Source organism: Onychomys torridus, chromosome 22 (genome assembly GCF_903995425.1).
Source record: "Onychomys torridus chromosome 22, mOncTor1.1, whole genome shotgun sequence".
NCBI lineage: Eukaryota > Metazoa > Chordata > Mammalia > Rodentia > Cricetidae > Onychomys > Onychomys torridus.
The window spans coordinates 31,819,757-31,962,285 of record NC_050464.1 but is presented as its reverse complement, the minus strand read 5'-3'; the positions used below and the strand labels follow the sequence as shown (position 1 = coordinate 31,962,285).

Sequence of the window (142,529 nt, the reverse complement as noted above, 5' to 3'; positions counted from 1 at the left end):
GAAGGGACCAGCATGGATGGAGGAGCTGATGATGAAGATGTGGTCAAGAGCAAAGGAGCTTAGTTAGTACTATGAGAGGACAGGAAGAGAAGGGACAGAGAGGAGCTGAGTGTGAGACCAGAACTGAAGCTGTGCAGATAGAATTTGTTCTTAGAAGAATAAAGTGGATAGATGTAAGTGCGGGGTGTACTTAGATTCATTCCCCTCAAATTCACCCCCTCTCCAATGTTTGTAGCATCTTCCCCAGGACTCTGGGAGAAATCTCCACAGGGCAGGACCCTGAAGAGATTTTGATATTAGAAGTTGTGGCCATTTTAATTTTTTCCATGAAGGGATATTTGATATTGAGTTATTCCTGCTTTGATAGGAAAAATATAACACCAAAAAGACAAAAACCAAAAGCCAAGCACACAGACAACAAGTGAACTCTAAGTCTGGGAACTGCTGAGCTGGCCTGTGCTGCAGGCAGTGGAGCCCCACCTGGTATTCCGAGAAACTCAGACATTGCAGGGGTCTCTCTTTGCTTTCCAGCTGCTGGGAAAAATGGACTTTGTGAGTTCCAGTCAGATCCATAAGAGGGCTGAACCCAAGTGGAAGCCAAGCAGCTGCAGGGGATATTGGGATGCCCTGCCCAGACCTGCCAGGACATGTTTGCCAGAAAATTTATTCTTTCTCTGTCACTGTCTCTCTCTCTTTTAAAAAATGAATCGACAGGAATTTCATCTTCCCCTTCATTGGGTCTTTAAGAACCCATATTAATTCCACTTTTTCATTTAAGCTTACAAACTCTTTAAAACAAGAGGCCCGAGTTTCCTACCTCTAATTCCTATTTTTTTTTTTTTTTTAATTTTGTTGTCTTCTCCAAGGACCAAGCCCACATTAGGACCCAGACTCCCTGGTGTGCTGTGGTCACTTCAGCTGGGGAAGGAGCTAAGAGGGTTCAGAGCTCTGCACCAGGGTTAGGGGTAAAAGATGTGGGGGAAGCAATGCTATGGGAGCATCTGGGCCTGGGAGTCCCAGGGATCTGTTCCGTGTTTTAGAGCAGCTGGCTCAGGCTGCTACTCTGCCCTCCTACCTCCTAGAACCCTCAGTTCCCGTAAGATTAGCATTTACAGGGTTCCCATCCTTACATGTCCATAGAGGAGTGAAGGAACTAAGACATCCCCAGCCTTTCTCCAAGAAGAGAGACTAAGGTCTAACTCTCAGGACCTCAGGGTGAAATCTTACTAAGAAATGGGGCTGTGCCAAATGATGGTCATTAGGATGAGGCCGCTGTCTCTCTAGTGTGTTGGAGACCTTGGACAGAGCTGTGCACACAGGGCGCTGTGGTGTGAGGGAGGAGGCAGGGAGTGGACAGCAGGAGCCAGCAGAAGGCAGAGGTGGGAGCAGAGTCTCCCTTGGGACACTGGAAGGGACCAGCCCACTGATGTCTTGTTCTTGGGTCTCTAACCCAGAGCCACTCTGCTCTTGAATCCCACTGTTACTCTGTCACATGAGTATTTGCACACTTTGTCGCTGCAGCCCTAGGGAATGACCTGCCCCCTTGCCATCTCCCTGGCTCCCTGTCTGTCCTCCCCTTCCCACTGTGCTCCTTTGTGTGTTTCTTCTGGTTTTTATCCCACCTCTGGGTCTCTGCAGAGGCTGTTCCCAGGGCCTTGCATGCTGTTCCACTCCTGCATTTGCAGGAGGTTCTGCATGCTTCTGTCCTTGGCTAAGACCTCCCTTCTTCAGGGAGCCACTCAGGAGCACTCTCCAGGTCCCAGGCATAGTCAGCTGCAATCCCCCCTTCCTCCAGGATCTTGTCAACTGAAGTTTCTAGGGAAAGGGGAGGAAGGAAAAGGGAAAGAAACAAGACTCTACAAGGCTGAATAACTAATTAGAACTTTGTGATGGAGAGTTAGGTTGTTGCAGATCCAGAGTTGAATTTTCATGAGCTCTCTTTAGGACTTTTAATAGTCAGTCATTGCCCACCACTGTACTTTTCCAGGTGAGAACCAGGTCAATCAGGACTGCTCTGGCAAGATACCCATGGGTACAATATTGGCATGGATGTTATAGGGGTCACTGCCCACATTCTGACAGGATTTGAGGCCCACTCCACAAGGGGAAACTCCATTCTGGATTTGTATATCTGACCAAGGACCCATGTTTGGGAGATCCCAGGTCCCTGGGATGAACCTACTACAGTTATTTGACAAATGGGCATAGCATCAGGCTGCCCTCTACAACTCTGTGCCTCATATAATGGAGGCATTTCTCCACTGAAGTCCCCGCTTCTCAGGTGACTCCAGTTTGTGTCAAGCTGGCATAAAACCCAGCCAGGACAGACAGTCAAGTTTCCTCAGGGGTGTGGTCGCTGGCAGGTTGCCCAGATCCCAGTGGATGGCCTCATCCACGTGTGTATATGAGAAGCACTAACTGGATTCAATGATTTATTCACTAAGTGACATGAAGTTGGGAGGGGAGTTGGGGGGGACCATCAGTTGGGGGAAAGGGGAGGGTGAATTTGATAAAAATATATGGAATGTATATTAGGAAGATTTCAAAGACTATTTAACAAAACGTTCAGGAGAATTCTTAATTCCTCTATATGTTGCCCCGCAGGAGGCACAAGCCATTTCCTGCAGAGATGGTCAGTTCTTCACAAGGGCCTCAGAGGATACTGCTTCCCCAGCATCAGATGGAGACATGTGGCCAGGAGGGTTAAAGACGTGGGCTCTTACACCTTGTAACCTGGGCACTTCCTGGCTCAGTCAGGCTTGCCAAGGGCATTGGTCTCATTAGACTGTGTGGCACTCTTAAGATAGGCAGGAAGGTGTGGAAGTGGTATAGATGAGCTGGGCATAGAAACCCATTATAATTCCAGCCTTCAGGGAGCTAAGGCAGGAGGATTGCTGTGAGTTGAATGCTAACCTGGCATATGTGACTATGAGAACCTGGTCAACAACAAAAAGGGTCAGCAAGAAGGCTCAGAGGGAACAGGTGTTTGTTGAAAAGCCTAGTGTCCTGAGTTTGATCCTGGGACCCACGTGGTGTAAGGAGAGAGAAGCTGATACCTATAAGTTGTCCTCTGACCCCATATTCACACACATGAAAGAAATGTAATAGAATATTCTAAAGTATAATTAGCTTCACCCTCACTCAGATCTCCTCAGGACCCTCAGCTGGTCTCTTGTCGCCCATATCTGGCCCTCCTTGCATGGTCCATCAGCATCATAGTTCCCTCAGGCATGGTCAGTGTCCACCAAGGAGCCTCCTTTACCAAAGAGGCTATGAAGACTGTGCTTTTTGCTGTGGGATTCTAACCTGAATGATGCAGACAGGGCATCTGATCTTTACAAATAAAATCCGTCAAAAAGCGACCAGTGGCTTGTGGCCATAACCATGAGCAGAGTCAGAGTTCCAGTTATTTCCTCAGTTTTCCATTCCGTGATCTCTGCATTGATTCCAACAGTGATTAGGATGTGTGTTTGTGTGTGCGTGTGCGTGTCTGTGTGCGTGTGCGTGTGTGTGTGTGTGTGTGTGTGTGTTATGTGTGTGTGTGTTTATAGTTCAATTAGATGCATTTATTAAGCAATTATTACATGCTCCACATAGGTTGAGGATGACTGACCATTTACATGTAAGTGTTAATTATCTTTAACAGTGTACAACTAGTTAGTAGCTTTCATAAACTTAGAGTTCTATAGTTTTATTCTTGATAAGATTGCACCTAAAACAATTGAACCAAAGCATCAAAATAAAACTTTAAATCAGTCCCAAAATTAAACTTTAATGAAGTCGCGAAGTCAAAGAAGATATACATATATCATTAAGTTAGTAGACATTAGGAATTTAGACCTTATTTATCAGCCATATGTTGTTACTTATTTAAATTTTTCTAGAAGCTTGGTGTTGGCAAAGACGTAAGCCCTTAGACCTACTTAGACATAATATAGCCATCTATGTTAGCTTTTGCTAACCTGAGCATACCTTCATAACCTTAGGAATTTATTATCATGAAAAATCCACCCTAATTCAAAATGTCCTGGGAGAGAAACCTGGTGTTGCCTTCATAGTCTAAACAAGAGATCTAAGAATAACCGGAAGGCTTAGATCACTTGTCACGTGGATCAAGATGGTGGCGAAGTTACATGGGGTGCACTCTTAACCTTAGTAAAGATGGCTGCCAGGCACATGGTCCTTTTCCTCCAGATGAGGCATCAGCTAAGACAGAAGCAAGCCATGTGGCTGCCATTTAAAAACATCAATTCTACACAGTATTGTAGCTAGAGTGTTCCTGGACCTGCCTGGCCCATGGTCAGGACAAATCTCTCTCACCTGCCAGTCCTGCAGCTGCTCAGACCCAACAGGGTAAACACACAGAGACTTATATTACTTACAAACTGTATGGCTGTGTCAGGCTTCTTGATAACTGTTCTTAGATCTTCAATTAACCCATTTCTATTAGTCTATATGTTGCCACGGAGCTCGTGGCTTAACAGTACCTTACATCTCGCTTGTCATGGAGGCAGCTGGCGGTGTCTCTCCTTACTCAGCCTTCCTGTTCCCAGAATTCTCTTCTCTGCTTGTCCTGCCTATACTTCCTGCCTGCCTGCTGGCCAATCAGCATTTTATTTATACAGAGCAATATCCACTGTAGGGCCCTGGAACTCCCAAGTTGGGTAACTGCAGCCCAGCTTGCTGACCTTAACCAGGTGTCCTCCCTATGCTGATTCCCTGCTGGTCTCTACCTTCCTGAATGCTCACCAGAGGTTCTTTGTCTGTGTATCCTGCATTTGGTGTAAGCACTTAGAATGCAAGAATACAGAACATTCAGTATCGAACTTCTGCCCTCCAGGGGTTCTTCCATTGTGCTGTAAGCCTGTATTTAAGGTTTCTTCCCTTCTTCAATAGAAGCATTTGGCATCCTGACCATAGGCCAGGCAGGTCCAAGAAAACTCTATCTACAATACTGTGTAGAATTTGGCATCCTTTGGCATGTTGACCTGCTGTCTTTTGTCTCTTTTTTTTTATCCACAGCACCTTGTCAGACATGGTAAACAGGTGGTGGTAGCATGGGTGCTACGGCAGCATTCCACAGCACAGTATGATGTAGTAGACCCATTTTTCTATACAAGAGTCGAACCATATATGTAGTCTACTGTAGCAAATTAAAACTACATATGTACACATTTAATGATCAGCCTTTTACAAATTTAAGCTAAATGCTGTTACAGAATTTTTTTTTTAACCATCTCCAAACAATTCAAGGATCTTGAGATAAAGAGTTTACACAGAGCAGAGAGATCTCTCTATCCTCATGTGCTTATTTACACATGAGGTCAGTTAAAACATTCCATGGCTGAGAAATATCCAATAAAAGCTGGTTGGCTATAGGAAGGCAAGACTTTAGAGCTGTACAATCTGGAGTGGGTATAATGTGGAATTTGTGTATGAAATATATGCTCCTTTTGCTTTGGAAGAGACATCTATAAAAATATTAAAAAGCCATCTGTACAGGATTTTTAGATGTAACTTTAGACAATATCAATAAAGTATATTTTTAAATCTTGAAAACATCTTTTGATGGTGGCTATTATAGATCTGGAGTAACATGCTAGTGTCATCTGTCAATTATTATCTGTGTGGACAAATATTCAGCCTGCATTTTATTTAGTGGAACAATAATTTCTGGGCTCTTTATTAGTAAGGGTTCTGAGCTACCTCTTTAGCAGCAGCATTATTAATAAGGTTCCAGAATGTCATGCAAAGAACAGAAGCAAAGCCCTAGTAGTGATCATGAGGTAAGAGCATACCCAATGACAGGAGCCTCGATTTTAAATTTTGCTCTTTCAGTTTACCTACCATGAAAGGTAAGCGTTCATTTAAGTGTTGATTAGACAAGCAGGAGAAGAGTGCATTCTCCATATAATGAATGACCAAGAACTGGGGAAATGTAAACAGTGTTGGCTTATGTGCTTCATGTTCTAATTGTAACCATTCCTATACCAGAAGTTCGGCCCATTTGAATTTTCTCCATGAATGGACCTTTGGTAGTGAGTTATTCCTGCTTTAATAGGAAAATAAAAACCAAAAGCCAAGCACAGAGACAACAAGTGAACTCTAAGTCTGGGAATAGCTGAGCTGGCCTATGCTGCAGGCAGTGGAACCCCACCTGCTGTTCTGAGAAACTCAGGTATTGCAGGGGTCTCTCTTTGCTTTCCAGCTGCTGGGAATAAGGAGTTCCATTCAGATGCATAGAAGGGCCAAACCCAAGTGGCTGACTTGGAAGCCAAGAAGCTGCAGGGTATATTGGGGTGCCCTGCCCAGACCTGACAGGACATGTCTGCCAGAAAATTTATTCTTTCTCTGTCACTGTCTCTCTTTTTTTAAAAATGAATTGACAGGGATTTCATCTTCCCTTTCATGGGGTCTTTAAGAACCCATATTAATTACAATCTCTCACTTAAGGTTGCAAACTCTTTACCATGAGAGGCCCGAGTTTCCTTTCTCTAATTTCTATTTTTTTTTTTTTTTTACTTTGCTATCTTCTCCAAGGACTGAGCCCACATTAAGAACCAGACCTCCTTGGTCTGCTGTGGTCACTTTAGGTGGGGAAGGTGCTAAGGGGGTTCAGAGCTGTGCACCAGGGTTAGGGGTGAGAGATGTGGGGGAAGCAAGTGCTGTGGGAGCATCTGGGACTGGGAGTCCCTGGGGATCTGTTCCATGTTTTAGAGCAGCTGGTTCAGGCTGCACCTCCGCTCTCCTACCTCCTAGAATACTCAATTCCTGTGGCATCAGCAGTTTACAGGATTACCAGCATGTATATGTCCACAGAGGGACCAAGGAGCTGGGATATCCCCAGTCTTTCTCCAAGAAGAGAGACTGAGGTCTAACTCTCAGGACCTCAGGGTGAAATCTTGTTAAGAAATGGGACTGTGCTAAATCATGTTCATTAGGATGGCTACTGGCATAGGTCACTGGCTTCTTCTTGTGATGGAGGTGTTATGCCCAGATATTGGTGATCACCAAAAGACCATAAGGGAGACCAAAGCCTACATGTAAAAGTCAAGAGCCTTTAATTTCAAGCTCTAGGGCTCTGTCCGTCTGTCTGTCCCAAGCAGAGGTGAGGGCAGAGAGCCCAGAGCCTAGGCAGGGTTGGGGTGAGGGAGTTCTCCAGGGTTCAGGACCCTGATTGTCTGACATTTGTCCAGAGGTATATGGAATGTTTGAAATGATTGGCATTTCCCCTTAGATGCAGGCCCCACTGGGTGGATTCAGCTTATGGCTTTTCCTGGGTCCAGGTGTTGCCTGCCAGAATCTGTGTCTGGGCCTCTAAACTTGTCATGGCAGCTGTGTGATCAAGCTGTATGGCAGCCCACCACATTCCCTCCTTCACAAGTACCAATGACAGGGCTCAGTTATAAGCCAGGGAGGGGTTCAAGGGTATTGGGATGTAAGAACCATTAGCTAACAGATTTGTCTAGGGTGGTGACATCTCTATCTATTGCCATTCTTAAGGTCCTGTCGTTCTGATCTTTGTGTACAACCAGATTATAGTCTTATATAATACATCTTTGGTTCTGCACAAAGAAGGTCAAGTGCCTTATCTTATTGCAGAACCATTTCGGTTAATTAATTTATCAATTGACAACTCTGAACCTATTTTCCTGGTATGTCAATGAACATTAGAGTTGGTCATCTTGCCTCTATGCCTGGGACTTTACTTCTGACCAAGCATTTCAGTCTTATTCTGGACAGGGAACATGGGATGATGTAGTCTCTTCTGGAACTGTTTGAGCTGGCATTGGAGCATTGTTGTCAAAGATTCAAAGGCTAGTCAAAGGCTGAAAGGCTAGTCAAAGGCTGAAAGGCTAGTCAAAGGCTGGGCAATGGGGAAGTCTGTCAGAAGCATGTGGTTATCTGACTCAGCTGTAGAGACAGGGAACAATCACATTGGCTGGGCTGGTCCACATCAGCTTTTAGCAAGTCTGGAGCTCATAGTTATCCAGAACAGTATAGTCAGAAACTGAAGCGTGGAGGTGTCGGCCAGCCAAGTAGAAATCTGTTGAGACAAACTTAAACTAGGAACAGAAGTTAAAATTCATGAACTTATTTGGAACTTTTAGGCCCATATTCTTAGTAACTGGGAAGAGCAGAAGTCCTAGGACCAGGAAAGAGAGAAAAATACCATCCTTAGGAATAGACAAGTGTGGAAAATATAAGCTGTGCCTATCTGGAGATTTTTCCAACCACTGTGAAGTAGATCCGAGTTTCATGACTCCTTTAATCCTCTGAGGCGTACATGAAGTATCTGACAAAATGACATAAAGGTTTTAAATACACTAGTATTACCAATCTGTACTGAAATCCATATCATAGACAAAGCAGGTGATGGGTATCTGTAAAACAGCAGAAGTGGACGCATACCTTTGGGTCTCAACAAGAACTACAGATTTGGGTTAAAAGCATGTCCATTATCCTTCTGTCCAGAAAGCCAGGAATAAATTAGACAGAGATTTTTGGCCTGATAAGAAGCACTTCTAGGTTTATATTTAGATATATTTAGATGACAACTAAAATAAATCTAAAATTGAGCTTGTGACTGAACAGTAAGTAGTCATTACTCTAACCGCTTATTGGAACTCTATTAAATGTTAAGCTCTGAACTTTTCTATCATAGAATGGGAGAGCAATCTGAAAAATTTCTTAGAATCTAAATCATTTTCTGTGATCCTCAAAGCTTATGAGCTTTCATATCCTCAGACCCTTTTTAGACCCATATTTAAGCCTTTATGAATTATTCAAACTTTTATATCTTAGAACATTCTCTTAAAAATGAGCTAATAAGCTGGCTATAGATCTGGTTATCTGATGCTGCAAGCTGACAAAGTTATAGCTAGCCTAACCATCAGCTATCTGGGATCTGAAAAGGATAAATTACATCTGAGTGCAAACCAAACAGCTTCCAAGTCTATAAATGACACGGACCAGTCCATACCCAAGTTTCTATAGCATTGGAGGCACAAGTATCAAAACAGCATCATCTTCTTTGGCCATCAGGGCCATAAGGCAGAGTTTTTCCTGTGGAAGGACATGAGAAGACTGATATTACTTCTTCTAGGCAAAAGGGGTGCAATCAATTCCAGTGTCCTGGTGCTTGTGCACAGTCTGGGCTGGGTCCTGGCAGGAGGAGTGCATTGGGGCATCTTGCCCTGTTGTCAGCATTGCCACAATCCAGGCAGAGACATTGTGGTGCCCAGTCCAGAGAGAGATGCACCTCAGCCCTGGGTTTAAAAATTAACAGGAGATGCCTTATGTCCTCCTCTGAGCTCTGTACTTATGTGTGTACCTCCTCACAAACTCACAACACAATACAAACACAAAATAGGGCAGAGACTCTGAAAGCAGGAGACACATGACACACAAACACAGCAGACTGCTCCATGGTAAACTCTGACACAAGCAAGAGTGTACACACACACACACACACACACACACACACACGACAAGCCCTGTGCAGAAGATACTGGACACCAGAGCATGGTTGGCCATTATTAGATGACCCTGCAGGTCACCTCAGTGTGCTGTCTCCTCCCACTGCTGTCTCCAGGCCTGTGATGAAGGCACCACAGTAGGACCAGTTGGGGACAGGACTTTCCAGGGCCACATGGTGTTTGCAGTCCTGAGGAGTGGTGGGGCACATGGATATATGGGGAGTGTGGCTTGCTGTGGTACAACTCTGCCCTGTTCCCTGAACCCCACAGCCTGTGATCTTGTCATCCAGATAGACCCAAGAACCCCAGAGAAGGGCTAGAGTGTTAACTGAGAGAAGCCTCCTTTACAGGTCTTGGCAGAAACAACCACAGACCTGACCCCCAAATCTATGCCTGCCTCATCTGTGAGTGCACCTCCCTGGGGCTGGATGGCAAGTTCTCCTCCTGCTTCACAGAGCTCCAACAAAACTTCCTGAAGGATCGTCCAACCAAGCTGAAGAGTCTCATCCGTCTGGTCAAGCACTGGTACCAACTGGTATGGCATCTGGCCCATCTGCCATGAGCTCCATCTATACAGGGGTGGATACAGCCAGAGAAAAGAAGGGGTATTCTAGTTTGCTGTCTATTGACATGATATCTTTATCACATGACCAAAAGTCCCTTGGGAAGGAAAAATCTTAGTATGTCACACATCCCAGTCACAGTCCATCACTGAGGGAAGCCAGGGCAGTAACTGAAGCAGAGACCATGGAGGAATTCTGCTCACTGGCTAGTTCTCCAGGGCTCACTCAGCTTGCTTTATTATGCAAACCAGGGCCACCTGCCCAGGTGTGGCACTAGACACATCAATCAAAAAAACACCTCAAAGATTACCCATATCAAGTATGATAAAGACATTGTCTTGATTAAGGTTCTCTCCTACTAGATGAACCTATCTAATGTCTACATGATGAAAACTAACCTTCACAAATAAGCCCCTTTTCAGTTTGATACTCAGACACACCATATTAAACCATAACCTTTCCTTTCTTGCTTATCCCTAAGATCTCATGTCAATATCACATCACGAAACACAATATAGCTTTAAAAATTCCAATCTTTATTTTCTTTAATTCTAACACTTGAAAAGATTGGTCTATCAACTGTGGGCTCCTATAAAGTTAAATATACAATTTAAATACTCTCTTACTAAACAAGGAAAGAACCAGGGCACAGTCACAGTCAGATCAAACAAAACCAATGTCCAACAGTGCAATATCTCAGTGTCTGATGTCTGGGACTCAACATTTTCTGAGCTTCAAAGGGCCCAGGTAGTTGTTCATCTCAGGCTCTGCCATCCATAGCACACAGCTGGTCTCAAGGTTCAGGCCAGCTCTATTCACATGTTCTCTCCTTGGCAATGGTCTCAATGCTCAGGAGACCTTCAGTATTTTGGAGTCTCTACTACAATTGAGGCTGCACTTTCCCCAATGGCCTCTCCTGGCCTCTCTCAGTGCTAGGCCTCAATCCTGCAGCCTGAAAGGGATTAAAATAGAACCACCTGGGAGGCCTTTCTACATTACAAGGTCTGGCTGTCACCCTGAGAGGCAGTCTTGGGCCCCTGGACCACAGCTTCTGTGTGTGATCACAAGGAACCTCTTTCCAGAAAACTTGGCCTCCATGGTGCAGGTCTCTTCTTACTCAGAGCTGATTTTCAGCCCCAGCTGATGAGAAGCCACTGATCCTTAATTCAAATTTTCACACAGTCAGATAGCATCTTTGCTTCCCTCTGAAACCTCACACATCCTCTGTCATCTGCCTCTCTACATTCATCTCTTCCAAGTTCCCACAAATGTCTCATTAGGCTCTGAGCACTCAATGGCTTTTCCAATGCAAAGTTCCAAAACCCTTCCACTATCCTCCCAAAGAGCAACATGGCGGGTGTGTCCCAACGGTAGACCACTCTCTAGGACCCATTTCTGTCCTATTGCTGTGGTAAAGATGATGGCAGTTTTGAGAGGAAGGGGATTGTCTGGCTTACACTTCCACATCACACTTCATCACTGAGAGAAGTTGAGGCAGGAACTGAGGCAGGGGTCATGGAGGAACTCTGCTTCTGCCTGATAATCCTGGGCTGCTCATCTTGATTTTTTTTTTCACTTAACTCATGACCACCTGCTCAAGGGTGACATCACCAACAAATGTGAGTCCATCTTCTCAAGCTTGTGTGAGGTATTCAAAAAAAAAATGGCAGAAGAGGTAAGAAAATAGAAAACAGAGAAAGAAGACAAGGGAAAGAAAGCAGAGGGGAGGGGATGAGAGAGAAGAGAGAGGTCAGGGGAGACAGCAAGGGATGGTGATGCCATAGGAGGGAGAAGGAGGGGAAAGGAGGGGAACTGGGAGGAAAGAGGACTTTCTCTGCTTGTTCTATTGATTTCTTCTAGTCTGCTTTCCAGTCATCTAACTCTCTCTTCACCCATGTCTAATCCATTGTTCCCTGGCTGGTGCTTCATGTGTCTCTTTAGAATTTGGCTTCCTTCTTTGGCTAATCCTGTCACTTTCTCTGGTTATTTTTACAGTCCTTTGAAGCTATTAGCTCTTTAAATGGGCAATTTCTCATTATTTCTGGGTCCTTTAAAATGTGTGTGTGGTGTTTGTGTACACATGTTTCAGGGAGCGCACGGGTACGTGTTTTTTTTTTTTTTTTTTTTTAATGTCTGTGTATAAGCCTACAGAGGCCAGAGAGTGATGTCATGTCCTCAGTCACTCTACACCTTGTATATCCAGGCAGGATCTCACTCTTGAACCCAGAGCATGCCGAAGTAGCAGATCTGAACAGTTGTATAGTCCTGGGGAGTCTCCCTGTTGACCCCCTGATGCTGGGATTATGGGTCAGCTTCCTCACCAGCCTGACATTCACGTGCATGTTAGGGATCTGAACTCCAGTTCTCACCCTTGCACAGAAAGGGGGGGCACTTTACCCACTGAGCTATCTCTCCAGGCTTCACAGTTATTTCAGATCCTGTGTTAAAACCTTCAATAGCGAGCATCATTCATTTCCCATCTCCACCCTCAATCCCTGGCTGTCACTCACAGTGTGGTGATTCCTATTGTGCCTGCTCATTCTTTGTGGACCACACAGGCGTCTCCATCTCAACCAGATAGACAGAATCTAAAGTATTGGGTGTGGCAGTGTGCCAATAAACCTGTAATGACAACATCCGGTGGCAGCTGCATTGACCCTGTGAGAAGTGGTCCCCACACAACACCTGACAGCCCCCTTTTCTCATTGCCTTTCTCTTCTCAGTGTGAGGAGAAGCTGAGGATGCCGCTGCCCCCCCAGTATGCCCTGGAGCTGCTCACAGTCTATGCCTGGGAATGTGGGAGTAGAGTCCCTGAGTTCAACACAGCCCAGGGCTTCCGGACAGTCTTGGAACTGGTCATCAACTACAGGCAGCTTCGAATCTACTGGAGAGTATATTATGACTTTCCAGACCGGGAGGTCTCCAAATGCCTGCTCAGACAGCTCAAAAAAGACAGGTAGTCTGTCCCCATGTGGCTCAGCTCCCCACAGGGTGGACCAGGCTGCAGAAGTGCAGGAATGGGGAGGTGGGATTGTGTGCCAATGGAGCATTTCCTGCCCTGTCACTGTGCTGGACCCTGTCCTGCTGTCAGCTGATTGACATGAGGACCTCCAGTCTTGGGAGGAGGGGGTGGGCTCTCCTGTCTGTAGATCAAGAGACCTTGTCCAGACCCAAACAGCAGAGGGAGGGGGTGTCCATGGAGTGGGAACTGAGATGTTCTAGCTGTAACAGTATCATAAGCACTGCTAGGCATAGTAGAGGGCTGAACTAATTAACTGTAAACAATACAGTAAAATTATTATCCAAGAAAAGAACCTGTCTTGATCCTGTGTTGTGTTCAGCCTTCATACCCCATCCTTTGAGACAGGCTGGTTCAACTCTCCACATCACACAGATCAGAGAGGCTGAGGTACCTGCCCCAGGACACACAACTACTAAAGGGTAGAGGATTGGAACTCAGGCCTTCCAGGTCATGGGCAAGTGGCCCTCCAGGCTTGCTCTATGCATGGGGCAGGGTTCAGGACAAACCTCTCTGAATGTTGCTCTGCAGGCCTGTGATCCTGGACCCGGCTGACCCAACAGGGAATGTGGCTGGTGGGAACCCAGAGGGCTGGTGGCTGCTGGCAGAAGAAGCTGCAGCCTGGCTGAAGTACCCATGCTGTAGGAATCATGATCAGTCACTTGTGCGCTCCTGGAATGTGCTGGTGAGACCCTGTCATCACTCTGTCCCCTTGCACACAGCTTTGGTCAGTCCATCTATTTGGAGAATATTCTCACAAAGATGTGATCTTCTGCCAAAGCACTCCACACTCCTAGGGAGGCCAGATGCTTCCCTGTTTTCCAGCCATTTTAGCAGTATTCAGAGATGTCACTGGCTGGCAAGATGGCACAGTGGGTAAAGCATGTGCTGCCAACACTGGTGACCTGGGCTTGATCCCTAGAACCCTATGGTAGAAGGACAGACCAGCTCCTCCACATGGTCCTGTGACATTCACCTCTGTGCTGTTCCACAAGAAGACATGGACACACACACACACAGAAACTCACACACACTTGCACCCTCACACATGCTCTCACTCACACAAACTCTAACACTCAAACACATTCACACTCATTCATACACACCTTCACAGACTCCCTTTCAAACTCACACACATATACTCACAGTACACACACACACACTCACAGACACTGGTGTACCCGCACACTGACACACATTAACAGAGAGAGCATGAAAGGAGACTCAGAGCTGAAGCCACGGGCTCAGGGATGCTCAGCTAAGGAGTGGTCGGGCTGGGATTCCTGTGGACTCTGAAGCCAGTGCTCAGGTCCAGGAAGCACCCCATCTCTCCTGTTTCATTGTTATGTGGTCAACAGGACTCTGGGGCGGGGCGTGTCACAGCCAAAGAGGTGCAGAGGGACCTGCACTTGGACCTTTCCTCTCCTGGGGCAGGGGACTCTCTGATGCTGCAGAAACGATGATGCTGTGCTTGGCCTCAGGATGGAGCTTACCATGGGTGTGGGGACGTTGGATCCAAACATCAGAAAGGCAGGGAGGAAGTGAGAGGGGACATAGAACAGAGGCAGCTGGAGCAGCCCTGGCCATTAGTGCTGTCCCGCATCAGACAGGTGGAGAGGCCCTCTCTCCCACTTGGCAGATCTGTTACTGAATGAAGGGACCTCAGGAGGGGCTACATGGACCCTCAGTAGGCTGAACCCCAAAGGAGTCCTGATGGGGTTGGGGATTTAGCTCAGTGGTAGAGCACTTACCTAGCAAGTGCAAGGCCCTGGGTTCGATCCTCAGCTCAAAAAAAAAAAAAAAGTCCTGATGGCCATCTTGCCAACATGCGGATGTGCTGTCCCTTCTTCTGAGGGCCTCCAGGTGGACAGTTATGATGACCACCCTCAGGGCTGATATACATTCCTTCCAGTTAGGAGTGAGGGCTCCTGACATGATTGTATGTTTTCTATTACAGGCAGCGACTGAAGAGCCACAGGAATGTGTCCTCCTGGGAGCACAGCAGCCCCAGCCCAGAAGTTTCCAGAGTTGGGGGATATGCTCCTCTGGTGCAGGCCTTGACCAGGGAGGGCAGGATGCTGCGCAAGGCCCCAGTGAGGGAGTGTCCAGCCTGGGGTCAGACTCCAGGCTTCTGACCCCTGCCAGCCCACTTTCCATCCTGCCCCATCACGGACAGCCTTCCTCATGGCTGCTTCATCTGCCTTATCCTCTGACAGTGTTCTCTGGGGGACAAGATATTCAGAAGGGGGTAGGGGAAGAAAACAAGCTTGACTCCTGTATGTGCACTGTAGTTGGTTGGTTTGTTTGTTTTGTTTTTAACTCGTAGGCTCTTTGAGGGGCCTGCCACCCAGCTACAAATAAATACACAGAAGCTTATTCTGCTTACAAATGATGGCCTTTGCTTGGCTTGTTTCTTGCTAGCTTTTCTTAAATTATCCTGTCTGGTTTTTTTGCCTCTGAGCTTTTATCTTTCTCTGTTCTCTATACCTTTCTTGACTTCTTACTCCATGGATTGCTGTGTAACTTGGTGGCTGGCCCTTGATGTTCTTCTCTCCTTCTCCTTTCCTTGCTTCCTGATCTTTTTCTCCTATTTATTCTCTCTGCCTGCCATCCCCTCCTATCCTTTCTCCTGCCTCCCTATTGGCCGTTCAGCTCTTTATTAAGTCAATCAGGTGTTTTAGACAGGCAGAGTAAGACAGCTTCACAGAGTTAAACAAATGCAACATGAAAGAATGCAACACAGCTTTGCACCATTCAACAAACGTTTCACAGCATAAACAAGTCTAACACATCTTCAACTAATAGTCTACAAAAGTGCATCTGTTGGGAGTTCCTGTCCAATGTCTCATCAACAACAATAAAACACAGCAGATGCTATAAGGATATGACGAGCCATAGACGTATAGGGGTGTGTGTGTGTGTGTGTGTGTGTGTGTGTGTGTGTGTGTTCATGGTTCAACTACATGCATTCTTGAGCACTTGTTACATGCTCCACATGGGTTGAGTCACTGGGCAACCTGCAGTGGATAGAACACAACCAAACCACTACAGGTTTTGATGCCAGTGGCTTGGGATCCTTCCCGGTCTCTTATACATAAAATGGAAACAGGAATCCTTGATTCCTTCTGTCCATGTTCCCAAGCCAAGATTCAAGACCTGCCCCATCTCACACAGAAACTATTTCCAGCTGCCCATGGCCCTGGGGCACGGGGTATGTGCCTGGTGCACAACTGGGTACACTGGCTGCAATATACAGGCTGGGGTTCAAGCCAGCGCAGGAAAATAAAATTGCATAGAATCTGTGACTGCTGATGACTTAGCTGTCTGTGGTAAAGATCTGATATGAAGCACTGAATTAAAACGAAATGCACTTAATTAACTCTAAGTTATTATCTGCCTCTCTGTCTCTGTCTCTCTGTCTCTCTCTGTGTCTCTCTAAGACAGGATCTTATTCTATGTCCCACTCTGGCCTGGAATTTACAGAAATCTTCCTGCCTTAGTCTCCCAAACTCTGGAAGCACACACACACACTCTGTCTCTCCCAAACTCTGGAATCACACACACACACGCACGCACGCACGCACGCACGCACGCACGCACGCACGCACGCACTCACGCACTCACGCACTCACGCACGCACGCACGCACGCACGCACGCACGCACGCACGCACGCACTCACTCACAACACCACCCTTCCCTCATAGACCTAATGGTTTTATAGTTCAGTGTTGTGAACCAGCAGCTTGTAAGTACATAAATACACAAATACATTAATCACAAAACACATGTGTGCTCTTAGTACTTGGGTCCCTGTTCACTAAGAGGTCAGGGCATTGCTCAGGGCCACCTGCTCCTGTCCCCAAAGCCCATTCTCTTAATCACTATGTGTGTGGAGGGGGTGCATCCTGGCTCTCGTTCATTCAGTAGTCACTCTAGTGACCCTGAGAACCAGGAGCCCCGATGTCCTGGGGTGTGGAGGATTTCGGAACTTTGGGTTGGAAAAGCCATTGAGTGCTTGGAGCCTAATGAGACATTTGTGGGAACTTGGAAGATACAAATGTAGAGAGGCAGATGACAGAGACTGGTGTGTGAAGTTTCAGAGGGAGGCAAAGACACTATCTGGCTGTTTGTGTGAGATCTTTGCATTAAGAATCAGTGGCTTCTCATCAGCTGGGGCTGAAAATCAGCTCTGAGTAAGAAGACACCTGCACCATGGAGGCCAAGTCTTCTGGGAAGGAGTTTTCTCATGGTCACACACAGAAGCTGTGGTCCAGGGGTCCAAGACTGCCTCTCAGGTGACAGCCAGACCTGGTAATGCAGAGAGGTCTCCCAGGTGGTTCTATTTTAGTCCCTCCAGCTGCAGGATTGAAAGGGTCATGGAGAGCAGCTGAGTCCTGGCACTGAGAGAGGCCAGGAGAGGCCATTGGAGAAAGTGCAGCCTCAACGCTAGTGGAGACCCCAAGATACTGGAGTCCCCTGAGCATGAGACCACTGCCAAGGAGAGCAGAACATGTGAACAGAGCTGGCCTGAGGCTGTGAGACCAACTGTGCTGTGGATGGCAGAGCCCAAGATGAACAACTGCCCAGGCCCTTTGAAGCTCAGAAAATGAAAATGGTGAGTCCCAGATACCAGACACTGAGCTTTTTGCACTGTTGGCAGTGTTTTTATTTTGATCTGATTGTGACTTTCATCTTGGACAAAAAAAAAGTATTTAATTTGTATTCTTAATTTTATAAGAGCCCATATTTGAGAGACTAATCTTTGTAAGCATTGGAATTAAAAATATAAAATAATTTGGTACTTTAAAGCTGTATTATATTTATAATGTGATATTGACATGAGCTCTTAGGGATAAGCAGGAAAGGAAATGTTATGGTTTAATATGGCGTGCTAGAGTATCAACTTGAAAGAGGCTTGTTTGTGTAGCTTAGTTTATGTGAACTAGACACCAGCGGGGGTCATCTAGCAGGAGACACTGTTGATGCAGAGGTTGCCTCCATCAGACTGGCTTAGGGTAATCTTTGGGGGCCTGTTCCTGATTAGTGATTGATGTGAGTAGTGCCACACCTGGGCGGGTGGCCCTGGGTTGCATAATAAAGCAAGCTGAGTGAGCCATGGAGAGCAAATAAGTGAGGAGAATTCCTCCGTGGTCTCTGCTTCAGTTACCACTTTGAATTCCATCAGTGATCGACTGTCACTGAGATGTGTGATCTAATAAGATCTTTCCTTCCCAACTGCCTTTTGGTCATGTGATAAAGGTATCATACCAATAGAAAACAAACTAAAATACTCCTTCTTTTCTCTGGCTGTATCCAACCCCTGTATGGTGGCTGGGCCAGATGCCATACCAGTTGGTACCAGTGCTTGACCAGGCAGATGGGACTCTTTAGCTTGGGTGGACAATCCTTTAGGAAGTTTCTCTGGAGCTCTGTGAAGCAGGTGGAGAACTGGCCTTCCAGCCCCAGGGAGGTGCACTTCCTGATGAGGCAGGCATAGATTTGAGGGTCAGGCTTGATGTAGTTGATTTGACCTATAAAGGAGGCTTCTCTCAGTTAACACTCCAGCCCTTCTCTGGGGTTCTTGGGTCTATCTGGGTGACAAGCTCACTGGCTGTGGGGTTCAGAGAACAAGACAGAGTTTTACCACAGCAAGCCTCACTCCCTATACAGCCATGTGCCCCACCACATCTCAGGACTGCAAACACCATGTGACCCTGGAAAGTCCTGCCCCCAACTGGTCCTAGTGTGGTGCCTTCCTCACAGGCCTGGAGACAGTGGTGGGAGGAAACAGCACACTGAGGTCACACAGGAGAGAGCTGCACACTCATCTAATAAAGGCCAACCATGCTCTGGTGTCCAGTATGTTCTGCACGGGGCTTGTGTGTGTACATTCCTGTTTGTGTCAGAGTTTACCAAGGAGCAGTCTGCTGTGTTTATATATCATGTGTCACATGATTACAGAGTCTCTGCCCTATTCTGTGTTTGTATTGTGTGTGTTCATGAGAAGGTATACACGTATGTAGTTTGGGGACAGGTGAGGACACTGGGTGTCTTTCTTTATAGTTTGTCTCTTTCTCCCTTTGAGGCAGGGCCTCTCTGTGAATGAGGAGCTTGGCTGGCATCCAGCAGGCCACAGAGATTCTCTGGTCTCTGCCCCAGTAGAGTTGGGATTACAGGTCCATGTATGGCACTTCCTAAGTTTAGGTGGGTTCTGGGATTTGAACTCAGGTCCTCACACTTGTGCAGCAAGTGTCCTTAACCACTGATCTCTGTGTTTCCAGTGCACAGTTTTCTGTAATACCTAACTTTTGTCTAGGTCCTGAGAGCAGCAGGGTGTGTGTGTGTGTGTGTGTGTGTGTGTGTGTGTGTGTTGTGGCCATCCTACACTTGTAGAGTGGATGGGCAACAGGCTATGGAATAGATGTGGGTGTGTGTCTGTGTGTGGATGCATGCGCACATTTGAGTAGAATGGTCAGGCAGCAGGCTGTGTCTAAGGTGTGTTCAGGTGTGTGGCCATAGTTGCACCAGACTATACCACCAGGCTTGATGCTGGCACAGGGCAAAATCACCTACTGATGGAGTTTGGGACACACCCAGTCATGTCATGCAGTGACCCTAGGGAAGTTCACTTCTCTCTCTAGTGCTGATTTTCAATTATAGAGCACAGCACACAGTAGTCATATTGGCTGAATCATATTTGTTAGTGTTGTGCCTTGGGTTCTCTCTTGGGCTTTCCCCCACACTGCCATTTCCAAGGCAGTCTTTCTGTGGTGGCCCCACTTCCCCACTGGAAAGCTGCTGAGGCTGGGAAAGTCCATGACCAAGATAGGCTTCTGGGGAGCCACCCTCCCAGCTCATTTCTGGGTCATCCCCTCTGGCCCCTTCCACTCAGCAGGGTTCTAAGCCCCTGCAGCTTCCCACAGCATGCTGCTCTGCTCCTGCTCCCAGGCTGGTCTCTCATTCCCTGCTGCCTGAGACTCTGCACTATTTCCATGGCTCTCCTAAGCCAAGGGCAAGGGCCTTGTCTCCAAGTTAATAGCAGCAGTTCTCACAGTGGCCAACAGGCGGTGCTGTGTCCCCCAGACTTCAGCTATTTTCTAAAGTCCTCAAGACCCCACCACCCACCACCCACCCCCGTGCTTTCATGGGGTATTCCTGGTTGTCTTTGGATAGAATTGGGCAATTTTTAATTTTGGAGACACACTGTGTTTCAGGCCTCGTTTAAGATCTTTACATAGAGTATCATTAATGTTTGATGGTATAAGGTGTGTGCATGTGGGGGGCTGGGGGGCTGGTGGCTGGGTATCCAGTTTTCCTGAGGCAGACAGCAATCCTCTGAGAAGTTCTGCATCCTGCACAAACCCTCCCACAAACATCTAGGATTTTGCCCAGGTCTGAGGTTTCCTACTCTTTGGGAGAAGATGCATCAGTTATTAACTTTCTGTGAGTTTTCTGCTTCCTCGTGTTTAGATAGACAAAATCCACAGTCAGCCACGAATATTGCTGGTAAGCGGAGGGCCTGGTTTGTGTAATAGTTTGATCACAACTCCTCTGTTTTAGCTAAAACAAAAACAAAAAACTATAAAACTGTACCAAGCATGCCATTAATAGCCATTGACCTTTGCCCTGACATTCCTGTGAGCTCCTGACCATCTTCAAGACACCATCTAGACACCATCACCCCTTTGCCTCTCTCCAGCCTTCTCTTCCAACTTGTGTGTAAGTACCAGCTCCTGTGAGAGTACCAGCTCCTGTGAAGATACCCTCCCCAGCTCAGAAGCATCAAACATGTCCTGAGTTTGAGACCTATCAGATGGATGCTGTATGCCAGAGCCCTAGCATAGGGACAGGCATATGCCTGGGGCAATTCAGTTGGATTACCCATGAACACCCTGACACATGGCACAGGCTTCAAAAACATGGTTCCATGAGCATTAATGGCTGGGATAGAGTGAGTTCTTCCTGGACAGCAATGGCACAATGTCACCAGCTAGGACTGGATGCCACAGTATGAGTAGGAGAGGGGGCTTCTGGGAAGTTTCTGTTTAGATTTTCTGTATTCCTAAAACTGCAAGTCTACAGTAAAGACAAAAACAAAACCAGTCAAGAAGCTGTTTTTTTTTTTTTTTAAATTCATTTTATTGTATTGTAGTTTTGATTTTTCGAGCAGGGTTTATCTGTATAACCCTAAATGTTCTGGAAATAGCTCCATTAACCAGGCTGGCCTCAGATTCAGGGATTCCCCTGCCTCTGCCTCCTGAGTGCTGGGATTAAAGGTTGGTACCACCACGCCTGTTAGGTCTCCAACGTAGGACAAATGACTGAGGTGTCCACTGACATATCAAAGTGGACCTGGCAGCTGGGTTCTCCCAGCACCCCTCAGTCTTTACTTGTTACAGGTCCCTCCAGGCTGGCATACCCAACCCCTTACACTGAATACTCCAGCCCAGGTATTGGGCCGGGCTTCCCTCCTCCCTGCTCCTCTGGCTCCTATAAACTCGGCCATCTTGGCTATGCTAGGCCAGTCTCTTGGTCGGGGGCTCCTCTGTTTTTTTTTTTTTTTTCTTAGACAGGGTGTCTCTGTGTAGCTTTGGCACTTTTCCTGGAATCACCCTGGAGACCAGGCTGGCCTTGAACCCACAAAGATCTGCCTGGCTCTGCCTCCCGAGGGCTGGGATTAAAGGCGTGCGCCACCACTGCCCGGCAGGCAGCTCCCCATTTGCTGTTCCTCCCCAAATCCCCTCTTGACTCAGGGTCACTTCCATTCTGGACTCTCCCAGATGCCCCTGCCTCTGGCTGTGCTCTCCCTCATAACTACATGAAACCCTTTTCCTCCTCCTCCACACTGAGGAGCAGTCATGGCCTTTTGATTTTTATTGTTTTCAGCGTCAAGCTAAAACACACTCCTAAAAAAGAAAAAAAAAAATTCTTCCAAAATGTTTGCAGAGCTGGAAGCTGAGCTCAGGACCCACCAGCTGCCTTCTGCAGTTTCCTGACTTGGTTTCTCCTTTTCCCATCATGTGCAGATTGCTCTTAACCCCACTGTGTAATAGCGTTTTTGACCAGAAGGAACCCTGAAGAAAATACATCTGTTTAGTTTTAAGTTCTTTTGCCTGGGGACTAGAAGACACTTCCAGGTAGGATCCTGCTAACATTTGACGACCTGTGCAGATCTTGTCTGCCTGACCTGGGATCTTAGGACCTGAAGGAATGGGCCAGACTACAGTCTAATGCTGCAGAAGGAATGGAATGGATTACAGTGTAATGCTGCCGTTGGCTGTACGTCCATTTTAGTGGACTTTTTTAAACACAAATATAACAAAGAAGGCAATGATCCAGGGAAGGTTGTTTGAGTTCAGAAAAACATGATCAAAAAACATGTGAATAAACACTGGTATGCACATATTAAATATTAATAGAACAAAAATTCTTGTTTGGAGCCTTTCCCAGAACTTTCTCTGGACAGACAATTTAAACACAGTTGTCTGGCACATACTGTAGGCTATATCTGGGGAAGCATGAAAGCCAGGCAGAGGCCATATCCAGATTCAGGGCGTACTGTGGACAGCACTCAGCACATCCTTTCACCAGATTGGGTCTATAGCTGTGTTCTGACATCCAACAAGAATAAACATGTCTTATCAATTGAATGTATTATTTTTGTTTGTTTTTTTCGAGACAGAGTTTCTCTGTGTAGCTTTGCACCTTTCCTGAAACTCACTTGGTAGCCCAGGCTGGCCTTGAACTCACAGAGATCTGCCTGCCTCTGCCTCCTGAGTGCTGGGATTAATGGCGTGCGCCACCCCTGCCCAGCTGTAGATTGAATGTAAATGTTTGTCCCAGGAGGCAAGAAATCATGTCCAAGAACACTCCAGGGAACAAAATACACCTGAGGTAAAAGGCCCTCTGCCTTTTCTCCTGGAGCCTCTCTCGCGGTTCCCCAAGGTATTGTTCACCATGGGTCATTCTTTTGACCGTGTTCCAACACCTCCCTGTTTTTATTTTATTTTATTTTTTAATTTCAGGGTATTTATTCTTGTTTGGAACCATTGACATCCTAAGAGAAACATGAAGGCATGTGGTAAGTGCAATACAAGATCCAAGAGCACTATGCATGATGCCCTTGCCATCAGGACCAAGGACCTGAGCATCAGCAATCCCCTTTACTATTACTCCTTGTCCTGAGAATCCAGGCAACTGCTTAAAAATGTCTGTTTCTTGTCCTGGTATCCAGTCATCTAGTTCTTTATACCATAAGGGACAGGACAATGGCCACATGGAGGGCTGAGCATCCTCAAAAGGCTGGGAAGCTTGAGTAATCGGTTTCCCTTGGGGCTAATTTTTTTAAATTAAAGTAAACAAGGTAATAGCAAGAGTATCTCTGGGAATAGGTCCCCCCTTTTATTTTTTAAAAGTTGTTTTTTAAAGGGTGGAGTGTGTATGTCCTACAAGTGTTTGATGTTGAAGGTTATAAAGGATTCTAGTGATGTGCTGAATTTGTCGTTCATATCAGATTTCTTAAAATTCCTACTAGTAAAAGCCTGGGCCATTATCAGTTTTTAACTGTGTGGGAATGCCCATAATAGTGAATGTCTGCAATAAGGTGGAAATGGGAGCTTTGGAGGATGGTAATCGATCTATCTTTGAATGTCGAATCGATAATATTTTGTTATAGGAGACTTGACCATCAATATTTAAATTGTTGTAACTATCTGTGCTTGGGGAACAATAGGATTAGCAGTGTGGGCATCTGAGATCTCAGAGTCACTGGCGTAAACAAGAATGTTGTTTTCTTCCCAATTAACAAAGGGAAGCGCAGGAGGGTGAGGTACATAAGCCCAGTGACAGATGCCAGCCACAGAATCAGCACAGGGAAAACAGCCACTTTGTAGTCACACCCTTCCCCTGAGGTTTCTCGTCAACTCTTTGTCCTCAGTCACTGATTTCTTTTTCGTCTTATCCAGCGTTGGAAGGTGTGTCTGTTCTTCTGGCGGGACTCTGTCACTCCAATCTCTCTCTTTCCTTCAGGAATAGCCTCTGCAGACGCTTGGGACCCTTTGGTCCATTTTCCAGGGGCTGAGTCTGTCTTTCAAGTTTTTCCCTGGCTTTTCAGCACCCTGGGGGTAAAAATACAAACACAGCTTCTTGGGCTCCACTGAATTAACGGAACTGGGCCGCTCAATTGACCAGACATAACATCTCTCCAAAGAACCGCAACACTGAACTTTTTTCAGAGGGGCCCCAAAATGTTCCACAGCAGTGGGGCCATTCTTGCCCCAATTTTAAAAAATCTTAAGTATGTAAAATAGAAGGTAAAATATTGTGAGGAATAGCCATACCACCCTCCTCCTCCTTTATTATTTTTAAACAACGTTCCAGCTGTCCATTCTTTCTATAAAAGATTGACCCTGAGGGTTATATGGAATGCCTGTGATGTGGGTTATATCAAACCATTGGCAAAATTCCTGAAAAGGCTTGGCAGTATATGCAGGAGCATTGTTAGCTTTTTAATATTTCACACAAAATAGCAGAAACCAGTGTTAAGTCATCCGAACTGCTTAACAAAAATTTTAATTTTTTTAATGTGGAATGCAAATTTAAAGGGTTAATCCATTTTTTAAACATTTTTGTAAACATCCCTTTTAGCACTTTATTACTATTATTATTATTATTATTATTATTATTATTTAGTAGAGAACAGAATATCATCCATAGGATGTACAATAAAAAAGCAAGAGGAGATACCTCTTTAGCTCTTTCTAAAGCAGTGCTAACAAACTTTTGACATAAAGTTGAGTGATTTGTCATAATTCATTCCCTTTTCCTTGTTGACTGAGTATCAGAAGTTGAGGTGTTGTCTGCCCTTGGAGGCCAAAGCCCTAGTTAAACCCTTGAGTATGCCAAGCCCAATATCAGCACAGCGGTGGATATAATCATCAACACGTCCTCTCTTTTGAAGGGGATGGAGGGCAGTCTGATATACAGCATTAGTATTTGCTGCAAGCCACAAAAGTATGTCAAGTAGGATTTCAGCTGATTGTGACAAGCTATACCTGCAAGAATCCAAGGGCCTTCCAGAGGTCAAGCTGAGGCTCAAGGAGTCTTGGTGATATTTGACTTTTGATTATTAGCTGTTTCCTGCTATGAATTTCTTGTGTGCTGTTGTAGCTTTTCCATCATTCATTGGGGACCATTTCCCCTCTGCTAATGGAATATTTAGATAACCTTCTGTGCTGACAGCTATGCACAGCCAGAACCCCAGTTCAAGCCTCCCTGTAATTATTATCATTGGCAGCATCTGGCCAGGACCATCCCCGGACAGACAGACAAAAGTATCGTACCAGAGATACCTCTGTGCTCCCTAAGAACAGACTTAAGCATTCAGACTATCTGCTAATTAAGCTTAACTTTCTCCTTTCCAAAGTCTTATCTCTAGGTTTAGATTCAGCCTTAACAATTAACTCAGGACTAAAGGGTTCCAACTTAAAGGCACATCTAGCTGTGATGGAAGTTGCCTAGTGACCGAGCACACTGGCCAGAAACAGTGGGAGCAGAGATAGCTTGGAGACATAAGGGTCAAAGGGAAAAAAGGCAGTTTTATTTTCAGAGGACCAGACAGAGAAGAGAAAAGAGAATGGAAGAACTAGATGGGTAAGAACTTGAGAGGAACAAACTGAGATGGGGAAGAACTAGATTGAAGGGTGAGAAGAGAGTACTAGAGGAACAAGATGGAAGATGAGGAAGAGCCAGATGGGGAAGAACAAGATGAGAGAGAAGGAGATGGGAGAGGAGCTGAGATGGAAAGAACCTAGATGGGGCAGAACTAAGATGAGAGAATTTAGTTAGAACTTAGAGGGGACAGCAGATAAATGTAGAGAGAAATCAGGCAAGAAAGGAGCTAGGCATGAGAGCAGAATAGAACCCGTGTAGAGAGAACTGACTCAAAGAATAAGGTGAATGGACTAAAAGTTTTGTGTACGTAAATTCATTTCTTATCAAAAATTAAATTATCAGCTGGTTGTTGATTCTTCCTGGACCCTGGGAGGGGACTATGGAGGGGCTGGACCCCCATAGTCTCTGTTAAGTATTCTCATATGCCATTGCTTAACAATAGTATTTGTGCCTCTCCATCAGCTGTAAGACAACTGACCACCTGTAGAAGACAAAATCTTAATGGGGCTCAATTGTCTAATATTAGAAAGTTCCTGCCCTTTTTTTCTAGAATCTGGTAACTTATGCCATGCGTCCTCACTCCAGAAAGCAAAGGTGCTCCTCTGGGGAACCCTGGTATATCATCTTACCTTCCCCCATTCATTCCAATCATCTTAGTCCTCAGGTAGAGGATGATGTAAAGATTCTGGCAGGGGAGTGGATGGCCAGGGGCCTTCATCCTAGAACAGAGCCCACAATTTTACTTTCCAATTTGTTCCACTGGGTCCCTTCCAACCTTGCACTGGAAAAAACCCCATTTTAGCTTGTAAGATTTTTTTTAATGTGTTTCATTATTTAGCTCATACTCATACAAAGAATCTGTCAGAGTCTTTTCTAATCCTTCAGCTTGTCTCCATTTATTGTTTGTATCACAATATGGACCAATGTCCAAGTTACCCAGAATTGTATCAGAATTCTTTCTCCTTGTCTATGGCTTTCTCTATTTTTTCTTTAACTTGATCTCACACTCTGGGATCTAAAGTGTCCTTTTCAGGAAGCCAAGGGTTACAGTTTGTTATTAAACCCCAGCATTCCTGCAGCAGGGCCTTTAGACATTGTAGCACCACTCTCTTTACAGAAATGATGTACTCCAGATATGGTAGTTTTCCTGCCTTTTGCCCCCATATTAATCCCGGCTTACCTCCTTCTGCTGGGGTCCCCTGGTCCTCTTGTAACTTTTCAGGCAGGCCCCTGGTTCAGGCGCCGCTTGTCAACTCTTGTCAACCTGTGCAGATCTTGTCTACGTGACCTGGGATCCGAGAACCTGAAGGAATGGGCCGGACTCTACAGTGTAATCTACTGTAGCTAAAGTACAGCTGCAGAAGGAATGGGCCAGACTACAGTGTGATGCTGCAGACCGTCGTATGTCCGTGTCAGTGGACTTTTATAGATATGAATGTAACAAAGCAATGATTCAGGGAAGGTTGTTTGAGTTCAGAAAAACATGATTTAAAAAACATGTAAATAAACACTGGTAGAGCCGGGCGGTGGTGGTGCACGCCTTTTATCCCAGCACTCGGGAGGCAGAGCCAAGTGGATCTCTGTGGGTTTGAGGCCAGCCTGGTCTACAGAGCGAGATCCAGGAAAGGTGCAAAATAAACAAATAAAATAAGCACTAGTATGCACATACTAAATATTAACAGAGCAGCCCTTTCCCAGAACTTTTTTCAGGACAAACTGACTTAAACATAATTGCCTGGCATTTACTATAGACTCTATCTGGGAAATCAGAATAGCAAGGCAGAAGCCATATCCAGGTTCAGGGTTCTATCGCTGTGTTCTGGCACCCAACAAGAATAAACATGTCTTATAAATTGAATGTAAATGTTTGTCTAAGGAGGCACAAAACCATGTCCAAGAACACTCCAGGGAACAAAATGCACCCGAGATAAAAGGCCCTCTGCCTTTTTTCCTGGAGCCTCTCTCTCAGTTTCCCCAAGGCAAAGTTCATAATGAATTATTCTTTTGACTGTGTGCCCACAGGATCCTAAGGAATCCCAGACTTAGAAGCATTGGCAGCCCCACCCTTTCCTAGAAATCGAAACTGAAAAGCCCTGTACCTGGGCTCAACCTACCTGGGAGACACAGGAGCCTCAGGCTGCAGAGGGAAAGCTTCAGGGCCTGAGGATGGAGCAGGGACTGAGCAACACCCCGGCCTCAGAGCTGGACAAGTTCATAGAGAACCACCTCCAACCCAAGACCAGCTTCTGTAATGAGGTCCGAGCAGACATCGACATCATATGTGATTTCCTGAAGGAGAGATGCTTCCAAGGCACGGCCCACCCTGTGAGGGTCTCCAAGGTGGTGAAGGTGAGCCCCCTCAGCCGGAGCTGACCCCGGGTGGGATAGGAGAAGACCCTCAGGAGCCAGACTGCAGCCCTGATCCCATCTCCTCACCTCTGATCACAGCTGTGTGGTGTGGTGGGTCCTGCCCCCAGGTCCCACATCTGTGTTAGAGAAAGAGCTTCGGCTACAGTTTATGTTCCACCCTCCCAGGCCACATCCATTTCAGAGTCAGGGAAACTGAGGCCAAGCTTGGGGAAGTAGTTTTCTAGAGAGTGGTGGATGGGGGGGCCCAACCTTTGCACTACTATGTGACCTAGGGTGAGTGAATTCCCATCTCTGTGCCCAGGGTTCTCTGCACACTTCTTATAACGACACAGGACATGCAGACTAAGTGTGACGTCCTGGGGATGGAACAGGACCCCACATGCTGCTGACTGGATTGATAGATGCTCACTGGGCTGGGTCCGGGTCTGTAAAATTGGACTTCATCAGTACCTGATTCTCAGTCGCTGTGAAAGCTGCAGAAACCATGTTGTTGGCTGTTTGGCTTTAAAATTTTGTGGGTGGGGGCTGTGTGCTTGCCAGTGCAGGGGCCCTCAGAGTTGAAGGGTGTGGGTGTCCCATCCCTTAGGGCTGGTTTATAACATAAGTGGTTGTGAGCTGGCCTGCATGGGTGCTGGGCCCCAAATTCAAGTCATCTGTGAGAACAGCAGGTGCTTTTAACTACCGAGCCACCCCTCCACCCCCAGATATGACATTTTTCATTATTATTATTATTATTATTATTATTATTATTATTATTATTTATTGTTATTATTTAAATCTCAACCATAGTTCCCCCCTCTCCTCCCAGTCTCTCTCCCCCCTCCTCCCTTCCGTCCTCCCCCCAATCCACTCTTCCTCAGTTTCTCTCCGGAAGAGGACAGGCCTCCATAGCTATCAATCAAACATGGCATATCAAGTTGCAGCAAGACCAGGCACCTCCCCTCGTATTCAGGCTGGATTCGGTCTGAGGAATAGAGTCCCAGAAGCTAGCCAAAGAGTCAGAGACAGCCCCTGCCCCCATTGCTGGGAGTCTCACAAGAACACACACTACACAACCATTCCTGTACGCAGAGTGCCTACGTCAGTCCCATGCAGGCTCCCTGGCTGTCGGTTCAGTCTCTGTGAGCCCAGGTTAGTTGATTCTGTGGGGTTTCTTGAGATGTCCTTGACCCCTCCGCCTCCTACAATCCTTCCTCCCTCTCTTCTGCAGGGTTCCCCAAGCTCCACTTTATGTTTGGCTGTGGGTTCCCAGAAATGACATTTGTAATGCCCACTCAACAGTGGCTGGTGCTGACAAGTGTTAGTGATTGTTCTCAGCATTTTATTTAGGGAGGCTCTCCTTAGTATGAGTTCTTACACTTTAAAATTTTTGTTTGTTTTACAGGTGTGGATCTATTTTTACTATTTTTTTCCTGTGGGTCTGTGACTTTTATGTTATTCTGTATTACACAAGGCCATTTTCTTATATGATGTCATGTGAGCATATTCCCCACAACTAGCAATGCTAACAATGGAGTTCCTGACAGTACTTTCATATGTCTGTGTTAATTTACTCAGAGTCTCCTCCCACCCACCATCATCTCCCTCCCGTGTACCCCACCCTGAGAATCTGCCTCTGACTTCATGTCACATGTGTGTCACTAGATTTCACATGAGAAAAAAGCACTGAGGTGTCTCCCACCATTACCATCTCTTGCTCTTTATTTCCTTCAGACCCCTCCCCCATTTCTCTCATAGACCCAGGTCCCCCTTATATCATATGCACACATATTTAAATCTTGATTCTACAAAAAAAAAAGTTTACAAATTGATGTTCATCATTCTGAGTCTGGCTTACCACAAGGAGATGCAGAACCATCTGTTTTCCTACATACATCCTGATTTCACTCTTCAGGGCTGACTAGTATTCCACTGCACATGTGCCGGCTTTCTCTATCCATCCATCTCCCTAGGTGGTGGCCCCCTAGGCTGTTCAGCATCTGGACTGCTGTTATTGACTCTTCCTGTGTCTGTCATTCTACTCATTGTCTTTCAGGGCGGCTCCTCAGGCAAAGGCAAAATGCTGAAGGGCAGGTTCGAAGCCGACCTGGTGGTGTTCCTTAACAATCTCACCAGCTTTGAGGATCAGTTAAAGCGACAGAGAGAGTTCCTAAAGGAAATTGAGAATCAGCTGTGCCAGTTACAGGGAGAGAAAAAGTTTCCAGTGAAGCTTGAGGTCCTCCGATCATGGCGGAAGAACTCCCCTGGGCTAGTCTTGAGGCTGAGCTCCCCCCAGCTCCAGCAGGAGGTGGAGTTTGATGTGCTGCTGGCCTATGACCTCCTGGGTAAGCCAGCCATCCCTAAGGCTCAGCAGAGTCTGGAGTCGCCCTTCTAAAGTGCCTCCACCCTCTCTGCTATTTCTTTTCCTGTGTGTGTGTGTGTGTGTGTGTGTGTGTGTGCGTGTGTGTGTGTGTGTGTGTGTGTGTGTGTCTCGCATGTGGATTTATTGTGTATGGCTGTGATCATGAACTGTGACAACACACCTCAGGAGCCATCTATCTTTTTTGAGACTTGGTCTCACCCCAGCCTGGAATTCCACAGTTAATCCTGACTGACGGGGCAGAGCCCTGGGAACCCTCCTGTCCCCCCTCCCCAGTGCTGGGATTACAATCCTGTGTCTCCACTCCCAGCTTTTCCCTGAGTCCTGGGCTTCCAACATGGGTCTTCATACTTCTATGACAGCACGTTACTCACTGACCATCTCCATAGCCCACACCTTCTATTCCTGAACTGAAAACCCTTATGAATTGAGAAAGTCTCCCACAGAGAGCATCTCTTTAAAGCTGAGCTGAGGAAGACGGACTTTAGAATTTTGGGAGTGGGAGTAAGAATCCACCAGAGAAGGGCATTAAGTAGCATGCTGGTTCAGTGAGGGGATGAAGGCACCTTAGATGACCCCTCGGCTGCCCAGTGATATTCGTGGCTGGCTGTGGATTTTGTCTTTCTAAACATGAGACAGCAGAGAATTAATAGAAAATTAATAACTGATGCATCCTCTCCCAAAGAATGGGAAACCTCAGACCTGAGCAGAAGCATGGGTGCCTGTGTGAGTGTTTGTGCAAGATGCAGAATTTCCCAGAGGACTGCTGTCTGCCTTGGGAACACTGGAAGCCCCAGCCACCACCACCCCAAACCCCCACATGCACACACCTTATAACATTAAACATTAATGATACTCTATGTAAAGGTCTTACACCAGGCCTGACACACAGTGTGTCTCCAAAATTACAAACTGCCCAACTCTACCCAAAGACACTCATAAACACCCCCTGAAAGCACAGTGGGGTCTTGGGGAACTGAGAGAACAGTTGAGGCTTTACATTTGGGGAAACACAGCACCCCCTGCTGGGCACTGTGAGAACTGCTGCTATTAACTTGGAGACAAGGCCCCTGCCCTTGGCTTGGGAGAGTCATGGAAACAGTGCAGAGTCTCAGGCAGCAGGGAATGAGAGACCAGCCTGGGAGCAGGAGCAGGGCAGCATGCTGTGGGAAGCTGCAGGGACTTAGAACCCTGCTGAGTGGAAGGGGCCAGAAGGGGTGACCCAGAAATGAGCTGGGAGTGTGGCTCCCCAGAAGCCTGTCTTGGTCATGGACTTCCCCAGCCTCAGCAGCTTTCCAGTGGGGAAGTGGGGCCACCACAGAAGGACTGCCTTGGAAATGGCAGTGTGGGGGACAGCCCAAGAGAGTCCCCAAGGCACAGCCCTTCCCACAATGACTTAGCTGATGAGCCTGACTGTGTGCTGGGCCCTGACATTGGAAATAAGCACATGAGACACTCCTGGGTCACTGCATAAATGGATGGGTCCCAAGCTCCAACAGTAGGTGATTTTGTCCTGTGCCAGCATCATAACTTCATGGTATGGCCTGCTGTAGCCAGAGCCATACCTAAGGCACAGCCTGCTGTCTACCTAGTCCACTCAAATGTGCACTGTCACACACAGCCCCACACCTACATCTATCTATTCCATAGGCTGCTGCTCATCCACTCTACAAGCTCACCACTCACAGAGGGGGGGAGAGGGGAAGAGAGAAAGGAGGGAGGGAGGGAGGCAGGGAGGGAGAGAGAGAGAGAGAGAGAGAGAGAGAGAGAGAGAGAGCCACATCTTGCTGTTCTCAGGACCTGAGCAAACAAAACCACATGATATTAAGTTAGGCATTATGGAAAATCATGCCCTGGAAAACACACAGTGGCTGGGGAGACAGCTCAGTGGTTAAGGGTGATTGCTGCATAAGGGTGAGGACCTGAGTTCAAATCCCCAACACCCACCTAAACTTAGGAGGTGCCGCACATGGACCTGTAACCCCAGAACTATGGGGGACAGAGACAAGAGAATCTCTGTGGTATAACTGTAATTAATGATGCAATTCCCACATAATTTATCTGTTAATCAAGAGAGGTTTACTTCTGAGGTAACTTACAGCCAATAGGGTTTGGTTACAGGATCCAGGAGAGGTGAGGTACCATCCAGCAGAGAACTCTGGCTTGGTCTGCCATCCAGCTTCCAGGACCATGAGGTATCCAGAAGGGGCCAGCACCTCGAGTCTTAAGGGGCATCCTCTCAGCCACACCCCAGGGGCAGGTCATAGGCAGGTGTGGCAGTTACCTGCTGTCACACTAGGGGCAGTGTTTCAAGGTCAAAGCTGGAAGAGCTACCCACTACACTGTGGCCTGCTGGAAGCCAGCCAAGCTCCTCATTCACAGAGAGACCCTGCCTCTGAGGGAGGAGGAGACAAACTATAAAGGAAGATACCCAGTGTCCTCTCCTGTTTCCGAACATACATGTATACTTCCTCACAAACACACTAACAAAATATACACCATAAACAAAATAGGGCAGAGACTCTGTAAGCAAGACATATATGATATATAAACACAGCAGACTGCAGGAGTGTACACACACAACAAGCTCCGTGCAGAACATACTGGACACCAGAGCATGGTTGGCCATTATTAGATGAGTGTGCAGCTCTCTCATGTGTGACCTCAGTGTGCTGTCTCCTCCCACCCCTGTCTCCAGGCCTGTGAGGAAGACACCACACTAGGACCAGTTGGGGGCAGGACTTTCCAGGGCCACATGGTGTTTGCAGTCCTGAGGAGTGGTGGGGCACATGGCTGTATGGGGAATGAGGCTCGCTGTGGTAAAACCCTGCCCTGTTCCCTGAAACCCACAGCCTGTGAGCTTGTCACCCCAGATAGACCAAAGGACCACAGAAGGGCTGAGGAGTTAAAGCAAATAAAACTTCCTTAACAGGTAGTGTCTGCTTCTACAGCAAGCCTGACCCTGAAATCTACAGAAAGCTCATCAGCGAGTGCATCTCCCTGAGGAGGGAGGGCAAGTTCTCCACCTGCTTCACAGAGCTCCAGCGAAACTTCCTAAAGCAGCGTCCAAACAAACTGAAGAGTCTCATCCACCTGGTCAAGCACTGGTATCAACTGGTATGGCATCTGGCTCAGCTACCATGGGCCCTGTCTATACAGGGGGTGCATACAGCCAGAGAAAGGAGTATTCTAGTTTGCTTTCTATTGACATGATATCTTTGTCACATGACCAAAAGTCCCTTGGGAAGGAAAGGTCTTATTAGGTCACACATCCCAGTCACAGTCCATCACTAAAGGAAGACAGACCAGTAACTGATGGAGGAACTCTGTTCACTGGCTTGCTTGCCATGGCTCACTCAAATTTGCATTCATATAAGACCCAGGGTCATCTGCCCAGATGTGGCATCAACCAGAGTTGGCTGATCCCACCCACATCAGTTAATTAGTAATAAGCCCCCACAAACTACCCTAAGCCAGTTGATGGAGGCATTTTCTTGATTAAGGGTCCCTTCTACCAGATGTCTAGTGGATCAAAACTAATCAGCACAATTGACTGTTTTTCAAGTTGATATCAACATACCACTATTAAACCATAACCTTTCCTTTCTTGCTTATCCTTAAGATCTTATGTCAATATCACATTATAAAATACAATATAGCCATAAAAGTCCCAAAGTTTAAAAAAACAACTCTAACACTTATAAAAATTAGTCTCTCAACTGTGAGCTCCTATAAAATTAAGAACACAAGTTAAATACTCTCTTATCCTAGAGCAAAGAAGGAGGACACAGTCACAATCAGATCAAACAAAACCGATGTCCAACAGTGCAAAAGCTCAGTGTCTGCTGTTTGGGACTCAACATTTTCTGAGCTTCAAAGGGCCTGGACAGTTGTTCATCTCGGGCTCTGCCATCCACAGCACAGTTGGTCTCACAGCCTCAGGTCAGCTCTGTTCACATGTTCTGCTCTCCTGGCAGTGGTCTCATGCTCGGGGGACTCCAGTATCTTGGGGTCTCCACTACAGTTGAGGCTGCACTTTCTCCAATGGCCTCTACTGGCCTCTCTCAGTGCCAGGCCTCAGCTGCTCTCCATGACCCCTTCAATCCTGCTGCCTTGGAGGGACTAAAATAGAACCACCTGGGAGACCTCTCCACTATACCAAGTCTGGCTGTCACCATGAGAGGCAGTCTTGGGCCCATGTACCACAGCTTCTGTGTGTGACCATGAGGAAACTCCTTCCCGAAGACTTGGCCTCCATGGTGCAGGTCTCTTCTTACTCAGAGCTGATTTTCTGCCCCAGCTGATGAGAAACCACTGAATCTTAATGCAAAGATCTCACACAAACAGCCAGATAGAGTCTTTGCCTCCCTCTGAAACCTCACACACCAGCCTCTGTCATCTGCCTCTCTACATCTGTATCTTCTAAGTTTCCACAAATAGCCCATTAAACTCTAAACATTCAATGGCTTTTCCAACCTAAAGTTCCAAAACTCTATCCACTATCCTCCCAAAGAGCAACATGGCGGGTGTGTCCCAGCAGTAGACCGCTCTCTAGGACCCATTTCTGTCCTCTGTCTGTGCTTACTACAACAGCAGAAAGCAGTTTGAAGAGGAAAGCTTGTCTGGCTTATATGCCCACATCATACTCCAGCACTGAGGGAAGTCTACACAGGAACCTGTAGGCAGGACCTGAACAGGGATCATGGAGGAACTCTGCTTCTGCCCAATACCCCTAGGCTGCTCAACCTGCTTTTTACATGACTCAAGACCATTTGCTCATGGGTGACACCACTGACAATGGGCTGATCCAATCCACATCTGTCGTTGATCAAGAAAATGCCTCCCAGGCTTGCCCAAGGGCCAGTCTGATGGAGGCATTTTCTCTTTTGTTGTTCCATCTTCCCAAGATGAATCAAGCTTGTGTTAGGTGAGAGAGAGAGAGAGAGAGAGAGAGATGAAAAGGCACAAAGGTGAGAAAAAAGACAGTGGAAAAGAAAAAAAGTGGGGGGAAGGAGGGTGGTCTTGTATGTGGGAGAAGAAAAGGGAAGGAGGGAACCTAGGAGGAAGGAGGGCTTCCTGGGATTATTAGAATTGATTTCTCCTGGTCCATTTTTCCAATCCAGTAAACCCCTCTTCAGCCATGTCTAATTCACTGTCCTATGTGTGCTACTTCATTTCTGTCTTTGGCAAATCCTTCATGTCAGTTTCTATGGCTTCTGCTTTCCAGCCATTTCAAGCTAGTATTTCTTTAAATGTGTGATTTCTTGTTATTTGGTGAGTGCATTTTTGTTATGTGTTTGTGTATGTATACCTGTTAATGGGCGCACATGTGTATCTGTGTGTATAATCACGAGGAGGCCACAGAGCAATTTTAGGTCTGCAGTCCTTATCCACCTTATATATATACAGACATGGTCTCAGACATGCACCCACAGTGTGCTGAACTAGAAGGTCTGGACAGTCATATAGCCCTGGGGACACCTTTTTCTACCTCTGAAGCTAAAATTGTGAACCAGCTTCCTCACCAAACTGACATTCATGTTGGGGAACTGATCTCCAGTTCTCAGAGTTCATGGGCAGGCACTTTACCCACTGGGCCATCTTCCTGACCCCTGCCCAGTTATCTCAGAGCCTGTGATAAAACCTTCAGTAGTGAGCATCATTACACCCTCATTCCTTGATTATCACTCATGGGTGTCATGATTCCTCATGTGCCTGCTGGTAAATGTGCAGTCTTTGTGGACCACACAGTCTCCATCTCAAGCATTCAGCCCTTGAGTGCATCATAGGACTTCCCATAGGCTGAATCTATTGGTTGTGCGCCAATAAACCTGTAATGACATCAGGTGGCAGCAGTATTGACCCTGTGAGAAGTGGCCCCATATAACAGCTGACAGCCTGTTTTTCTCATGGCCTTTCTGTTCTCAGTGTAAGGAGAAGCTGGGAGAGCCACTGCCTCCCCAGTATGCCCTGGAGCTGCTCACAGTCTATGCCTGGGAACGTGGAAGTGGAGTCACTGAGTTCAACACAGCCCAGGGCTTCCGGACAGTCTTGGAACTGGTCACCAAATACAGACAGCTTCGAATCTACTGGACAGTGTATTATGACTTTCAACACCAATACATCTCTGACTACCTGCACAGTCAACTCAGAAGAGCCAGGTAGCCTCTATCCCCATGTGGCTCAGCTCCCCACAGGGAGGACCAGGCTGCATCAGTATGGAAATGGGGAGGTGGGAGCCCTGTGTCTCTGGAACATCTCCTGTCCCATCACTGTGTTGGACCCTGTCCTGCTGTCAGCTGATTGACATGAGGACCACCAGCCCTGGGATGCAGGGTGGGATCTCCTGTCTACAGATGAGGGAAACAAGGCTGTGACCTTGTGCAGACCCACACAGCAGAGGGAGGGGAGTCACTGACATTTTTTTTTCTCTTTGGGGGCTTACCACCCAGCCCCCACATAAATACACAGAGACGTATTCTTCTTTATGAATGTCTAGCCTTAGCTTGTTTCTAGCCAGCTTTTCTAATTTAAATTATCCCAGTTCTCTTTAACCATGTTTTGCCTCTGGGCTTTTTATCTTTCTTGATTCTGTATATCTTTCCTTCTTACTCTGTGGCTGGCTGTGTGGCTAGGCCCTAGTGTCCTCTCCTTATTTTTTCCTCGCTCCTGCTTCTCCTCTCTCAGGCCTAGAATTCTGCTCCCATTTATTCTCTCTGCCTGCCAGCCCCGCCTCTCCTTTTTCCTGCCTAGCTATTGGCCAGTCAGGTTTTTATTAGACCAATCAGGTGTTGTAGACAGGCACAGTAACGCAGCTTCACAGAGTTAAACAAATGCAACATAAAAGAATGCAACACGCCTCTGTGTCATTGAACAACTATTCCACAGCATAAATGAATCTTAAACAAATATTCTACAACAGTACATGGAGCAGCAACTGCATTATTACATCAATAACAGAAGTCATAAGGGCTGGGAAGGCACCAAAAACCACCGGGACTAATTAACTGTAAACAATACAGTGGACTTGTCACACATCTTGATCCTATGTTGTGTTCAGACCTTATACCCCATTCTTTGAGATTGGCTGGTTCAATTCTCCCCATCACACAGATTGGAGAGCCTGACAGACCCTCCCCAGGATATGCAAATACTAAAGGTAGAGGATTGGAAACCAGGCCTTCTAGGTCATGGGCAAGGATCCCTCTGGGCTTGCTCTATGCTGTGGGGCAGGTTCAGGACAAATTTTGGATAGTGGTGATCTGCTGGGCTCCTCCACTGCCCCTGTGCAGTGGTTCCTGGGACACTGAGTAGCTGGTCATTTCCCTCTCTGAATCTTGCTCTGCAGGCCTGTGATTCTGGACCCGGCTGATCCAACAAGAAACGTGGCTGGTGGGAACCCAGAGGCCTGGTGGCGCCTGGCTGGAGAGGCTACAGCCTGGCTGCAATGCCAATGCTCCTTTAAATGTTCCATGCCTCAGGTGGGCTCCTGGGATGTGCTGGTAAGTCCTTGTTCTCATCTTTCCCCCTTGCACACAGCTTTGGTCACTCCATCTCTTTGGTGAATATTCTCACAAAGATGTGATCTTTTGCTAAAGGTCTCCACACTCCTAGGGAGGCCACAGCTGCTTCCCCGTTTTCCAGCCATTTTAGCAGCATTCAGAGATGTCACAGGCTGGCAAGATGGCTCAGTGGGTAAAGCATGTGCTGCCAACACTGGTGACCTGGGCTTGATCCCTAGAAGCCTATGGTAGAAGGAGAGACCAACTCCTCCAAATTTTCTCTGACCTTCAACTTTGTGCTGTTACACATGTTACATGTTACACATGATACACACACACTCACACAAACTCTAACACTCACACACATTCACACTCAATCATACCCACACTTTCACACTCACATGCACTCACACACACAGGTGCACCCGCACACTGACACACACAGAGAGTGTGAAAAGGAGACTCAGAGCTGAAACCACGGGCTCAGGGATGCTCAGCTAAGGAGTGGTGGGGCTGGGATTCCCATGGACTCTGAAGCCAGTGCTCAGGTCCATGGAGCAGCCGACTTTCCTGTCTCATTAACATGTGGCTGATGGGATTCTTCCGGGCTTTGTCACAGGTAAAGAGGGACAGAGGAACCTGCATTTGGACCTTTCCTCAACTCGGTCAGGGGTCTTTCTGATGCTAGGGAACTGATGATGCTGTGTGTGGCCTCAGGATGGAGCTTAATATGGTACAGGGATGCTGGAACCAAACTTCAGAAGGTCAGGAAGGGAGTGAGAGGTGATGTGGGAGACTGGTGGAGAGAGGGAAGAGAGGCAGGCTCCTTTAGTGCTGTCCTGAAGGAGACAGGTAAGTAGGTGCCTAGCCCCTCTCTCCCGTTTGACAAACTGAACAGGAGCACCTTGGGTGGGGGCGTGGCTTCCAGGGAAGGACCCTGTTCACCTTCAAAGGCCTGAGCCCTGAAGCTAGCCTCCTGGCCACCTTCCCAGCATCCCGTCCAAATGGCCCAGGTGGCCCGCCATCACAGCGCCCACCCTGGGGACACGTCTGCATCTTCTTCCCAGTTTGAATGTGTGCTCCTGATGTGATTGTGTGTTTTCTATTTCAGACGGAAGTTGATGTGCCAAAACAGGAGGTTCATCATTTCCATCACCTCTGTCTCTTTTTTCTGTCTGTCTTTCTGTACGATTTTTTGCGAGCTTTTGCTGCTTAGCCCTTGCTGGTCTGGAAACCACAGTAAACTCTTCTGCCTCGGTCTCCCAAGTTCTGGAATTACAAATGCAAGCACCTCTCCTTATAATTTTAAAAATTATGTGGGGCTGGAGAGATGGCTCTGCGTCTAAGAGCACTGGCTGCTCTTCCAGAGGTCCTGAGTTCAATTCCCAGCACCCACATGGTGGCTCACAATCATCTCCAGTGGAATCTTCTGGCATAAAGGTGTACATGAAGACAGAGCACTCATACATAAAATAAATAAATCTTAAAAAATATATATGTGTGTGTGTGAAAGGCTTTGCCAGCCTATTTATCTGTGCACCACATACATGCAGTACCCAGGGAGGCCAGAAGAGGGCACCAGATCCCCTGGAACCGGAGTTCTAGACAGTTGTGAGCCATCACATAGGTGCTGAGAATTGAACTCAGGTCCTCAAGAAGAGCAGCCAGTGCTCTTAACTGCTGAGCCACTTCTCTGGCCCATCTTACAAAACTTAAAGTAGCTGCTAGAAACAGTAAAACTACCCCATGGTTTGCAGGACATCTATGGGCCAGCTCCACACTGCAGGGGAATTACCAGGTTGAAGAGCAGGCTGAGGAGCTGGCTCAGGCAGTGCAGTGCTCACCTTGCAAGCCTGAGGACTGAATTCGATCCATGAAAATTCCCATGTGCTCCTTATTTGGTGGCTAAGAGCACTTACTGCTCTTGAAGAGGTCCCCAATTTGATACCCATCACCGCTGTTGGGTGGCTCACAGCCACCTGTAACTCCAGCTCCAATAGGATCAGACGACTCCGGCCTCCACAAACACTAGCACTTGTGTGCCCGTATCCACACACAGACATAAGACATACTTGTAGTTAAAAAACAGTATTAGTGTTAAGAAACCAAGGTGGCAGCATGCAGTTAGCCTTGTGCTGTAGAAGCATAGACAAGAGCATATGTACAAGCATAGGCCACTGTAGCCTAGTTGGTGAACTCCGGCCCATGAAAGACCCTGCTTTAAAAAAAAAAAAAAAGGTGGTTAGTGCCTCAGGAATGACACTCTAGGCTGATCCCTGACCCCACAAAACCACATACACACACACACACACATACCACCACCACCACCACCACACCACAGAACTAAATGGTTCCATAATTCAGTGCTGTGAACCGGCAGCTCACTTGTCAGAACCATAATTATGCAAAAACCCTGGAACCACAAAAGAGCTATGTGTGCATTCACATCTTGGGCACTGCTCACTAAAAGTTCAGGGCATGGCACAGGGTCACCCACTCCCAAACCTGCTCCTGTCCCTAGTGCCCACTCTCTCAATAACTGGGGTGTGATATGCCCTTGCAGCACTCACTCATTCAGTTCCCACTGTAGCGGCCCTGAGAACCAGGAGCCCCAGTGTCCCGGAGTGTGAGAAGACATGAGTCCCCTAGTAGTGTGGGATATTATTATAAGCTGTGTTACTTCTATTGATGTTGCATTTGTTTAGCTCTGTGAAGCTGTGTTGCCGTGCCTGTCTAAAACACCTGATTGGTCTAATAAAGAGCTGAACGGCCAATAGCAAGGCAGGAGAAAGGATAGGCGGGGCTGGCAGGCAGAGAGAAGATATAGGAAGAAGAAAAGAGATGGAAGAGAAAGGAGATCTCACAGTCAGAGAAGGAGGAGGACTCCAGGGGCCAGCCACCAAGCTACACAACCAGCAAGCCACAGAGTAAAATTTACAGAAGAGAACAGGAAAAGCCCAGAGGCAAAAAGTAGGATAATTTAAAGAAAACTGGCTAGAAGCTAAGCCAAACTAAGGCCAGGCATTCACAAGTAAGAATACGTCTCTGTGTGTATTTATTTGGGAGCTGAGTGGCAGTTCCCCACAAAGAGTAGATACAACACCCTAGACCTCAGAGCACATCACACTCGGCCTTATGCTTTATCTGAGCCCTTGGTGGACCCCATGGTGCTGGTCTATGATTCCAGTCTTGCCTCTTCTGAAACACCCACAGATACACAAAGAAGGTTTTAACAAACAATAGCCAGGGGTGCCCCATGTCTCCTGCCAAGCTGAGCAGACCCATCATGTGAGCCCTACACTAAAGCAAGTCTACATGTGACATGTAATGGCCACATCCCATGTCTCCAGGATGGAATGACCCCCTGTGTGGACCTTTGAGAGCCTTCCCAATGCTAAAGACCATGGGGGTTAACAGTAGGCTACAGGATGAATAATGAACAGCCTATGTGGGGGGCAGGGCACAAGGTGGCAGGATCAGGTTTCCATGACAACAGGGTGACTGAAGATCATCTCTTAGATGGAGTAAGAGGTCAACAATTGACACTTGCACACCTCTGTGTCTGACTGCCATGTTGTGAAGCATCATGCATGCTCCAGACTGGACCTGCCCAAGAGTCCTTTGTCCCTAAGCACAGTGCTCATCCCTGTTCTTCTTGTGGGTGCCATGTTGGTCCTGATTTACCATCCATATCTTTGGGTTTTAAGCCTAGTCTTCACCTTTGACCTTTTGGCCAAGGTCAGGTGTTCTTTTGTGTTAGGGTTCTCTAGAGTAGCAGAACTTATAAGAATGAATCTATGTATACAGAAAGGGGATTTATTAGAATAGCGTATGGGCTGTGGTCCAGCTAATCCAACAATGACTAGTTATTTACGGAGCATCCCAGAATCCAGAAATTGTTTACTTCTTGAGGCTGGATGCCTCATCTGGTCTTCAGTGTATGCTGGAATCCCAAATAAGTAGGCTCTAACGCCAGCGAAGGAATGGATGGGCTAACAAGGCAAAGGTAAGCAGGCAGAGCACAAAAGCTTCCTTCTTCCATGTCCCCTATACCAGCAGAAGATGTGTCTTCCTTCCTATGGAACCATTTAGTTCTCTGTGTGGAGGTTAGTAGTGTGTGTGCATGTGTATATAATTCCAGAAATGGGGAGATTGAGACAGAAGGATTGCAGTGAGTTCCAGGCAGCCTGGGACACATAATGAGACCCTCTCTCAGGAGAGAGAGAGAGAGAGAGAGAGAGAGAGAGAGAGAAAGCTGACACTCCTTGCGATTTAACTCAGTGCATCAGAAGAAGTTCATAATCACTACAGACAAACCATGTTTTGTTCCAAAGTCACCAGAGTCACAAATTCCATGCACTTTTTTTTTTCATGCACATCCTCAAACCCCAGCCTGCATGTTGCAGCCACAGTGCATCCTCACATGCACTGCTCACATTCCCAGATCCCCTTGGCCATGTGTAGGTGCAGGACAGCTTTTGAGTCACATGGGGCAGGTCTAGAATCTTGTCTTGGGACCTGGACAGAAGGAACCAAGGATTCCTGTCTCTGGTTTATGTACAAGTGACCTGGAGGGATCCCCAAGCCACCTGGAATAAAAAGCTATAATGATTTGGTTCTGCTCTGTCCACTGCTGAGTGCTTGGTGCCTGGGCCCATGGGGAACATATAATATGTGCTCAATAAATGCATCTAGTTGAAACATGAGTGCCTGTGCATGTGCACGCGTGCGCGCGCGCGCGCACACACACACACACATGCGTACACACACACACACACACACACACACACACACACACACACACACACCTATACATCTATGGCTCATCTCACACACCCTCATAGCATCTGCTGTGGTTTATTGTTCTTAATCAGACATTGGACAGAACCTTCCAACAGACACACAGACAGAAGTCAAGCTGGAGTTCTTCCCTCCCCTTCTGCATCTCTTGTCCCCCAGAGAACGCTGTCAGAGGGTACAGCTGATGAAGCAGGCTGTGAGGAAAGCTGTCTGTGATGGGACAGGATGGAAGGGTGGGCGGGCCGGGGTCAGAAGCCTGGAGTCTGACTCTGGGTTGGACACTCCATCACTGGGGCCTTGGGCAGCATCCTGCCCTCTCTGGTCAAGGCCTTCAGCAGAGGAGCACATCCTCCTGACTCTGGAGTCTTCTGGGAAGATGCTACTGAGCTGACAGGAGGACGCATGCTCCATTCTCATCCACCTGAGGATGGACGGAAGGCAGGGCACATCAGCCCTACACTGCTGTCACCCCAGCACTAAGGCAGGAGGATGGCGAGCAACCAGGCTAGCCTGTGCTATGCAGAAGAAGCCCTCAAAACACCAAAAACAAGCAACGCAAACAAACAGACATTACGAAAAAAATGAGTCTCCTGGTTCTCCTGGTGTGGTACACCAACCTCCGTCTGCAATAGAAAACATACAATTGTGTGTCAGGAGCCTGCATTCTTATTGGGAAGTGGGTATAAATGAGCCCTGAAGGTGGCCAACTGAGCCCCTTAGACAGGATCTGGGAAGGCAGCCAGTAGGCCAACTTTAGGACTCAGGCCCTTATGGGTATATAGAGTACTTCCCTGGAAGTCATGCCTCCCACCTGAGGACCCTCACTCATTTATAGATCTGTCGAATGAGAGAATGAGCATGACCAATTGTCTGCTGCATGGCAACCCTGGAGGCCTCTCAACCTTCCATGCTTCTCTCCCACATCCCTAATGTCCCCTCTGACTTCCTTCTTGAACTGGAGTTTGGTTCCAATATATCATGCTAAGCTTGGCCACCCATGGCCAGGGGAACCATCGGGTCCCTAGCATCAGAAAGCCTCTACACCAGGAGGGGGAAAGTCCAAGTGCAGGTCCCTCTGTGCCAATTTGACTGTGACTCTGCCCCCCTGAGAGCAATTGACCACATGACAATGAGACAGGAAAGACGGGATGCTCCATGGACCTGAGCACTGGCTTCAGAGTCCACGGGAATCCCAGCCCCACCACTCCTTAGCTGAGCATCCCTGAGCCCGTGGCTTCAGCTCTGAGTCTCCTTTTCACACTCTCTGTGTGTGTGTGTGCCAGTGTAGTGGTCCTATTACCCATTAAATAGACTCACGTGGACTGATCTTCACATGTCAGTGTGCAGGTGCACCTGTGTCTGTGATCTGTGAGTGTGAGTGAGTGTGTGTGTGTGTGTGTGAGTTTGGAAATGGAGGGGGGTATATGTGTGTGTGTTTATGTGTTCGAGTGTGTGTCCATGTCCACTTGTGGAACAGCACAGAGGTGAAGGTCACAGAAACAGTTGGAGGAGCTGGTCTCTCCTTCTACCATACAGGTTCTAGGGATCAAGCCCAGGTCACCAGTGTTGGCAGCACATGCTTTACCCACTGAGCCACCTTGCCAGCCTGTGACATCTCTGAATGCCGCTAAAATGCCTGATGGAGTGACCTAAGCTGTGTTCAAGGGGACAGGGTGATGACAGGGTCTCACCGGCACATCCCAGGAGTGCACTGGGGAACCATCCTTGTTCTTAAAGCATGGGTACCGAAACCAGGCCGTAGCCTCTCTAGCCAGTCGCCCCCAACCATCTGAGTTTGAACCAGCCACATTCCCTGTTGGGTCAGCCGGGTCCAGGATCACAGGCCTGCAGAGAAACATTCAGGGAGGGAATTGATCAGCTGCCCAGTGTCCTAGGTACTATTGCCCAGGGGCAGTGGAGGAGCCCAGCAGATCACCACTATCCAAACTTTGTCCTGAGTCCCTTTCCCACACGACCTGGAAGGCCTGAGTTCCAATCCTCTACCCTTTAGTAGCTGTGTGTCCTGGGGCAGGTCCCTCAGGCTCTCTGATCTGTGAAATGGGGAGAGTTCAACCAGTCAGTCTCAAAGGGTGAGATGAGATGTGAGGGCTGAACACAACATCAGATTACAACAGGTCCCTACCTTGGGCAACAAGTCTACTGTATTATTTACAATTAATTGGTCCACAAGTTAGTCTTCAGTACCTAGCAGCCCTTATGACTTTATTATTATTATTATTATTATTATTATTATTATTAATAATAATAATAATAATACAGGATGTTTGACTGCAGGCCAGAAGAGGGCACCAGATCTCATGACAGATGGTTGTGAGCCACCATGTGGGTGCTGGGAATTGAACTCAGGACATCTGAAAGAGCAGCTGGTGCTCTTAACCACTGAGCCATCTCTCCAGCCCCCCCTATGACTTTTGTTACTGCTGGAATGTCTCAGTTCCCTCTCCATCTACTCCCTTCTCTCTACTATTCAGGTTTGGACAAGGTCAGAGCCTTGGTCTTCTCTGCAGACAGGAGAGCCCAGGGTTGCAGGTCCTCATGTCAATAAGGGGCCAGCAGGACAGGGCCCAGCACAGTGACAGGACAGGAGATGCTTCACTGACACAGAACTCCCACCTCCCCATTTCCGCACTGCTGCAGCCTGGACCCCGGGGTGAGAAGCTGGGCCATGTGGGGACAGGCTACCTGGCTCTTCTGAGCTGACTGTGTAAGTAATTGGAGATGTCCTGGTCTTGAAAGTCATAATACACTGTCCAGTAGATTCGAAGCTGCCTGTATTTGGTGACCAGTTCCAAGACTGTCCGGAAGCCCTGGGCTGTGTTGAACTTAGTGACTCCACTTCCACGTTCCCAGGCATAGACTGTGAGCAGCTCCAGAGCATACTGGGGGGGCAGTGGCTTCCCCAGCTTCTCCTTACACTGAGAAGAGAAAGGCAATGAGAAAAACAGGCTGTCAGCTGCTGAGTGGGGACTACTTCTCACAGGGTCAATACTGCTGCCACCTGATGTTGTCATTACAGGTTTATTGGCACACAATCAATAGATTCAGCCTATGGGAAGTCCTATGATGCACCCAAGGGCTGAGTACTTGAGATGGAGTCTGTGTGGTCCACAAAGACTGCATATTTACCAGCAGGCACATGAGGAATCATGACACCCATGAATGATAGTCAAGGAATGAGGGTGTAATGATACTCACTACTGAAGGTTTTATCACAGGCTCTGAAATAACTGGGGAGGGGCTAGAGAGATTGCTCAATGGATAAAGTGTCCCCCCAGGCAAGCCAGGGAGTTTAGAACCCCAACATGTACATGAATGTCTGGTGAGGAAGCTGACTCATAATCCCACCTTCTAGGGGTAAAGATGGGGGTCCACAGGACTATATGAGGGTTCAGACCTGATGACTCAGCATGCTGTGGGTTCGAGCATCAGACCCTGCCTGGTTATATAAAGTGGAGAGTGACTGAGGACCTGGCATTGCTGTCTGGCCTGCACATGCTTTTGCACACACATATAAACACATACATATACGTGTGCTCCCATGAACAGGTCTACATACACACAGATTAAAAAGCCCAGAATATAGTAAGAAATCAAACATTTAAAGAGGTAACTGCATGAAGAGTCAGGAGAACCGAAGAGATAGAAAGGAACATGAAAGATTTGCCATGGAAGAAAAATTCAAAGACGCAAATGAAGCAGCAGCCAGGGAACGGTGAATTAGACATGGCTGAAGAGAGAGTTAGCTGACTGGAAAGTGGACTAGGAAAAAAAAATCAATTAGAACAAGCATAGAAAGTCCTCCTTCTTCTCAGGTCTTCTCCCTCAGCATCACCCTACCTCATCATCCCCAGCCACCCCTAGATTCTCTCTCATGCCCTCCCCGCTCCCTCCCTTCCACCCACCTTTTTCTCTTTCAAGTTTTTTCTCTCACAACTTGTGCCATCTCTTCTTCTTTTTGTCAACCTGACACAAGTTGAGTCATCTGGAGGAGATGGACCCACCAATGAGGAAATGCCTCCACCAGACAGGCTGTGGGGCATTTGCTTGATCAGTGATTGACGTGGGAAGGCCCAGCCCATTGTGGGCAGAGCCACCCCTGGGAGGGTGGTTCTGAGTTGCTTTTAAAAAGCAGGCAGAGCAATAAAGGGGTTTCAAGCCAGTAAACAGTGCTCCTCCGTGGCTTTTGTTTAAATCCCTGCCTCAACTTCCTGGTCCTAGAGAGGGGTCTACTGCTGGGACACACCTGCCATGTTGCTCTTTGAGAAGCTGTTTGTGGGAACTTGAAAGACACGAATGTTGACAGACAGGCAGAAGACAGAGACTGGTATGTGAGGTTTCAGAGGGAGGCAAAGACACTATCTGGCTGTTTGTGTGAGATCTTTGAATTAAGAATCAGTGGTTTCTCATCAGCTGGGGCTGAAAATCAGCTCTGAGTAAGAAGAGACCTGCACCATGGAGGCCAAGTCTTCGGGAAGGAGTTTCCTCATGGTCACACACAGAAGCTGTGGTCCAAGGGCCCAAGACTGCCTCTCAGGTGACAGCCAGACCTTGCAATGTGGAGAGGTCTCCCAGGTGGTTCTATTTTTGTCCCTCCAAGGATGAAGGATTGAAGGGGTCATGGAGAGCAGCTGAGGCCTGGCACTGAAAGAGGCCAGGAGAGGCCATTGGAGAAAGTGCAGCCTCAACTGTAGTGAAGAACCCCCTTAAACACTCTGCTGAGCATGAGACCACTGCCAAGGAGAGCAGAACATGTGAACAGAGCTGGCCTGAGGCTGTGAGACCAGCTGTGCTGTGGATGGCAGAGCCCAAGTAGGAGAACTGCCCAGACCCTTTGAAGCTCATTAAATGGTGGTTCCCAGATATCAGACACTGAGCTTTTGCATTGTTGGACATTGGTTTTGTTTGATCTGATTGTGACTGTGACCTTGTTCTTTGCTCTAGGGTAAGAGAGTATTTAACTTGTGTTCTTAATTTTATAGGAGCTCACAGTTGAGAGACTAATTTTTATAAGCATTGGAGTTGTTTTTTTAAACTTTGGGACTTTTATGGCTATCTTGTATTTTTTTAAAGATTTTTTTTTATTTATTATGTACACAGAGAAGGGCGCCAGATCTCATTACAAATGGTTGTGAGCCACCATGTGGGTGCTGGGAATTGAACTCAGGACCTCTGGAAGAGCAGCCAGTGCTCTCAACCTCTGAGCCATCTCTCCAGCCCCGTCTATATTTTATTTTATAATGTGATATTGACATAAGATCTTAGGGATAAGCAAAAAAGGAAAGGTTATGGTTTAATAGTGGTGTGTTTGTATCAACTTGAAAAGCAGTCAATTGTGCTGATTAGTTTTGGTCCACTAGACATCTGGTAGAAGGGACCCTTAATCAAGAAAATGCCTCCATCAACTGGCTTAGGGTAGTGTGTGGGGGCATATTACTAATTAACTGATGTGGGTGGGATCAGCCAACTCTGGTTGATGCCACATCTGGGCAGATGACCCTGGGTCATCTATGAATGCAAACTGAGTGAGCCATGGCAAGCAAGCCAGTGAACAGAATTCCTCCATCAGTTACTGGTCTGTCTTCCTTTAGTGATGGACTGTGACTGGGATGTGTGACCTAATAAGACCTTTCCTTCCCAAGGGACTTTTGGTCATGTGACAAAGATATCATGTCAATAGAAAGCAAACTAGAATACTCCTTTTCTCTGGCTGTATGCACCCCCTGTATAGACAGGGCCCATGGTAGCTGAGCCAAATGCCATACCAGTTGGTACCAGTGCTTGACCAGGCGGATGAGACTCTTCAGTTTAGTTGGACGCTGCTTCAGGAAGTTTCGCTGGAGCTCTGTGAAGCAGGTGGAGAACTCGCCCTCCAGCCTCAGGGAGGTGCACTGCCTGATAAGCTTTCTGTAGATTTCAGGGTCAGGCTTGCCGTAGATGCCAACATGACCTGTAAAGGAGGCTTCACTCAGTTAACACTCCAGCCCTTCTCTGAGGTTCTTGGGTCTATCTGAGGTGACAAGCTCACAGGCTGTGGGTTTCAAGGAACACAGGAGAGTTGTACCACAGCGAGCCTCACTCCCCACATATCCATGCATCCACCACACCTCAGGACTGCAAACACCATGCATGTGGCCCTGCAAAGTTCCTGCCCCCAACTGGTCCTAGTGTGGTGCCTTCCTCACAGGCCTGGAGACAGTAGTGGGAGGAGACAGCACACTGAGGTCACACATGAGAGAGCTGCACACTCATCTAATAATGGCCAACCATGCTCTGGTGTCCAGGATCTTCTGCACGGGGCTTGTCGTGTGTGTACACTCCTGTTTGTGTCAGAGTTTATCATGGAGCAGTCTGCTGTGTTTATATATCATGTGTCTTGTGGTTACAGAGTCCTGCCCTATTCTGTGTTTGTATTGTTTGTGTTCATGAAAAAGTTATACACGTATGTTTGGGGACAAGAGAGTATACTGGGTGTCTTCCTTTATAGTTTGCCTCCTTCTCCCTTGGTGTAAGATATTACAGTAGACTATCATATACATTAGTAAACAAATTTGGTAAAGTAGCAGCCTTAGATAATATGCACTGTAATTTGCACTGTTATGAATTCTTATATGTTGATACAAATATAAACTTTTTATATTCCTATTTAAGATCATTTGTATATTGATACAAATACAGAACTATGTTATAATGCATACATATTTTTACTCTTATTTGAAATATTTGTATATTGATACAAATGTAAATTTATATCTGTCATACTGTATGTATGTTCTACTTCTGTTTAAGATATTCTGTATACTGATATATATTTAGGATTATTATCATATCATATTGCATATTGCACTATACATTCCTACCTCTGTAAAGATATTTTGTGTATTGTCACAATTTAAAATCATTGTCCTTTTACTGTACATTTGCTTACAGACTATTTGCCTTATTTATAGGAAGCCTTAGTCCTTAGGTTGTTTAGGTAGATAAGACTTATAGATTTATTGTCACCTATGCTTGTCATCTCTATAATTATGTTAGTTAGGTTATCCAGATTTATAAATACATAGGTGAGATGGACAGGTAATCGTCAAACATTTCATGGACCTAGAGAATATGGCATTTAAATAACATACAATTCTGTTGATGTGAGACACAATTGCTCCTGGCAGCACCAATTTGATCCCGAGAGAATGTTGGGCTTCTAAGACATTTCCATTTGGAAGTTTGTCTTCTTGGCACAAAATGGCCTACTGGGCAAAGAACTGCCCTTGCCTCAACTGCTGACAGTACAAATGCTGTCCTTTCTGGACAAGCGGGACACAAGGAAAGTGACCACTATACTTTGCCAAGACAGGGTAAGATGGTCTTTCAGAATTCCTGCTTCTGAAAATGGTCTGTCAGATACTCTAGGCCTGTAGCCAATTTGAATGCACCAATGATGCTGAGAAACATTAGGTGACTGTCTAAGCTGCCAGCTGTCTCTCTCTACTCTTGCAAGACTCCCAAAAGTTGCTTGCATCCTTCTCCCATTTCTCAGGTATTATTATATTCCTTCTCAGGTCTTTAATGTGGTTGAAGATTAGCAGTTATAGTTACAACTTAGTATATATACATATATAATATCTTAGATAGAATATATTAAGTATTAGACTGAGGTTCTTTAGGATAGGACACCTTTTGGAATGATCTTGGTAACATGCCACCTACCCACGCTCTAGACTTCCCTGGATTTTAGTATGTATTTTTTGCTTGATATTGTTTGTATTTATTGTAATTCCAACTTATCTAGGTCATTATCCCTCATTACTCCTGGACAATATTTGATAACCATTTCTTTGTATACAGTCTTGTATTAGGTTAGAACCTTCTTATTTAGACAAAAGGGGGAGATGTAGTGGGTAGCCTTGGCCTGGAAGTTCCAACCCCCACTGAGGCTTCAGTAATGGTCACACCCACAAGGCGGGGCTGAGAGAGGACACTGAAGACCCAGGATCAAGAGGAGAGGCTTCTCTTGGTTCCAGGACCCTGAACGCTGGAGGTAGACCAAGCAGAGTTCTCCAGAGAACACCGCCGGACTGCGCCATACCTTTCCCAGACCCTGCAACCTATCCCTTCATTTGTAAGTTACGCCACTAAATAAACCTCCCTTTTAACTACGTGGAGTGGCCTTAATAATTTCACCAATATCTTCTCTGTGACTGAGGAGCTTGGCTGGCATCCAGCAAGTCTTAGAGATTCTTCTGTCTCTATCCCCTATAGTGCTGGGGTTATGGATCCATGTGTGGCCCTTTCTAAGTTAAGTGAGTGTTGGGCTGAACTCAGGTCCTCACGCTTGTGCAGCAACTGTTCTTATCCACTGAGCTGTCTCCCCAGGCACTGTGTGTTTTTAGTGTATGATTTTCCATAGTGCCTAACTTAATATCATATGGTTTTGATTGACAGGTTCTGAGAGCAATAAAATATGGTGGTGGTGGTGGTGGTGGTGGTGGTGGTGGTGGTGGTGGTGTGTGTGTGTGTCTGTGTGTGTCTGTGTCTGTGTGTCTGTGTCTGTGTGTGTCTGTGTCTGTGTGTGTCTGTGTGTGTCTGTGTGTGTCTGTGTGTGTGTCCTGAACTTGTAGAGTGTATAGGCAGCAGGCTAGGGAATACATGTGGCTGTGTGTGGGTGCATGTGCACACTTGAGTAGACCAGACAGGCAGCAGGCTGTGTCTTAGGTGTGCGCAGGTGTGTGGCCATGGTTGCAGCAGGACATACCATCAGGCTTTGATGCTGACACAGGGCAAAATCACCTGCTGATGGGTTTAGGGACACACCCAGTCACTCAGTGACCCAGGAAGGTCTCTGGCTCATATGTTTGTTTTCAACTTCAGAGCCCATAAAACAGGCTCATTGACAAAATCATCTTGGGTGGGATTGTGCCTCAGGTCTTCTCTTGGGATGTCACCCACACTGCCATTTTCAAGGGGGTCTTTCTGTGGTGACCCCACTTCCCCACTGAAGAGATACTGAGGCTGGGGAAGTCCATGAATGACCAAGACAGGCTACTGGGGAGCCGCCCTCCCAGTTCATTTCTGAGTCACCCCCTCTGGCCCCTTCCACTCAGCAGGGTTCTAAGCCCCTGCAGCTTCCCACAGCATGCTTCCCTGCTCCTGCTCCCAGGCTGGTCTCTCATTCCCTGCTGCCTGAGACTCAGCACTGTTTCCATGACTCTCCTAAGCCAGGGGCTGTGGCCTTGTCTCCAAGTTATTAGCAGCAGTTCACACAGTGGCCAGCAGGGGGTGGTGTGTGTGTGTCCCGTGCTTCCAGGGAATATTCATGAGTGTCTATGGGTAGAGTTGGGCAATTTGTAATTTTGGAGACCCACTGTGTGTCAAGCCTGGTGTAATATCATTTACATAGAGTTTCATTTAATGGTTAATGATTTAACAGGTGTGCTAGTGGGTGGGGATGTGGTATGGCTCTGTTTCCTGTTTTCCTGAGGCAGACAGCTTCAGGAAAATTCTGCATCCTGCACAAACCCTCCCACAGGCACCCATGCTTCTGCTCAGGTCTGAGGTTTCCTATTCTTTGGGAGAAGATGCATCAGTTATTAATATTCTTTGAGTTCTCTGCTGCCTCATGTTTAGAAAGACAAAATCCACACCCAGCCTTGAATATCACTGGGCAGCCAAGGGGTCATCTAAGGTGCCTTCATCCCCTCACTGAGCCAGCGTGCTACTTAATGTCCTTCTCTGGGGGATTCTCACTCCCACTCCCAAAATTCTAAAGTCCCCTCTCCAGCTCAGCTTTAAAGAGATGCTCTCTGTGGGAGACTTTCTCAATTGATAAGGGTTTTCAGTTCAGGAATAGAAGGTGTGGGCTATGGAGATGGTCAGTGAGTAACATGCTGTCACAGAAGTGTGAGGACCCACTGGGGGTGGTGAATTAGGATTGTAATCCCAGCACTGAGGAGGGGAGACAGGAGGGGTCCGGGGTTCTGCCCAGTCAGTCAGGATTAACTGTTGAATTCTGGAGCAGGAAGAGATCCAGCCTCAAAAAAGATGGATGACTCCTGAGGTGTGTCAGTCACGGTTCATGCTCACACTCACACACACACACACACACACACACACACACACAGAGAGAGAGAGAGAGAGAGAGAGAGAGAGAGAGAGAGAATTAGAAGCAAGGATGAAGGCACATGGAAGGGCCGGCTGAGGCTCTGACAGGCTTACCCAGGACATCATAGGCCGGCAGCACATCAAACTCCACCTCCCGTTGAAGCTGTGGGGAGCTCAGTTTGAAGCTGAGTACCCGGGGGTTGGACCACCATGGATTCTGGACCTCAAACTTCACCCAAATATGTCTCTCTCTCTGAAACTTGTGCAGCTGTTTCTTAATTTCCTGGATGAACTCTCCCCGTCGCTTTAACTGATCCTCAAAGCTGGTGAGATTGGTAAGGAACACCACCAGGTCGGCGTCCGACCTGCCATTGAGTGCTGTGCCTTTGCCTGAAGAGCCACCCTGAAGGACAACGATGAGAATGACAGACATCAGGCAGAGCCTTGCCCAGCAGTCCAGAACCTCTGCAGCCTAAGGGTCCACCACCCAGGGTCACGGACAGATAGAGAATAGAGAAAGCTGGCACATGTGCAGTGGAATACTACTCAGCCCTGAAAAGTGAAACCAGAATCAATGTAAGAAAACAGATGGTTCTGGATCTCCTCATGGTTCAAGAGATAAGCCAGACTCAGAATGATGAACATCAGTGTTTATCTGTGGAGTCTATATTTAAATATGTCTATGAGAATGAGTGTGTGAGTGTGTGTGTGTGATAGAAGGGGGGCTATGTGGGGAAAGTGGGGGAGGGATCTAAAGAGTGGGTCACGAGGGAAGACAAAATAGCACATTTTCCCTCATATGGATTCTAGATCTCACTGCACACATGTGACATGCCAAAAGAGAGGGACTCTCCCGGGGACGTCAGTGTGGGGGGTAAAGGATGGGATGGTAGTGGGTGAGAGGAGACTGTGAGTAAATTAGCATGGACTTATGAAACTGTTGCCAAGATCCCTACTGTTAACATTGCTAGTTGGTAGACTGTGCTCACATGACATCACATACTTGTAAGAAAACGGCCTTGTGTAATATTTAATAACAAAAATCATAGAGCAACAGAAAAAAAAATTAGTAAAGAGAGATCCACAGCTGTAAAACAAAATATTTTCGAAAGAAGGACTCATGCTGAGAATAATCCCTCATGTGAGCCCCAGGCACGGTTGAGTGGTCATTACAAAATGTCCTATCTGGGAAGGGAGAGGTGGCTCAGTAGTTAAAGACCCCGCTGTTGTTGCAGATGTCCTGAGTTTAGTGCCTAGCACCCATGCAGGCCAGCCAGCTCACAACCACCTAGGTAACTCCAGCTAAAAGGAATATGACACCCACTCTTCAACTCTGGGGGCGCCTGCACTAACACATGCACAACCCCCATCCATAAAATTAAAAATATAAATAAATAAAATCAACTTTAAAAAAAGAAAAGAAAAGAAAACAACTTTCTTTCTGCAGCTTTCCCAGTAAATTAGGTATGAAGTCCAAGACCCGGAACTGAGCCCAACGATCATCCATCAATCCAGTCACCAGCATGTGGGGTCCTGTTCTGTCCCCTGTGTCACACTTAGCCTGCATGTCCTGTGCCAGTATAGGAGGGGTGCAGAGAACCCTGGGCACAGAGGTAGTAATTCACTCACCCAAGGTCACACAGCAGCTCAAAGGTTGGGCCCCCCATCCACCACTCTCCAGAAAACTGCTTCCCCGAGCTTGGCCTCAGTTTCCCTGACTCTGAAATGGATGTGGCCTGGGAGGGTGGAACATAAACTGTAGCCGAAGCTCTTTTTCTAACACAGATGTGGGACCTGGGGGCAGAACCCCACCACACCACGCAGCTGTGATCAGAGGTGAGGAGATGGGATCAGGGCTGCAGTCTGGCTCCTGAGGGTCTTCTCCCATCCCACCCGGGGTCAGCTCCGGCTGAGGGGGCTCACCTTCACCACCTTGGAGACCCTCACAGGGTGGGCGGCGCCTTGGAAGCATCTCTCCTTCAGGAAATCACACATGATATTGATGATGGCTTTGACATCATCACGGAAGCCGCTGTCGGGAAGGAGGTGGTCCTCTATGAACTTGTCCAGCTCTGAGGCCGGGGTGTTGCTGAGCCCCTGCCCCATCTTCCCTGAAGCTTTCCCTCTGCAGCTGGTGATCCTGAGTCTCCGCTTTCCCAGGGCGGAGCTGGATGCAGCAGCTGCTTTTCAGTTTCGATTTCCCGGGGAGGGCGGGGCTATGCAAATCACTCAGATCTGGGCAGCCAATGGCTGCTGGGGCTTCTCACGAGGTCCCTCCAAGCCTAGGTTTTCTTAGCATCCCACCCAGAGAAGAATTCATAATGAAACAGCTATTTTTTTTTCCTCAGGATTTCTTCTTGTCGAAAAACAGCAGGTTTTAAGAGCAATCTGTACGTGTTGGAAAAGAGGGGAAACCAAGTCAGGAAACTGCAGAAGGAGGCGACTGGGTCCTGAGATTGGCTTCCAGCTCCTGCAAATGTTTTGGAAGAACTCTGTGTTCTTTTCTTTAAAAAAAAAACAAACAAACAAAAAACAAAACAAAAAACTGCTGTAACTTTGAGCTTTGATCTTCCTTTAATTCTAGACCCGCAGTTCTAGGATCACAGAAATTCTTACAGAAAGCCCAGAGTTCCCAGAAGGCCTCTCATACCCCTTCTCCTTCCTCTGTGGCACTGGAGAGGTAACCCATGGCAACCCAAGGTTTAAGCGCAGGCTGTACCACTGAGCTCCCCAGTTTTCAGGCAGAGGATGAGGCATGATTCACGGGGATGGGAGAGGGGACGGGACAGGTCAGCATTGGGCAGTGAGCTATCTGCTAAGGCCATGGCGAGGTAGAAGTTCGTTCAGCCTTTGGGTAGCACAGGTCCCAGATGCACACTCATATAGATGCACACTCATCCAAAGCGTCATTCAAAACAGTTTCCATGTCCTCCAACCCCCTGCCTCCACCTCTTCATCTCTTGTTTAGACTTTTCACTTTGTTATGGTCTTACTTTGAGGCCAAGGCTAGACTTGAACTGGTGATTCTCCCACATTGGCCTCTTCAGTGCTGGTGTTACAGGGCTGGGCCACTGAGTGCTGGTGTTACAGGGCTGGGCCACTGTGCCTAGCTGTACCCACATTTCTCCTAACTGGCTCATTAGTGTCTTCTGCATTATGTATTGACTTATGCCTAAGGCAAAAATGTCACCACAGGAGCTGAGCCTGCTGCCGCCCTAAAGTCTCATTATTCAGTAAGAATGTAAGTTTACCGTGTGTATGTTTCTGTCAATATACAGATACGGACCCATGAGAGGGTGAAGAAAGTGTAGAAAATCAACACTGTGGGCTGGAGAGAGGGATCAGTACTAAGGCATTGTGGGTATTGTACAGAGAGTGCATACATTTATGCATAGGAGTACACACACATACAAATAAAAATAAAAACGACTCTGGGTGTGCTGGTGCATATCTTTAATCTCAGCACTCAAGAGGCGAAGCTGGTGGATTGGAGGCCAGCCTGGTCTACCCAGTATCTTTTAGGACCGCCAGGGCTGCAGAGCGAGATCCAGCTCAAGGGGAGAAGAGCTCTGGTTGCTCTTGCAGTGAACCCTGGTTCCATTCCCAGAACCTACACGGCAGCTCACAACCACAGACACACATACTGAGACACACACACACACACACACACAGAGAGAGAGAGAGAGAGAGAGAGAGAGAGAGATACACACACATACACAGAGACACACACAGATACACACACAGACACACAGAGACAGATACACACACACACACACACACACACACACACACACACACACACACACCATTAGTCAGGATCAACAGAAGTGATGTGGAGATGGCTGTGGCCTTTTGGCAGGAGCAGATTTGCCCTTTAATTAGAATACTGAAGGAAATGTCTCGTGGAGTCTATGTCCTGGGGCACAAGGGGCCTCAGGTTTTGTAGGGTAGAAACGGGACCTATTTTCTGCTTTCCCAAGCTGGTGAATTTTAGTGGAGTCCTTACCACATTGGCCTCCCTGGTCCTAACTGCCCTCAGAGATCAGCGCTACTTCTCTTCCTTCGGGGAATCTCTCAGATGGCCTGAGTGCCTAGGTTATTAATCCTTCACATACCCCTAAATAAACAAACGACAACCAAGAAAGAAAATCAGCCTTGCCAATGGTCCTGGAAGTCCAGCACCCAAATGCTAATGCAGGAGGATGGATAACTGGAGTCTGGGCTGACTTGGGCTAGACCACAACTGGCTTCACTACAGAGAGTGAGAAAAGAAAGCTGCAATAGTTTGAGGATATGAATGGGGAAAATGATCCTGCCCAAGGCTATGGCCGAGAACACGCTTTGGGGGCAGGGGCGGGGTGTAAAATTACCTTCCCCTGAAAGACACAGGAGAAGGAAACTGTGTTAATGATGGCTGTGTTGTTTCAGGTCAGAGGTCAGCCCTCAGCAAAATGTGCCATCTTTAATTTTTTTTCTTTTTTTTTTTTTTGGAGCTGAGGATCCAACCCAGGGCCTTGCGCTTGCTAAGCAAGTGTTCTACCACTGAACTAAATCCCCAACCCCTATTTTTTTTTTTTTTTTTGTCAGCAAAGTATAGTGGCCCACACTGTTGATCCCAGCACTTGGGAGGCAGAGGAGGCTGGACCTCTGTGTTCTCGAGACCAGCCTGGTCTACAGAGTGAGTTCCAGGACAGGCAGAGCTCAGCAATGAGACCTTGTCTTGAGAAATCAACACCAAAACTTTTTGGGTTTTGTTTGCCACCATATGGATGCTGGGAACTGAACCCAGGTCCTTTACAAGAGCATCCAGGGCTCTCAACCGCTGAGCCCTCTCCCCTGCCCCCCAGGTACAATCTTCATGGTCTCACTGGGGTTCTTCTTGGTGGATCCTGAGGGAACTGCGATGTTGAAGGCCCCACACAGAGGTCCTAGGATGAGACAAGAGACCAGCCGAGGGGCCTGAGCACATCTGGCAAGGGCCAGGCTAATTATACTTCAGAATATTTTATTCCATTTATTTCATGTGTGGGAATATGGGGTCAGAGGACACCTTGTAGGTGTTGGCCTCTCTCTCCTTTCACCATGTGGGTCCCAGGATCAAACTCAGGCCGTCAGGCTTGGGCACAAACAGCTATACCCTCTGAGCCTTCTCACTGACCTTTTCTGTTGTAGACCAGGTTCTCATTGTCACATAAGCCAGGCTAGCCTTCACCTTATAGCCATCCTCCTGCCTCGGGCCCCTGAATGCTGGGATTATCGTGGGCCACTATGCCCAGCTCATCTATACCTCTTCCACGCCCTCCTGTGTGTCTTAAAGAGATCTGATGTGTCACTCAGCCCAATAAGGTCACTGCCGTTGGCCACCCTGACTGAGCCAGGGAGTGCCTAGGTCACAAGGTTTAAGCTTCTTGGCCACACGTTCAGCTGCTGCTGGGGACACACTATTCCTCACGAGCTCCTTGACCTAGCCTTCTCTCTGCTCAGCCTCTGTCTGCCCTGATGGGGCCCAGACTCAGCTCTGCCTCCAACTCCCACTCAGGGTAAACAGGGCCTACTGGAGGTTGGAAGCTCCGTGGACAGTTAGACTCTCACCCCTGCCTCCTGTCTTGTCCCGCCTCCCGCTTTCTCTTCTGGCCTCCTGTGGGGAGGGTGGTATCTTCCCCAACTCAGGAGCATCTTATTGGATGGGCACTGCCAGAGCCCAAGTATAGGGGCAGGCACAGGGAATGACATTTCTGAAGCCCCTGCCGTGTGTTAGGGGTCTTCATGGATAACTTAGACAACTGAGATGCCCCAGGCATGCTCCAAAATGCTGATGTCAGAGTACGATCCCCATTAGTCCCCTGTTGCCACCTGGTGGCCAGTAGCTGAACTTCAGTAAACGGGTTGATCTGAAGGCGGCTCTCTTCAGTCATTATGGAGGTGGGAATCGGCCAGCAAACAGGAAAATAGTTTCTAATCTACACCGTTCCCAGGAGTCAGAGAGTCTTTTGGAAGGTGAGAAGAGCATAGGTAATTTGGAAAAGAAGCTTCCTAGATGATTCCAGGAACTTGAAAAATTGTCCTGGAAGAACTTGGCCTTGGGAGGAAAGGACCAGCTTGGCAGGAAGTGGCTGGCCTTCCTAATAAATTACTCTTGTCTTTCAAGGACCCAATAGAGTGGGGTTAAAAATCCTCTTGAGGAACCAAGAGTGGTCATGCACACCTACAACCACCCCGAACATCCTAGTGGTGGAGGCAGGGGATCAGGAGTTCAGAGCCAAGCTTAGACTACACGTGGAGTTCAGGGCCATCCTGGACTGTATGAGAGAGACCCTGTCTAGAGGGGTGGGAGGGATTTTTCTAGTTTTATTTATCTGGCTTTGGGGATCACAGAGAATGCAGGATGTGGGTCTGTCAGGGAAGGCTCCTTGTGAGATGGAAGATGGTAGAACACAGGGTGGTATTAGACAGTCTGTACAATCCTTGGTTGCTGTCACTGTGCTCACTGAAGGGTAGGCTGGGAGTCTGGAGGCCCAGGTCCTTTCCATTCCTAGCTTCTGTGGGTCTTTGTTTCCTCATCTGTTTGATCAATGGATGGACTGAACAGCCCCCACTTAAGTCTAAGTGCTAGTGGTGTGTGTGTGTGTGTGTGTGTGTGTGTGTGTGTGTGTGTGTGTTATATGTGTACATGTTTGTGAGTACATGTGTGTAGCTGGTCAGAGGTTGACAATAGTGTCTTTCTCCATTGTACTCTTATTTATTTTATTTATTTATTTTGAGCTGAGGATCGAACCCAGGGCTTTGCACTAGCAAGGCAAGCGCTCTACCACTGAGCTAAATCCCCAACCTGCACTCTTATTTTTTTGAGGTAGGGTCTCTCACTGAACCTGGAGCTCACTGATGGGGCTTGACCAGGTGGTCAGTGAGCACCGGGGCTTCTCCTCCTGCCTCTCCCTCCCCGGTGCTCAGATTATGTCTCACACCACCACGTCCAGCTTTATTGTGTGTGTGCACAGGTGAAGTGGGTGGAGCATTGGGCCATGACCTTCATGTGGAGGTCAGGAGAAGTGTTTGTGGAGTCTCTTCACTTTCTACACATTTGTGTGTTCCAGGGATTGAAATTGGGTCTCCTGGCTTATGCAACAGGAACCTTTACCCACTGAGCTGTCTCGCTGGCCCACGACTGTCTCTTCACATAGGTTCTAGGGATCTGAACTCAGACCCTCATGATGCCAGACAAGCAGGCTCTTTATGGCTGAGCCATCTCCCCAGCCCCCAGGATCTCAATATACCTGGTTCCACAGCTGTTGGCATTTTCTCCAAAGATGGGAGGGTGGAGACGAAAGTATGCCCCCTGATTGGTGGGCTCCCACAACCTGGCTTTTAAGAAGATGAGGGGGTGTGTGTCCCCTTAGTTTCTTGAGCCCATCTGCCTATGCTCAGGATAGAATCAGATAAACAGCCCCTCTGTTAAGTTCCTTCACTGTACCCCGACAAACTGCTTGTGTGATCCCCAAGCCAATACATGTCCTGGTAAGAAGGCAGAAGAAACGTCTAGAAACCAGCAAGGAACAGAGGCAGGACAATCGCTTTCCCAGATATTCCTACTTTATTTTTTGGCTACATCAGTGCAAAGTAAAGGCAGTGGGCATTGTGCATGCACCTGGGGAGGGGGAGGGCATGTGTTCTACGTGAAGGGATGGGTGCATGAGTGGGGGATGGCGTCAGGGCGCTTCAAGCAGGCTGCATTCCGAGACCAGAGCCAAAACCAGCATTAGGCTTGGACAACACAGCCAGCATGCTTTCTCCTAAGGGTGACCGTGACAGGGAGGTGGGCAGAGCGTGGGGACCGTGGGGACTGAACAGAGAGTCAAAGGTAGCGGGGAAGGAGGCGGTAGTGGGGGACTGTCGGCCACTTTGGGGCAGGCAGAGAACCAGATTCTAGAAGAGAGTCATTTCAGGGCAACACGAGAGTCCCTCAGGCACAGCAAGCGTTGCTGTGAGTAGGGGGTATCCCAAGGGATATTGAAAGGAACAAGCAGGACTGAGTTGGGAATGAGAGATTTAGTCTTGGTTTGACTGCCTGGGGGGGGGAGGGGGACGGCTTGGGACACTGACGGGGAAAGACTGTCAAAATGGGAAAAAAAAATGAGACTTTCTTCTCGTGCGTGGAAGACGGCCCGACTCCAGCCTCGGATGCACATTCCTCTTGATTTGTGATAGACTAGGAGGGTTCTGCCCTGCTTGGAGTTTGTAATACTGTTATTTGATCGCCCCTAGGAACCTTAGGGAAGAGACAGAGAACAGAGTTGGCTCTGAGTGGGAGTGGGGGGCGGTTCCTTTGTTCATTGCCGAAGAGTAGAAGGGGAGAAGCATTGGGACCTGGGAGGAGGTCCCCTCAGATCCAGAGCTCTGTGCCACCTGTGCCCATTTGGGGAGCCAGGGACGAGAAAGAGATCCTGGACCACAAGGTATCTATAGTACTAGAAGAAGGCTGCCATGCACCCAGGCTGTGCCCGCTGCAGACCCCAGGCCCGAGGACAGCCAGGCATGCCAACAGGAGATGTGACTTCAGAGGTGTGGGGCCCAGGCTTATCCAGCTTGTGAGGTTGCTGACTAGGCTGGCGAGGGGCACCGGCACGGGGGCAGGGTGAGGCTCTGTCTCGCATCCTCCATTGTGGAGGGGGAGTAGAAGAGAGGCAGTAGAGCAGGGGGGCATGAGGATGGGTGCGGGGCAATGTTAGGATGGAAGATGAGCCAGAAGAGGTTGGTGCAGGGAGAAAGAGAGAGAGCGGGGGATTCGTTTTTCCTAGGAAGCAGGTGGGCATCTTCCTGGAGGAAGGGGTGCAGGCCCTCTGTGTATTCTGTGTGTCTATTTCCTGGTGTGTCTAGAGTCAGGGGTGGGTCTGTTTTATTCTGGAGTGTTTGGGGTGGGGGACAGAGGCGGCCTTGATGTACAATTTCTGCCCCTGAGCTGGTCCTTACAGTCTGAGGCTCTGCCACTGCCCAAGGGGACATGTAGACAGGACACAGGGAATGACCTTATATGTGTTCAAGGTCAGAGCAAGCCCCTTTGTAAACATCTCTCCACTACCACCACCCCCCCCCATCCCAGGGACCAGAAAGGGCTCGCATACAGACCCTACAGCCCAGGGAGCGGGTCTTTGGCAGCAGTCTGAAGTGGGGGAGACGTCAAAGGCTCAAGGGTAGCAAGGGCGGCTCTGAGAGGGAAGACCAGCTGGGGCGGAGATGGGGGGCACTGGGGCACTAGGTCCTAATCACTCGACACGTGGTTCTCGTTCTGCAGCTGGTGCCAACGTTCAATCTTCTTGTCCTTGTTCTTCAGACATTCATACCAATGTTTCAAGCGCTCACCCTTGGCGGAGATCCCCAGCTGGCAGCCTCCTGGGGATGAGCAGAGAAGGGAGAGAGGGCCAGGTCAGTGGAGAGGGACACCGTGGCCACTCACGTCCCTAGACGCAAGAGTGTAATTGGGAGAAAGACAGTGACACCCTCAGCCCTCTCCATTGTCTAAGAAGAGGCCTTTGCTATGTGACTGTCATTATTACCCTAAAACCCTCACCCAGCTTCTACCCTTTCTGCATTTGTCTCCACATACCAGGCATTCACTGTCACTTCCCAAAGGGTCAGTTTTATCCCTGCCTGAAATCTCTCCCTATACCATGTTTATGACTCTCTATCCTTGGCCTTTGAAAGGGCTGGTGAAGTTAAGCCCAACATCTGGAACTTGCATAGAGATTAGGTGGGGTGCCTGCTTCCTGCAGAGGATACACTCTCTGCTTTCTTGGGCTTCAAGTTATTCTGCCGTGGGTTGTGTACCCTGACTCATTAAAGGCACATCCAAGGTGGGATCAAAGTCCCTGAGTCCCATGTTAGCCCTGAGCCTACAGAACTGCTGGAAGATGGGATGGTATGAACGTAACCTCCCCTAGCCCTGCAAGGTGTCCTCTCTGGGGGAGGCCAGATGAGGGGGCTGTCTCCAGAGCTGGGGCACTCACCGATGTAATCGTTAGATTTGCCGATGTCGTAATCCCACACTGAGATATCCAGGGACTTTTTGGCCAGGTCGCTGTGCTTGATGTCATAAAAAAACTCCTGTGAATAGGATAGGGGAGGCTGAGCAACAGTCCCTGGAGCCTCCAGCACAGGCAGCTCGGGAAGGAGCCTGATGAATCCCTGGAGTAGGGCATTCTGGGAGCAAAGAACCCTTCCCACCCCAGGCCTGTCATCCCTTTTCATCAAACACTCCTTAGGACAAGAAATCCCGGATGACACTTTGGCAGCAGGCTGTGTCTGGTACTGGGCAGTCGTTGGTCAAGGATGGTGAATTCAGCCCTTCTGGAAGCTTCCTGAGAGGGAGTACCTCAATTAGCATTTAGGGATTTACAGGAGCCCAGTCTTTGCCTAGTTTTGCTTTTGAGACAGGGTCTCACTTAGCCCAGGCTGGCCTCAAACTCATGGATGAGCCTCCTACCTCACCCTCAGCCACCACTGGGCTTAACAGTCTTTTGTTTGTTTGTTTTGTTTTGTTTTTTAAAGCAACTCTTTGGCCGACTTGCAAAGTTCAGTCATGTTCATTGTTCAGACAAACAAGGAAGGAAGCCATGACGCATTTATCCACCACAGCTATCCAAGAACAACCACTGTCAGGGTTTCCCCATGTGCATTTATACTGATGTGTGATTTAAAAACCAACAGACAATGAATTCTAAATCTACAGTTTTGAGGTTTCCTTTTTGCACTTTGTAACCTATGTTAAAAACCAACTTAGCAGCCAGGCAGCGGTGGTGGCACACTCCTTTAATCGCAGCACTCGGGAGGCAGAGGCAGGAGGATCTCTGTGAGTTCGAGGCCAGCCTAGTCTACAGAGTAAGCTCCAGGACAGGTACCATAAACCACACACAGAAACCCTGTCTTGAAAAAAAAAAAAACAAAAACTTAGCACATTTCTTAAAAATATTTCATGTGGATGTGATAGTTCATGCCTCTAATTCAAATACTTGGGAGGCTGAGGCAGGAGGACTACTATGAGTTCAAGGCCAGTATTAGCTACAGAGTGAGTTTCAGGCCAACCAGGGCTACCAAATGAGACTTTGTCTCAAACAAACAAACAAACAAACAGCAACAAAAAATGAACAGAAGTGTCATAAATGTCATCATCTTAAAAACACCACATGTGGATTTATATGTGTTTGCATGCCATGGCTCCCATATAGAGGTCAGAGGATCACTGGTAGGATTCTCCTACCACGTAGGCCTCAGATAGCAAAGGCAGGTCATCAAGTGTGCAATAGGCTCATTGGGTCTACATAATCATTTTCATGGTGACATTTAATGGCTGTCAGGCTGTAACTTGGTCCCTCACAGTTGGATGTGTAGGCTGCCTCTAATTTTCAGTCATTAATGCCACCACCAGTGGCATCCAAGGAGCCAGATCACTCACTCCATCCATGATGATCCATTTAGGACCATTTCCAAGAAATGCTTTTCTGACTGCTGTATCCGGTGACGTCAGGTGAACCATGAGCAATCAGGCTGCAGGTTTCTTAAACTCAGAAGTTCATACTATTGTTGTCTCAGAAAAGACTCACCAAGGCCACAGGAAGGGGGGGTCTGGTGGGATATTTGTTGTTTTGTTTTGAGACAGTGTCTTGGGGTCTTGCTAGGTAGCCTGGGATGGCCTTGAACTTCCGAACCTCCTGCCTCGGCCTCCCAGGTCTGCACCCCTCCCCACAATTGTATTTCTTATTTGTGACTTGTTCAGATTCTGAGAGAAGGTAGTGCAAGCAGGCTGCAGTGTGGGCCTCCTGAGTGAGTTTTTGGATGTGAGCTTTCAAAACGCATCATAAATGAACTGTATCATACATTCCTCCCCTAACGTGCAAAGCATGGTAGAATCCAGTATTAGCAAGCTCAGAGGCAAGGCCAGAGGGAGAGCACAGGGGTGGGACTCAGGGCTGGGGATCCAGCTCAGCCCACATCTCCTGGCAGCTTGAGAGTATATTTTTCTCTTTGTTTGGCGTTTGAGAGAGAGGCTGTCCAGGTGGGTGAGGTTACAACTCTGCTCCTTTATACCTCCTTATTCAGTCATTCACCACTGGGACAGACACCTGCACCCCTCGCACCGGACTGGCTTATGGGTAATGGAGATGCAGGGGTTCAGCATGAGATAGAGGGACAGATGACTCTGGAGACAGAGGAAAAGTTTGTGCAGGGAGGTCACACTGATTTTGTGTTTTGAGGCATGGATAGGAGTTTGTCAGGGAGGAAAAGAGGTGCGAGGTGGTACAGCCACTTAAGAAGGGGACGGTACGTTCAGATTGGAGTTTTCGGCTCTTCTATGGAGGAGGTGACAGGCCCGGAGGAGGGAGCTGGGAGTCTACTGCCATGGTTCAAGTGTGACATCCTATGGTCTGAGCCGAGGTGGGGGCCTTGAGAACATAGGTGAGGGAGCACACTCGAGTACCTAGTGCTCAGTGGGATTCGATGGGAGGCTGTGGAGGTGGTCAAAGGTGCCACTGCCCTCATTCATGTCCACGCAGCTCGGGAAAGACCCTGGGGGTGACTTAGCTCAGTATCTGAAAACAGCTTCCTCCCTGCAGCCTTCTCAAGCGGTCTGTCCCCTTTCCTCTGGACATAACTCAAGCCGGTGGATAACAAAATGCTCTTTTGAAGTAACAAGAAGTATTCTGGAAGGGATTCACATCTCTCACAGGCAAGAAGTCTCCACCAGTACGCCAAAGGAGGAGGCAGACTTACCTCATTAAACTCAGGGTTCAGGGTTTTCTTTTTAATCTGAGTCTTATGCTTGGCTTTCTTCCCCATGTCTGGTTTCAGCCAGCTGGAAAGAGACACCCATGTATCAGAAAGTGACCCAACACTGGTGACACCTTGGATGGTGGGGGCCCTGCTCTGAGCATCTTGTGTCATCCCGCCGTTCAACACTATCCACTGGCTTCCTGTGACCTCAGAGGGGAGTTTAAAATCCTCTTATGGCCCTGGTGTCCATGTGGTTGGATCCTGGCTCCACCCCAGCTTTCTTTTCCCATCATGCTCTTGACCACCACCTCCTTACCCTCCTCTCTACCCCATGGCCTTTGCACACACCACCATTTCCACCAGCCAGGAAGCTCTTTCTCAGAGTAGAGCACAGTGCCTACCTCACTGTAGGTGCTCAATCAGTATTTTCTGGGTGAAAACAAGTACTTTGGGGGGCAGGGTTTGACAGACACTAATGATCAGAATGGCTGAAGAACATTCCACCAACCAAGTCTGCTTAAGCTCTTATGGTATTTTCTACAGGAGTGAGCAAAGAGGGCTAAAACCCTCTCAGGGTGGGGACATCTGTTTCCAGTGGTCACCAGTGGAGTAGCTTTGACAATGTTGCTGGAATAACCCTGAGTCTGAGGTATTTGGGGTGTTTCTATAGTGAATTCTTTGGCAATGGAGATCTGAGCTACTGGAGACATGGGCAGCTGACCCCTGGGTCCTGTAAGTGGGATCACTATGCCGATCACTCTAGAAAGGGACAGTTACAAGGGTTCTCATGTGGCAGGCATCACACTGGCTGGCTTCCAGCCTCATGTTCAGTCTGCGCTGGGCATAGTTTAGGGGTGTGACCTAGGGCAGATTCCTTCCCTCTCTGGGTCTCAATGGTTAATAGTCTAGAGGGGTCTCTCATCCTCATCCCCCCTCTCCCAGGGTTTGAGACCCCCAAAGCCCCTTTCATGTCCCATGGGTGCTGCTGGACTCACAGCTTGACAAAAGGGTCTGAGTAGCCATTGGCATCCATGGCGGCCAGGTGCACACAGCGGATAATGCCCACAATGAGGCCGCCCTGCTGTGTGCTGTACATGAGGGACACCAGGATCTTTCCACGTTCCTCTATGTCGCCAATTCGCTCCACCTGCTGCGTGTGGCAAAAGGCAATGTGGGGCTCAGAGATGTGGATGGTAACATGAGAGGTTGCATTGGAGGACGGGAGAGCCAGGGCTGGCTGAGGGGTCGGCCAGCACCATGGACAGCGGATGCCTCTGCTGCCCCACGCCCCCCCCCCCCCCCCCCAGCATGCCCCAGGCTAGGCTCGCATGCATGCACATTGGGGCTGAGCTCAGCTTGAGTCAGAAGGGAGCAGAGCCCTGACTGGAACATTCATTGTAGCTGAGCTCCATCCTGGTCCCTGACCTGACTGGCCTCATGTCCCCAAAAAGGGATGAGCATGCCATTGTTCTCATCTGTAGACCCAGCAACAGGAGTCACGTGAAATAGGCCCTGGAGCCATGGGTATGTGAGAACAGGAAAAGTATCCTCTTCCCATGGTCTGACCCTGGGGATGAAGGACATTCTCCCTTCCCCCATGAGCCAGCAGGTCAGTGATGGTGGGATAAAGAGAGAGGAGGATGTGGGGGGAAGAGAGGAGAAAAGTGGTCCCTGGTAGTCTCAGCAGAGACACTGCACTTCCCACCCACAGCCAGCTCACCTCCTCCTCATAGAGTGCCATGCCACGGGCTGACCCAGTGGTCCCTGCACGCTTCATCTGTGGGAGGAGGCAGAATGGGAAGGTAAGCTTGAGGCTCATCCCCCTGCCCAGGGAGGACCCAGAGCCACGAGGGTGGGCTCTCCGACACACACACACACACACACACACACACACACACACACACTCCCAATCACCAGTGTTTACACAGCATTAACTGTCAAGATGGGGACAGCAACCATGTGTGATGTGAGTTTTACTGCATTCTTCAATTTACAGAAGAGGACACCAAAGGTCAGAGAGGACCAGCAGACTGTCCAGGTGTCGGCGAGCCCACACATAAACCACAAGTACCCATTGAGTCAGGCTCTTGGGGTCTGGCCTACTAGATGTTTCTACTGTGTGGCTCTGGGGTCCTTCTGATGGACCCCAAGGCTCTGAGAAGCATGGTTGCGAACTACGGGTTAAATTCAACCTCCACCCCTTAGAGATGAGGACAGCTGGGAGGAGGGGACATTGACAAGTCCCCTGTCTGTCCTTAGTGCAGTGCAGTGAGGTAGAAGGAGGTGGTTCCTCGGACACCTGCCTACCTGGCTACCTCTGTGTCTTGGGACAGCCGTGTCCACTTTAGCCAGACAGGCATACCCAGAAGCTGGTGATGATGAAGACATGGCCATCCTGTCCTAACCAGCTGGATTCATCAAGTGAGAATGAGAAAGAAGCCTGAAGAACCAGCTGCCACCAGACAAGGTCCAGGATTGGCTTTTGTGACTTACTCTGTGTGAGCCACAGTCAGCTAGCTAGAGAAGCTGGCTTGTAGTGGATAGCCATCCCAGCATTGGCCTGGAAGTTCCAACCCCCATTGAGGCTTCGGTAATGATCACGCCCACTAGGTGGGGCAGAGGAGGGAGCAGAAGACCGAGGAGGAAGAGGAGGTCGCTCTCTTGGTTCTGGGACGCTGGACGCGGGAGGTAGACTGAGCAGAGTTCTCCAGAGAACACCGCCAGACTGCGCCATACCTTTGCCAGACCCTGCAACCTACCCCTTCATTTGTAAGTTAGCCCACAAAATAAACCTCCCTTTTAACTATGTGGAGTGGCCTTAATAATTTCACCAACACTGGCTCCCTGTTTCTAGGTGACCCTAGCCATGTGCTCCCGACCCTAAAGTCAGCCCACCTCTGCCTGGCACTCTGCAAGGCCACAGCCCCTGCCTGACAGCCATAAAGCCCAGTAGGAAGGCGGCAGGCAGCCCCTGGCTCACCGGGATCACCCGCTCGAGGCAGATGTTGAAATTTTTCCTCTGGTTAGGCTTCAGCTTCTTGAGTGAGAACCTGGTCTCACCAATGAACTCATTGTGGCCGAACTTGTCCTCATCACACACGGAGATCCTGCCGTGGAACAGAGAGAAACAGCAACAGATACTGAGACCCCTGTGCACCTGAGTGAGAGGTACTGAGTGTGGCCTCGGTTTACCTGCAGCCTGGTGAGTGACTCAGTTCACGGCCTGAGGGGTCTATGCCTCTCATGATCCCAACTAACCACTGTTCACACAAAGAGCTAGAACATTCCAGTGCTGGGGGCCTTCAGTCAGGGTCCTTCCCTAGACCCTCCCTTACCCTAAGAGACCCACTCTTCCCTGTAAGGGGCCACACACCTTCACTAGATCCTGTGTAAATAGGATCACACAGTGCACACCGTCTTGAGACAATGGCTTACAACGTAGCCCAGGTTAGATTCAAATTCACTATGTAGTCCAGGCCAGCCTAGAATACCTGAGCCTCCTGCCTCAACCTCCCAGGGTTGGGGTGACAGGTATGCACACCCCTGCCTGCTTATCTACACTTCTCTGTGGCTTCATCGGTACCACCCATGTGAGTCTTAGCCATGCCCGAAGCTGTGGGTTCTACATCCAAACACAGTGAGGAACAATACCCCCCCACACACCAGTCTGTACTGAGCATGTGCAGATGGCTCCATGGCTGCTTGGATAACACAGGCTGATGGCTGTGGGCACCTGGACATGGAAGCTCCCAACTCATCCTCCACCCTCCACCTCCTGCATTTACAGTTCCTGCTGTTTTCTAAGGGCTGGTCCCACCCTTCACTGCCACCCGCAGGCACCTGAGTGTCTTTCTCTGCATATCCTCCTCTGTAATGCCATGGTACTGCAGTGTCTCGTTCCACACAGGGTTCCGCGTGTTGCGCAGGGTCTTCGTACGAAGCTTGTTGGACTAGAGGTCCAAGAGACAGACAGACAGGCAAGCATCCATCAGTAGAGAGAACCTGGAGACCCTCCTCGAACATCCCCTTAAGTGAGGAAGCTTAGGCATCTCCCGTGGAGACAGACATGGCTTATAGCAGAAATGACACCACTCATTCTGAGGCAGAGACATGGGGATGTCTCCCAAGTCCTCAGGAAGTGTCCTCCAGGCCCTAAAGTCCTCAGAGGGGACGGCCTGTCTTCCCTCCTCCCTCCCACAGCACTGAGGATCGAACCCATGGCCATGATGCAGTAGGCAGGTGCTCTCCCCCTGAGGAACACCCCCACCCCAAACAAACTTAAACCTCAAGATGGAGTGCACTAAGTTTCTCAGGCAGGCCTTGAACTTGTGACCCTCCTGCCTCAGCCTCCCCAGTAGCTGTGCCATCAGGTTCAGCCTTTTAAAAAAGTAGCAAAAGTTTTTCATTTTACTCTAGGAGAGAAGACTAGAAATACACCTACAAACCCAAGAGGCAGCTGGATGGTCCTAATTCACACTAATGTGTAAATGAACGGTTGGGTTTTGATGGTCAGCAAAAGTCACCAGTGGGCTGGAGGAAGAAGAGGGACCATAGCATCACTAGCCAATCACAGCCAGGGGTGGGCATGTCTTTAGCTCAAAGACAATGATGAGACAAAGTGTGTGTGTGTGTGTGTGTGTGTGTGTGTGTGTGTGTGTGTGTGTGTGTGTTTGCTGCCCTGCTGGGCTCCAGGGTCTTGTTCTGGGGACGCTGCCTCTTTCCCCACCATAAGGGCTTTGCCTGTCGTGGGATGGGTTGGGGACTCAGGCTCTGAGGAGGAAAGCCTGTGCAGCACCCGGGGCTGCTGCATACCTTGCTGGCGCCAGGCAGCAGATGCAGCTTCACATACGGATCTGCCAAGCCATTGGAGTCCATGGGCTTCAGTCCCTGCAGGAGGAGGAGGAGGCACAAGAGGGTCAGCCAGAGCAGGGGATGGCATCTGTCTCACCCAGTGGGGACAGAACAGAGGGACACTGGCATCAGGCACAGAGTTTAACAACATACCACTCCCTAGCTGTGCAGCCTTGGGCAGCTTTCTATGCCTCTCTGAGCCTGGTTCCACACTGTTGGATGGAGGAGTGGGGTGGTTTCAACACAGTTGCCCCTGGCTATTGTAAAAGGGATGGAGAGGGCACCCCAGCATAGACAGCAGAGAGGAGTGGCTGGGGATAGAGACACTCCCGAATCCAGGGTCTGACCTCTGCCTTCATTTGAGGCCTCAGTTTCCCCCACTTGGAGGATGAGGCTCACACTGCCTGTCCCTCCTCAAGGCCAAGAGAAAGTAACTTTAGCATCATTTTCTGAGATGAGTTAAGCTGGCTTTGTTCACCTGAGCAATGCTCAAGGTTTTGTGACTCACACACTCTCCACCCACCCAGGCTAGGTAGGAGTCCACCTGTGACCTCGACCTGCTCATCTGATTGACGGGGCCGACAGTAACCACAGCTCGGTGGGGTTCAGGGAGTAATGAATGAAATCTTGCCTTTGAAGATGCGCCTCATGTATCCAGGGTTGTAACCCCAGGCATTTGCTTTCTGACCTCAGTTTACCCACCTGAATAATGGGGCTAATAAAAATGCCTTCCATAGCTGGGGAGATAGCTCAGAGGTTAAGAGCACTGACTGCTCTTCCAGAGGTCCTGAGTTCAATTCCCAGCACCCACATGGTGGCTCACAACCATCTGTGATGAGATCTGGCGCCCTCTTCTGGCATAATATATACATAATAATATGTATATGTATATGTATATGTATATGTATATGTATATGTATATATATATATGTATGTATACATAATAAATAAACAAATCTTTAAAAAAGGATGTTGATTCTTGTTTATCCTCCAAACTGGGGCATTTGAGAAGTGAAAGAAGTTTGTTCATTTCTACCACAGGCCAGCAGGCACAGAGAGGGACTGTCCTAGATACCCAGCCACTTAGCATTTGGTTTTCCCAGCCTGCCTTGGAGGAAGGACACCACTATCATCCCCATTGAGCCAGAGAGGGTCAGCCACTTCCCCAAGTAACACAGTGAGGTGTCCTGGGCCAGCATCCACTTCAGGGGAGTCTGGTCCAGATCTTGCTAGGTTGTTTTTCCCCACGGGATCCCAGACTTAAGTTCACGTGCCCCCCCCCACCTCACTGAGTCCCCCAAGGTCTGGAATTCAGCTCATACTCCACTCAGCCTGCTACAGTACCCCACCCCACCCACACACACACAACGACCTTAATACCACAGCCACAGTTCCCACCTCACTGCTGCCCTTGGTGGACAATGACATCAGCAGGAGAGACGGAAAACTCGGAGTCACCAAGTCAGGCTGTCTTGGTGGCACCCCTCTGGGTGCTGGGGGTGGCCTAGGTGACCCTCATAGCCAAGCTGCCTCCACTCCCAGGAAGCGGCCATGGGACCATCCCCAGAGGAAGTCCTCCCAAGGAAGTCTGCTATGACTGATGACAACCCTGTTCACATCTCTGCCGTTGCCACAGTGACAGACAGTAGGAACCAGAACTGGGACCCGTCCCCTGAGCCTCTTAGGAAAACCAGAGCATCCCCGGGGGTCCCCACACACCTTTGCTCTGATGATGGTACACTGCAGGTTGCTGTTGTCCTGGTCATAGAGAAGGCTGAATTCCAGGGCACCCAGAGTGGCTACAGGCAACACCGACGGGGGAGCCAAGAAAACATTAGATCTTTAGTCAATCCACAAACATTTCCTGGGGACTCACCAATGGGTCCAGCCTCAGTGAGGTATTGGGACCACAGAAGAAAGGAAGGGCAGGCCTGGTCTTATACTCCATCCTGGTAGACCTCTCTCCTGAGAGCCTTCTGCAATCATTTGTATGTGTTTAGTTAGTGACTTCTTCCGCTGCCAGGTTGAGAGTGGCCTGAAGATAAGGACTAGGGTTCTTGATTGACTGCCCTAGCCCTACTGTGTGCCTTGCTCCTGTGCATGCCGAAGGAATGCATGGATATCAGCATTTGCTGGTCCTCTTGCTGGGAATGCGCTCTCTCCATGCTCACAGGGCTCACACCCTCTCACGCTCTACAGCTTGGCTCAAAAGTCACCTCCTAGAGAAACCCTCCCTGATTGCAACCTCCAAGCAAAGTGCGTGTTTCATTCCAAGTTTGACTCTCCTGTTGCTTTTTGTCCCGATGACCTAGGGCCTGGAGCCGCTGAGGCCACGTGGAGGTCAAGAAATCCTTGTCGGTGACAAAGCTGAGCAATTGAGGAACAGAGAGAAGCCAGCTGTACCCTGACTGAGCTTACGCCAGGGCAGCCTGGAGGCTGGCAGAGGTCACACTCGGGAGATTGAGGACAGAAGAGCATCCAGGACAAGGATGGAGGAGGACATATACAGAATGCTCCCGGGGACTGATAAGGCAGGTGGGCTCCCCTCTCCCTTCCCTGAGACCACACACACACAGACTCTGGAGAGCCCCCATGTCAAAGGGGGAAACTGCTATATCATAAAGTGTGACCCTCAAGTGACTGGAGCCCTGTGGTGGGCTTCCAGCCCCTCTGCTCACTGGCTATGCTGGCTAGTTTTATGGCAACTTGGCACATGCTAGAGTCATTTGGGAAGAGAGAACCTCAACTGAGGAAATGGCCCTACCCTACCAGACTGGCCTGATGGGACATTTTTTTTTTTTTTTTGATTGATGGAGAGAGCCCAGCCCCTGTGGGTGATGTCATCCCTGGGCTGGTGGTCCTGGGCTCTATAAGAAATCAGGTTGGCTGAGCCAGTAAGCAGAGTCCCTCCATGGCCTCTGCATCAGTCCTGGCCTCTAGGTTCATGCCCTGACTTCCATTCTTGATGGACTACAAACTGTAAGCTGAAATAAATTCTTCCCCAAGTTGCTTTTAATCCTGGTGTTTATCACAGCCATAGAAACCCTAACTTCCGGGACTATATGCAGACTGAGAGGAGAGAATTCCTGTCCCCACTCCCTAGGGATAGGAACTAGGGAATGTGAATGGCCCTGGTGGGAAGGGAGGCCCACCCAGAGCTCAGCTCCACCAGTGTCCACTTTCTTGGCCTGCAACCTTAGTATTAACATTACTGCCATTCCTCATATGTGCTCAGCCCGACACAATCAAGGCGGTCTCCAGTTCACCAAGCACTTTCCCTGTGGTGCCTCAGTTTACCTACCACCCATCAGCCTACACAGGAAGCAATACAAGCTAGGGGTCTGGACCAGGTGGCCCCGCCTCCCACTAGCATCCAAATGTTCTGCTTTCCTGGCTGCTTCAGCCATAGCAGATGAAGAAAAAGCCCGTTTGTGTGTGTGTCTGTGTCCCCCTGGGTCTGAGTTCAAGAGGGATACAGCAGGTGCCTAATAAATCACGGTAAGGATGATCTAGCAGGGATCCCAGTCACGAGGGAAAAGTGACTGCAGATAGACATACATCATTAGACTCAGGTACTCATGCCTGTCTGAGGGGGTTGTGGGCCGCCGGATAATTCTGTCTGGCAGATGGCTACCTGAGGTGAACCTCAAGAAACCCCATCAGAGCTTTAAATGACTCAATGATGCTCCACCCTTGAGCTTTACCCCAATAGGACATGTGGTACCATCACTGACCACACGGTGGCGCTCACCAGCCATCCCAGCACTGGGGAGTGGCTGGCCCTAGCCCTTTCCCAGCACATCCAAGGCCCTGGGTTTGATCCCCAGAACCACAGGATTTTGAGGGTTGACATGTTAGCGACTAGATGGCATCTAATGACTTCAGAGTCCCATTCCCGCCCTATCTCCAGCTCAGTTTCTGGGTGACATTTCCCAACATGCCCCCTCTTCCCCTGCCAGAGCCACCTACTTGCTTCATCTGAGTCGTAACTATTGGCTTCCTCCTCCTCCTCCTCTGCAGGTGGTGGCTGGCGGGCAGGGGCCGCCTGGGAATAGGGGCCTGCCATGTGGGGAGCTGACGGGAAGCCCCCAGCAGGTCCTGTCCTCTCCTCCCGGGCTGGGGCGATAGCCCCTGGGTAGCCAGTGTCACTTGGAGGAGCCTCTGTGGGGACAAGAGGAGACAGGGAAGAGGTAGCGTTGAGTCTGTGTCTCGTAGCAATGCGGCTGGAGGAAGCTTCCAGAATGCAGGTTCCCAGGCTGCACTCAGAATCAGGGGTCTGGGAGCCTGCATGTGACAGCTAAGCCCCAGGGCTGATTTGGATAAAAGCAAGATAAACCCCACAGAGGTCGGTCTGTGGTGTGGACTCAGCCAGACCGTATGAACCTTAACCTCAGCTGTGTGACGTAGGGCCAGTTACTTAACATCTCTGAGCCTTAAGTTTCCTTATTTGCAGAATGGGAGTTACGAATCCAAAGGTGCTTCTCTGGCAAACAGTATTAGTTGCGTTCAACAATGAGGGTCCATGAAAAACCATGGCTACCTCATAACCATGACAACCAGGCACCTGAGGCCTGCATGTGGGTCATGGAATAATCACTGTTTGCTTATCATGAGCCAAACATACACCAGGCTCCACAAAAAGTGGTTTTTGTTTGGCTGGTTGGTTGGATTTTGAGTTTTAACTTTTTTTTTTTTTTTTTTTGGTTTAATTTGTTTAATCATCCCAACAAGACTGTGAGGGAGGTCCTAGGCTGACTCACACTTCATAGAAACAACAAAACACTGAAGCTCAGAGAGGTTTAGTCACTGGCCAGGAGTAACACAGCAGGGAGTGAATGCCAGGCAGTCTGGACGCTGGGCCGCAGGAGCTGGCTTGTCAGTGTGGACAGTCCAGGGTTTTGGAAAGTGGGCTGCTTAGGCCTCATCAGACAGGTCTTGGGGTACAGGCTGAGTAAATGTGTTCTCTGAGAGGCTGGGACAGTTCACACTTGCCTGCACTCTGCTCTGGAAAGCGTCCTGGCCCGGGAGCGGCCCTGCTGCCCCCAGGGGCCCCTGCGAGGGGAGAGAAAAGGGGGTGGTGATGAGGACATACCTCTGGTGTGTGTCCTTCCCTCATTTCACAGGGTGGACGGGAGGCAATGGTGTGCAGAGGTCCCTGGGATGTCTGGAGCTGTCGGGGGGTGTGGTGGGGTGGGGTGGGGGCATGGCTGGCATTGGAAAAGCCCAGGTCCAACCTCAGCATGGAAATCTTTCTGAGTCCTGATTCCTCCTCCAAGGTGTGGAAGAGGTACCACCAAGGCCCTGTCCCTTCGCAGTGGATAGATTGCTCCACCCACCCACGCCTCCACCTCAGTTCTGCCCTTAGCATGGGGCCTCCTTCACTCCCAGGGTCTAAGAAGAGCTCAGGCCTCTGCCTGTTTCAGTCCTGCAGGGTGATGGCACTGGAGTCACTGCTTGGGGACACCAGGGCACATAGGGGCTGCATGACAGGTACCTGGCTGCACAGGCTGAGGAGGTGCCTGGCTTGGCATTGAGGCCGGGGCGGGACGGGAGGCCTGGACTGAGTTAGCCCTCCTCAAACCTGCAGAAAGAGGAGGGAGACAGCATAATTCACATGTGCATGCGTGCGTGTACACACACACACACACACACACACTCTCTCTCTCTCTCTCTCTCTCTCTCTCTCTCTCTCTTGAGGCTCCACTGAAAGCTGCCCTTCTCTGATCCTTCTTTGTTTTCCCTCAGTGCTTAGGCCCTCTGGGCAAATCTCAGTGGCTGCAGGGTGATTGAAAAGCACAGGTCAGCTGGGACTCAGGGATGCAGGCCTGTCATCTCAGCTGCTCAGGTAGGAAGCTTGCAAATTTGAGGCCCGCCTGGGACACAGAGTGAGTACAAGACCGGAACCTATCTCAAAATAAAACAATATAATGGGCCTGTGGGCATGGGTCCACGTAGCGAGCTTATGTAGAACCTGCCCCCAGTGAGTGGATGATGGGATTAAGTGAGATAATACATGTAAGGAGTTTAATCACGTGACCGGTGCAGAGCAGGTGCTCCCTAAGAGGAGTTAGGGTTACTAATGGATTGTTCCCCTGCGCACCTTAGACAGCCTGCATTCAACCAGGAATCCTGGAATAGGCTAGGAAGAGAGGAGAGAGCACTCAGGGGCTCAAGGGCCATATGGAGTGAAGAGGCACGCGCCCGGAAGTAGGTTGGGGAAGCCGACTTGGGGAGTGGTGTGACCTAGGGCTGTGTCCTTCCATCCAGGAACTCAGGGAAGCGGGCAGTGAGGTCAGCTCAACATGGAGTGGGTGGTGCTAGGAGCTTTCCAGATAAGGAGACATGGACATTGATTGTATAGATGCACATGTGTGTATACTCTTGTGTGTGCATACATGTGTGTGTGTGTGTGCATGTGCCTGTGTGCACACACACGTGTATATTTCTGCCTGTGGGGAATGAATGCAGAGGCCAGAGGTCAACACTGGGTATCTCCCTCTACCATTCTCCACCTTATTTTTTGAGAGGGTTTCCTCCTGAACCCAGAGCTCTCCATCTCAGGCAGGCAGCGGCTAGTGAGCCCCATGACTGCTTGTCTCTGCCCCCCATCTCTGCTCTGGGGTTACAGTCACATGACAGGTGTGTGCCACCACACCGTGCATCTGACATTGACTCTGGGGGATTTTGTGTGGTCAGGGATGCCCTGACGCTGCCTTTTCCTTCAGGAGGCTGAACAACACATGAAAAGCACTGATTACATTTAGAAAAGCCAACTGAAAATGTATCAAACATACACACACTCAATGCATGCACCCACATGCACACACATGTACATGTGCTCACACACAGGAACATGCATGCTCCCATATGGTGTGAGTGCACGTGTGCGCACGTGCGCATACACACACACACACACACACACACACACACACACACACACACATTCATGCCCATGAACGAGCATGTGCACACAAGCTAAATCATCAAACACAAAGAAAACACAAAGGACAAACTTCATGTCACAGCTTCTTAGATTTGACACTCAAAGCAGAGGACCAGTTGGACTTCATCAAAATCAAAGTCCCGAAAATCAAGTGATAGCATCCACAAAGACAGCAAGTGAGCCACAGGGGGACAGAAGCCATTTACAAATGACCCAGTCACAAAGGGCTGGAATCTTCCATGTAAAGAACACCAGGAGCCCAAGGGCAACAGAGTCCTGGTTAAAACACGGCGGGCCAAGGGCCAAACCAGACATTTCTGTGGAGTATCCAAGTGGGAAAAACTGGGTGCCATCGACTTTTAGGGAAATGTCAATCAAATCTACAGCACCACTCTGAGATACAGACTCACACCCATGGGGTGGGGATAGCTAGTACTTAAAAACCAGCCCACAGCCAAGTGTGGTGATGTACATCTTTAACCTTGGCATGGGGAGACAGGTAGGTGGATCTCTGTGAGTTTGAGGTCAGCCTGGTCTACAGAGCGAGTTCTAGGCCAGCCAGGGCTACATGGTGAGACCCTGCCTCAAAAATAAAAAGCGAGTGAACAGAAACCAGCACTGGGCTTAGTGTCTCGAGCTTGTAACCTTAGCACTTAAAGAAGTAGGAGGATCACTCTACACTCCAGTCCAGGCTAGCTACAGTGGGAAGCCCTATTCCCAAAACCAACCAACCAAGCAAACAAATACACCAAACAGCTAAACAAACCAGACAGTTACACGAGTTGACAGAGGTATATAGAAACTGGAACCCTTGTGTATAATTGACAGAAATGTAAAAGGAGTCTACACTACATAGGAAACAGAAGGGTGGTTTCTTTAAAAGATTAAATATAGAACAGCCCAACATTGCGGTATTCTCACTTACAGGTACCTTCTCCAAAGACTTGAATAGATATTTGTCGGAGATGTTCATAACAGCACAATTCACAACAGCCAGAGAGAGGCTCATGCGCTGAGCACCTGGCCTCCAGCTGGTGGCACATTCTGGGAGGTGGTGAAACTTTAGGAGGTGGGGTCTCACTGGAGGAAACCGTCCACTTCCTGTCCACTGCTGTGTGAACTGATCGGCCACACCCTCCCCTCTATGACAGACTGAGACCTCTGAGGCTGTGAGCTAAATTCATCTTTCTTCCTTTTAGGTTACATCCTTCGTCCTGTCTCAGTGATGAGGGAGCTAAAACCCACGTTTTAGGATGTGAATACTGAGAAGCCAAGAATGGGGGTGCACACCTGTAATCCCAGTGCTCGGGGACTGGGGCTAAGACAGGAGGGTCATGAGTTCAAAGCCATCCTGGACTCATAATGAAATAACTCCTCTCTCCCTCTCTCTCTCACCCCTTCCTCTGTCTGTATGTGTTGGGGGTTTGATACCAGAGATCACTGTGGGTCCTGAACACTCAGCCACCATATTGCGACCCAGTCCCCCACTATAAAAACAGGGATGCTGTCCCAAGACTCAGACAAGGTTTGTTAGAAACAAATGTTCCTAGCCTAACACTCTTCGCTTTCAAAGTCAATTGGCCAAGACTCTTCCCACCGGGCATTTCATAGTATAATCTACTAGTGGTCCCAAGAAGCTGGACCCTGATACTATACCTGTTAGTCAGTTATGTCCTGGCCACATTGTCTTGCCCATTGACACCAACAGCAGAAACCACAGGGGAAGGTAATTAGATGGATAGTCACTTTGCTCAAAGCTAAGTGGCCTTTCTTCTTTAGGGAGTCAAACAAAGCAAAAACTCATGTGGTTTTCATATGCCATGTTAGGGCAAGAAGAGGCTTGATCACAAGATCACAATTACAATGTCTGGAGCTAGAATTCTATGACTCCTTGACTATAGACCAGAACAGGTGATGGGAACAAAACATCATATACAGTAGGTACTCAATAAAGCCAGCACATGCCCACCTCTCTCACCTGCTGGGCTCCGGCTAGTGTCTCCAGCACCCCCACCGTGACCTTGGTCCCAGGCCTCAGAATCCCGGGAAGCTGTACTCATTCGTGCCTCAGAGGCCCTGCGAGTGGGAGGCCCATGGCTTCCTCGCCCGGGAGCAGAGGTGAGGTCGGGGCCTGCAAGGAAAGGCTTGGCTTGAACAGAGAGAGGGAAGTGGAGGGGTAGGGTCCCGGAGTGGGGTCGGTTGGCAGAACCCACCTGGCTTCTGACCTGGGGCCCTCCTCTCCTCCATGTCACCTGGAAAGAGAGAGAGAAATAATGCAGAGTGCTGACTTTCTGGTGTGTGGAGAGTTCTTACTGCACAGCTCCACAAGGGGCTGGGCCGCTCTTCCTGAGAAAAGGTTCGGAAGCATTAAGTAAGCTTCCCTCCAGCCTCTCCCTCAAGCTTGCTCCACATTTCCTTATTGCATGTGAAGTCATAAGCACAGACCACCCAATAATAGCCAACTCTTCTGCCTAGACCAGCAGTTCTGTCCAACCTTTGACATCATAACACGGCATCGTTATCTGTGAATCTACAATCAAGCACCACACAGCCATGTTACAAAAAAAAAAAAAAAAAAAAGACTGAAAATTCTGCTTCTGTTCTAAATAAGTTTGCAGTTTTGTTCATAGCATTCATAGCTATCCTGGACTGTATGTGGCCTGTGGGCTGTGGGCTGGACACTCCCAGCAGAGGGAAGAACGGTGACCAGAAGGAAGGATGGTTGGTAGGACTGCACACTCCTCAGGGACACAGTGTCTGTTAACAACTTGGTGGCTCTACAAGAAGAAATGGCTCATGTCACTCCATAAAGAAAACTTTTGGCACCAGGCGCCATGCCTCTGAGAAGTCATCCTATGAGAGAGTGGGTCAGGGGCTGAGATTTGAGCCCATGTCTCTAGCTCACTTCTGAGAAATGATGCTCAGCATTGCTGCTCAAGTTGGATCATGCCATCCAGTGTTAATTGGGATTATTACAAGGGCTTTGTCTGGCCAGTCCAAGTGGTGCTATCCAGTGAAAATGTGATTTTAATGGAGTCATTTTTCTTCCTACTTGCCTCTCTCTTTTAATGATCATGTTAATTATTAATAACCAAACTCAGATAACAGCCATGATATTAATAGTGCTGGTAATTTTCTTTTGCTAATTTCATTTCTATTCATCTTTCACTTTTAATTAGTCCAGTTTCAGAATTGTTTACAGTCGATAGAAGAGACACAAATGAAAATCAGGCATGGTGTCGCACACCTATAATCCCAGCACTAGGGAGGTAGAGGCAGGAGATTCAGGTTCAAGGTCACCCAATCCTCGGATAAAAGGGAGTTCCAGAGTATCCTGGGCTCCATAAGATTCTTCCCAAGAATAAAAAGAAAAGGGAGAGGAAGAAAGAGAAAGAGGAGAAGGGAGGAGACAGAGAAGAGGAGGAGAGGGAGAAGAAAAAGGAGGAGGGAGGGGAAGAAAGAAAAGAAGGGAGAGAGAAGAAGAGGAGGAAACACAAGAAAACCAGGAAATCTTCTTTAGCAGGCTCAAGTTCCCCAGGTTCCATGGTATTCAGGTGAGTGGGGGGGGGGGCTCTCCCAATTCCTAATTTTAATTTCTTCTTTTGTGCTTTTCAATTTCCCACTAAGGAAGTCAGCAAAGCCATTTGGCAAGCTGGTTTTTCTAGAAAGTTCCTTGTGATACCCTCCCAAACAAGGTTCATGGAAAACTGTGAAGGGGCTAAGGAGTCCTAGACAAGAAGCCAGAAGCTGACTGGCAACAAGTACTTTCCTAAGACACCCCCAGGTAGACCAGTAGGCTGGGACCTGTCTAAAGTTCTGAAAAGGGTTGGCTTTGTCCTACCTCGAGCTGGAGCCCGGGCTGTAGGCTGCTCCGGGGCGGCAGGCTCACCAGCAGGCTGCTGGGGCTTGGTCTTCTTTATAGGCATGGGCTGTGGAAGGACCTGTTTTGGGAAACCCTTGAAGAACCATGCTCCTGAGCGCTTCCAGACCTGGGAAGGGAGGAAGGCAGGTGTGGGAGACATGGCAGCCAACTGCCAGTTTTTAATCTTTGTTTATCTTTGCTCCCGTAGCTCATGGCCATGACAGTGGCCACATACATCTGTTCCATTCACCAGCCTCACAAACCTGATGGCCATTTTATTGATAGAGAAAGCTGAATGTGTGCCATGTCAAGAATCAATCCGATAACTCACAGCCAGAGAGAGGAAGAGGAGGGTTCAATGCCAACTTGTAACTATGGCCTTGCAATTGATGTAAGTAATATGGGATGCACCTGTAAGCCTCAATACTTGGAGGCAGGGTGATCAGGAATTCAGGTTTGAGGTCAGCCTGGGCTACATGAGACCTTGCCTTAAAGAAGACAAAACAGATTATCTACTCCCTGACAACTTCTTCAAGACCCCAGGCCTTTATCACGACTTCAGGTTAGACAAGATAATATGGGAACATCTGGAAGATCCCCACATTCTCATCTTGCTATAGCCCTACAGGGTTATCCAGTGTGGCACATAATAACAGGGCTTCCATGATTTGGTCTTCTGGCTTATGAGATCAGGAGCACAACCAGAGGAGTGTGCAGATGTGGAGAGGGGAGTCATGGTATCTATCCCCCTTGGTTCTCTCCCTGCTGTTGGGTGGTGATGACCCCCTGCTCCCTCTACCTGTCTTCCTGGCTACTGTGCCCTCCTTCCTCTTTCAGTTCAGACCAGGGGGTGGATTCAGAGCCCTGCCATCATTCATATTGGGAGGTTACCCCTCTACTTCTGGTGTCCCCCACTCTGCCATAAATAGCACCTTCATCAAACCTTCCCTGTGTGTCCTGCTGTCCTGAGGCTGAAGAGAGAAAACATGACCATGGTGATAATGTCTCCAAGGCAAGAATCTGCAATGGGGGGGGGGGGCGAATGGTAAAGAAACTGTGCCGATTGGGGATGAATTCAATAACACAAGCAGGTGTGGGCAAGAGAAGGATTCTAGAAGAAAAATGGACAGAGAAAAGGGAAGGAGGATGGGGGAGGCAGAGGATGAGGTAGGAGGAAGAGAAGGAAGCAGAAGTGAAGAGATAAACCATCATGGAGGAAGGGAGAGGGTGAGGAACAGAAAACAGGGAGATGAGAAAGACAATGGGCAAGGACAGAGAAAAGCTGAGGGGACCCCCAGTGGGTGGAGGGTAAGCAGGAAGACCTGACCTCAGATCTCTAAGCACCCACCTCAAATCTGGGCAGTGCGTGCCTGTCACTCCAGTGCTGGGGGGTAGAAGCAGGGGGATCCCAGGGGCCCACTGGCCAGCCAGCCTAGCTGAAGCCATGAGCTCCAGGCTCAGTGAGAGACCTGACTCAAAACACAGGACAGAGACCATAATGTCAGATACCTGATGTTAACCTCTGGATGCCATAGGTTCATATCTGGGGTAGCACACCATCACATACATGTGCATATACTTACACTCACCGAGAGAGAAAGAAGAGACTTGTGGGGAGGGAGACTCATAAAGTGAGGGACAGGGATGGGGAGGGGAAAATCGGAGGGTGATGATAAAGAGGCAAAGAGAAGAGAGGAGGAAGGAAAAGACCATAGTGGCCCCAAAAGAGACTTTGCCGATTCACCAGCCATTCATTCCTGTTAGGTTTTTAGACAGGGTCTCATGGGTCCAGGCTGGCCTCAATTCCACTATGTGCCTGAGGCTGACCTTGAACTCCTGATCCTTCTGCTCCCACCTCTCCAGTTCTAGGGTGACAGGTGTGCACCACCATGCCCAGTTCAGGCCATGCTGGAGATTGAATCTGGGTCTCCTCATGTGTATTAAGCAAGAACTCTGACTACCTCCCCAGCTCTAGGCTAGTTTCTTTCCTACCAAACCCTGAAGACACAAGAGCCAGGACAAGCCCCAAGTCTCTAAGTGCCACCACCCACAGCTCCCCACTCCCCCATCCAGGCACAGGCCTGGCCACTCACCTCCCTCTGCTCAAGGCAGATCTTACAGAGCCATACTGGATGTGGGCGGTTATTGGAGGTCTCAACACCACACTTGGTGCAGACATTCTGTGGACAAAACACAGCCAGAGCATACACAGGTGAAGCATGCTGTGAGCTGTTGGGGGACTATGGACAGGCAAGAGGGGTGTAGGGGTGGTAATGAAGTTCAAGATCTCTTGGGGGATCCAAAGAACTAGAACCCCTTTTCACTTCCTCCCGAAAGCAAGGCCAGTAGGAATAAGGTTTCACTTTGGGTCTTGCTGCCAGTGGCAAGAGATGGATTCTTTCCCAAGAGGTCTCTCAAAGAATCCATCCTGTGGAGCCTGGGTTCTCACCCACCACCTAGAAGAGGCCACTGGCATGATTTTTAAGAAAAGCCAGTGTATTCATTCTGTTTATTGCTTCTTTCTTTTCCCAGAAGACTTGAGACAGTTTTAGCCATGACTACATGCCCACCCACTCCAGTAGACAATGGCTGAATAATAACCAGACAACACAAAGGAACACTGTTCTTTGGGGTGAGCTTCCCATTGGCTGAGGATGAACAGGAAAACCCACAGGTGCATAAAATTGTCTATCAAGGTAACTGTTATCATGCATCATCTTTCACATGAACTTTCCCCAACACTGTATTTGTTTGTTCAAGACAGGTTTTTTTTTTTTTGGTGTAGCCCTGGCTGTCCTGGAACTCACTCTGTAGACCAGGATTGCCTTCAGCTCACAGAGATCCACCTGCCTCTGCCTCCTGAATGCTGGGACTAAAGGAATGTGCCACCATGCCCAGCTAGCCCAATACTATACTCTATAGGCTGCTTGGATCACAGGGCAGGATGCCCAGCCCGGGATGGGTATCTCTAGCTGGGTGAATCACTGAATTCCCTTGAGTGGAATCAAGTGAGCCAAAGACAGTTGTGTCTCTGTTCTGGAAGGGTTGGATGCTCATAGTTTAGGGGAGCAAGACAAGAGCTCAGGATGGGGGACTTCTCTGCTTGAAGGAATGCTCTTTAAAAAACAAAAAAGATTTTATTTATTTATTATGTACACAGAAGAGGGCGCCAGATCTCATTACAGATGCTTGTGAGCCACCATGTGGGTACTGGGAATTGAACTCAGGACCTCTGGAAGAGCAGCCAGTGCTCTTAACCTCTGAGCCATCTCTCCAGCCCCAGGAATGCTCTTAAAGTCCAAGGAGTCCATGTTGGCTGGAGAAAGGCTTTTTAGGTCTTTCTTTTAAAAAATAAATTTTATTTTTTTTTAACTAGTGTGTATTTTTTAGTATGTGTGGTCAAAGGAGAACTCTGTGGCATTCTCTTCTACATTGCCAGGGTTTCAGGATTGAATTCAGGTCCCTAGGCATGTACAACAGGTGTTTTCACCTGCTGAGCCTCTTGCCTGCCTTTGCTATCTAAGTCTCTTGTGGCTTGATGCATGTTAAGGGAACATGCATACATGTGTGAGCTCATGCATATGCGCGCGCGCGCACACACACACACACACACACAGCATACTCTTCAGACCACACACCTAACATACTAACTAACCCATAGCCAGGATCCTCATGCTCCAGACTCCTGAGTTCATCTTTTATTGATCTCAGCTCTAAGGGGACATAAAGGCCTTCACTGGAAGGAACCAGGACCCAGATGACCTTGGGAGACTGAGAATCCTGCAGAATTCACACCTTACAACTGCTCTTCAGAAGCCAAGCTCCATCCTTCAGACTCCAGATCCACAGTCTAAACCCCCACATCCCTCTGCCCCATGCATGTGTCCAACGGGAAAGGAAGGGAGTGTGATGCTGGTACCTTCTTACAGTCTTCACACACGACACAGGCAGAGCCCAGCATACCCAGCTGCTCTCCGCACAGAATGCAGCGGTTCACACCATCCCCGGCCACATTCTTCCTCATGTTCTCCAGACGGTCCACCAGGCGCCTGGAGCAGAGACAGGACAGTAAGGGCCCCCAGGACCCGGTGCTCCCCATGTGTCCCAAGAAGAGTGAGGCCCTCTATCTCTGAGTCTGTGTTCTTGAAAATCTGATGGCGGCTACATCCCTTTCAGAATGTCTGAGCCCAGTCCAAGTCCAGACCCCTCAGTGTCCATCTGTGCTAATGGCTTCAGATTCAGGCCTTTCCTAACTCACAAGGCCTCTTCCAGGGAGCTGCTATCAGAGTTCTGAGTCGGCTCGCTAAATGTGACACACCTGCACTTGGCCAGCATCGCAGGCATCTGGAACAAATGCTTTCAAACTAAGCTTACTGCAGGCACCTGCCAAAATGCAGATTCAGAAACATGGGTCTGAGGCAGAACTTTCTATAAAGCTCGGAAGCAGTGCCGCTTAATGCTGCTGGCCCGGGCTCCAGCTGGATAATGAAGCAATGGGTGTAAACACCAAACCTGCAGGCACCCTGGAGGGTCTTTGGCATCTGGATTTTCAGACATATCATCTACCAGTTTTAAAGGCCTCTCCATGCCCTTTTTCCTTGTACCAAAGATTTACTGGTCTAGCTGGGTGAGATGGCTCACATCTACAATCCCAGCACCTGGGATATAGAGGCAGGAGGATTGCTTTGAGTCCCAGGTCAGGTTGTGTTCCAAGGTTATAAGAGTGAGAGCCTGTCTCAAACAAAATGAAAGCAATGTCAAGCCAACAAACAAAACCAAAAGGCTTGTTGTCCTTTTCTAGATACAGGAGCCAGGGCACTGGCACTTGGCCGTTCCACCATGAACAGTGGGTGATAGAACCCTTGGAAGGACCTGGGAACCACAGCCTCCCAAGGGTCGCCTGGCAGCCCTGCACACAGCCATTAAACGTGGACTCTGCCCAAGAGCCCTCTGGCTCTTAAAAATCATGTTCTGGTGCTTCCCCCTTGAGTCCCTCCAAGGGAGAAGCAAAGAGCAGTCTGTGGCCTCCACTGTGACCCAGGTTACACCTTCACTACCAGGAGGTGGCAGTGCAGAGCTCAGGCTCACTCATGCCCAGCATCAGCAGCAGCTACCTCTCCCCAGAAACTATCCCTATGGACCCACAGAGGCAATAAGTAAGTGAAGCCCGGCAGCAGTTTGTGGTCCTAGAATACCCAAGGTGGCACGTAGCTGCCCCTGAGGTGCACTTGCCCTGTGATGGGCATTGAGGTCAACACTCCATATCAGCTTACTGAGCAAACCTTCCGACCTCTCCAGGATTCCCATGATCCCTGACATAAGAAATTTTTTCCTTTGCCATGGTATTGAAGAGACTCAGTATAAAACCATCCTGGGCAGGGACATGGCTCAGTTGGTAGAGTGCTTATCTAGCATACACCAAGTCCTGGGTTCTATTCCCAGTACACATAAATCAGGAGTGGTGACACATGCCTATAACCTCAACACTTGGGAGGCAGAGGCACGGGAATCAGAAAGTTCAAGGCCATCCTTAGCTACATAGTGAGTTTGAGGCTAGCCTGGGCAACATGAGACCCTGTCTCAAAGAAAATAATGAATTAAATAACTAGACAAAAACTCCCTGTAATTTTTATCTCCTACTAGAAGATAGAAACTCCATGGTGTGCTCCTCTTTCATGGTGGTGTGCTGCAGCAGTGGGCCCGGCTTTCTGCCAGCCCCATAATCATGGGAAAAAATGATTGCATTTGACTGTGCACTGGGCCACTAACATGGGGAAGTCACATGCATTTCTTACATGATGTTTGCAGTTTGCCTTGAGTTTATCCTACCAGCACCCCGGTACCCTGTGAGGATCCTCCATATTCCTGTCCCCATATTCAATTCAGAAAACTGAGGCTAAGTTGTTACTGGGGCCACTTAAGTGAGATCAAGGCAGTGAGATCAAGACTCAGGCAATCTGTCCCAGGCCATGTCCCTTACTGCCACACACAGAGCAATATGCCAAGCAGTGCCGGGGACCACTCAAACAGCCAAACCTCGCCCTCACCTGTTCCCATGCCTTTCCCACACCAATGGCCCCCTCAGTCATTGGTAAGGCCTGAGCTGCACACAATGACCTCAGCTGCTTCTGTGCCCTGCAGCTGAGCAGGGCAGTCACATCTACAATTCAAGCATCTAGGAGGCTGAGGCAGGAGGATCATGAGTGCGAGAACAACCTGGGCTACAAGTTCCAGGTCAGCCTGATACATAGGGCTATCCCATGTACCTCCCCCACCAAAGAAACCAACAACAACATAAATACCAGGCGCTGGGGAAATTGTGCAGTTGACGGGGAGTTTACCTTGCCAGCATGAGAACATGATCTTAATTTCTAGAAATCTAAGTTTTTAAAAATACTGGGTGTGGGTAACCACAGCAAGGAAGTGGGAGACCGTTGAAGCTCACTGGCCAGCCAGCCCAGCCTATTTGGAGGGCTCCAGGCCAGTGAGTCCCTGCCTGGATAACAAAGTGGATAACTCCTGGGGAATCATAACCAACTGTCCTCGGGCCATGTGCATGTGCACCTGCACATGAACAGGGAGACAGAAGAGAGGAGAGAGAGAGAGAGAGAGAGAGAGAGAGAGAGAGAGAGAGAGAGAGAGAGAGAGAGAAACCACCCAACAAACAACCCCCTTAGCGTAGCATCCTGATGTTGGGATTTCAGCCCCGCTATGCTCCCTACAGTCCAGTTTCATCCAAAAAATAGCGGTCATACCAGTGTTGGCCAAATGGTGCCTCTTGGTGCCCTGGGGATTCTGCAGAGTCAGCTGAGGTGGGGGGTAACAGGAGTTTCTGAGAGCCCTGCACCCCATCTCCTCTGAGCCAGCCTGCATTCATCTCTGTTAGTTGGGAATGCTGGATGAAGTCATCTTTGGTGATTTTGGACTCAAAAATCTTTCAAAGCAGTCTGGAATAGGTGAGCCAGCATGGCTCTCTGTGCAGTCGGACTGTACAGTGTGAGAACGTGAGGACAGCTATGGGGGGTGAGGGGTGGGAATGCACGGGTGACCTTCTTCTTGTCAAGACTTCCTCTTCCACTGCTCTGGCCAGGAAATTTGAAAAATCTCACGTGTGCCTCAGTCCCTTTTCACTGTTTGTAATGAGGCAGCTGACAGACGCACCTTAGGGGGAGGCACGCTCCTTTGGCTCACGGTTTCTGAGGGTCTCACTCAGTCCATCATGGTGAGAAAAGGGAAGAGCTATCTGATCTGCGGCAGTGGGAGTGTGTGGAAGAAGCAGAGTGCCCTAGGGACCAGGGGTGGGTATGATCCCCACTGGCCCCTAGTGACCCCCTTCCTTTATCAAAGCCCTATCTTGGGAAGTTCCACAGCCCCCCCCCCAAGGAGCTCCCCCATCCAGAGAGCAAATATTCAACATAGGAACCTGGCTGAGGGAGCATTTCAGAAATAAGCAATAGAATCAGTCTATCATGGGGGGCCACGGCACAGAGAGGGTAAGAGGCTTGCAAAGATCACACAGCTATGGCCAATCTGCAATAATGTGCTTCACTGGGGAACATTTTAAAGGAGTTTCTTGCTTTTCTGCCTCTTCTTGAAGAACAAGGGCGTAGATTGCCCCCCCTCCTGCAAGTCCACATTCTTTTTTTTTTAATATTTATTTATTAAGAAGAGGGTGCCAGATCTCATTACACATGGTTGTGAGCCACCATGTGGTTGCTGGGAATTGAACTCAGGACCTTTGGAAGAGCAGTCGGTACTCTTAACCTCTGAGCCATCTCTCCAGCCCGCAAGCCCGCATTCTAACTGCCCTGCCTGAATTCCTGGTCCTTCCAGCACCCCCCTTGCAGGCCTGTTACCCCATATGTCCAAGGCAGGTCTCCTGAGCATGCATGAGAGGCTTTACAAGTCCTACAGACTGAATGAAGGCTGTGTCCTGATATCCCCAGCGCTTGTCAGAACGGTTAGGAGATGGGTGTGAGGTAGCAGGCCACCTTTTTTCTTGGCCCAGACCTCAGGGTATGAGCAAGGCATCTCATATCCACCTGCATGGACACTCTCCCAATCAGCCCCAAATGTGGCCTACTTAGAAGGCCCCTAGAGCCAGAGACTTCAAATCCAAAGACATAATTTTGCAAGGGGCTAGGTCAAAACCATGCCACCATTTGTGACCAGCAGGCTCACAGCCTAGTGACACAGCACTCTGTCCTTTCATGCCAGAACTATTTGTTCCCCCCAGGTCTCAGAAGGAGAGCTTGGAACTCACTGGGACTCCCTCACTGCCTGTCAATCACCCAGCTTTGTGACAAAGCTCTCATGATCAGGTTCCAGCGCCATCTTGGTGACCAGTCCAGCTAAGCCTGGACATCCATGTTCAATCATGCAGCCTTGAGCAAATGTTCCCCAAACCCATGACCCATCTCGATCCTCCAGGGAGCACATTTAATGCTTGGAAGATGGGTCTATGGGCTCAGAGCAAGACTCAGGAACCCACATTCTTTTAAAGGAGTTCTCTATGTACTCTGTACTGCCTGAGTGCTTGGCCATGCCTGCACTGATTTTTTTTTCTGGTTCTGGGAATGGAACCTAGGACCTCATATGTGCAAGGCTGATGCTCCACTCCTGAGCCATGCACAGACTCCAGCTCCACCCCCCTGCCAAATGCTGCTTCAGAAGAGGTGAGGGGGACCTCATGTGAACCCTCGCCTCAATCTGCTAAGTGGGAAAGGGGCCCCAAGCCAGAGTGCAGAATCTGTTAGGCTGTGAATATGAGGCTGGGGGTGTTATGTCTGGATACCTTTGTTGTGCACATCAAAGAGAAAACAAGAGAAAAATCGAAACACTGGCAGCAACCGTCATCCCGATGGCTTCTCCTCCACATTTTAACTCCTCATGAGGAACATATTTCACCTTTCATTAGACAAGAAAAGGACATTTCCCAACTCGAGGTATGCAGGCCAAATGCTGGAGGATGTGAGTGGGAATCCTTCCTCTTAGCTAGTTGCTGCCTGTGTTGGTATTTTCTTAATTGCAACTGATTATTCAGCTCAAGGTGAGCGGAAGTCACAGATCCTTCATTCAAAAAAAAAAAAAAAAACTATAGAAACAGCCCCATAAAGTCTTGAAGGGACTTGCAAACTTCCCTATGTAACCTCCCAAGCCGGGCCTCCATTGTCTGTTTCTCCTTCAGCATTTTTTATGTCCAAACTCCCACAATGGCTCATTAAGCTCTGAGCACTCAGTAGCTTTGCCCTGCCAAGCTCCAAAATCATCCCATGATCCTCCCAAGACCACATGGTCAGGTTTATCACCTGACCCATTCTCTGGTACCAATTTCTTTCTTTTCTTTCTTTCTTTCTTTCTTTCTTTCTTTCTTTCTTTCTTTCTTTCTTTTCTTCTCTCTCTCCTCCCTCCTCCTCCTCCTCCTCCCTCCTCTCTCTCTCTCTCTCTCTCTCTCTGTTTTGTTTTATTTTTTTGAGACAGGGTTTCTCTGTGTAGTTTTGGTGCCTTTCCTGGATCTCGCTCTGTAGACCAGGCTGGCCTTGAACCCACAGAGATCCGCCTGGCTCTGCCTCCCGAGTGTTGGGATTAAAGGCGTGTACCACCACCGCCCGGCTCTGGTACCAATTTCTGTCTGAGCTAATTTTCTATTGCTCTAATAAAAAACCATGACCAAAAGCAACTTGGGGTAGGAAAGGGCTTATTTGGCTTACAACTTACAGTCCATCATTGAGGGAAGTCAGGACAGGAACCTGGAGGTGGGAACTGAAGCAGACACCATGGAGGAACACTGCTTACTGGCTTGCCCCTTAGGTCCATAGTCAACCACCTTTCTTATTCTTCCCAGCATCACCCACCTATGGGATGGCACCACACACAGTGGGATGGGCCCTCTCCTGTCAATCATCAATCAAGAAAATGCCCCCGTAGACTTACCTAAAAGCCAACTTGATGGAGGCATTTTCTCAACTGAGAGTCCCTCTTCCCGGGTGACTCTAGCTTGGGTCAAGTTGACAAAACAAAAAACAAAAAAAAAAAAACTAACCAGCCCAGTGACCTTGAATGACCTTGGCTCTCCTGGTACCCTCTGCTTAGCCTCTGCTCTAAGGGGGTCAGGTAAGCCATTTCTCAAACCTCCTAATGTGGGCAGCACTCAGAGACCTGAGGTCCTAGAGCCCAAACACCCAGATGTCCCTTCTGGTCCTTGGTGCTGAGACGGTCCCTGAGGGAGCCTGGTTTACGGCCATCTCCTTTCCACTCTTCCTCTGCTCAAGCAATTAGCTGGCCACTGTAAGTAGCTGTCACTCTCTAGTTAGGTCTTTACATACCCAATTAACTTTATGATGCCCAGTGCCAACCAGGACGCATCCATCACCAGGCGGGTGCTTCAGGGGACCGCTGACTACTCAGAGGACTTGAGTAGGCACCTCCCATTCCCCAGGATGTCCTTGGGAACACCAGAAGGGCCATATCCCTCATCCCTCCTTTCTGGATAGCAACGTATGACCTCTCAAGATGGTGGGGAATGGATTGCCACTGGCCAGATGTTGCCACTCGGATTCAGGAAGGTGAGTGTGATGGCCAACACAGTAACCTGCTGCATGCCCCATACTGCGAGGTAAGGGACAGTTAGGATGCAAGCATGGGTACCAGTTTTGGCTCTGCATCTGCCACTTTCCAGCTCGGTGATGCCAGGCAAGTAACCTAGCCATTCTGAGATGCAACTTCTTGTCCTGTAACCCAGGGAGAACCAAGCCCTTCACTCTGGGAATGTTATGGAGGTGAAATTATTTTGTGGCTACTTCATAACTGTAATTTTGCTACTGTTTTGGATCATCATGTAAATATCAGATATGCAGGATTACCTGATAAGTGACCCCTGTGAAGGAGTCCATCAATCTCCGAAAGGGTCAAGACCCACAGGTTGAGAACCACTGGTTTAGGACTACCTGCACCCTGGCACATAAAGTATAGGATGATCAACATCTACATGCAAGAACACACCTTTACACACAAACATGGTGCTTAGCTCCTCAGAGAACCCATTTCCAACCTGCCCTGCAGAGACCAGTGTTTGTGAATCTCAGGCTCCCAGTACAGTCCAAGCTGGCCTCTGCAACACCAACACCACTATCCAGGCTGCCAGTTGGTGTGGCTGTGGCTCTCTGCCCCATCAATTCTTAAATCCCTCTGCTCACTCTTTGCCTCCCCCGGTGGCCAAGCAGGGGGGATATTAGCAAGGCGCTTATCAAGCTTCAGGGCTGTAGTATTGTCAGAAGCAGAAACGGCCCATCTGCCAGGAACAGGAGATGGCTGCTCTGGTGGAGGCCAGCCCCAGGCTCCCAGGCAGGGCTCTCAGAACCTGTCCTCAAATGACCGAGTTGCCCCCATGCACAGCCGGCATTCTGTGCCTGGCAGACTCATCAATTCTCCCACCTAAGCAGCCACAGTTCCCGGCTCACCTAATGGGGCATTTAGTGTGCCAGGTGCTGTGCTAAGTACTCCCTGCCACGTTTCCCTTGATCAGTGAGCACCTGTGAGATCAATTCTATTATCACCCCTGCTTTACAGATGGGGACACTGAGGCTCGCAGAGGGCAGTCGCTCACAGGTGGCACTGGCGGCTGCCCTAACTGCCTGGACTCGGGACAAAGGAAGCTTTGTGTCATTCAGTGCTTAGGGTCGTGACTCGGTCGATGCTGCTCCGCCGTTTCCCTGTCATGATAAATGGAACTGAGAGAAAGTGGCGAAGCCCTGCCAGACAGAACCAATCAAGCTGACGGATATCCGCGACACCTGTGAATGCCCGGCTCTCTGCATCCCCCACCACCATCTGTCAACTGCCCTTGACACTTGCACTCCCCAGAGGCAGGAGGGTGTGAAAGATGTCTAAGTGCAAAGTCTCATGTGGCCACAGGAAGGCTGTGCACACACCTGGGCGCACAGCTTCAGATTCCTCAGCTGCTAGGCAGCAATGAGCCTTTCTCTCCCTGAGGACGTTACACTGGTGAGAGGAAGCGCTCAGTATTCCCAGCACAGGGTGCGGGGGAAAAAATTCTCTGTGGAACGGCAAAATAGGGCTACAGCCGTGGGCTAGCCTGGGCTCCTGTTCCATCACCTGTGTGGCTCTGGGCAGGTGGCTTAACCTCTCTGTGGTTCAGTTCTCTCATCCATAACATGGTGACGGCAGTGTGTTCTACCGCACTGGGCCACTGCAGAGACAGTGACTGCCCAGCTTGGGCTCTAAGCAGGGGGCAGATTTGATGACTTAGGCCAGTGTTCTCTTCCATCCTCCCCTAAAGGTTGCCTATGATGACATCAGAATCCTTGGCCGATTTCCTCTGTCCATGAACCACTAGCAAAGGGACAGGGGAATGGTTTTCAGCCGGGGATGACTTTGCACCCAGACGATACTGCTCAGTGCTGGAGATGTTTTTATGGTTATTGCAGCTGGTGGTGTTACTGACAAGCAGCTGATAGGTAGAATTCAGAGATGCTGTTTAAACATCATACGACGCGCAGCCCTCAGTATGAAGAATTTCCCCAGGCCCACATGCAGGTGAGTATCATGGCTGAAAAGCCTGGGTGAGAGGGACTTGGGAGAGGGGGACTGGACTTCCCAGTTTACAGACGAGTTGTGGGATGTCTCAAGGTTAAAGAGCCTCAGCGAGAGACTTGGTCAAATTTACAGCCCACCCACATGCACCATTCATGCCGCATGACGATTTACACTCCCTTGATGGCAGACACTGGTGGCCATTAGGGAATTTTTTTAAACTGTCATTTGCTTTGGTACCAACAGGTTCCACAGAGCTTCAAGGATAGAGTGTGTGTGTGTGTGTGTGTGTGTGTGTATGTGTATGTGTGTGTGTGTGCGCGCGCGCACGCGCTCCTGCACGCAGCCGTGTGTGGAGATCAGAGGTCAATGTTTACCTTCATTGCTCTCCATCTTACTTTTTGAGATCAAGTCTCTCACAGACCCTGGCTGTTGCCATTTCACTAGCCTGGCCAGCCCATGAGGTCCCGGCATCAGCTTGTCTCCACCCACTGCCCCTAGCTCCTGCTGGCTTTTATACGGAGGCGGGATCCAAACTCAGGACCTCACATATGCTTGGTGCCATTTTACTAACTGATCCAGTTTTTTTTTTTTTTTTCTAAGACAAAGTCTCACCCTGACCCCAGGCTGACCTCGAACTTGACATCCTCCTGCCTCAGCCTCCTCAATATGGCTAAGGCTGAATGGATGCTGAAAGCACTTACCTAACACCTGGGGAAACTGAGGCAGTACTTAGCAGTTTTTGACATTGGGAGGTTACAGAGTACTATTAAACCTGATTTTTTTAAAAATTGGCTTCTTGTGAAAAAAAATGAATGCAAGCATAACTATGTCCAGAATGTTGGGTGTCCTGACCCTGACCCTGATCCACACCCCTCCCTGAAGGCCAAGGCTCCAGGCTGAAGGATGAAGGGCTGGTGTAGAAGGGGAGAGACCGACCTGGCTGTCGGTGTCCTTGCCCAGCCATGAGAACGACACCTAAGGACAAACGCTGTGGAAAAATTCTGTGTCAAACTGTTGGGAGGGGGTAGTGAACCCCAACGGAGAAGTGTCAGGGACACAGCAGATTCTGCCACAACAGGTCTTTTTTCATCTCTCCAACTTCTTCCTCCATCATCAAGTTGGGATGCCAAGGTTAATGACAACTCTAATTACTTTTTTTTTTTTTTTTTTTTGAGCCCGTCTGTTTCTGGATGCTGACCTCGAACAGAGCCACCCAGCTGCTGCCTCTTGGCGGGCAGGATACGTGCAAATGCCTTGGAGGAGATCCAGACACAAGGGGGAAGCACAATGGGGACACAGAAGGGCAGCCTCGTGGACAGAGACTCTGTCACGTAGCCGGAGTGGGGGTGCGGATGACTTTTCTAGGCAAACGGTTTATTCCGGACTTAGCACACTCTGAAAGTCCAGTGACAATCAGTGTGTCTTTCTGACTCAGGCAAAGCCCTTTCCCACTCAGAGGCAGTCCCCAGCAGCCGCATTTCCATGGAGATGTGGCATGGCTGTGTTTGCTAACATGTGGGGGGGTGAGAGGGTTTTTTGGTTTTTTTTTGTTTTTTTTGTTTGTTTGTTTGTTTTGTTGTTGTTGTTTTTTTTAATCTCAGGCTGTACATCTGATGCAGACCTCCTGGGACAGCCCTGCAGCCTCCCGTTAAGTCCCCCTGTGTGCACAGCTCAGGGGTAAAGATGGCAGCCAGTCACATCTTCCCCTGCACACACCAGCCATTCTTCTCTTAAGGAGATGGGACCTTCGACCATGGTCTCAGTCCCAGACCTGGCTACAAAGACATTTAGTGAACTCCACCTCTGCACTCCTGAAGCCTCACTGTAAAAGGAGCTGAGCAGTGGTGGGCTACTGGACAAGGAAGGATATGAGGTGGGGGGCAAGAAGACACAGGACCCTCCAGTGTAGTGCAATCCTACTGCCAGCTGAACACAGTGAGCAACCCAGATGCCCCACAGGACAGAAAACCACCCAGCAGAGCCACGCCTGAATTCTTAACTCCTTGAAGTCTGCCTCAACTCATCGTGGAGAACAGTCCAGGAGCCTCCACCTTACGCCCGAAGTGGAAATGTGTTCAAGGGAAGCAGTTGAAAGAGATTCTTTCCTGGCCACCATCTCTCTATCCTCCCATCCTGAATAGGGCAGAGCTGGGGAGAGGATGGAGGGCATGTGAGCTCTTAGACTCTGGGGATGGAGCTGCAAAAGGCAGCTTGGGACTCTGCACAGCCCAGGGCTCTCCTGGGTTCTTAATTCCAGCAAAACTGTCCCACAGAGGAAGCAAAGCCTCCTGGAAGGCCTCATGCCTTTTCCCCTACCCCCACCCCCAGAAATCAGAGCCCGACACATTGCCAGTACAGAATGCAGATTAACAAGGCAGGAAGTAGTCTGCTGGAGAGGCCACCTGCTAAGCTTGAACTCTTAAATGGAAGTTTGGATTTGGGGCTGGCAAGATAAAGCTCAGCAGGTAAAGAGGCTTGCTGCCAAGAGGAGTTCAATCCCCAGAAAAACACAATGGAGGGAGAGAATTGACCCCCAAGTGTTGCCTCCCAACCTCTGTGCACACTCTGTGGCATACATATATACATGGAAAGCAATAATATGGAATATCTATTTTTAGGCCCACAGACAGGGAGTTTGGGGACAGGTCCAGGGAAGACACCATATAGAGTTAAGAACATCATTCTGAGGACCAACCAGAAGGGTTGAGCTAGGATTGCTCAACCTAGCTTGTCTATGACCTTGTCTCTCCAAGCCTCAGTTTCCCAGTCTGTATAGTGGAGATACTATAGTACCCACTCCATAGGGTTAAGAGCAGCAGTGACTATATTGAGTCAAATGAAGTTTTAAACCATAGGACTCAGGGCGGGGACTCAGTGGGTAGAGAGCTTGCCTCCAACACAGGAAGCCCTGGGTCCCATCACCAGCACTGTAAAAATTGGGTGTGGTGGTACATGTTTATAACCCCAGAACTCAGGAACTAGAGGCAGAATGATCAGAGATTCAAGGTCATCCTCAGTTACATATGGAGCTCCAGGCTAGCCTGGGCTACATGAGAACATGTCTCAAAAAAAGAAAAAATGCAGGACTTGGCACATTGTGGGTGCATGGTACATAGTGACACTTATGGGGATTATTTCCCATGTCGATTCAAAATGATCTCATACTGTCCCAGGTGGCTTCACTTGGGTAACAGAAAAGAAAATTCAGCATCAGGACTCAGATGGGGACGGGAGCACCTGAAATCCTAACCCAGTTAAAAAGAGCCCCCTTCCTCAGAGACACCGCCAAAGATGCTGGGTGAGGTCCTCATCACGCCCAATCACAGTAGCAGCTGAGTGGGCAGGAAGGCACCTGAGAGTCAACTGGGGACATTGAGGCAGAACCCTGGCTCACTGAGAGTCTTGGATGCCCAGATAACAGAACCCCTTCTGTTGTCTTACTCTCCACCTAGTGCTCCACCTGGTGCTCCACCCGGCTTTCATCTGATGCTCTTCCAGGAGGTGTAGGAGGAACAGGACTGGAAGCATGGTGTGGTGCTTAGAAGACACAAATAGCATCGGGCTTGCCTCTGGCGATGCTGCCAGGGAGGGCTGACGACGGGGATGGAGGAGACACAGGCTGCCCAGGCCTCCGGGGCTGCCCTCCCCACTCCGGGAAGCCAGGGAGAAAATATACCAGCTCAGCAGAGGTACACTCTGCCAGCCCAGATTTGGCTCAGGATCCCTGGAAGCCTCTCAAATATCCTTCCGGGGAAGCCAGGGGATGCTGGGACTCCAGGGCTTGCCAAACTGGAACATCCCATCACAGGTGCAAACCAAAAGCGTCAGCAAGTACCAAAACACACAAACAAAAAGCCTCTTGCTTTAAAGACTAAACTGGCCCTTGGATAGCTACCACTACTGGATGTGTGATTCACCGTCATCCTTTGCGTATTTATTCACCAAGGAGTATCATCTCCACTCTGCACATGGGGGAAACTGAGGCACAGGAGCAAAGCGGCTACCATAAGGTTACAGAGAAAAATCAATGGCAGGATCAGGATTTGAACCTAAGTCTCCTTGATCTGGGGACCCTAGCTCTCAACCACGATGCTCTGCCTCACGACATCAAGTCAGTGTTGGGCCACAAAGGACAAGACAGGTGCTCAATGACTTTGTGCTGGAAGCAGGAGGGGGTGCCTTTAAAGTTGAGGACAAGGGGGGCATAGCTAAAAATGTGGCCAGATCAGGTTCTCTGCAAGGACAGAAGAACTGTTCGCACTCAGCTATTTCCTTATACACTAGCCCAGGCCCCCAACCCATGATATGGCACCACCCACAGCTGCAGGACTGGGGAGATAGCTCAGTGGGTAATGAGCCTGCTGTGATCCCCAGCAGCCATGGAAGTCAGATATAGCAGTAAGTGCCAGAGCTTAGGGGTAAGAGAGAAGAGGGTCCCTGGATCGCTGGCCAGGCAACCTAGCTGAATGGATGCGTTGCAGGTGGGAGTCCTTTCTCAATGAAAGGTAGAATGTGATGAGAAAAACATCTGGACTCTGGCTTGTGTGCGTGCACACACACACACACACACACACACACACACACACACACACACAGAATGCATCTGTTCTACTTTGCACTGGGACAATAAGAGATTTCCTGAGGACAAGAGGTGAGGAGGCTTCTCAGCGGCTCCCTAGTTCCCACTGGAGAATGGAGTGTAAGGGACTGTTCAGTGGGTCCCTCTGTAGCCATGCCTAGAGTCTCCCATTTTCTCCATCACCCTGCCCCTGATGATCCCTGACATTTCCCCACCCACATAGCTTCCAACTGCCCTCCAGCATGTATTCACTCCGTTCTCTTCCACATCTGCTTCCTGCAAGCCCTGCCTCCCTCCCGTCCACAGGCCATTATCTCTGCTCTCTGAAATCCACTTTGCCTTCTTTCCTCCCATCCATTAAACACACTTACAACTGGGGCACGCCCATCATCTCGCTCTATCCTCTTTAGAACCCTGTGGTGCCATTATGCCCTTCCTCCCATCAGCAGAGAGGTAAAACCTTGTGCTCCAGTTCCACCACGGACTCCGGGTTCTCTAAGCCCAGAGTGTGTGTCCCCACACCAGGTCCCACCTCAGCCGCCTTGCCCACACGATGCCTGCCTGCCATATGCCTGTTACCAATGTAACTCTACAGCTTACTCTGGGGTGTGTCCTTGCATGTTCTTTTTGTTGTTGTTTTGTTTTGTTTTGTTTTGTTTTCTGAGACAGGGTTTCTCTGTGTAGCTTTGCGCCTTTCCTGGATCTCACTCTGTAGTCCAGGCTGGCCTCGAACTCACAAAGATCCGCCTGGCTCTGCCTCCCAAGTGCTGGGATTAAAGGTGTGTGCCACCACCACCCCCTTGCATGTTCTTTTTAACATATCTATGGGATGCACAGTGATGCTTGGATACATGTATATAAGCTGCTGTGATCAGGTGGGTGTCCTTGGTGTGTCCATCTCATCACTGGGAATAATCACCTCTTCTCTGTCAGCTGTTTTAAAACACTCAGTTCATTGTCATGCACGGTCACTGGGCTGCACTGTAGGGTACCAAATGCCATTCGTCCTGCCCTCTGCCCCAGCCAGGTACCCTTTCTCCAACCCTGCCCTGCCTTTGAGCCTTTGCCTATAATGTCAAATGCAGTGCCTTCTGCTCACTATCTCTGCTAACTCCATCCTCAGTGGGGATACAGTACTTCTAGAGTTCTCTATGCAGCTCTTAACAGCTAAGATGACCAGTGTTCACACCCACAGCACAGCCTCCATGGTCAACCTCCCTCTGCCCTGACCCCAGCCTGAACATCCTCCCTCCATCCTCCTCATCTTCTGGGTCAGATTGTCACCTCATGCAACAAGGATTCTAAATCACAAATGGCTAGCGCTCCCACCCCAGCATCACCATGCAGCCTCAGGAGGAGGCAAAGCCAGCCTCACCCAATGCGCTCCTGTTCCATCGCCTCCATCTTCTCTGCCCGAGCAATCACCCGGTTGATGATCTCCTTCTCCTCGTCTGTCAGCTCTTCCTGGTTCCTCTGCCTGTCGGTCTGCGCTCCGGGATGGACAGACCATCCTGCCTGAAGCCTGTGAGACCAAAGGGAAGGTGTGAGGCGGGTTGGGAAAGGCTGAGGGGAAGGCATGAGGCAGGTCAGGACAGAGACCCAGGGATCTGCAAAACCAGGGCTGGAGCTTCTACAGAATGGTGCCTCTGAGCCTCAGCTTGCCTATCTGAACACTGTAACATGCATCATTCCTTCACCCCACTATGATGCATTTATTTTAGTGAGTGTCCTGGACTATGTGCATGAAGAAAAGTTAGAAAGCAAGATGTTTTCAGAAAGATCCTAAAACAGATGCACCCCACACTGACATTCATACAGCTACAGGGAACACAGTCAGGCTAGGTGGACCCCATGGATGGCCTGGCCCACTCTCCTGAGGTAAATGTCAACCAGGCAGCTCTCAGACTTCCTTAGTTATCTGGAAAACTCAGATCTGGGAAAGCTCTGGAGTCCAGGACGCACGAGCCAGCGGCTCAGGGTCACTTTGGCATGGGGGCCATGAAATTGCTTTTTGACTCAGCAATTGGGAATTAAAACCTAGTTTCTCTCCTCCTTCTCTTCCTCCTCCTCCCCATCCCTCTTCCCTCTCTTCCCCCTCCCCATCCCTCTTTCCTCTCCTCCTCCTCCTCCTCCTCCCTCTCCTCTCCCTCTTCTGTTTCCCCCATCTATCAGGTTACTGCTGAAGAGCAGAGGAGGATTGGAGGGAAGGGGAGCAGATGTCCTGAATGGTCTTATGAGGGAGGGAAGGAGATGTGGTTAGAAGAGATCTGATGGAAACACAAACACAGCCTGGAGCAGGTGCCTCAGGTGTTCCACTACCAGCCTGGCTTGGACCCTACAGTAGCACCTCACTAACAGTGACGCCCAGGACCAGACAGAAGTGACAGTCCCCCGCATGGTGAACACACCAGATGTTGCCGAATTCAGCTCTTTAAGATGCTTCGTGTTAAAGTCCGTGGATTTTACCCCGATAACCCCAGTGCTCTTTCCCACTACAGCAAGTCCTTCTCAATCTGTCTCCCCTGCCCCACTGCTGACACACATCTCCCCCTTCCCCGCTCCTCAACCACTGAGTCCCAGCCACACTGGTCTCTTTGCTCAACTTGATCATCCAAACCTTGTTTCTGTCTCAGGACGTTTGCCCTAGCCTCTTCCCATCCCTGCCATGCCAGGAGCCCTTCCCTCCTCCAAGCGCTGGCTGGTCTCAGAGGGACAGCACACCATCTCCTGCTGCCCAGGTTCAAATTCTCTATCACATCTGTCTCCAGCGGAGGCCATTCTTAAATAATGCTCTTGGTACCTTTTAATTCCCATCCTCCACCCCCCACCTGACTTCAGGGACCTGATCACTATTGTGCCCTGGCACTCAGATCAATATCTGAGGACATGGGCACATAGAGACCTTAACTAGAACCCAGAATCTTCTCAACAGAGAGGATGTTAAAGTCTTCTATTGGTGGTCCACAGGGGGAGTGGAAACAAGGCATGTCCCTCCCCCTCAGTCTAGGCACCACAGGGCACTGTCCCGAATGATAAAAGGCTCCTGGGATCCTGGGGACACTGGGAGTTCAGAGTTGGTGTTCACCTAGAACCCTCTCAGGCTCTGGAGTGTCCTGGTATTGGTCAATTCCTTAGGAATTTTTGCAAAGTGGGACTTGTCTCCTATCTCTGGAGGAAAGACTCTTTATATATATAATATGTTTTAATTTTACACATCAGCCATGGGTTCCCCTGTCCTCCCCGCTCCCGCCCCCACCCCTACCTTCCCCCCAGCCCCTCCCCTCCATTCCCATGTCCTCCAGGGCCAAGACTCCCTGGGGATTCATTTAAACCTGGTGGATTCAGTACAGGCAGGAGATAGAGTGGAAGAGCTGGAGGAAAGACTCTTAAATTAAAGAGATTTCAGGTCCCTCCAAGCTATACCAAGACCCCGGAAGTGAGCTAGGAGAGCGAGGGAAGAGGGAGTGGGGGAAGAGAGTGCTAGAAGAGAGGCCAGCCTGAGGTTTCTTCGCCTTACTTGAGGACACAATGGCTCCTGACCCCTCCCACAGTGCCCAGCCATCTATCTCTCCAGGCCTGTGGTTTTCTTTTTTCTTTTTTTGAGCTGAGGATCGAACCCGGGGCCCTGCGGTTGCTAGGCAAGTGCTCTACCACTGAGCTAAATCCCCAACAGGCCGGTGGTTTTCTGTGGACATGTCAGCAGCAGGCACGTGAGGCTGAGGGTCACATGACATCCACAGCCAGGAAGCAGAGAGAGATGAACGCTGGGGCTCAGCTCACTTTCCCCTTTCTATTCAATCCATGGGATGGAACTGACCATATTTGGAACAGATTTTCCCACCTCACTTGACCTAATCTTGAACATCTCAGATGGATGCTCAGAGGGTCAAGGTGACCTTAGATCTTGTTGTCACATTGACAATCAATATGAACCCTCAGGATCCCCCTCCATTCCTTTCCTGCCTTTATGTAGCAACTCCATTCTGAATTCAGGGGACATTTCTGACCTGGGGCCCAGTATAGACCCCCCAAGGATATGTTCTATAGTTTAGTCGAAAGCACCGTCAGCCAGTGTGTCCTTTCCACCCACCACCATACAATCTGCTGGGCTCTGGGCACACCAGGAGCTTAAGCTGCTTGCAGAAGTGTGACTTCAGGGACACAAATGAGCAGAGTGGATGTGTCCCCAAGGTCCCTTATAGGAAGACTGCCTCCCTCTGTAGACTGTAGGGAGCTGAAAGGTGGCTGGAAACTGCCGCTCACTCTGAATCCGCCTCCTATCCAGATCTAGAGTGAGCAGTTGACACACAGCCCAGCTGGTGTTTGGAAACTTCCTCGTGGGTCTCAGTGGGAGCCCACAGGCCTCCTGGGGAATGACATGTTTTCATTCCCAAAGCAAACAGGGAAATGAGATGGGCTTTTCAACCAAAACCTTTTACTCTCTGGGAACAAAAAGGAGTCCCCTGGGTTGTGAAGCCTTGTGGGCATGAGGGCTTTGGGACAAGACAGTGGGGTTTCTGCATATTGGATGCTGTGGTAGTCTGAATGTAATTGGCCCCCATAATCTCATAGGGAGTGGCACTGTTAGGACATGTGGCCTTGTTGGAGTACATGTGGTTTCACTGGAAGAAGTGTGTCACTGTAGAGACAGGCTTTGAGGTCTCATACACACTCAAGATACCACCCAGTATCTCAGCCTACCTCCTGTTGCCTGCATATCAACATGTAGCACCTCCTAGTCCAGCACCATGTCTGCCTGCACACCACCATGCTCCTGCCATGATGATAATGGACTAAACTTATGAAACTGTAAGCTGCCACCTCAATGAAATGTTTTCCTTTTTAAGAGTTGCCATGGTCATGGTGTCTCTTCACGGCAATAGAAACCCTAAGACAGATGCCAAGTAAGTGTCATTAAGACCAGGGTCAGCTGATCAGTGTTGTGGTGCACGCCTTTAATCCCAGCACTCAGGAGGCAGAATCAGGCAGATCTCTGTGAGTTCGAGGCCAGTCTGGTCTACAGAGAGAGATCCAGGAAAGGCACAAAGCTACACAGAGAAACCCTGTCTCCAAAAACAAAAACAAAAAAACAGGTCCAATGTTAAGAACCTGGTTTGGGGTTTCTTGTTTTGTTGTTGTTTACTTTTTTGACAAGCCTCAGGCATCCCAGGTTGGTCTTGAACTTTCTAAATAACAGAGGATGACCTTGGATTCCTGATCCTCCTGCCTCCACCTCCTGAGTGCTGAGATTACAGTATGGCCCATCATGCCCGTGTATAGGGTGACAGGGATCAAACTTAGGGCCTCATGCATGGCAGGCAAGCACTCTACCAAGGAACTTGCTAAAAGCCAATGCTAGAGACAGAAGTGCTGTTATCCTTGTTATCTACGGGACAGGTTACACAGAGGATCATGTGCCCAGAGGGTGCACCCCACACCTGCCAGTTAATCCTCTGAGAAAGCAGGTTCCTGGGTAACCCAGCCTGAGATTAAGTGTCAAGTACTTGAGGGTAGGGTGTTTATTTCTGTGGGTTTATTTACAAGTTAGATAACTGGGGTAATCCGTTAATGGGGACTGCTGGGTAAAATGCGTTAAGATGTTTTGTCACACAGCAGGAACTAGCTGATACACATGACAGCAGAGAGAGAAAAGGGCAAACTGCCGGACTCCCTCCCTTCTCTTTACAGAGCGGTATCCTTTTAAATCGTGGCTATATAAAGTTCCCTGTGAATACTCTCAGCCACGGAAGGTCTTTACCCAGCTATATTCCCGTTGCTCTCCAATATTTAGCTTTTGAATAAAATATTATTCAAAGAAAATTTCACTGCTAATGGAAGCAGAAAGATCGCCATTATTGAATGTTCCTTTCCTGGAAGTCTGACACTTTGGGGGAAGGGATTGATGTAGGCTTGAGACAGCACGGCCAGGCACTCACAGAAACAGCTCCTGCCGCATCTGTCCCTGTACCAAAGCCTGCATCAGAGGACTCCAGACAAGGAGAGATGGGTGACCGTCCTGGAAGCCCCGCCCACCCGTCTGTCCTTGAAACACACAGAGGACACCTCACCCCCTTCCCATCACCTACCTGCATTCATTGCACGCACACAATCATCACATGACTGCCAGGTGTCTCTATTAATACACGATGACTCCCCAGAGGGATGGGAATGATGGAAGTGCTGTTGGGGTGCCAGAGCTCTGCAGCTTTCTCCACAGCAGCCAAAATGAACCCCTTTGTGTCCCGCCCTCCCGCCCACCTTTCCCTGGGGTGCCCATACTGCAGGTGTCGGGAAGGCATCTTTGCAGCTCAGTGAGATGTTACTGAAGGAACCAGGAAGGCTGTCCTGAGAGACATTTTCATCCAAGGTCTGCAAGGACCCTCTGCATAGATTTCATCCTAGTGACGCCAAAGAGGATGCAGAGGGACACTGGAGTCGCCATGGACCTCAAGTGCAAGCCATCTATCTACCCCCTCAGCAGCTCTGAAATGCTGCACTCTCACGTGAAGATACCGCCTGAAGACATTTCCCACATGGATCGACGTCTCTCTCACAGGGTGCCCAGCCCTCCTCTGGCCTACCTTTATGCCATTCTTTCCCTAGAAAACTCTCTCATCATGGTCCCCAAGTCTGGGCTACATAATATTCTTCAGGGTCCCACAACTATATTTTCCATATATGGGAGAGTGTATTTGTTGATAAGGGGTTGTGTGCTTGTAGACCCCACTAGGTGTCACCCACACTTGGGATATGCATGTGTCTCTGGTGTTTAGCATGGCAGCTGGTATTCAGTAGGTTCTTGGTCACTTTTCTTTCTTGAGACAGTTCTGGCTGTCCTAGAACTCACTCTGCAGACCAGGCTGGCCTCAAACTCTGGGAGCTCTGTCTGCATCTGCCTCCCAAGTGCTGGGATTAAAGGCATGCGCAGCCATTCCTGGCAATATTTTTTAAGAAAGAAGGAAGGAACAGGAGGGGAGGGAAAAGAAAGAGAAGGGGAAGGGAGGGAAGGATGGAGAGGGGAGGGAGCAGTGAAGGAGAGCAAACTTTCTCCCAACCTTCAGCACCTGGAAGCCTCTATGAGCTTTGAGACCCTGTGGAGTCATGGCCCTGTGGTGTCCTATTTACGGTTTTGTTTTTAATTAAGGGGCTGGGGAGACAACTTGGCAACAAAGGGCACTGGCTGCCCTGGCAGAGGACCGAGGTTCAGTTTCCAGCACCCACATGGCAGCTCACAACTACCCATCACTCTAGTTTCAGGGGATCCGGCGCCTTCTTCTGACCTCCACATGTTCCTACACGCACACGGTGCACAGACGTGCAATAAATAAATATACAATCATGTGATCACACTTCATTCTCTTCACCCTCTTCCCTGCTGTGCTCCCCACACTGTCCTCCCCCAGCTGCCTCCTTCCTCTTCCCAAGTAGTGCTCCCTTCTGCTCTCATGTCGTGTGTCTGCCATCGTCCTCCCCTCCCTGGACATTCCTCTTCCCGCTCACAGTTCCCTTTCCACTCCAGGGCACACATGCACACACACTTCAGTCCAGATTCCACACGTGAGAGGCGGCACGCAGCACCTGTCCCTCTGAGACATCTCATCCATCATTAATCTGACACGTCTCAGTAACACATCCGTGGTTTTATAAAAAACCGAGATTGCCTGACCAGGGTCCCACCAGCCAACCACAGAGATCAATGAGTGAACAGATTCTCCCATAGGGCATATGGGGAAACTGAGGCCCAGAGCAGAGGGAGAAGGCTAGGGTCACGTAGGTAGGTGTTATTGGGGTCCAGCAATTCCCTGGAGGACTTAGGGTAAGATTATGTGGATGCAAAGAGGCTGAACCCACTGGGTTCACCACAACCACACCATCACCCCCACCACAACCATCAACAGGAAGACAAGGCGGTGATTCACATCTCCACCTGATTGCTGGCACTTTAGTTTACATATGAATGCTCCTCCACCCACTGATAGGAAAGGACAGGTTGTCAAACCCACTTTACAGAGAGGACACTCTAGAGATCCGGAAATGGTGGACAGTGTGATCCATAAGGTTGAAGTGATGATGAGTCTGAGCATCCTCGGCATTCCAGGGTGATGATGTCATCCTGCAGTGTCTGGATGGATTGGTCACTGAGAGGGAGCTGCCTGGCAGCCCCTCTGTCGGGCCTGGCATCCAATTTGTCACGCATAGTTAGTACATGAATCTAATTCAAAACACAAATGTGGGAAGCAAAGCCAGACACCGGGAGCTGATGGCGCATCTCACAGCAGTCAGGGTGACCTCCGCAAAGAGACAGCCCGTCGGCACTGCCCCAATCACTACAGCTTTGATTCAGAATAGCACCGACCAGAGTTATCGTCCTAGCAAAACCCTGCAGGGGCAGACACGAACACAGGATTGTCACCCAAAGTCCCAAACACTACCCAGGATCTCAACAGTGGGCTCACCTCAGGAACACATCCCATCTTTCTACCGAGATGGGATTTCCTTCTGAAATTTCATATTTCCTTCCTGGAAATACACACTTTTTTTGGCATATGTATATATACTTGGCTCATTCTCTTCTTTACCAGCTCATCACATTAGTCAGGAAAAGCATCACAACTCAATTGGAGAAAAATGAAAATGGTGTGAAATACTTACTGTTCCTTGTCACTGCAGGCATGCCAAGCAAGGAGAGAAAGAGGAAACGAGAGAGGTTATCTAAGAATTCTCAGGACCAAGAGGCGGCAGTTAGGAGTGTGTACTTGCTCTCAAAGGGGACCTGAGTTCAGTTCCTAGCATCCCTCATCAGCCAGCTCACAGCCACCTGCTAGCTCCAGCTTCAGGAGTTCTGCCCTCTTCTGGCCTCTGAGGGCACTGCACTCACACATGCACATACACATAGTTAAAAATAAAATGAATTTAAAAAAAAACTCATCATCATACCCACATTGTTTAGATGCAATGTCATAGTTTGAATTCTGATGGCCCACATTCAGGAGTGTATGTGTGTGTGTGTGTGTGTGTGTGTGTGTGTGTGTGTGTGTGTTCATTATCTTTCAGCTGCTTGCTTTGAAGCAAGGTCTCAAATGTAGCTCAGATGGCCTTGACTTCACAGCAGTCCTCCTGCATCAGCTTCCCAAGTGCTGGGATTACAGAGGTATTCCTCTATACATTGGAATCATTTAATGTCATGGCTAAACCATGGCTGCCTTGGGGTAGAGCTATAAAATCCCACCTGTAAGTAGAGACCAACTGAGTCAATTCATTAATAAACCACACTGATCAGCCCTCCTTCTCTCCCCTCCTCATTTCCTCTGTTGAGATAGTGGTCCATGTGGCCCAGGCTGGCCTTGACTACCCAGAATACAGTCAAGGATGCCTTGAGCCCCAGGCCTTTCTACCTCTACCTACTCAATGCTGGGATCACAGGTGTCCACACACCATATTTATACAGCTCTGAGGATTGAAACAAAGGCTATGCACATGCTAGGCAAGCACTCTATCAACTACATCCCTGACCCGAGTTTATGTATTTGAATGATGTCTGTATGTGACACTAAGGGAAATTGTCTGACGGAAGTGGATTTCCCTCATCTTGGGCTGTGTTATTTCAAACACTGGGAGAGCCTGTTCATGACTCCTAAACAGCAGGTTATGTGTGGAGGTGCAAGTCTGTCTACTTCAGAAAGGAGACCACCATTTCACCTCCACAGGCAGGTGGCAATCTGTCTTGGTACCTCAGTTTCCACCCAGCATCCCTGGCATTGTCTGCTGGCAGGCCTCCTGACAGCATCTCTCTGAGCATCCTCACTCTGATCCCACCCAATCAGGAACAGATGCATATATTCTTTCCCACCCCACATTGGTGCCTGCAGACCATATTGCTAGGTCCCTGGAGGCTGAGCTAGAAGGGTTTTTGAAAACTGCAAAAGCAAGCAGTCTCTTTGGTTAGGCAGCCATAGATGAAGATTCTATTCTTCCTCACCGGGAGGAAGACATGAACATTGTCTTCTCCCATGTTGAGCTGTGTTGCCAGGCTCGACATTGTGTGTAATGGCTGCAATTCAGTCTCTATTTAATGTCTGTTGAGCATCGAGCAAGATAGCGGGTGTGTTCAGAGTGCCAGGATGCATCATGGGAGCACAAGAGTGGTTAATGAAGCTGCGTCTAGACTGCTAGAATCATTCTAATTTAATTGCCAGGCAAATTGTTTGGCCTCCTATTCTCGGAAGTAAATGCTGATGGATGGGATTTTAATTAACTCATGTTTCTTAAATAAAATAAATATTTTACCCTGTCCACCCTCTGGGCAGCTATTTATCTCAGAGAGACACACTTTTTGGTGGGTGGAATATTATTTATGAAATAAGTTTGTCCAAGACAACATTGAGAAAAATGCTTGAGAAGGCACCCTGCCCAGAGGAGCACCCAGAATCCTGTGCTGTCTTCCAGAAGGTACAACTCAGGGAAGAGGGGGATGCTGTAGATAGACCTGGGAAACAGATAGAGGACTTTGAATTCCTTATTATTATTTGTATTTTACATGTATAGGTGTTTTGTCTGCACACAAATCTGTGTACCATACACATATCTGATGTATGAGGCAGCCAGATAAGCCACTGGATCCCCTGGAACTACAGTTACAGGTGGTTGTGAGTCACCATGTGGGTGCTGAGAATCAAACCAGGTCCCAGATGGAGGAGTTTTGTTTTTGGAGCATATGGGTGGGTCAAAAAAAAAAAAATCTTCCCTGGGTATTTAACTAGTTCCTAAACAAATTAATTAAAGCCATTTTTTTTTGTTTGTTTGTTTGTTTTGCCAGAGCTGAGGACCAACCCCAGGGCCTTGTGCTTGCTAGGCAAGCGCTCTACCACTGAGCTAAATCCCCAACCCCTAAAGCCAACTTTTTAAAAGATAAGGTCTCATGTAGCCTAGCTGGCTCCAAACTCTATAGGTAGCTGACAATGAACTGAATTTATTATCCTCCTGCCTCCACCTCCCAAGTGCTGGGATTATAGATGATGCAGGGTATTACTTAAAACCTTGTGCATAGTGGGCTGTATCTAACACCTGAGCCATATCCCCCAAGCTGTGCTTTTAATTGCTGCTCAAGAATTGTTAGAAAGGGATTTTTTCTTCAACCCTTTCATTCAAAACAGACAGACAAAACAGATTTCAACAAAACATAAAATGGTTTCCCTCTTGAAGAGTTTATTATGAAAAAACAAAACCTAAGTCACAGACTGCAGGAAATTATAAAATTCTGTAACAAAGGCATTTAACCTGAATAACAAGTTTAATGACAAGATGATAATGGATCTGTTCTTTAAAACACACAAAGATGGGGCTGGAGAGATGGCTCCACAATTAGGAGCATGGGCTGCTCAAGAGCAGGGGACCAGGGTTTAGTTCCCAGAACCCACATGGTGACTCACAACCATCTATAATTCCATTTCCAGGGGGCTCTTATGCCCTCTTCTGGCCTCCATAGATACTGCACCCATGTGCATGCACCCACCACACATCCACACAGACACATGCAGTTCAACCACCACTATAAAGTGAGACTTTGTCTAACAATAATAATTATTATTTATTTATATTAATGATGATGATGTTACCACATGGGACAATATGTGGGCCAGTAGACAACAGATTTGGACAGTCAAGGACTCCAGGTGGTGGTGTAGCGGATGCTTAGCAATGTCCTCACTCATTATGGCTGACTAGAATGCCAACATGACATTCAGAGCTCAGGATAGGCTGAGACATCCCTCTATATAGTGTTCACAGTACCCAGGGATAATAAATCAATAGCAGAGAGTATCAACCTGTCATTGGGTCACTTAAATGTAATTAATTTCAAGTACTCATCACCTTGTGTGTAATAAAGTGTGATTGTAAATTTATATCAATTAATTTTCCAGTTATGGCCATGGTCAGCAAGTGGCTTGCAAAGGTCCTGAATTTTGCACATTGATTGTGAAGAAGTCCTGTGGGTGATTGGCACACCACTGAGCCAGGAATGATCGTTCATGGGTGATGTTACCATGTGGTCAAAGACATGAAACACACACTCAAAGTTCATCAAAGACCTGAGCCATATTTATAACACACCTATAATTTCAGCAGCACTTAAGGATCTGAGGCAGGAGGATTGTGAGTTCAAGGCCAGCCTAGGCTATGTAATGAGATCCTGTCTGAAAAGAAAAGAAAACAAAATAAAAACAAAATCCCACAACACACAAACAAAAACTGATCAAAGAGCAGGAGGCTTAAAGGAGCACAAAAATACTAAAAATAATGAAAAGAAATTATCAGGCATAAAATAACTTAAAATTCTAGAAATATAATAGGGTGGTTTAATGAAAAATAGTGTGCCTTAAAATGTCTCAGGCTGGAATGTCTGGGAGGCTGAGACATAGAGCTAGGCCCGCATACATTGTTTGATTTAATTTCATCTATTTCGGCTAGATTCTCCCTCTACAAACAACACTGTTTCTTTTAATTATCTATTCTTGCTACAATCTAGAGTATCCCCACAGCGTTTCTCTCAGTTGTCTATTTTTACAGGCGTCTATAACCAGATGTAACAATTTCTTCTGAAAACTGTTTCTTTCAACGCCTGCTTTCCCTACAGTAAAAGGAAGATGATAATGACATTGTTTCAAAAAGAATTAGTAAATATTATTTTTTATAGTTACTTTGTCTTTCCTGGAAAGTGTGTAATATCTACTTACATCCTCTTGTGAAAGATAATGTCTTCTTTAACAAAAGTGCAGGTTTGTGAGTCAAGGTTAAAAAGATAGCAATGGGGTTATTTCATAGATAAGAAGAAAATTGTGACAATATGGCCATATGACTAAGGATGGGCACACTTTTCCAGCCAATAAGAAGTGACCTTAGTTGAACATCTATTCTACACTCTTCTTTTAAATTTCTTTGGGAGGGTTTGTTCTCTTTGTTGTTGTTGTTGTTGTTGTTATCTGGTTTTTTGAGACAGGGTTTCTCTGTAGCTTTGGAGCCTGTCCTGGACTAACTTTGTAGACCAGGATGGCCTTGAACTCACAGAGATCCACCTGCCTCTGACTCCCGAGTGCTGGGATTACAGGCATGCGCCACCACTGCCAGGCGCTCTTTGTTATTATTTTTGAGGCTGTAGTTTAATTACAACAATTCTCCCTTCCCTTTCCTCCCTTCAAACACTCCCATATACCCCCTGCTTTCCTTTAAATCCATGACCTCTTTTTTAATCAAGTGTTATTGCTCTCTCTCTCTCTCTCTCTCTCTCTCTCTCTCTCTCTCTTTCTCTCTCTCTCTCTCTCTCTCTCTCTCACACACACACACACACACACACACTCACAGCCATAAATATAACCTGTTGAGTCCATATAATGCTACTTGTATGTCATGTTTTCAGGGCTGTTGGCACTGGACAACCAATTGCTGTGCTCTTCCTGGGGAGGACCACCCCTCTTCCTGGGGAGGACCACCCCTCCTCTTCCCAGAATTCCTCAGTTGTCTGCAGTTCTTTGTGTAGGGTGGAGGCCTCATGGGATTTTCCCCATCCAGTTTGACATGTTTAGAAAACCACAAACAATCAAAATGCAACATTGCGGAGCCCAGTCCCCATGGATACATCTACAAAGCATTCTCGCACCTCAGGGTCAGGGAACATTGCGGAAGAGGAGGCAGAAAGGCTGTAAGAGCCAGAGGGGATGGAGGTTTGTGGTGGGACTGTGTCTCCTAGGAATGTCAGAAGCTACACCCATAAAGTCTCACCAACTGACTACCCAAACATGAGCAGAACTAGGATGATACCACTGAACATGACAGACTGGATGGGGGTTAGGGGAAACCCACCAGGCCTCAAAGACCTGCTCAACAAGAGGGAAACCATGCCCAGTACTGGGAACCTAGCCAATTACTCAATACTAGTGAAGTCACAGTTATTAAAGGAGACTCTATAGCCACTAATTTACTAAACCAGCACAATCCCTAACAGCACTCTATAAACCTTTGTCCTATACCCACAGAAAAGTGTAGGCTTCACCCTCATCAAGGAAACTTCTTTTTGCAACAGACAGAAACCACTACAGGAAACCCTTCTGCAGTCTTTGGGCCATGAGAGGCCATCAGCAGACAGCCCCCTACCCTCCACCCCCATGGCACATATTCTTGTCATTAAATAATCATGTTCCCAACTAAGAACTTCAACCTTATGATGTCTTTAAAATTCTGTCCAACAGAGACACCACACTGAGGCATAGAGGACAGAGAGGCCATCTCTAACCCATGCCCATGGGGCTGGATGGGTTACCCAGACATCCATGATAGATTTCCTATTAGAGACACAATAGGGAATGATGGGCCATATGGAAAATTGAAAAGCATGTACCATAAAACCCACCATGGGGCTGGGAAGCTAGGGAGCTAGCCCTGCAGCAAGAGACCCTGCCTTAATCAATAGAGTTGGGAGCAACACAATGTCAACTTTGTGCCTCACATGCATGCATATACATGTGTATTCACATCTATATGTACACCCATACATACATACATGTACAACACCACACACACACACACACACACACACACACACACACACACACACACACCTAGCCCAGGGAAGGAAACCCACGGCTCTTCTCCTCCCTTCAGATGAAGACACTTAGAAATGCCCAGCTCAAATGAGCTACTTCCAGGGTTACGGCAGACTTACTTTGACTGAAGTGGGCCATCACCAGGGTACATCCATCGGTTCACCACAGTGTCAGTCATGGTGGAAGGCTGGTACACCTGGAAAACACCCACCCAAGATGTTTACTGCTGAGAGCTGCTGGTAGCAAAGGCTTTACCAGAGGCCGTGGGAGTACACAGTAGGCGGCAAGTAGTGTTCAGCAGGTCAACCCACTAGATGAATAATTCCCTGATGGGGAGCCCTACTTGGCAAAGCCATGGAGTCACTGACTATGACTGACAGGTTGCTTCTGTCTGTAATTTCTCTCATGTGCCACCCCATTCCTCCCCTAATAGCAGCTATGGGTGTTTTCCCTCTGCTTTATCTCATGAAAACACTCCATTTTTGGTCACACATACAGCTGTGGATGGTCAGGAAGATGATTTCTGCTTAATCTGTATAATTTTGACAAATAGAAATAATACTAGGATAGTTTTCATAACTGACACAGGAAAATAACAGTATTGTCAGTCACAAAGACAGCTTTTCACACATTTAGCTAAAACCTCAAAACAAATTTGAAACAGACCAGCTGCCCCTGCAGAGAATACACAAGGACAAGTCCCCAAGTGTCTGTTAAACCAAAGTCAGGCACAAAAACAACTTTAGTAGATATAATTCTCTCAGTAATTGACCTTATGCACATACTCCTAGGCTCAAGATTCAGCCAACTAATTGTTTGTTGCTTAGGTCCTGGGTTTCAATGTCACTTTCTGTCTGGGAACCCTAACCACCCAGGCTATGTGCACAGCCAAGCATTAGTCACTGACTGGTCAGTGTGACATCTCTAGCCTGAGAGAAACTGTGTGACTTATCATGTGTTATGAGAATGGGTCAGACCCTGAAAATGTAACATATACTTGTCCAGAGTTTGGCTATTGAAGTGTGAGTGTGTGTGTGTGTGTGTGTGTGTGTGTGTGTGTGTGTGTTGAAAAGGAGATGTAGCTGAGTGTGCAGAGGGAGAAGTGAGAGAGATGTAAGAAGAAGTGTGAGGGAGAGTGAGTGAGTAATAGTGTGTGAGGGTTTGTAGTGGAGTGGAGAGAGGGAATGTGTATAGAAGAGAGGTGTGCAGCTATGTCAAAAAGAGATGTGACTGTATACAGAAATAGATGGCTGTGCAGGAGAGAGATGTATGTATGTAGAGGAGATGTATGTAGAGGAAGAGATGTGTGGTGAGAAAGTTGTGTAGATGAGATGTATAGCTGTGTAAAAGCTGTGTGGAGACAGGTTTTCAGAGAGCATTTTTAAAGATTAAGTAAGAGAGTAAGTTACCATTAGAAAGTATGTGTTTCCTTATTTACCCCTCAGATAGAAAAAGTCTAGTCCTCACTGCTTTTGTGAATTGTTTTGCATACCCTGGAGGTGGCCTTGGAGCAGGCTCCCCAAAGGCCACCGATAGGTTACCCAATCATCTGGCCGCTCTTAGCTGATGAGTCTCTACTCTATGCCACACATGTGGGGACACAGAAAAGGGAGGGAGCTTGACCCAGCATCTCCACTGTCCAGGTGTAGAACCTTGCACCCCTAAGGGGCAGTGACCCCTGGGAGTCACAGCCACCTAGAGATGAGAGATGGGACAGCATGCTTCCTATTCATTGCTGACACAGGTCCCCACTGTGGTGCTGTTGGGGGGACTGTTGTGGACTTTTAAGAAGGTGTTGGGGACATTGAGACCTTGTCCTTGAAGAAGAATAAGGGGCCTTGATTCTGTGACCTCTCTTTTTCTTGGCTGTGGTGTGAGTGGTTTGCCCAGACGTTGGAATGTGCCAGCCTGTGCCAAAGGGCACAGCTGTAGGGTCACCCAGTCTTTGACTTGAGTCTCCAGACTCATGAACACCTTCCTCCACTTCACACACAGCCTGAGGTGGGCTTTTCCTTACAGTGACTCAAGCCTCTCTCTATCTGCCCTGCTCAGGATCAGTTTACCCTCCACACATCAGTCAGGGTGAGCCTGAACATCTTACCATAGTTTGTCAAACATCTCCACAGCCAGACACAGGGCCCCCCAAGCCCACCTCTAGGCATCTCCCTGCAGGAGTGAAAACTCTCTTCACTACAGGAATCTGACCTTCCTAACAGCACAGAGGGGAGGTGACCCCAATCCACCACACCTGACAGAATGACCAGGTATGCTTGCTCATCATGGGTGGTCCTTGGGGACCCTGTGCCAAAAGAAAGAAGCCAGACTCCAAACAGTCTCTACTCAAATGCCAACTCTTCCAAGAAGACACCTTCCCTGGCCATTCTAAGCCCCTCCCCAGTCCTGTTCCTCCTCATCCTACAGCTTAGCATGGCACGTGATTTGTCTTCCTGCTATCTACACTTATCTCTCCACCTGGTTAGTAAGAGCCACAAGTTCCAGGCTCAGGGCTGCATTTGTTCAACTGCAGCTGCTCAGTGCACAGGGGGCCAGCTTCATGGACTGTGAGCCAAGCAACTGTACAGACTGTGCACAAAAGGATCCCACATCCCCACATCTGCAGGTTACCCGGACCCCTAAGCTCAAAGCTTTGTGCTCCTTTCCTGGGATTCTTCATAAACTTTGCATGAGTGGTCCAGAAATTCTTAATTTTGTAACCAGTCCCTACCTGTGGTATATAGTTGGTGCTCAATAAGTGTTCACAGAGGTTGGTGAGTACACAAATGTATGAAGCATCAGAGCCAGCCTGCTGTCTCATAGCCTTGTGGACCCCTAGGCCACCCTGCATCCTAGACTGCCACAAAAGCCCACTGCTCAAACCCCAGAAAGACCCCCTATAGGACTCCCCCCCTTTCATTTTGTCCCTACTTCTCCCCACCAGCATCCATTGCTAAGGACTGGTGAGTGCCCCACCCCAGAACCCTCTCGGTCTTCTGCTGCTTAAAGGTAAGTGGGGAAAAGTTCAAAACTCACTGAAGACCGGGCGGTGGTGGCGTACGCCTTTAATCCCAGCACTTGGGAGGCAGAGCCAGGCGGATCTCTGTGAGTTCGAGGCCAGCCTGGGCTACAGAGTGAGATCCAGGAAAGGTGCAAAACTACACAGAGAAACCCTGTCTCATGGGGGAAAAAAAAAACTTATTTAAGAGCCACAGCAGTGTCTGAAGTGACCCGGCAGGGTTGGACTGGGCTGGCAGGGGCCTCATGTGGTACTTTGGAGAGCTGCCCGGGTCTGTGTCCCCTGTGGGTGTATATGTGGGGTTCAAAATGATAGCCAGCCGCTATGCCCCACAGCCCTGCATTAAATCATGGGGAACCTGCACCTAACATCTTGGATGGCATCCGGGCACTTCCAATTCCATCTCTAGCCACACCTGCCTCCTGCTCATCACTGCCCATCCAGGCCCCTGCAGACTTGTTCATACTCCTGGAGGTCGGAGATGAGACCTAACCAGGGGCTCAAACCAAAGAGGGAATGTGAAAGAACAAATGATATCTAGCCAGAAGTAAACTATGTTTGGCCCATATGGTTTTTTGTTTGTTTTTGTTGTTGTTGTTGTTGTTTTGTTTTGTTTTGTTTTTTTAAGTAAAATTAAGTCAGACGTGAGGAGATGCATGCTTGCCTCGAGAGCATAAGGGTCATATGTTTGAAGGGCATGGTGGCAGGAGCCTGAAACTCAGCTCTGATGAGGCAGAGGCAGGGGGGCTCAGACTTACTGGCCAGATGGTCTATTTTATTTGGAGAGTTCCAGATCCCAGGGAGAGACCCTGTGTCCAAAATCAAGGTGGATGTCTCCCAAGGTTGTCCTCTGGCCAATACACATCTCCCTCTCCTTCTCCCTCTCCCTCCCCTCTTTCTCCTCCCCTTTCCCCTCCCAGAGCACCCACCATCACTAAGTGTCTAGCACTGGTCTAGGTCTAGAGACGCATCATTCAAACACAAACTAGAAACAGAAATGAGGGTCCCCACCGGGCTTAGCTTCAAGTGGGGAAGAGAGAAAACCTGTAGGCCAAGTATGAAGCCAGCCAGCTGCTGAAGTAAGGAAAGAGGAAATGGGTGTGAGGACAGGGGGTTGAATGTTTAGCTTCACATAGGTATCAGGAGGGTCTTGCTGAGCCATGTTTGACCTGGAGCAGGGAACTGAGCCAGGTGGACAGCTGGGGCAGAGCATCCCAAACAAATGGAAAATGAACCACAAAGGCCCTGGGGTGGGGGGGGGGGGTGGGGGGGAAGCACCTGCTAAGTTAGAGAAACAGCAGAGAAGCTAGAGAGGAGTGAGCAAGGTGAGTACCAGAGAAGCTGGGTCAGTCCACAGATGAATCTGCCTGCTTCACCCTCTGAATCTCATTGGCAATGAAACTTCCCATGACCAAATGGGATGGCAGCATGTCTGTCCAATCAGGAGTTGGAAGATGCAAATGGTCTAGAGCTGGCTTCTTGCTGTATATGAGGAGCCCAGGCTAGCCCACTGGAAGAGTCACTCGCCCAGCCATGTGAGCCAAATCTGGCCTAGAGCAGAGGAACTGCCCAGCTGAACCCAGCTAGAGAGCCAGAACACAACCATGGTGGCTCTGAACCACTTGCTAGAGGGGTGGTTTGTTACACAGCACAGACAGACTGATAGAAGTTGCTGGCTCAGACCCAACTCCCACATCCAACCCTGGGGTCCTTCTCTAAGTGACCCTGGCAAGCTATCCCACTCTGAAATGAGGACTTGCATTCTGGGGCACTCAACTCCCAGGCTCCTGAGTCCACAAAGGGCTTGTCAGCTGACGTGCTTTCCAGAGGCTCCAACCAGGGAGCACTCTGTCCGTGTTCCCGGTATACCTGGGAGAGGTGAGAAAATGTCTGTGTTTGGGGTGTCGGAGGTCTGAGTAAAGGTGCAATAGATACCTGGCATATGCACTGTGTGTGTGTGTGTGTGTGTGTGTGTGTGTGTGTGTGTGTGTGTGCATGTGCTTGTGTGTATAGGTCAGAGGTCATCTTCAGGTGTCATTCCTCAGGAGTTGTCCACTGGTCTTTCATTGGCACATAGGTTGCACGAGGCTGGCTGGCTGCGAGTCCCAGAGATCTGCCTGCTGCCCTCACTCCACTGCTAGGGTTAAGGCAGGCACTATCTTTTTATGTGGGTCCTGGGGATTGAATTCAGGTCCTCACACTTGTGTGGCAAGCACATTACAGACTGAGCCATCTTTCCAGTCCATATATATTTCTTATTTAGTTTTTAGGTGGGGATAAGAGCACCCCAGCTTCCCTTCCAGAAGTCTCCTTTCTCAATATCCACTGGTGAGGCTCAGGTGGGGTTCACCTACTTCTGTCCTTAGAGGTGGGCCTGTGGCCCACTTCTGGTCAATCAGTGGTTGGTCTGCTGTGATTGGCTCAGGGATCAGCATGTGACCCGATCTGGGCCAATGAAAGCTTTGCTGGAATTCCATAGCCGGTGATTTTCTTTGTTTTCTGAATTCACCTCACAGAGAAAGCCTGCTGCAGGGTGATGGAGAAAAGCTGCTGCCTATGATGCACAGGTGGGGTGGGTGTGGGGGTGCTGGATCTCGCCATGCCTGAACCAGTATTTGCTATTTTGGCTATCATAAACCAATGAAGTCAAATTTGAATTGAATTTTTGCCACTGCAGCACTCCTGTATTCGTTTCCTTGGGGTCCCCTGTCAGCTTGGAGCAATCGGGGATTCCAAAGGCAACCAGAGCTGGTGGGACCCAGAAATGAACACTAGTCCCCATCCAGACCACAGGAGGTCCTTTGACTGGTCCCTAGGCTCTGCCATCAGATGCATCCTGCCCAAAGGGACCCTGCACGGGTAATTAAAACTCAGTGACAATAAACACTAATTAAAAGCAAAACTAAGTACTTAATAAGACAAATGAGGTGATGGTATTAGAAGTCGGGATGAGCAAGCTGATATTAATTAAAACCAAAGATGGATGTCTTCCCCCTTTGAAAACTCTGTGTGTGTGTGTGTGTGTGTGTGTGTGTGTGTGTGTGTGTGTGTGTGTGTGATGTGCATTTGTGTTTCTGCGTGTTCGAATGGGTGTGGGCATATATGTGTGAGTGGGTGGGGCTTGTGGTTGTAGAAGCCCAAGGTTGACATCAGGTGCCTTGCCTTCATCACCCACCACTTCTGTCCTGGAGGCAGGGTCTCTTATCAAACCCTGAGCTTGCTGATGCTGGATAGTGTCATCTCAGATGACCCTGAGGATGTCCTGTCTCTGCCTCTGAGGTGCTGGGATTATAGGCAGCTGCCATATTTGCCCACTCTTACATGGGTTCTGAGGACCTGATATCTGGTCCACACACCTGGATGGTAAGTATTTTATTTACTGAGTTTTCTTCCTGGCCCTACTTTATTTCTTTAAGACAGTATTTCTCTCTGGCCTTGAGCTCACCAAGTTGGTAAGATGCCTGGCACACCAAGAAACTGCTTGGCTCCACCTCCCTAGTGTTAAGTATCAGTATGTGCCACCATATCCTGCTTTTTAAACACCCATTTAGTGTACTGGGAAACTGAAGCCCAGATAGGTAGAATCACTTGTCCCAAGACATACAGTCACCACCCCCACACAAACAGCTTGTATATTTGAAATGAGGCCACACTCCCATGTACATGGCTCACTGAAGGCTGGTCAGAGGATCATAGGAAGAAACTAAGAGAGACTATTCTGTCCCCTCCTGGACCATGGAGTCCCTCCAAGCCCTGAGTCTACACATCTGAACACAGTAGGCACAAGAACCACCACCAAGCCTTCAGCTGCCCTGACAGTACAGTCCACTTCCAGGCTACCCAGTCAGGCAGGATTTACCCTCCCCTCCTGAGGCTTGATTGCCGCACTTACATGTGTGCTCACAAACATCCACCCAAACAGGAAAACATGATTAGAGGAGTCTGTGTATCAGAACATGTTGTTTAGCTTAATGACTCTTGTCCTGCTCCAAAAGGACTGGGCAGGCACTGGCTCACCTAAGCCCTAATCACAGTGCATTATGGGAGACCACAAGCCCCATGTTCTTCTTTGCCTTGGGATAGAATGCAGAATGGAGAGGGACATCCACTGCCTTACACCCATCAGCAGTCCTGGTCCCTTCCTGGAAGGGGCATTCTGGTCAACATCAGATCTCCTGCTCTATCAATGAGCCCCCTCGCCCTGAAGCACTGTTATCTATTGAGGAAAATAATAAAAAAAAATATTGGATGCAGTTATTAACTTGTTGTTCTCAGGAGAAAGAAATAGCCACATAGGCAGCATGGTGGATGGACCTATAAAAGTGCAGCTTGCCAAGCATACTCTATTCTGTCCACCAGGGTATTGCCATCCATCCTTCTGGGGCTCAGAGTCCACTGTGGTGGCTGCATCCACCGCACCCTTGAGTTCTGGTTTCCGGTTGGGTTCCAATAGGAGCTACCAGCAGAGGCTGGTGGGAGGGAGAGCAGGAGGACGGAGAGGCTGAGGTGCCCTTGAGTCTCCCTGTTGTGCATCATAGTTTGCCAGCAGAGAGGAGGGATAGAGACAGCCAGAGTATATAGTATATAGAGTATATGACATATAGGGCATCTAGTATATAGAGTATATGACAACCACCATGGTATAGGTCATGAATCTCTGCACAGGGCAGCAGGGTTGACTGTCCAGATGAAGGACCCCAGTGAACAGGTCTTCTACAACTGCTGCTCTCCTCATAGTAACTCTGGCCTTTACAGTAACTCTCCAGGATTCGAGAAGTTGGTGAGTGTGGCCACCAGAAGCTCACACATGCTCACCCACTGGGGATTGTCCCCTCCAGCATGTCAGAAATCTAGTCTTCCCTACTCCCACCAAAGGGGCCACATGGAGAACTAAGGCCCCAGCCAAGAAGTCAAGCTCACCCCAGACACAGGAGACCATGTTGTGTTACACAGCTATGGATCTTCAGTGTAGAACACCATGATCCCTTAACATGACCAGCCAAGACCAGAAGACACACCAATCAACTGGTTTCAGCTGGATCACAGAGTCTTGAGCCAATATGAGTGGCCCTCAGGCACAGCCAGTGTGTTGGTTGGCTTGTTGTTGAGACTGAATACTTGTTGCTTAAAGAGGAAGGACTTTATTTTTGCCTTTCAGTCTGAGGGGATACATTCTACCATGTTGGGAAAGGCATGGTGGTGGGAACAGAGATGGTCACATTGTGCCTGCAGTCAGGAAGAGGAGAGTGGGCAGGAAGTAGGGGGTAGGCTATAAACCCTCAATGTTGGTTTCCTATGACTCATTTCTTTCAACAAGGCTCTGCCTCCTGAAGGTTCCATAAGCTTCTTAAATAACATCGCCAACAGGAGACAAAGTGTTCACATGCATGAGGCTATAGGGAATATTTCACATTCAAAACAGCAGCCACGAACTTTCACAGTAGTTGTTATGTGGCATAACTGACTGCTACAAGCAGTGCACCATGTCTCTTGTCTGCCCGTGCACACCTCTTAGCCCTGCTTCCCTATTCTCATCCCTAGAAGATGACCTGTATGTGTGACCTCACATGATCCTGTGCCCTCTGGCTTTTATTGGCTTCAGTCACTGGAAACCCTGAGGGGGAAGAGTGGATGGGTTGCCAGGGAGCTTGGGGCTCCTTTTCTCCATGCTATCATCATGGTCATGGCTCAAGTCCAGTGGCCTCTCTTGCAGCCAGGTTCTGGTCGTGGAATGTCTGTCCTATTCTTGGCTAGGGTCTAAGAGTTTCCTATCATGGCCTGTCCTGGGTGCATCACTCCTCTTATTGGCTTTCCTTAAACCCACTCACACCTTAGTTCCTTTGCAAAACTCACCTCAAATGACCCAATTCGAATTATCTGTTCTCTGCTGGGACCCTGATTCATGTGGCTAACTGTTGATAGTGTATGATTTCCATGAGAAGAGCAAACAGACACAAGTCAAGTGTGGTGCTGTGTGTGTTTTAGCTCAAGGCCAACCTGGTCTACATAGCGGGTTCTGGCCAACCAGGGCTAGAAAGTGAGACCTTGGGTCAAAACACAACGCAACAAACTAGGCAGCATCCAGTGCCTGGGCTTGAGGAACAGGTTTAGGGATGAGCTTGAGGCCTGGACTTGGGTTCAGCACCGTGGACAGCGGCAACGAGCCAAGATCTCCCAGGTTTCAGGAGAGATTGTTTCGGAGGCAGGGAGGAAGAAAAGTGAGGAGGAGGGGTAGAAAGGGAGAGAGGGAGGAGGGAAGGTAGGAGAGAGACAGAGACAGAGAGAGAGAGACAGACAGACAGACAGACACAGAGACAGGGAGGGAGACACAGAGACAGACAGACAGACAGACAGACAGAGGGAGGAAGGGAGGGAGGGAGAGAGGAAGGAAGAGAGAGAGAGAGAGAGAGAGAGAGAGAGAGAGAGAGAGAGAGAGAGAGAGAGAGAGAGAGAGAGAGAGAGAGAGAGAGAGAGAGAGAGGAGAGAGACCACTCTAATGTAATGGCTCAGCTTTCTCTCACAGCCACCAGGATTGGATGGGACAGTGTTAAGGGGTTTTATTGTTTATTTGGTTTTTTGCCTCCTGAAACACGCTTAACTCCTTAACTCCTCAAGTCCCAGCTTGGCTCTCACTATCCCATCATGCCCTTCTCTGGCCTCCTAATTTTCTCTCTCTCTCTCTCTCTCTCTCTCTCTCTCTCTCTCTCTCTCTTTTTAAATCAGCCTCCATCCTCCACAAACTGGAAATCCCAGGAGGATGCAGACAGTGGACATCTGCTCCTCTTACTCCTGCTACTAACTTAAGCCTTCTTCTGAGGAAGAAAAAAAAAAAAAAAAACCTTTCCCAGGCTCAGCCTTGGTGCACAGCTGGGGCTGACTCCACACTTCGGCCTAGGGGTGGTCATATGACCCTGGGATAGCCAATCACCATGCTCCCCTCTTCCAACTACATGTAATTGATTCAAAGCTCAATGAATTCTATAACTCAGCTTTTTCTGGACTCCTAGGAGGAAAGCAAAACCGAGAGATGCTGGTTACTCCATCCCAGTGCTCCTGCTAAGCCTCAAGGATTCACACACCTCTGCCACACTGGGGCTGTATATCATCTCAGCTATCGGGCATCCTTTAATGCTACCTAAACAAACTTGGATTCAGTTAGCCATTCATGAGGTCCTGATTTACACACACACACACACACACACACACACACACACACAGAGAGAGAGAGAGAGAGAGAGAGAGAGAGAGCGAGCACTTACCATCTATAGATTTCTTATTTACAAATTTGCCTCCAGGCGAAAATTGGCACATAATCCCCAAATCAATCCTCAGGGTGCTTTTGTGTTCATTCACAACATGCACAGAAAGGACCACATCAAGGGAGCCATCCAACATGCCCACTCCCAGCTGACCTCACCTGAATCTGCACCCCACTGTCCTACCCTTTCCCATCCTGCAGGAAAGCCCCTGTTCAAGATCTGATTAGCACTGCTGTCTTGTGTTTCTGTGCTTTTTACTGGAGGTTCTGCTGTTTGCAAATTGGCTCCTGTGTGAAGGGGGACTGTGGTGTGCTTTATAGAAAATAAGGAGTTAGATGAGCCTTGTTCAGGCACAAGGTACAGTGCTATATATAGGCCACCAGTTCAACTCATTAGTAATATATATTAAGTGAAATGGGTAAAGCAAGATTATGAGGGGCTGGGGAGATGGCTCAGCAGTTAAGATCACTGGCTGCTCTTCCAGAGGACCTGGGTTCAGTTCCCAGCACCTATACGATGACCACAACCATGTATAACTCCAGTTCCAGAGGCTCTGATGCCCTCTTCTGACCTCCTCAAGCACTGGATGCATGTAATGCACATTCATGCATGCAGGCAAATACTCATATACACAAAATAAAAATAAATACATCTTCTAAAATATGCACCACATTATACACATATTAAAATGTCTACAATATATTTATAAATAATGATGTGTTTATAAATGATATTTAATGGTGAGGTTTAAATACTTATGATATATGATTAGATTATAATATAATGTTTAAAGCTTATTGGGGGTACATGAATGGTGAGTGTCGGGGAGTCACAACTGTGAGAGTTAGCTCCTCCCTTCCAGCATGTGGGTCCCTGTGATCAAACTTGGGCCTGTCTGTGCAGATTCATCTCATAGTCTGCTTTGTAACATATTAAATATAACAAGAATGACCAGCGAGTGCTCCTCACGCTCACCTCTCCTCTCACAGAGACAAGTGCAGCAGGCCTGTTTTATGTCTAACTTTCTGAACGTGGCAGAAGCAAGGGCTCATCATGATATGACTGTCCAAATGAGGCCGTGTAAGAGGTGGAGTACCAGGGAGGAGAGGAGAAGCCCTGTCCTGGGAGCTTTTTCCTGGCTGCCATCTCCTACATCAGAGGTCCTCAACCTTCCTAACGCTGCGACCCTTTAACACAGTTCCTCATGTGGTGGTGACTCCCCAACCATAAAATTATTTTGTTGCTCCTTCATAATTGTAATTTTGCTACTGTTATGAATTGTAATATAAATATCTGATATGCCGGATATCTGATATGTGACCCCTGTGAAAGGGTCATTTGACCCCCACAGGAGGTTCAACCCACAAGTTGAGGACCACTGTCCTACAAGAAGCTGAGATGTAGGATCACCTCATCCCTGTGGAAGCAGGAAAAGGGAAGCTTACCAAAGTGAACCTGTCGGCTTGGAGACCCACCAGCTACTGATGACTTATAAGAGTTGGTCCAGCATGCAGGTGCCCCGGGGCCTGATCAGATTACAGCAGAGCTGAGCTGCAAATGGGTCTCTAAGTGCCTTTCCAGTTTCTGGTCTCCATAGATAGGCTCGGAAGTGAAAACCTTGCAAGGCGCTGAGGGTGTGCTAAGGGAAGCTGCAAGAGGTTCACCCCAAGCTAAGCTGCTGGCTCAGTTTCCAGGACAAAATGGTACCCAGGTGAGGGGGCATGGAGGCCTCCATCTTTTAGAGCTGAGGACAGTGAAGATTGAATCCCTTCAATGCTAACTTTGTCTCTTCCTTAATAAAGGAGCTGGGAGTCACTTAAGCTTACAGGGCTATTTCTGAGCTCTGCTCTGGCCTCCTGCGGCTGCACTGCTACAAGAAACACGACAGAAAAATATAAATGGCCCCAGCCACTTCCTTCCTCACTCAGTTCTTGCTCATCTGGGAGAACACGCCAAACTGAGCTCTGGTGACATAGAACGGAAGGCAGCAGGAGGAGGCATGGCTCCTCAGAGCCTAGAGGGAGCAAGGGCGGGGGTGCCTAGGATGGGTGTTCCTCCCAGGTCACCTTTCCTGTGCCTCTCTGGACATCCACAGCAACTCTCCTCAGTAATTGCCTTTCCTGGGAAGCCCAGAGAGTATAGACCGGGTGCTTGTTTGGCATGAAGGATCTACTGCCAGATGCTGCAGCGAGGCCAGTCCCAGCTCAGTCTCTCGCTAGCCTGGGACCTGGGGCAGGCTCTCAGAGCCCCTTTGTGCCTCATTTTCCTTGTCTGGAAAAAAAAAATGGGGATTATAACAGAGCAGCTTCCTTGCACTGAAGTTAGGATGGGGTAAAATAAGGGATGCAGAGTGCCTAGCAAGGGGTGTGCCAGCCTACGAGAACCACTCAATCCCTGCCTGAGCTCCTCTGAGGATAGCAATCACTCTAGCATGAAGGCCCAAAGCCAAGCCCAGCCTGCAGGGATGCAATGGGTACCCATCTTCTCTTCAGCCTCACCAGTTCACGTCAGCCTTTCCCTCTCAGGACGGTCATCAACACACTCCGGTACCCAGAGGACTCTGCTGGAAACATCCTTGTGGTCCCAGCTCCCCAAAAGGATGTGAACCGGTACCTTCGGCAGGTGTCAAGAAATAACCAGGGATACCCAAAAGCTACTGCCCACCCCAAGAAATCTTCCTCCGCTTCCCCATTGCCACCTGGACATCCCAGATGGAGCTCACAATGGCGTTTGTCATAATTTTCCTAATTGCCACATAAACCCGAGCGATTTGGGGTCCATTTTGTGGCTCCCCAAGGTGAAGGGGCCCCAAAAGGCACACAGGTGGTGAAGAGAGTGTCATAGTCTAGCTGCATACTAGAATCATCTGGTGAACTTTAAACTGTCAAGTCTGTTCTCCCGTAACATACAAACCTATCTATCACTGGGAGTGTAGCTCAGTTGGCAGAGAGCTTGCCTGGCATGCAAGCATCCCTGGGCTTGCCTAGATGGGGCATGACGGCACATGCCCCCAATCCTAGCACTCAGCAGGCAAAAACAGACCTCAAAGTCATCCTGGGTTGCACAGCAAGTTCGAGACCAGCCTGAGCTACTGTCCCCCCAGCCCCCAGCCCCAATAAACAATCCCTAATTAGAGAAGGAGTCTAGAGGTGCCTTAGAGTATGCAGCCCAGGCTGAGAAACAGACTCTGTCGGGGTGTGCCAAGGACTTTTTTATCTTTCTTCTTTCCTTTCTCTCCTTTTCAAAATAATCCACCACTCTGGGGACTGTCTGTGAGCACCGGCTGCATGCTCTCAACACAGTATCTCCTGAAATACCGACTAGATCTGCCACCCCATCAACCACAGGGGACTGGGGAGTGGGTGTGAATATTGACAAAGGCTCAGTGTGGCTCACTAGCTTCTAACAACCTGGTCGAGGAGCTAGTTTCATGAAAATGCCTTGATATCTCCCCCCATCACTCCCTGCCCTGTGTCCCCCTCGTCCCCTGCCCAGCCTCCAGTCCAGTGGAGGCTCAGCTGGGATTTTTATTTCTTCTCTTTGCTTCCGTTCTGTGTAATGACCTGTCAAGTGAGTCTGAGCAGCCTGGAGAGGGGAGGAAAAGGTTTCCAATTAGACCCCAGAAGCATAGCACTGACACCTGCCAGCGCCATTTAGCCAACAAATATGGGGCACCTACTGCATGCTGAGCACTGTGGGGCACAGCCTATGAGGGGCACAGAGGGAAATACCACAGTCCACTTGTCCCATTCTAGATGATGACAAAACACATTGTTAGAAAGTGTGCACATGGTGCCAGGTTCTGTGGGGAAGGAAGAGTCCTCAAGGAAAGGATTCTATTTTAAATAAGGGGGTTAGGAAAGGACTCACTGGGAAGGTGGTGGAAATGACCAGAGGCAGGAAGGGCTAACAGCTCCCCCTCTAGAACCCAGGCCAGAGGCTGTGTCATCCCCATGAACACAGTACTACCTAAGGCTTACTGAGTGCAGACCCCAGGCCAAGCCCCACTCTAAGCCAAGACCCTATAATGGTTGGTGACAAGTCAGTGAGGTCGGTGTTCTTATCCCCATTTTCTGGAAGAGGAAACGGAGGTGAGCAGAGAGGGTTAGTGGCTGACAAGGCAGGCTTGAGAACCTGAGTTTGATCCCCTGGAACCGACATAAAAACATCAGGGGCTATAATTACTTGAACTTGTAGCCAGTACTGGGGAATGGAGACAGACACATCCCTGGGGCTCACCAGCTGCCAGTCAAGCCCATGAGAGACCCTGTGGATGGTGTCTGTGAAGGTGACACCCAAGACTGACCTCTGACCTCTGACACCACACACACACAGACACGGAGAGAGAAGAAAAGATCAACCCAGCTCATCAGGATTGGCCAACCATACACAAGGCTGCTCTGTGGATACTGGCTTTCCAGAGCCATTGAGTCCATCTGTGCCGGGAGAGATAAAGAGGTAGGTAAACCAGCCAGGAAGTACAGCTCCACTCCCAGAATGCCCCACAGACCAGCTGCAGCCAGAACACTCAGGAAACTAATGCACGGCTTCCCAGCACCTCTGAATTTCTAGGCAAGGGCCTGGAGGACCTGCCTGGAAGGGGGAGGGGCTTTTTCCACACACTGATCTTACAGCCAGTGAGATCCGGGGCGGGGGCGGGGCCGGGGGCGGAGCTTAACTCCCGGATACTGGATTCCTTCGAGGAGCATGGCTCCCTCCATTGTCTGTCACCTTTGCCAGTTTTACTTTCAAGGAACACTTAAAAATAGCTTTGCAAAAGAAGTCGTCCTCAACTATGGTCACGGCTTTATTTTTAAAGCTACATTTTAATACTGAATAAGAAGAAATGACCGCCGCAGGAAAGAGGAACACCCTTTGAGGGAAACGGAGCCTCGCATTTATAAATGCCTTATTTGCCTCACTTCACCGCGACCAGCAGAAGAATCGCAGGCCATCAGTACAAGAGAACTTCCAGCAGGCTCTTACATTAGGGCGATCCAAAGATCTGAGAGTCTGCGGTGGTTGTTAAGAAATGTCAGTGATAGTGATGAAGGTGATGTTGATGTGGTGGATGATGGTGATGATGGTGGTGGATGATGGTGATGGTGATGATGGTGGTGGATGATGGTGGTGGTGATGATGGTGGTGGATGATGATGGTGGTGGTGATGATGGTGGTGGATGATGATGGTTGTGAATGATAGTGATGGTGATGATGGTGGTGGATGATGGTGATGATGGTGATGATGGTGGTGGATGATGGTGATGATGGTGGTGGTGATGATGGTGGTGGATGATGGTGGTGGATGATGATGGTGGTGGATGATGGTGATGGTGGTGGATGATGGTGATGGTGGTGGATGATAGTGATGGTGATGATGGTGGTGATGATGGTGATGGTGGTGGCAATGATGGTGGTGGATGATGGTGGTGGTGATGATGGTGATGATGGAAGTGTCTTGAGAGTTCTTCTCATAGGGACCTATTTGTTTTTTATAGGAACTTCTGGGGTCCACCTTTTATGACCAGCATCCCCATTCTACAGTGGGAGAAACTGAGGCACAAGAAGCTTGAGTAACGGTCCAGGTGAGAACAGTGAAAGCTGTTTTTGACCAAAGCAGATTTGAACCCAGGCCACATGGTGCTTTGTGGTGTACTGTCCACTGGCAAAGCTTCCCAGGGCCCACTGAGCGCATGTAGGAGACAAGGCCTAGAAGCCAGAAGGAGGTTCAACTTCAGACTCTGTGGAGGGAGCAAGCTTCTGGGAGGCCTTGTGCTCAGTGGCATGGAGAAGCTGCAGCATACCCCTCTACCCCACTGGGAGTCTCCAGAGCCCATCACCAGGAAGGATCCCGAGGCCACCAAGTGCCTGCCCACTTTTTTCCAGCCTGCTGTGTGTGTGCCAGTGGCCTGGTGCACCTGCCATGCTCTGGGACTTTAGAGTTTGGATGTTGCTGTCCTTAAAGACTGAGACCTCCCTAGTTCCTGCCTACCTGTGAGCACAGGCAATGGACTCCCCTGTATGACGTCCATTCTTCCTCTGTTAAAAGGAGCACTAACTCCTGCTCTGCCCCCCCCATCCCAAAGCAATCTTTTTAAAACTAGAAATCAGCTAACCATAGAGCATGTCACATACTGAGCCTGTTCCAAGACTCTCTCTATGGGGACAGTGGAAAGATGCCATACTGATTCCCATAGTACAGGTGAGTAAACTGAGGCTACAAGGCCAGGTCGTTGGTCACAGGTTGAGAAGTGAGATCCCTGGCACACTCACTGCACTATCAGAAGACAGCCAGATGCTTCTGGTCACTGGCCACACTGCCCCCTACTGGTCAGATGGTCTAATTGCAATGACATTCATGCTTCTCCACCCAGGCAGGAAGGAGCTATAGACAGACTAACAACTCTTGTTACAAAGACACTCTCGCAGGTCCTTTACCTCAGAACTCCTCCAGCAAGTAAGAAGTGGAGAACAGTCCCTGGCATGGGGCAGAGGAAGGAGCAAGGGTGTCCATTGCCTGGCTCTGAGAATTCAAGATTGAAGTTTGGTGTCAGCAAGGGTCTGGTTTGAGGGCCTGCATCCACCTTCCCCTCACAGTAGGGCTCTGGAGACTGACAATCCCTGTGCACAGCTGCTCTGTGTCATTTGCACAATAGAGGGGACAACTGTGCCTGTGGTCCAAGCCTCTTCCTAGGACTAAGGAAAACACCTCCCTCCAGGGAAAGACCCCAGAACACCACAGACTCCTAGGTAATCCTCTGTCAGCCCCTAAGCTGCAGCTGTGGAAGGCTGTCACCTTCTGGGGGCCAGTAGGTGGTTGGGCCAGGAGATCCAGCTCTCAGCTCCCTGCTCTTTATAGCAGGGGGTAATGAGATGCTCTGAGGACCCCCTGAGATGTCGGTGACGACCCTGCCATTGAAGCCCCAGTGTCTGTCTGTCTCTGTCTGTCTCTGTCTGTCTCTCTGTCTCTGTCTCTGTCTCTCTCTCTGTCTGTCTCTCTCTCTGTCTCTCTCTCTCTCTGTCTCTCTCTGTCTCTCTCTCTCTCTCTCTCTGTCTCTCTCTCTCTCCCCCCCCCTTCTCATTCACCATAATTCAGCTTGCTCAACTGTGCCCTGATCAGGTTGAGACCAAAAGCAAGGGGGCCAACTGGCCAGAGGCTGAAACCTCCAGAACTGTGAGCTACTACAACAAACCTTCCTTCTTTTTAAGTTTATTGTCTTGGGTATTTTATTACAGTAATGGAAAAGGTGGCTAACACAGACTATCAACATCTATTCATTTATTCCTAAGACTGCCCTCTGGAAAGACTTCATAACCCAAAACTTGCTACACATCATCTTACTTCACACTCAACTTTATAAAATGAATATTATTATCTTTATCCCATGTTGCAGAAGAAGAAATTGAGGCTCAGAGAAACTAACTTCACCAAAGGTCACACAGCAGAGCTGGGATTCAAATCCAGCTCCCACCAGGTAGTGGTGGCACAGGAGGATCTCTGAGTTGGAGGCCAGCCTGGTCCCGGACAGCCAGGGCTACCCAGAGAAACCATGTCTCAAAACAAACAAACAAACAAACAGCTCCAGACCCCAAGCAATCTTCTGCCTCATCTACATGCCCCAGGCCTGGCATCATAAGTTGGTGCCCAGTGTTTGTTAATCAAGATAACCAAAATCAACCCAGTGACCTCCATGTCCTGAAGGAATTGCAGTTAGTGACTGTGAGGAAATCTCAGGAATACTATGAGCTGGCGGAAAATGGGAGACAGGAGTTAGCTAAGTGGTAGGACACTTGCATGGTGTATACAAGGTGCAAGGTACAACTCTAGCACCATGCATGTGCGAGCACACACACACACACACACACACACACACACACACACACACACCCCACATAATTAAACACATTGGAAACTGGGCAATTCACACCTAGGAGGCCAGCAATAGAGTGGAAGCAGAGAACGGTATGGAAAGTGAGGAACTACGGGCTGTCCGGCTGGTTACACAAGTTTAAAGGCGTGTTCGGAATGTCCATCTGCCATCAAAAGGGCGACTGTTTACAGCAGAAGAGCATCGCCTAAGAAGGGAGGGGAGTGGAGTGGGAGGAGAGTGGCGTCTGGGGATAAAAGAGAACAATTGATGAAACACTGGGAAAGAGGCTCACACAGGTTGGAGGCGGGTCTCAGGCAAGGAAGGTGAGGAGTGACTGGATTCTGCGCGCCTCCCACCAACACGAGCCTTCTGGCCTAGGCTGGCAGACACGGTGGCTGTAAGCCTAGCACGTGAGAAGTAGAAGCTGGAGGAATGGCAGTTCAAGGGTCATCCTCAGCTACATAGAGAGTTTGAGGCCAGCCTGGGCTCCATAAGACCCTGTCTCAAAAAAAAAAATAAAGCAACAAAATCCTGCCAATTTACAAAGCCCCGGCATCTTCCATGGATAATTGAGAGGTGGCGGACAGGGCTGGCAAAGTTAGCAGACATGAATCCCCACTCACACTCCTAACCTCCCCACCCTCCCATGGGCCCCTGTTTATTTTCCCAGACAGCTATTAGCCGAGAATGAAGAAAAAGTTCAGGCATCCTCAGCGGATGGACATTGTGATGGCTATCTCAGTTGTCTACTTGACTACATCTGGAATTAACTAAAACCCACGTGGCTGGGCACATCTGTGAGGGATTCTTTTTTTTTTTTTTTTTTTTTTTCTTAAATAAATCCTTTGAAGCGGGAAGAGCCACGTCTAATCCAGATCTTTGAGGTGGGAAGATCCATCTTTAATCGGGGGCCACACCTTCTGCTGGTGGCCTATGTAAAGGATGTGGAAGAAGGAAGCTTGCTCTCCTTGCCTGCTTGCTCTTAATAGCAAGTCTACTCCTTCACTGGCATTAGAGACTACTTCTTGGGAATTTTAGAATCCGGAGTACACTGAAGACCAGCTGGGACATCCAGCCTCGTGGACCGAACAACTACAGGATTCTTGGATGTCCTGTTGACAGACGGCCATTGTTGGACTAATTGGAACACAGCCTATAAGTCGTTCTAAAAGGTAGTGTGTGTGTGTGTGTGTGTGTGTGTGCGTGTGTGCGTGTGCATGTGTTTGTGTGTGTATTCATTCTATATCAATTCTGTTACTCTAGAAACCTTAACACACACACACACACACACACACGTACGCATGCATGCATGCACACACGTACACACACATGTACACACCATACAGTTGGGTGGAAGGAAACAACAATAGTCCCCTCAGACAGGCAAGTTTAAGGCAGGACCTGCTGGTCTGTCTTAGCCCCCCCAACTGGCCCCTGGCCTTGATTTTGGCCATCCTTGCTAGTTCCCTTAAGAATTGGTCTAGCTGACTCTGAGAGCCACAGCAGACCCAGAGTAAAATGAGGGGTCCCCAGGTCTATGCACCTCCAGACATTTGAGAAGGTGACGTGAAGGCACACACCAGGCCTCTCAGGGCATCAGCCAGCCACCTCCAGGAACCTTACCACCTCTGTGGAACTGCCCTGTCCCGTATCTCATGACTGAATAACATGGCCACTCCCAGCCACTGCATCTTCTGTAGAGAGGGAACCATGCCTTTTCTGCATGCAGTGAGCACCTCCAACCCCCAGACAGTCTCTCACTCGGTGCTTTCTGCTGGCCTTGCTACATCCCACTGGTCCTTGCATGCAATGAGGCCCCTCTCCACCAGAGTCCCCAAGATCACAGCCACTGGACATCTGCCAAGAACAGCCCCTGTCCCTGGAGTGGGTCCTGATCACCTCCTGTCCTCCCAGCTGCAAGATACACTCACATCTCACCACCTGCTCCCCTGCTCTACCTCACCCAGCCCCAGCGTGGCTCTGCTCACAGTCCCCTGGCTCTCACCCTCACTTCTCACTGTCCATCTCTACTGAAACACCAGAGCGGCAATCATTGCTATAGTGTCATGAGTGAGTGCGGGTCATGGCCTTCCCTGCTTAAAGTCATCCCCCCCCAGCCAAGTAGCCATTTATCTGTCATTTTTCCCTGGGGCTTTGTTCAGGGCTCCCTGTTCAAAAGCAACCTTCATGCCACCTCTGTACCCTCCCATCCATCTCCTCCCCAGCACTGAACTGGACCTATCTGGATCCTTCATATGCAACTTTCTCTTTTGTCTTTACTCCTTCATAGAAGACCCGCTACTGGGGCACTGGGGGACAAGTACTGAACGTCACCAGCTGCTGGGGTCCCTAGTGCCTAAGAAGGGTCTTAACCCAGGGTACACACCACCCATACTTGAGGGTGTGGGAAGAGAGCCAACTCCATCAATGACAGTGACCCTCTAAGTATGGGGTCCTGCGTCAGCTGCCTCAGTGCCATGTGGGAACATGTCAGACAAGCAGGTCTGTGAGCCCCATCCTAGCCTCACAGACCCCCAAACTGCTTGAGAGTCTGCAGGGGAATCTGACACAGAGTACCCAGAGCTGAAGCTGCAATAGCACCCTCATTCCCCCTGGTGACCGGTGACTGAATGATGGCTAACTGGATGAACGGTCGGACGGTGGAGGGAGTCATCTCACCTGAATGGGCTGCTGTGCTCTGTCTGCCTGGGCAGCAGGATTGCAAGGCTGAGGAGGGCTTCAGAAGCCAGTGTGTCCCCCTTTGTAGGAAGCCAAGAGCACAAGCCAAGAGCACAGAGCCTCAGGCCTCTCAAAAGCCTCACTGAGTTCCAGGCGTATGTGGCTTGGAGGTAGGATGACAGGCTTGTCCCTGCTGGTCTGGGTGCTGATTTGAGTGTAGACATCCCAGGAAAGCTGGTTGGTTGAGCCCCAGGACCTCACACATGGTCCTGTCACCCTCTAGCCCCCTCCCCTGACCTACTGCTCACTGGGGACCGACAAGGAGTTGAGGGAGGGGGCCTAGAAGAAAGGGATAGGGAGGGGACAGGAGAAAGATGGGGAGAGAACAAGGCGAGAAGCAAGCCTGTGAAGAAAAAGAAGGGGCATTTTAAAGGGAAGAAAAGGAGATGGGGGTACAGGGCAGACAGACAGACAGAGGCTGACTCTCTAAACCATTGCACAGTGGTACAGGAAGGACAGGCAGGTCAGAAGGGGTGGGGGGGGGGGGGAGGTATGCTGGACATGGCCAGGTCCAGCCACACAGGTGCTTCCCACGGTTGGCCTGAATTACTTCCTAACTAACTTCAGACCATCTCTGCTCCGAGCAGCCCCCAAGCGCCCGCCACCTGCCATCAGCGGCTGGTACAGAAAAGGCACTTATGTAAGGAGCGTGCTGCTGAAAGTGGTTTCATTCACAAGTCTCTGCCTGTCACTGTGGAGACCAATGCGGTGGAGGGGGAAAAGGAAGAACGGGGCAGCTGGAAGCACAGGGCGGACGGGAGCTGAGGCGGAAGAGAGGCCCTCCTTCCATCTCTCCTCACACACCAGACCCGGCTTGATGCCAGGAGAGGAGCCCCTGTTGGTGGTTAATTGTGGGGGGTGGGCACACCCCAGCTTCCTGAGGCGCAGTCTCCTGCTCTCTGGCTGGTTCACTGAGGCAGAGTCGGCCAGGGCTCCAGTGCAATGAGATTTCAACCCGCATTTATATCATTAAAGCTGATGATGGCAGAACAACAGCTTCAAGGAAAGCGTGGCGGCATTGCGGGCCGTGGTCTGGTGCCGTGTTAGAACCCAGAGTCCCCCAAGGTTAGCAGGAATGGGGGACAACAATCAGAAGGCAAATGGCGGGTGTGGGAACCTGGTCCAGATTCGAGTCCTGTGCAGCCTCTTGGGTACAGAGGCCTGGCCTCGGGGAGCAGTTCAAATCTCATTACACACTAGAACTGTCTGACCTTTGTCTACACAAGGACTCTGTAGTCTTAGACATGCCTTCATTTAGAGCACTGGGGGCTGTGAAAACACAGGTACCCATGCTCAAGAGTTTGGGGATGAAGAGACACCTGATGTAGCATGAATCTTAGAAGGGTCTTATTAATAAAATCAAACCGGGAGCCAGGTATTGGGGTAAACGCTGCAAGATCGGAGAAGCAGAACAAGCCACAGCCACCTCACCTCGCCAATTCCTCAGCTGATCCTGTTTCCTCAGACTGGAAGCCTCTGAGTCCTCATCCACATGAATCTCAGCTGAACTGCTGCTCAAAAGCCTAAAAGCTTAACCACTAGAGGACCAGCCATCAACCCAGTCTCCTCAGCCTCCCAGATACAAGCCAGGGAAGTTTAGTACCCACCACCCTCTCCACCCTCCAGTCCTGCCCAGCAGGACACAGCCAGCACCTTTGACCTTTTTAAGTCCTCCCCTGTCCCTGCCACCCCTGTGGTCCTGATTGGTACAAACTCCTCCTCTGCTGCAAAACCCAAGCCTGCCTCGCAGATCGATCGGGAGGCATAGACCTTCTTACTACAGTGTAAATGACTAAATATAGTTGCACTGAGTCTCCACCCACCCCACCCCAGAAGCATCTGACATGGGTCAACACTTCAGGACAAGGGGCTAAAAACTTCTGCACAGAATTTTATCTATCCACGCACACTGTGCTTCAAGGTATCCAGAGACCCCTTCTGTGCCCTCCCCAAATCCAAAAGGTACACATCACCCAAGAGCCCAAAGGAAATGGGACCTTGTCTCAGTGTTCAGCCTGGCTCTGGGTATACCATAGGTACTCAATAAGTAAATCAGCAGCAGTGAGTTTCAGGCAAAAGAGGGATCTGCCTGCAGCAGATCTGAGACCAGAGCCAAATCCCACCAACCCCACCAATGACTCATCACAACCAACCAGCACTAATAGAGTACCTACTGCATACATGCCTCTGCCTAGAACATAGACTAAAGGCAACTCCCAGACTGACCCATCCATTAGTCAGTCAACAAACATTGTGCCCAGCAATTGATGGATTAATTTATTCAGCCATTTGGGGATGAGCCCCTGCTGGGTTCACCCTGGCAGCCTAGCCCTTAAGGGCCTCACCATGTAGCCTCTTAAGGCCCCAAGAAAGGAACACCAGGCGAGGTAAAAGGACTCCCTAACAGGAAGAAAAACGAAAGCCCATGCGCGCCCTGAGCTTATAGGATGGGGTGACTCAGCAAAATCTCCGGGGGCCCCTGGAGCTGTGGGAAACTTAGACCTTGTTTGCAGGCAGCAGATTTTCTCTTAACCCTCCCTAGGGCCACCCTGCACGATGACCTGGGACTTGCTTGGAATGTCCCCAGCCTGGCAGAAGAAGGTCACTGCGTCCACTTTACAGATGGGGAAACTGAGGCCTCAGGTTCCCCCAGCGAGCCTGTCTGCTCCCTCCTGGGTCTCATAGTTGTGTCCTGGATCCAGGGGTCCTTCTAGGCTCCCCTTACACCCAGCCTTGCCTCAGTGTGAGTGGCGTTGCTGTCACTGATGCCAACAGCATGGTCTCCTCACAACCCCCAACCCCCAGCCCCCTCCCCCATCCCTCAGCCAGGGCCATTTACTGCACTTATTCCTTGTTGGCCTCGGGACTGAGCGCCTGGCATGCATTAACTCCTAACTGTCCTTAATACTGTCACCACCACCCCATTCTTCAGACGAGGTAAGTGAAGTCCAGGGACATGCAACCGCACGCACGCAGAAAGTGCTGGAACCAAGATCTCAGCTCAAATGATCTCTCTCCAGAGTGGTCTTAACTACAATACTGTTTTACCTTAACACACCTAAGAGGAAAAGCTGAGGCTCAGAGAGGTTAAAGACCTGCCTGAGGTCACACAGCCGCCCCAGCACCCACACTGCAGGTCCAGACTGGCAGGCAGGCGGGCTGGGCAGGTGACAGGAATGATGGGCTGTATCTGCAGTATCCTCTCCTCCTCCAAGCACATGAGCCTCTCCATCCTGGGTGGCAGCTGAATAATTTAGATACTTCATCTCCAACCCACCACTCCTGGGTCCCGGGTTTATTTTTATCCAAGTTCAGCCAACAGCTCCTAACAGAAATAAACCCCACCACCTCAACTCCAGTTTGTCTCCCTGGAGGACCACCCTGCCCCCAGGCCCTTGCAGGAAAAAGACAGAACCCTATGTTGGCTGGGGGGGGGGGGGCAGTGGGCGTCGTGGGGCGGGGGAGTGACAGAAAGCCACTGTCTGAGCAATACAGAAAAGGGAAAGGGTTAATAAAGACTCTCATGGCCTATATATGCCATGTCTTACAAGCCACTACCGCCCACCCCCAGCAGCCACCCACCCCAAACACACACCAGACACAGTGGCTGAGTGAAAAGGGGCAGCAGGAGCTTCTGAGACCACATTCCTCCACCCTGGAGGGGCTATGGAAGCCCCATCTACAGGGATTATCCATATCTGCCTCCAGGGCTCAGCTTCCCAATCCAGTACAGGTTTGGAGGGGTGATGATGAAGGTATCTCTTCCATATGCCAGGCTAGGGATGGGAAGTGGGGGCTGCTGGGATATAGTGGTAAGAGTATGCCTTGATCTCCATGAAAGTGGATTCCAACAGGGCTCGGCCATGGCTTGCTTGTCTATGGACAAGGCACTTTCCCTCTCTGGGTCTCCTTGAAAGTTGGGATGAGAGAAAAACACTGGCACCCCTAAAAGTGTGGCCACCCCTGCCACAGCAGCAGCAGCTGTTATGAAGATCAGGGGATCTAGAGGGAGCCTTGGTCACTCAGAGCAGCTGACACCTTGTACAGATGGAGAAACTGAGGCCCAGAAGGGGAAGAGAAGCCCTGAGACTCAAGTGCCTTGATTTAAGTCCAAGAGTCTTTCTGGAAGGTTCTCTCTGTTTCTCTCACTGGTGCACCCCAATGCACCACTTCTGATGTGACAGGGAGGAGGCAGACTCCTGGCTCTCAGCCACCCCCAAGGAGGTGAGGAGGCAGGGAGACGGCCTGGAAGCTGTCTGGACACCCCAGGCCTGAGCTGGTCCAAGGGGTTGCCCTGTGCTGCAGGGTTGGGAACTAGACGGTGACTAGGGATACCTGCACAGTAGCTGTGACACTTCCCTGGGGCCCCTGGGGCTCCCTTGATAATTAAGCCCCACAGCCTCCCCACAGCCCAGCAGCTGAAGGGGTCATATTCAGTACAGCAGTGGACCTCAACAGTACCCTGCTCCAATGTCCAGCCACATTCCATTCTAACCAACAAATATGAGAGTCCAGTATTTAAAGTATCGCTGATGGGCAAGCCTGCAGCTTTTCATTCAAGCCAAATTTCTTCATTTTCTATTCATACTTACAGTCTCCCAGGGAGGCAACTTCCTCAAGGTCACCCAAATGGGAAGCCAGGACTCAGGGGACCATAGCCTTGACACTAACCACCAAGCCACCTACACTCTCCTCCTGTGTCCTGACCCTAAGCTCCTCAGCCCCTCTTGGCTCTGAGGCTGGGTGACCCTCCTGACATTTCCAGCTTGCTGGTCCCTGGGGCTAACCTCATCTCCTTTCCACCTCCTAGGATCAACTTCCTGAAGAAATTCCAGTGGACAGAGATGGCTGAAGTGGCCTCTGGGTGGATCACAGTGCTAAAAATAAAGGCTTTCATTTCCCCCCAAAAAAGGTAGACGTAATTAAGGCAGAAAGCAAAGCGGAATCCTCTCCCATAGAGCACAGATTACTGGCAAAGCATTTTAAAATTAAAGATGAGCTTTAGGATAGGGTGGTGAGGGGCCTCTGTTTCCTGCTCACTAACAGGTTGGTGTGGGGTAGCCCCATTGGGATGTCAGAGAAAAACTGCTAAGGGGTACAACTTGTCCTGGAACTGGGGGCCTAGAATTGGAAAGGCCTGTCCCCCTTCTCGGTGGTGAGATGGGCTCGGCGACAGAGTCCCTGTGTCACAGCCACACACATACCCCCATCCAGTCTCTTACAGGTAACACCACCTGTAAAAATAAAGCACCCTTAGCTCGCCGGGCAGGTGACTGCTTGATCATTCGTGCCAGGAGACAAGGTGGCGCTTTCACGGATCCCTGCTCTCCCATCTCAGGACAGCTGAGTTTGCAGAACCCACCACAATTCAATTACTCAGCGGGCCCTGGCAGACAGCCCTGTCTGCGCCCCATCCCAAGCAAACATTGGCTCAGGATGCCTGCCCAAGCAAGGGTTAATTTTCTAGTCTCAGGTAAGTCTCTCCCAGCCAGGGCCAAGGTGCCCACCCGCCAAATCAGAACACCCAGAGGCCCCCTATGCCCGACTGGCCAGGAAGGGTTAACTTCAGGAGCTGCCAATCACTCCCCCCCCCCCCAGCTTTTGCTGCAAAGAGGGCAAGCTGGGCAGAAGCCACTCACTCTCCTTGCTCACACTGCCTGAACAGGCACACATTTGCCCCCTCCCTGGGCACTGAGTTAAAATCCCATTTGTCTCCAGAGTGTTGCTGTACTGATAAAACCCTGCAGAGTGCAGGCGAAGAACTACAGCCATTTCTTGACGGCCCTACCTTTCCTGCTACCCTCTCCTCCAGCTCATGCATACACATCTCAGTTAGGGTACTGAGATCTTCTAGTCTGTTTGCACAACCAGGAAGACTATCACTCACCAGGATTGTAGAAAATTGCCACAGAATGAGTGAGCCAAATTCTTGCCAACTCCTTGCCTTCCCTGCCGGTGGGGAGATGTTAAGTCCTGGCGACTTGGCTTGAAAGATCAGCAGACGTGCCTGAAAGAAAAATTGTGCATTTTATTCTCCTGGTCTTCCCAAAATAAAATCAAGGCATCAGCACGCACACATGCCCCTAAATCATGCAAAACCAAGACAAAAAGAAATACCCCCAGCAGAGGCGAAAACTAAGTGCAGTTGGAGTCCGCAGACGGTGGGTAGTGATTCGCTCAGACTACTCCACATGGATGGAAGGTTTTGTAAGTCTCTCTCTCTCTCTCTCTCTCTCTCTCTCTCTCTCTCTCTCTCTCTCCTTTTTCCTCTCTCCCTTTCGGGGCAGCGTAGGCAACTCTGGGCTGCGGGCAGCAGACGAATCAATTGCTTCCCGGGTGCCCAATCCGGCTGTCACCACTACTGCAAAAACCCTGTGTGATCCAGAGGGAGGGGCAGCCGCTTCGCTTCCTGGAGCAGGAGAGCCAAGCCTGCCTCCCACCGCGATGCATTGTGCCGCGTTGCTTGCGGGAGGAGAGGTGGGAGGCCAGGAGGGGAGGCTGGGCGCCCCAGAACGATCGGGGATTGGCAGTCAGCACCACGGACAGCACCAGGACGCAAGCAAAGGGGAAGGGAGGGCAGCCACCAACCCCAGACAGAAGAGGGGAAGTTATTGGATGGCTGGAAGAAGGGGGAGGCCAGAACAGAGGCACAGGGATCATTCAGTCGGCTGGACTGCATACGGGCCACCTCACTGAACACTCATGCTCATAATGCCAAATGAGCTGTAACTTCTCAGCCCCTCTCCCCTCAACAACCCCTGGCCTTCACTGGTCTCTGTGTAAGTGTCTTCCTGTGGCTTCCAAAATCATTCATGTTGCCACTGAAGTCTGCACCTCAGGCTCATAAGATAGCAGGAAAAAGAAAGTAGGAAAGCAGGGGTACTTTAAGGGGAAGATGATTTGGTTAAACAGTCCCCATGAAACCTTGGAAACGTCACTTAATGTTTCCACGTCCTGTCGGCAAAATGAAGACATGACTACCACATTTTCCTAATGACAAGAAGAACAAGCATCAGGAATGCCCACGCTAGGGGCTGCTACGCTTCCAAGATCTATAGCCCACCCTATGATTCAAATGTTTTGACGGAGATAAAGGAGTTGACAGCCAACCAGGATGGCACGTGCCAACCTGCAGCATGTGGTTTGAGTGGGATGAAGCTGGGAATTCTGGGAGTTCCAGAGCCGACATGATCCTCTGCCAAAAACCCATCTCCCCAAACCAGACTGGCTTTCTAAGGTAAAGTCACTACAGATAGGAAATAAAACAGCAGTCGTGGGGGGGGGGGTATGTACAATGGGAATATGTTCCCATGGCACCTGCATCCCAACTCCCAAGAGTTCTGCTCCTGCCAACTATGAGAAAGTGCTCATGCTGGAGAAAGAACGGGAGAGCTCAAACAAGCCAAGAGCTACTTCGAACCTCCCAGAAAAGCAAGGGAGGTCCCTCTCTCCATTGGAGACACACGTAAAGTTTCCTATCAAAGGCAGGGTAAATCCCTACATTTGCCATTAAATTCTCCCTTTGAGAGCTAGGATCCAGACTGTTGGTTTCTGAGAGACCATTTGGAGCTTGGCTCTATAGATGATCATTTTGGTGGTGCAGATGATGGTGAAGGTGAACTGGGAGATGACAGCAGTGTATCGATGGTGATGGTGATCATAACGGTTGAAGGTGATGGCATGAAGATGATGATAACTGTGATGGTGTTGATAATGGTAATGCTGATGATGATGATGATGATGATGATGATGATGATGATGGCGATGATGTTGACAATGACTACAGTAGTGGCGGTGATAGTGTTGACAGTGATGGTGGTGATGATAATGATTACAACATTGATTGTGATAGTTATGGTCATGTCCACTATTAAGAACCTGCTTTGGCTGGGTGGTGATAGTACATGCCTTCAGTCCCAGCACTTGGAAGGCAGAGGCAGGTAATCTCTGAGCTTGAGGCCAGCCTGGGCTACAGAGTGAGTTCCAAAAAACAAAGAAAGAAAAAGAGAAAGAAAGAAAGAAAGAAAGAAAGAAAGAAAGAAAGAAAGAAAGAAAGAAAGAAAGAAAGAAAGAAAGAAAGAAAGAAAGAAGGGAGGGACGGAGGGACGGAGGGACGGAGGGACGGAGGGATGGAGGGACGGAGGGACGGAGGGACGGAGGGAGGAGAAAGGAACCTGCTATGTTCTTCATGTGACATCTGGGGTCCTCTGTGCTCCCTCTGAGGCTGCTGTTATTCTCATTATATAAACAAGGAAGTTGAGACTTAAGAAATTCAATTCCCAAAAAAAGGGAAGAAAGAAATTCCTGGCTCAGGAATACACAGTGACTGTCACAGGAATCAGACCCAGAGTTGTGATTCCAAAGCATGCCCACTGGGACATCTGTCCTGTGGGACCACTCAATGGTACCCTTCAATTTGGGGGCAAGACTTCACTGAGTATTTTCTTAGAAGAGACTGTGGCATAAATCCATTCCTCTCACTTCACAGATGGAGAAACTGAGGACCCAGGAAGTTGGAGAGTCTTTCTAGTCAAAGACCTTGCACGCAGAACGGAAGACAGCTGGGAGCATTTGGATGCCAGAGCCCGTGTTCTCAAACCTAGACGAGCCCAGCACATAG

The 142,529-nt window shown here is 49.0% G+C and overlaps 4 protein-coding genes across 6 annotated transcripts; 2 read left to right on the top strand and 2 right to left on the bottom strand.

Annotated features, from left to right (window-relative positions):
* Positions 1–5,848: 5,848 nt before the first annotated feature.
* LOC118572206 (2'-5'-oligoadenylate synthase 1A-like) lies at positions 5,849–14,524 on the top strand. Its single transcript, XM_036171652.1, has 5 exons — positions 5,849–5,855; positions 9,818–10,014; positions 12,766–12,998; positions 13,593–13,788; positions 14,420–14,524. The coding sequence occupies exons 1-5, from the start codon at positions 5,849–5,851 to the stop codon at positions 14,522–14,524; spliced, it is 738 nt and encodes a 245-aa protein (XP_036027545.1).
* A 13,376-nt stretch (positions 14,525–27,900) lies between these two features.
* LOC118572205 (2'-5'-oligoadenylate synthase 1A-like) lies at positions 27,901–39,181 on the top strand. The gene is made up of 6 exons (XM_036171651.1): positions 27,901–28,083; positions 30,140–30,428; positions 33,396–33,580; positions 36,392–36,624; positions 37,812–37,965; positions 39,077–39,181. The coding sequence occupies exons 1-6, from the start codon at positions 27,901–27,903 to the stop codon at positions 39,179–39,181; spliced, it is 1,149 nt and encodes a 382-aa protein (XP_036027544.1).
* A 3,639-nt stretch (positions 39,182–42,820) lies between these two features.
* On the bottom strand, positions 42,821–55,044 carry LOC118572520 (2'-5'-oligoadenylate synthase 1A-like). The gene is made up of 6 exons (XM_036172228.1): positions 54,802–55,044; positions 52,993–53,281; positions 48,549–48,733; positions 45,469–45,701; positions 44,457–44,610; positions 42,821–43,388 (listed from the first exon to the last, which is right to left on the bottom strand). Exons 1-6 carry the CDS (start codon positions 54,982–54,984, stop codon positions 43,281–43,283), a joined length of 1,152 nt encoding a protein of 383 aa, XP_036028121.1. The 5' UTR covers positions 54,985–55,044; the 3' UTR covers positions 42,821–43,280.
* A 5,401-nt stretch (positions 55,045–60,445) lies between these two features.
* Rph3a (rabphilin 3A) lies at positions 60,446–140,441 on the bottom strand. 3 transcript variants are annotated; one of them, XM_036171616.1, is made up of 22 exons: positions 140,027–140,440; positions 139,797–139,916; positions 113,147–113,223; positions 107,083–107,094; positions 99,806–99,952; positions 85,216–85,345; positions 83,390–83,476; positions 81,276–81,423; positions 79,648–79,686; positions 79,404–79,565; positions 75,986–76,072; positions 75,484–75,543; positions 74,461–74,652; positions 72,211–72,290; positions 70,453–70,527; positions 69,481–69,590; positions 68,621–68,747; positions 67,361–67,417; positions 66,636–66,790; positions 65,641–65,722; positions 62,880–62,976; positions 60,446–62,265 (listed from the first exon to the last, which is right to left on the bottom strand). In XM_036171616.1, the coding sequence occupies exons 3-22, from the start codon at positions 113,203–113,205 to the stop codon at positions 62,135–62,137; spliced, it is 2,037 nt and encodes a 678-aa protein (XP_036027509.1). In that variant the 5' UTR covers positions 113,206–113,223; positions 139,797–139,916; positions 140,027–140,440; the 3' UTR covers positions 60,446–62,134. The 3 variants fall into 3 exon arrangements, with proteins under 3 accessions (XP_036027509.1, XP_036027510.1, XP_036027511.1); XM_036171617.1 differs by having other exon boundaries at positions 79,413–79,565; positions 140,027–140,439; XM_036171618.1 differs by lacking the exon at positions 75,484–75,543 and having other exon boundaries at positions 140,027–140,441.
* Between the last annotated feature and the right edge of the window lie 2,088 nt (positions 140,442–142,529).

What these genes read in the sequence shown, in the direction of transcription:
- LOC118572206 (XM_036171652.1), top strand. An exon ending in TCAAGCACTGGTACCAACTG is followed by an intron (nt 10,015 to 12,765) that starts GTATGGCATCTG and finishes TTCTCTTCTCAG; the next exon opens with TGTGAGGAGAAGCTGAGGAT. An exon ending in AGACAGCTCAAAAAAGACAG is followed by an intron (nt 12,999 to 13,592) that starts GTAGTCTGTCCC and finishes GTTGCTCTGCAG; the next exon opens with GCCTGTGATCCTGGACCCGG.
- LOC118572205 (XM_036171651.1), top strand. Translation starts at nt 27,901, where the DNA reads ATGGAGCAGGGACTGAGCAACACCCCGGCCTCAGAGCTGGACAAGTTC. An exon ending in GCTGGCCTATGACCTCCTGG is followed by an intron (nt 30,429 to 33,395) that starts GTAAGCCAGCCA and finishes CTTCCTTAACAG; the next exon opens with GTAGTGTCTGCTTCTACAGC. An exon ending in TCAAGCACTGGTATCAACTG is followed by an intron (nt 33,581 to 36,391) that starts GTATGGCATCTG and finishes TTCTGTTCTCAG; the next exon opens with TGTAAGGAGAAGCTGGGAGA.
- LOC118572520 (XM_036172228.1), bottom strand. Translation starts at nt 54,984, where the DNA reads ATGGGGCAGGGGCTCAGCAACACCCCGGCCTCAGAGCTGGACAAGTTC. An exon ending in GGGTCTCCAAGGTGGTGAAG is followed by an intron (nt 53,282 to 54,801) that starts GTGAGCCCCCTC and finishes GTTGTCCTTCAG; the next exon opens with GGTGGCTCTTCAGGCAAAGG. An exon ending in GCCGGCCTATGATGTCCTGG is followed by an intron (nt 48,734 to 52,992) that starts GTAAGCCTGTCA and finishes CCTCCTTTACAG; the next exon opens with GTCATGTTGGCATCTACGGC.
- Rph3a (XM_036171616.1), bottom strand. Translation starts at nt 113,205, where the DNA reads ATGACTGACACTGTGGTGAACCGATGGATGTACCCTGGTGATGGCCCA. An exon ending in TGTGTGAAGACTGTAAGAAG is followed by an intron (nt 83,477 to 85,215) that starts GTACCAGCATCA and finishes TTTTGTCCACAG; the next exon opens with AATGTCTGCACCAAGTGTGG. An exon ending in CAAATCTAACGATTACATCG is followed by an intron (nt 62,266 to 62,879) that starts GTGAGTGCCCCA and finishes GCTCATCCCCAG; the next exon opens with GAGGCTGCCAGCTGGGGATC.